General features: G+C 43.0%; 4 protein-coding genes and 1 pseudogene across 8 annotated transcripts; 2 read left to right on the top strand and 3 right to left on the bottom strand.

Moving 5' to 3' along the window:
• Positions 1–23,655: 23,655 nt before the first annotated feature.
• LOC129404217 (translation machinery-associated protein 16-like) lies at positions 23,656–24,219 on the bottom strand (annotated as a pseudogene).
• A 15,293-nt stretch (positions 24,220–39,512) lies between these two features.
• Positions 39,513–41,929, bottom strand: RPL15 (ribosomal protein L15). 2 transcript variants are annotated; one of them, XM_055135090.1, is made up of 4 exons: positions 41,786–41,929; positions 41,010–41,190; positions 40,772–40,908; positions 39,513–40,024 (listed from the first exon to the last, which is right to left on the bottom strand). In XM_055135090.1, exons 2-4 carry the CDS (start codon positions 41,179–41,181, stop codon positions 39,719–39,721), a joined length of 615 nt encoding a protein of 204 aa, XP_054991065.1. In that variant the 5' UTR covers positions 41,182–41,190; positions 41,786–41,929; the 3' UTR covers positions 39,513–39,718. The 2 variants fall into 2 exon arrangements, with proteins under 2 accessions (XP_054991065.1, XP_054991066.1); XM_055135091.1 differs by lacking the exon at positions 41,786–41,929 and adding an exon at positions 41,461–41,485.
• A 92-nt stretch (positions 41,930–42,021) lies between these two features.
• NKIRAS1 (NFKB inhibitor interacting Ras like 1) lies at positions 42,022–58,730 on the top strand. 2 transcript variants are annotated; one of them, XM_004603827.2, is made up of 4 exons: positions 42,022–42,160; positions 43,787–43,897; positions 55,137–55,378; positions 58,209–58,730. In XM_004603827.2, exons 2-4 carry the CDS (start codon positions 43,804–43,806, stop codon positions 58,449–58,451), a joined length of 579 nt encoding a protein of 192 aa, XP_004603884.1. In that variant the 5' UTR covers positions 42,022–42,160; positions 43,787–43,803; the 3' UTR covers positions 58,452–58,730. The 2 variants fall into 2 exon arrangements, with proteins under 2 accessions (XP_004603884.1, XP_054993011.1); XM_055137036.1 differs by lacking the exons at positions 42,022–42,160; positions 43,787–43,897 and adding an exon at positions 51,925–53,648.
• LOC101548107 (RNA-binding motif protein, X chromosome-like) lies at positions 42,143–49,676 on the top strand. The gene is made up of 3 exons (XM_055137031.1): positions 42,143–42,160; positions 43,787–43,897; positions 47,697–49,676. The coding sequence occupies exon 3, from the start codon at positions 47,812–47,814 to the stop codon at positions 48,985–48,987; it is 1,176 nt and encodes a 391-aa protein (XP_054993006.1). The 5' UTR covers positions 42,143–42,160; positions 43,787–43,897; positions 47,697–47,811; the 3' UTR covers positions 48,988–49,676.
• A 1,340-nt stretch (positions 58,731–60,070) lies between the features above and the next one.
• On the bottom strand, positions 60,071–133,157 carry LOC101547657 (ubiquitin-conjugating enzyme E2 E1). Of its 3 annotated transcripts, none has more exons than XM_055137035.1 (7): positions 133,110–133,157; positions 132,844–132,929; positions 131,459–131,547; positions 127,431–127,481; positions 63,439–63,571; positions 61,848–61,995; positions 60,071–60,843 (listed from the first exon to the last, which is right to left on the bottom strand). In XM_055137035.1, the coding sequence occupies exons 3-7, from the start codon at positions 131,497–131,499 to the stop codon at positions 60,746–60,748; spliced, it is 471 nt and encodes a 156-aa protein (XP_054993010.1). In that variant the 5' UTR covers positions 131,500–131,547; positions 132,844–132,929; positions 133,110–133,157; the 3' UTR covers positions 60,071–60,745. The 3 variants fall into 3 exon arrangements, with proteins under 3 accessions (XP_054993010.1, XP_054993009.1, XP_054993008.1); XM_055137034.1 differs by having other exon boundaries at positions 131,459–131,550; positions 133,110–133,145; XM_055137033.1 differs by lacking the exon at positions 133,110–133,157 and having other exon boundaries at positions 131,459–131,643; positions 132,844–133,012.
• Positions 133,158–141,641: the final 8,484 nt, after the last annotated feature.

Raw genomic sequence — 141,641 nt, 5'->3', positions numbered from 1 at the left:
TCCGCGACACCTCCTGGCACCTCGGCTGGCGACCGGCGATCTAGGACCTCCCCCTGGCGCCGCGCCCCGAGGCTTTTCAGGACGCAGGGCCTGGGCCAACTTGGCTCGGGCCGGCCGAACCCTGACCTCCTGCACTCCCACCCTCAGGTCTCAGACCTAGAAAGCCGCTGGAGTCTTGGCGGGCACAACCCATTTGTCTTCCCTCTGTCGGTCCCCGGGTGGTTCGGTCCAGCCCCAGAGCCTGCGCTGACTTGTGTTGGCGATCGCGCTCCACGCCGAGGCTTCTCCCGGAGCTCCAGGCTCCTCCATCCACCAACCCTTTAGACTTCGGGTCCCCTCCATGTCCCTGAGGCGTTTGAAATTTTTAAGTGTAAAAAGATACCTGGGCTCTGTCGAAACCGTGGATGCATACGTATGCGTTTCTCCTTTATATCGTTACAGCAGAAGAAAAACCAGGAAGCAAATATCTGATGTGCTGGGGTATGCAGAGGGAAATGCATCTATGTCTGCATTTAGTTTGTTGGGGGGTTCGATTTTTTTTGTTTTGTTTTCTCTTGATATCTCCCATTTAAATGCATAACAAGGAGTGAGGGAGGCGTGGATAGATAGGTTGATGAACCGTAAGATGTTAGCTGAATTCTCTAAAATTCCTGTCAAATTGCTCTGAATTTTTCCAGCATGGAATGGGAAAGGTGGGGCTAGTACGAACTGAATGGGCTTCGCACAGGCTTTGCAGGAAACCTGCTTCCATTCTGGAGAAGCGAGGGGTGGTTTTCCCCACCCCTCTTACCTCATAACTGCCAGGAGTGACACCGCCCCCACCTTCAACACCGAGTTTGAAATAGCCCCTGAGCATCTCTAGGTGTGACCCCAAAGCAACAACAACAAAAAATAGAATGGGGAAAAGATAATGTGTAAGAATTTTCACTTATGCAGCACCTTTTTTTTTTCCTCTGCTCCATTATTAGTCTCTCACACCCATTTCAATCTTCACCTTTCCTGAAGCAAAATTAGTGGGAAATGTCTCTGTCACTTTCTCCCTTTCCTTCCCTCAGTCTCCCCCATCAGCTGTTTATACCCCGTTCTATCAAGTTAACAAACCTCAGTTGATAACGTCGTCATCTGCCTTCTACCTATGCTTCGATGTGTTGCTATTGACTTTCGACCCCACCAACCACTCTCGCCACTTGTGTGGGCCGCTGTAATAGGTCTCCAACAGAAGGACTGCCCTTAGTAGCCACCTACAGTAACTTCTTTTTCCCCAGTGTTATTTTTCAAATGTAAATGACATCTCATACGCTGGCACTTTGGAGGTGGTGGGAGCTGGCAGAAAACTTACCCTAACCTACAAAGGCCCTGCACAGAGGATGACAGGCCTCTTTCCAGGGCTCCCTGGACACCCTTTAAACAGTTCTTTAACCACTGTCCTTTCATCCCTACCTCAGGGCTTTATCACCCTGTATGGTGCAAGTACAAGAGCTCCCCAAGCTGCTGGTTGTAGCTTTTTTTATTTGTCCTTGTGTGTATCAACCACCTCTGTAGTCTCCTAAACTTATAAAACAAGACAGAAGTGAACTGTCTAGATATTACAAAGAAATAAAAGGGGATACTACTTTGAAAAGGCTACCTGTATACTGTATGCTATGACATCCTAAAAAGACAGAATGTGAACACAGTAATAGTAACATTTGGGAGTCATGATCAGGGTGGAAGAAGGAAGATTCAGATCAGAATTTTCCAGGGCCAGAAACTATGACTCCACACTGGCAAATACATAACAAGTGTACACTATCTAGTGAACCTTCGAGGTAAGCTATGGACTTTGAATGATTATGATTTTACTATAGGTTCATCAGTGATAACATATATCACTCTTGGCAGGATGTGGATAGTGGGAAGCTGCGTATTTTCATGCGGATAAGAGAATTCTGAATTTTCAGTTTCAATTTTGCTGTGAGCTTAAAACTACACATAAAAAGTTGTTTGTTTTTTTTTAAATAAAGAAACTTTTTAAAGTTTAAAAGAGGGGTGGATGGCTTTTGGCAGAAACGCGTCCGGAATACGCATTAGGTTTCCAGCGCCGGACCACCCCAGGTGGGAATGGGTTTCATGCCTTAGCCTGTTTCCCCTGGCGGCTCGATCGCCACTGACATCTTCCAGAGGCCTAGGGACAACCGGGTAGGGGCCTGCAGTGATGAGGAACCTGGGGCCTCATGGGATGGGGCAGAGCCAGTCCTTTCCCCACCCCCATTCCCCCACCCTGCAATGAGATCCCAAGTTGTCACCCATGATCGAGCCCTCTGGCTGCTGATCGAGCTGCTTATTGGCCATGATCCCAGAGACTCAGAAACAAAGCTGGGAACCCAGCGGCTTTTGGCAGAAATCCCTCTAGATTTAATTATTAAAACTTCAGTATTCCAAAATCGCGTGGCCGAAATAACGGCTGCGCATCATCATATGCAATTCATAATCAGCAACAGAAAACAAATTGTCTAATGTTGCCTTTTCGGCAGATCTGAGTGTTGGGGTAAAATCCCCAATAATAATGGTGGGTTTGGTGTCAAAATGTTGAATGTAATCAAAGTAGAGAGAGAGTAATGTGGAAATAATCTGCCACACAAGTAGGGAGAGGGTGTGGGATCGTGGGGATACTGGGTTTTTGGTGGTGGAAAATGTGCACTGGTGAAGGGTCGGGTATTTCATCATTGTTTGACCGAGACTTAAACCAAAAACTCTAACTGCTCTCACAGTTTTTCAATAAAAAATATATACATATAGGGGCTGGAGCGATAGCACAGCGGGTAGGGCGTTTGCCTTGCACGTGGCCGACCCGGGTTCGATCTCCGGCATCACATATGGTCCCCTGAGCACCACCAGGAGTAATTCCTGAGTGCAGAGCCAGGAGTAACCCCTGAGCATCGCCGGGTGTGACCCAAAAAAGCAATATATATATATATGTAAATATATATATATATACACACATATATATATATGAGGGGTGGAGAGATACCACAGTGGGTAAGGCGTTTGCCTTGTACACAGCTGACCAGGTTCAATCTCCAGTGCTCCATATGGTCCACTGAGCCCGCCCAGTGTGACCTCTGGATGAAGAGCCAGGAGTAAACCCTGAGCAACGCCAGGTGTGTGGCACAAAACAAAAAAAGCTAAAAATAAAGGTTAAGGGGCTGGAGCGATAGCACAGCGTTTGCCTTGCACTCAGCCAACCTAGGTTCAATTCCCAGCATTCCATATGGTCCCTGAGCACCGCAGGAATAATTCCTGAGTGCAGAGCCAGGAGTAACCCCTGTGTATCGCTGGATGTGACCCCAAAAGCAAAACATAAATAAAGTTTAAAAGAATGAAAAACCATCTCTTCCATAATGTTAATAAATCACTGTATCACTGTCATCCCATTGCTCATCGATTTGCTCTAGCGGGCACCAGTAATGTCTCCATTGTGAGACTAGTTGTTACTGTTTTTGGCATATCAAATACGCCACGGGTAGCTTTCCAGGGTCTGCCATGTCGGCCAGACACTTTCGATGCTTGCTGGGCTCTCCTAGAGGGGAGGAGGAATCGAACCTGGATCAGTCATGTGTAAGGCAAATGCCCTACCCGCTGTGCTATCGCTCCAGCCCATGTTAATAAAATATATGTCTATTAGCCTTGCTTTTTTTTCTCCTTCCTGAGCAGTTTTGTAGTTAAATATAAACCTGTACTCCAGAATTAAGCAGCAAGCACACCACTGGAAAGCACCAGACTCACCAATACCAGAAAGGATGCTGTGCAACTGAGAAGCTCTAGCTGCAATGGAAATTGCCTTTTGCTGATATCATTTCAATGATCCTCATATATGAACCTCCTGGAGTTAAAAGCTCAGTTTGTTGTGACTATCAGGTTATGTGTAGACTTCGACCTACTTGGAACCTCTGCACCAAGTTAGTTTCTCGACAAAATAAATATTGGATGAAGTGTCTTGGCCTTCAAAAGTCCTCACTATAAAAATGCAGATTACTTCCTGGGAAAGCTACTTTGTTACACATCCTTAAATTAACACCAGAGCATTGAAAATCAGAATAGATCAAATCCTATATAGATAAAGGGAAATACTCTAAGCATATGTATCCTCTAATCACAACCTCAGTTAGCTAGACAAAGTGAAAAAGTATTGAGATAAAAAAATAAAAAGAGGGATAGAGCTGGGAGATAGTACAGATTAGGTCACATGGCTGACTTCTAATCTGGGTTCAATTCTCAGCATCACATGTCTTCCCAAGCACCCTCTAGTGTGGTGGTGGTTGCGGGGGAGGGGGGGTAAGACAGAGACAGAGAGAAGAGAAGAGAGAAAATAGAAAGAAAAAGTTCCTTTGAGGGGCCTGAGCGGTAGCGTGCTTGCCTTACACGCTACTGACCCAGGTTCAATCCCCCTACCCCCTATGGTCCCCTGAGCCCCACCAAATGTGATCCCTAAGAGCAGAGTCTGGGATTAGGCCCCTAGTACTGTCGGGGGTGGTCCAAAAAATTTGAGTGGTAGTAGTAGAGTGGATAGCTTACATTTATGAGGTTCTAGATTTGATCACAGCACCAGAAATGGAAAAAAATGTTAGTTTAGGGGCCCAGGGGAATAGTACCAAGACTTCGAGAGCTTTCCTTGCAAGCATATGGTCGTGTTATATCACTGAGACACATATCTAATTCCTTTTCTGAGGGGGTTTTGCTGCAGTTGGGTTTTTTTTTTTTTTGAGGGGGGTTGGGCTATTTTGAGTCACACCTGGGGATGTTCACAAGTTACTCCTGCCTCTGCACTTAGGAATTACTCCTGGGAGTCCTCAGGGGACCATACGGGATGCTGGGGATTAAACCAAGGTTGGCTGTATGCAAGGCAAGCACCCCACCCGCTGTTTTATTGCTCTGGCCCCTAGGTTTTTCTATTTTATTAGCCTTTTCAGAGGCTCAGTTTTTGGTTTACTGATTCACACTAACTTTCAATTTTATAGATTTCTGCTCTTTATTATTCAAGATCAATAATATGTCATTGGAATGGCACTGCTTCCTCAAAAGAGAATCTGATAAGAAAAAGGATCTAAGCCTACATGTAATGAATGTAATCTACATGAGATTTTGTAAACATCCAAGACAGTCTTCAACAGAAACTATCTAAGGGCTAGAGTGATAGTACAGCAGATAAGGAAGTTACTTGCTTTACACACAGCCAACCTGGTTCAATCCCCAGCATCCCATATGGTTCCTCAAGCCCCACCAGGAGTGAATCCTGAGTGCAGAGCCAGGAGTACCTTCTGAACATTGCTGGGTGTGGACCAAAGACAAACAAATTCTTAAAAAGCACGCACAGGAAAAATAAAGTATTAGGCTGAGATACCTCAGTTGCAGAGAAAATATCTAATTCCATCTGGCTGCAAGAAATGCCTGATTATCTTCAATACACTCTATCACCTTTGTTATTTTGTTTGGTTTGGGCAGGGCTTACTCCTGGCTCTGTGCTCAGTGATCACTCCTCGTGGGGCTTGGGTGACTATACGGAGTGCTGGAAATTGAACCTGGGTCAGCAGTGTGAGGCGCTTCCAAACACTTTCGAATTGGCCTCCGCTTTTTTTTTTTTCAGCCACTGAAAGTTTTATTTCTTTATGGTTTTATCCTAATCACTTAAAATCCAAGTAAGAGACCTGGGAGGTAGGGCCCGGGGCCAGTGCCTCTCTCCTACTCCCCTTGGACAGCAGTGGGGAAGAGAAGGGCAGAGGAGAGGGTGCTAAGCAAGGCAGCAGCAAAGAACGGGGATGGCAATGTCACCACCAGCGCCCTTCTCTTGAGGGTCCCTGTCTAGAGGCCTTATGGCTTGGAGCAGGGGAATGGGAGAAGCCCCCAACCCCCGGGGCCTTCATTCCCTCCCCTCCTCTCCTCAGGCCCTTGGGGAGGGTTTGACCTATTTCTGCAGATAGGAGACTGAGGCAACCAGAGTGAAGGACACGGGAGAGGCAAGGAGGTGGCACAAACAAAGGCAGAGGTAAGGGGCTGAGGGCAAGCATCCCCCCCCCCCCGAAGGCACCCCACTCTCGCCCTCACCCCCTGGGGAGGGGCGAAGAAGCCACAGTGCCAGGCAGTCTACCCCCTATACTATCTCTCCAGCGCAATGCTCTCTATGAGAGTACAGAGGATCTACAGTACTTTTCCTGGGGATGGGGAAAGAGAAGAAAACAAAAACATCAAATATAAAAGCTAGTTCTGGGAGCTAGAACGATAGTACAGTGAGTAGGATGGTTTGCCTTGCACATGGCCAAATAAGGTTGATACCCAGCATCCTATATGGTCCCCGAGCAATATCAGGAATTATTCCTGAGCATTTCTGGGTGTTGCCCAAACACTGATATGTATATATATGCTAATCCTAGCAACAGGGCATGTAATAACAGTAAAGGAACAATACATATTGCTATTTTTTATATTTATAAAAAAAATCTAATCTTTTTTTTTAATTTTGAAAACCCATCCTTCATTCACTGGGGGTGGGGCAGGAATCTAACAGAGATTCCCTTCTGACAATGGAACATGTGACCTCCATTAATTCACTGTTCTAATGTCTCTATCCTAATTTATCACCAAAGCTCAGAAGGGACTTAGAAGCTATGCGTCTCTCTTCACGGCAGTTAGCACCTGTCTCCTCAGCTTCAGTTTATCAGTAACTGTCTGCAGCTGGTGAATTCTTTGGCATTTCCTTTCTTCCTTGGGGAAGGTAACATACCAGGGCGTCTTAAATTTTATCTACTCATGACTCCTTCTTTTACAATAAATACAACATAGGTGAATGCTGCCAGAATTAATTTTGGTTGCTGTGTGTTCAGAAACAACTGGTTTGCAGTCATCAATTTTTTCATGAGTCCCACATTCAGTTGCCCCAAATTTAAGGAGCTAAGGTTTTGGGTTTTTTTTTTTTTTACTTTTTGGGTCACACCCAGGCGATGCCCAGGGTTCACTCTTGGCTCTGCACTAGGGAATTATCCCTGGCGGTGCTCAGGGGACCATATGGGATGCTGGGAATCGAATCCGGGTTGGCCGCGTGCAAGGCTGTACTATCCCTCCAGCCCCAGGAGCTAAAATCTTGACCTAAGACCTAAGATCTTGACCTAAGTTAAGATTCTCACAGTGTGGCCACTGTGTCAGTAGTATCAGCATCATCTAGGATGTTATTAGAAATGCAATTTATCAACTTCTACGTTGGGCCTAATGATCAGAAACTCTACAGACAGTGCCAGCAATCATAGTGTAACAAACCCTCCAGGTGCTATTGACAAAACTGGGTTTTGAAAACCTGCTTGGAAAGCCAGTAGTAGCATATGCCACCAGAGAATTGATTTGCCTTGTAGTTAAGGGTTTAGGACTTGGGGCTGGAGAGAGCACAGCTGATAAGGCATTTGCCTACCCTGGTCTTAATCTATTTTATCCCAGGCTTTCCATATGATCCCTGAGCCCCAGATGGAGTAATCCATGAGTGCATAGTAAGCCCTCAGCACTGCCATATGTGACCCAGTAAACAAAATTGAAGAGGAAATTCCTTACCACTTATATTATATATGAAGAGTACAAACTTATTGTCTGAATTCCATTGTTTTAATGCAGATAAACATAAATTTCAGTCCTTTTTCCCCCGATGTTTATCTGCATTAAAACAATAGAATCCAGAAAATTTATGAAGGTGAGGTCATAACAAATGTGAATGAAAAGTTTCATACAGCCAATTTGAAAATTCTGTGTATTTTTTATTTATTTATTTATTTATTTTGGCTTTTGGGGTCATACCCGGCGATGCACAGGGGTTACTCCTGGCTCATGCACTCAGGAATTACTCCTGGCAATGCTCAGCGGACCATATGGGTTGTTGGGAATCAAACCCGGGTTGGAGCGCACAAGTGCTATCACTCTGTGCTACCCTCTGTGCTATCACTCCAGTCTTGTGTATTTTTTTTAAAAGATTAAAAGGGGATGCCGCAGCAATAACAAAGAAGGGAGGACACTTGCCTTGCATGCAGCCAACCTGCGTTCAATCCCCTGCATCCCATATGGTCTCCAGGAGTAATTCCTGAAAGCAAAACCCCTGAGCATTGCTGAGTGTGACCCTCAAAAGCCAAAGAACTTTAAAAAAAAAGGATTAAAAGGACTAGGGAGATGACCCAAAGGGCTAGAGTGCATGCACAGCATGTGGAGGCCCCACGTAGATTCTCAACACCACATGGTCCTGAAAGCACCAGCATAGCGGTGGCTGGAGAGACCGTAGAGGAGGTATGACACTTGTATGTAGCTGTTTTGGCCATGACCCTGGTTTGTTCCCCAGCACAGCTAGGCCTGAGCATCACTGGAGTCCCTGACCAATGCTTGAATAATCTCCCCCACCCCAAAGAAAAGAGAAAAAGTTTTATAAGACTACAACAAAAAATTACAATGCTTTTTTTAACTGTGATACTATGACTGATGTTTCTTTACTTGTGCATTGTCAGACATTAAAATAAATTAATAAAACACTTTAAATGCTATTTTTATGCTAAAAACTTGGGGGTTGCCAAGTTGGTCCACACTTGGGGCTACTCTCAGTTCTCAAAGGTGCTCAGGACACTGTATGACGCTGGGGATGGAACCCAGGCCTCCTGCATGTGTGCTCAAACCTTTGAGCTATCTCCCTGACCTAAAACTTATTTTGATCTGTCCTTTGCTTCCTCCAATTTATCAGGTATTGAAACCAGGTAGGCTGCATGAAAAGGAAGCACCTTGCCTAGGTACTATCTCTCCAGTCCCCAATTTGAATTTAATCTTTTCACCCTGCAAAGTTTTTATCAGCAGTAATTTCCAAAATTTCATAGATCATTGACTGAGTTTTTTGGTTTTTTGGTTTTGAAGGTGTGTGTGTGTGTGTGTGTGTGTGTGTGTGTGTGTGAGAGAGAGAGAGAGAGAGAGAGAGAGAGAGAGAGAGAGAGAGAGAAAGACAGAGACAGAGAGAGAGTATAAAGCGAGACCATTTTTACTGAAACTTAAAACTTATCTAGAAAGATGTAGGGGGAGAGTAAGAGAGAAGTACATGCTTGAGAGAGAACATGGGCTTGTCCAGAGTGGAAATAGGCAAGCAAAGAAATATAGAGACATACAAGCAAGATATGTGTTCAAGGAAGAACACAGGCTTGAAAAGCAAGCTTTTAGTTTAACAAATGTCTGAGGCCCAGAACAACAGCACAGCAGGTAAAGCGCTTGGAGCTTGCTTTTTACGAAGCCGATCAGAGTTCCATCCCCAGTACCCCATAAGATTCTGACCCATAGCTGGAGTGATCCCTGAGTGTAGAGTCAGGGGTAGTTAAGCCCTGGGCACTCCAGGGTGTGGCACCCCACCAAGCAAAACCCAAACTTCTGAATTTTAAAAAACAAGAAATTTTTCCTTTTTTTCTCTTTCCAATTGTTCAATGGCAAGGAGTCACACATGTATTTGGTTGTAGTGATCACACATACTGACTGGTACTTAGTCAGAGAACATTATTAATTATGATGTCCATACCCATTGCCATTATAGAGCTCGTCAGGGGTTGCACTCCTGGCTACAGTGCTCGGACATCATTAGTTGTGCTGGTGCTACGATGATTGTCCTAGACCATAGAGGTGCTGTACTGCACTTGGTGCTTGTGAACAGCCCCGAGATCAACCTCATGGCCTCACGCCTAAAAACAGATGCTTTTGCCAATGAGTCCTCCCTCAGGTCCCCATGAGTGCAAATATTCTCATCAAAATGGCCCCAATATTAATAACTCATCAGCAAGAAAGTCTTAACTAGAAAATTCCATTATGTCAATTTCACTTAAATGATTTATTGTTGAACAAATCAATAAATGATCAATGTTGTATATGGTGAAACTATTCCAAATAGATCAAACAAACAGTGTACTGGAGTAATAATACCTCGAGTAGGGTGCTTGCCTAGCACACAACCAACCTGGGTTCAATCCTCAGCATACCATATGGTCCCCCAGGTCTTCCAGGAGTGATCCCTGAGCATAGGGTTAAAAGTAAGTTCTGAGAATATATGTGTGTGACCCCCACAAAAAATATTGTGGGAGCAAAGAAATAGTAGAATGAGTAAGGTGCTTGCTTTGTAGGCAGCCAACCTAAACTTGATCCTGGGCACCATAAATAATCCCCTGAGCACTGCCAGGAGTGATCCCTCGGCACAGAGCCAAGAGTTATCCCTGAGCACAGCTGGGTGTGCTCCTAAAACCAACCAAACAGCAAAACAAAAACCAAATAGTTCCCATTTTCATTTTGGTTTAGTAGAATTACAGTATTTTGTTTTGTTTTGTTTTGTTTTGTTCTGTTTTTTTTTTTTTTTGCTTTTTGGGTCACACCCGGCGATGCACAGGGGTTACTCCTGGCTCTGCACTCAGGAATTACCCCTGGCCATGCTCAGGGGACCATATGGGATGCTGGGATTTGAACCCGGGTCGGCCGCGTGCAAGGCAAACGCCCTACCCGCTGTGCTATCTCTCCAGCCCCAGTATTTTGTTTTGTTTTTTAAATTTTTGGTTTTGGGACCACACCCCATGGTGTTCAGTGGCTACTCCTAGTTTGTTACTCAGGAAGATGTTTTATTTTTAAGAAGGTATTTCGGGGCTGGAGTGATAGCACAGCGGGTAGGGCATTTGCCTTACACACGGCTGACCCAGATTCGATTCTCAGCATCCCATGTGGTCTCCTGAGTACCGCCAGGGGTAATTCCTGAGTGCAGAGGTAGGAGTGACCCTGGTGCATTGCTGGGTGTGACTCCCCCTCTTCAAAAAAGAAAGTATTTCTAGAGGTTGGGAAGATAGCTCAAAGATAGTTCAGGGGCACATGCTTTGCATGCAGAAGTCCTGGATTCAATCCCTAGCTCTATAAAGTCCCCCAAGCACCAGAGGGAATAATCCCCAGTATTGTTGGATATACCCCCCCAAAAAAATTTGTAAGTATGTACAAAGTATGTACAAAGGTTTCTAACAGAAAAAAAGAAGGAACACATTTGCTGAATAGTGAAAAGCTCAATGTGGTTGAAACCAAAGTTGTTTCATTACAACCTGATAAGAAATTATAGTAAACAGAATAATGCCCCTCAAAGATGCTCACATTCTGTCATGTGATTCCCCAGAATCTGTGATTACCTTCTATTACATTACAAGATGTAATTAACATTAGAGATTATAACGTTAATGAGCTGACTTTAAAATAAAGTGATTAGTGCTTCTCCCGTAAGGGAGCATAACATGAGGCCCCCATAACCATGCCACCAGACTGCGTGCCAGGCTGTTTCACACAGGGTGCCCCAGAGGGGGTGGGTGAGAGCCCTCCCCACCACAAGGGACTCAGCTCCAGCAGCCAAAAAACTCCACAACCCAACTGCCACCATGCTCAAGGCTGCTTCCCAAACACTTGAACAGAGCCTCACATATGAGTAAACACTTTCACCGCTGCTTTCTCGGCTTCAAGACACATCATAAGACACTCCCTACCCATTCTCCATAATTGCCAAACCGCATTTGAACAGGTTCAGATAGTAAGCAACTAATCATAGAGGGAAATATATATATATGTGCATATGTACATATTTTCAGATATATATACCAAAGCGCACATCACCCAAACTTTAACATGTTAATGATATCCTATAGAATGTCTTAATTGCTCCTGCCAAAATAGAACAATCTTCACACTGTTTCCTATATGAATACTTGTTTTATTATTAGTGAATCGCTGTGAGGTACAGTTACAAGCTTATGAACTTTCGTGTTTGCATTTCAGTCATGCAGTGATAATTTACCCATCCCTCCAGCAGTACCCATTCTCCTCCACCAATGTTCCCAGTACCCTTCCCACCACCCGACCCTATCCCCCACTGCCCTACCCTGCCTCTGTGGCAGGGCATTCCCTTTTGTTCTGTCTCCTTTTGGTGTTGTAGTTTGCAATAGAGGTATTGAGTGCCAAAAAGGATCCTCCAAAGTTCACGTTCCCATATGAAAGAGAAGGGAGCAAAACCTGTGCCATTGAGCAGAAAGGTCAGACTGTTGGGTTTGCCTATTTTTCCTGGAGAGGTGGGGAGGTAGCATCCAACCTCTGGGGCATGTTCCCTGAAACTCTGGACTTGGGAGCCCTGGCCCAGAATTCAGATCCCTTCGGATTTGATAAAGGAAAAACAAAACACTCAAAGCAGAAGGGGGAAGCATGAAAGAAAATTTTGCCAAGATGCAGATCCTTTCCTTTTCATCATTTCTTCTGTCTTCAATTCTTCCACCATATGATGGTATTTTACAAGGAGGAGAGAGAAATCTTTTCAGTATCCCAGGTCTCCCAGTTTCCGCTGCATTCCTGTCTGAGACCATCTCAGAGAAGCACACAATATTCATGACTTCTATTTTTCTTGTTTTTATGTGTTTGTTCTGAAATTATATGCTATGCACGTTATTTTGATATATTATAAATAAAAGGAATCCTGTTTTTTTTTTTTTTTTAAAAAAAAGAAGAGGTATTGAGTGGCCACAATGCTCAGTCTCTAGTCACTTTCGGCATGCATCTTTCAACCCGAATATATGAACACCTTTTTGTACTCATGCTCAGAAGTTCTTCATAACAGACAATATGAAACATTATTTCGGTTGTGTTTAGGGATTGGGGCTTGGGATGGAAACATCCCCAATTTGGTGATGGGAAGGTGTAATGGTGGTGGGATGGGTGTTTGAATATTAAATGTAACCAAATATTGTGAACTAACTTGTAAAATAAAAAAAAATAAAATAAATAAAATAAAATTAAGTGATTATCATGGATTATCTACTGGATTATCCCATTGTCATTGTCATAAGGAGGTTTTTTTTTTTGTGGGGAGGATTATGGCCACACTTGGCAATGCTCAGGGGTTACTCTGGCTCTGCACTCAGGAATCACTTCTGGTAGTGCTCAGGAGACCATAAAGGATGCCAGGGAGGGGCTGGAGTGATAGCACAGTGGGTAGGGTGTTTGCCTTGGACACCGGGTTCGATTCCCAGCATCCCATGTGGTCCCTTGAGCACCGCCAGTAGTAATTCTTGAGTGCAGAGCCAGGAGTAACCCCTGTGCATCGCCAGGGGTGACCCAAAAAGAAAAAAAAAAAGGATGCCAGGGATTGGACCCAGGTCAGCCATGTGCAAGGCAAGCGCCCTATACACTCTGCAACCTCTCCTCCAGTCCTTCATCATAAGTCCTTTAAATGTGGAAGAGGACACAAAAAAACAATAGATCAGCATGATGTCACCTCAGTAAAAATATATCAGCATTGTTGGGTTTGAAGATAGAAGGGATGAGGAAAGGGACCAGACAAAAAATGTATGCAAATTCTAGGATATGAAAAAGGCAGGAAATGGGTTCTCCTGGAGAGGCTCTGGGAAGGAATGCAGCCCTTCAGCTAATGCCAATTGTATTGGCACCTTGGACCCCGTCCAGCCCAGTTGTGGGGGTGGGGACAGAGGCGACTGGCGCTTGATTTCAGAGAATGAGACACATAAGGAGACAAATACATATGGACTATCAGCTTTAGGGTTACCTGGGCAGTCAGCATTCTCACAGGCCATTTATTCGATACAATATTGCTCCCTAGAAGTTAATCCTGCACTCAGGAATCACTGTTGGTGAGCTTGAGGGACCATAACTCTGGGGATCGAACCTGGGTCAGCTTCACACAAGGCAAGCACCCTACCTACTGTACTATCAACACAATATTGCTTCCTAACAAGTGAGTCTTTTTTTTTTTTTTTTGCTTTTTGGGTTACACTCGGAGATGCACAGGGGTTACTCCTGGCTCATGCACTCAGGAATTACTCCTGACAGTGCTCAGGGGACCATATGGGATGCTGGGAATTGAACCCAGGTCAGCCATGTGCAAGGCAAATGCCCTACCCTCTGTGCTATCGCTCCAGCCCTGTGAGCTATGTTTTAAGTGAACAGAGACATTAAGACCAGTTAGTAAGCACGTTTACATTCAATAGGTGCATGAACAGCAAGGCTGAGGAATTTTGCAGAGCCTATCAAAAAGTACCCTTAAAATATAAAGTCCTGACAGTTTTCTATTCTATTTTTGCCCATGCTGCCCCTGCAACTCAAAGACCCTGAACAGTCTTATTCTATTCTTCTGCACACATTTGCAGGCAGCAGGGCTTAAAGGACTATATGGGTGCAAGGGATTGAACCCACGTCAGCTGCGTGCAGGGTAAGCAAACTACCCTCTGTACTGCTACTCTGGCCCGAATCCCTTAATCTTTTATCAATATGTAGAAAATGATCAAAGGATTATTTGGTTATTAGAATAATGTCATTGTGAGAGTAAGTCTTAAATAATCCCTGACATTTTTCTTATAATAAAAAATGATTTAATAAAGAAATATAATAAAGAAAAAATTATTTAATTTAAAGGAAGTGCAAAAGCATTTGAGGTTTTTTTTTTTTAATTATTTTGTTTGTTTGTCTTGGGGGGCCACACCCAGCAGTGCTTATTGATTACTCCTGGCTCTGTTCAGGAATCACTTTTAGCCGAGTTTACCTGCTGTACTATTTCTCCTGCCCAGGAATGTTTTATTTTGCCAGGAAAATGGGCAAGCTATGAATAATTACCATTGTGGGCGAGCATTAATTCTTGCAGAGCTGGTCTTTATTGGTCAACCCGATCGCTTTCTTTTACTTTTATTGAAATAGTTCCTGCTGATCTGAGAGTTTTGGATGCCTGCCCAGAAGGGCCACCCCTGCAGACAATCCACAGGGCTGATCTCAGCATAAAGACAAGCTCAAGCTGGGACTTCAATTTTTAACACATTTGCAGTGAAATGAGAGTGGAATAGCCAGCAGAACTACAACACAATGACATCATTCAAATTCTTTGATCATTTCAAGAACCAGTATCACAAGAGGCTTGTCATTATGATAGCGAGGCCCAAAGCTGCCTAAGATGGAGACTCCCTCCATATTTTCCACCCCTAAGAAAGCAGACCGATACAGTTACCTTGAGCATTTGTCTCTAGTTTATTGGAATGTTTTGTTTAAAAGTGAGGTAAGGTGAAAAGATGTCTAATTTTGCTTTGTAGAAAAAAGTTTCCACCCATAAATGACGGAATGAAGAAGCAAATGATAAACATGTACACAGATGCAAGTTTACCCAATGTTACGTTATGTTCATTACATACATTTTAGGTTATTACTGTGCCATTTTTGATGAGCTAAATTTAGAAATCTCCTTAAGCATTGTTAATATATATAAATCTGTACTTTTAAAAAATTTTTGGGCCACACCCAACTTTGCCCAGTGCTTTTTTATGGCTTAATATTTAGGGATCATTCCCTTTTTTCTTTTTTTTTAAATTTTTATTTTATTGAATCACCGTGAGAAAAAAAATACAAAGCTTTCAGGTTTAAGTCTCAGTCATATAATGATTAAACCCTCATCCCTTCACCAGTGCACATGTTCCACCACCAATAACCCCAATATACCCCCCTCCCACCCACCTCCCACCTAAGTAGCTAATGATCTTCACTTTATTCTCTCTATACTTTGAATACATTCAATATTTCAATAGAGAACTCACTATTATTGTCTGGGATTCTCCCCCAATAATCAGGCCTGCTAAAAAGGCATCATCTAATAATTTCTTTTCATTGCTGAGAATGAAGATTCTATGAGCTGTTGCAGCTGCGCAGTTTTGGATTTCTGATATTTTAGCTCAGTTCACAGTCTAGGTGCATTTCTGTAAGAAGCCGCTCTGGGTGCCAAAATGGGTTAGAAGACCTATCGGATCATAGTCTTTAGAAGCAGAGGGTCCGTTTCGCAAGGCAGCTCTGGATCTTATCTGGGCGGAGGCATAGGGATCATTCCTGACTGGGCTCAGTGGACCATATGCAGTGCAGGGGATCAAACCCAGGTCTGCCACATGCAAGACAAGCATGCTTTACTATCTCTCTGGCCCCAAATCTGTAAATTTTAAAGCACTTTATTAGAGGGGCTGGAGCGATAGCACAGCAGGTAGGGCATTTGCCTTGCACGTGGCCAACCCAGGTTTGATTCCCAGCATCCCATATGATCCCTTGAGCACTGCCAGGAGTGATTCCTGAGTGCAGAGCCAGGAGTAACCCCTGAGCATTGCTGGGTATGACCCAAAAAGCAAAAAAAAAAAATATATTAGAATGTAACAATATGTGATATCAACAATCTTGAAGACGATCAGTGATGTTCAGGGGCCACTCCTGGCTCAGTGCTGGGGAACTATCCAATGTTGAGGATTGAACGCAGGCCAGGCCTCTTGCATGCAAAACATGCATTCCAGACAACTGAGCTACCTCCTCTGCCCTGAAATTATGAATTTTGGCTTTGGTCAATTATTAGATTCTCTTTTCAAATCAATGCCTGATGTGGATGTGACCCCAAAACAAAAATAAATGTCCTAACTAACAAAACATCTATTAAAACTCAATGCTATATAAACACAACCACTCAGTCAGCTTATCGGACAGTTCTCTTTTGTTTGTTTGTTTGTTTGGGGGCCACACACAGAGACACTCTGGATCTCTCCTGGCAGACTCAGGAGACCAGGATGTCAAAGCTTGAACCCAGGTTGGCCACATGCAAGGCAAACGCCCTACCCACTGTACTATTTCTCAATCCTTTAGAACAGTTCTCCTTAAACCTAATAGGAAAATACAGAAGGAAAGACTCCATGGAAGGAACTGATAACTTCTTTTTATTTACTTGATTTGGGATCGGTGTGTGTGTGTGGGGGGGGGGGGGGGTGCGTACACAGCAGGGCTCACTACCGGCTCCATGCTCAGGGATCACTCCTGGCAGTGCTGAGGAGACCAAATGTGATGCTGGGTCTCCTCAGCCATGTGGCTCCAACTGGGACAGCCACATGCAACACAAACATCTTACCCCTTCAACAATTTATCTATCCAGATAAATTCTTAACTAATAAGTAGTCTTTTTCAACCTGTTTTTCATTAATACACAGTTAATGTATAAATACATGTATTTATACATTGTGTATAAATATATATGTATAAATATATATTGCACATATTAATTCTTATAAATATATATATATGACTCAATTCCCAGCACTGAAAAAAAGTTTTGTACATTAAATTAAAAAATTTCCCCTTGGGAGAAATTCTAAGACACATGATTTTATCAAATGACACTGCTTTTCGGGTTTTTTTTTGGGGGGGTCACACCTGGCGAAGCACAGGGGTCACTCCTGGCTCTGCACTCAGGAACTACCCCTGGCGGTGCTCAGGGGACCATATGGGATGCTGGGAATTGAGCCTGGGTCGGCTGCGTGCAAGGCAAACGCCCTACCCACTGTGCTATTACTCCAGCCCCTGTTATTGTTTGGGGCGGCCACACTAGGTAATGATCAGGGGTAACTCCTGGTTCTGCACTCAGAAATTATTCTTGGCAGTGCTTGGAGGACCATATGGGATGCCAAAGATCTAACCCAGGTCAGCCATGTACGTACAAGGCAAGTGCCCTACCTGTTGGACTATCACTCTGACCCCTGAGGCTGCATTTGGAGGGTCACAGATATGGTAATATCTGGGATTTTGCTCCTTCAGAACCTATTTTTGCCCTTTTGGGTTTTATATTGTCTGCCCCCTTTGAAAATGTATGGTATAGTAATACAAACCACTACTCTCTCCAACATAGCCCCCATGCCTGCCCTCCACCCTCCACCCTCACTCCCCCACCACCACCAAAAAATAAAACTGCAGGGAGAAAAGAGGAGGAAACAGATACATAAATTTTTTGACTAGGCTCTTATTTACCCACTCCACATGTAATATAAGCTGATACATGCACAGAGTTGGGATTCTCAACAGTATTGCTATTGACTTCTGAAAACATTATTATTTTGTTTGTTTGTTTTGGGGCCACACCTGGTAGTGCTTTGGGGACTATATGTAGTACCAGGGATCAACCCTGGTTGCCCATGTGCAAGCTAGGTACCTGAACCCCCATACTTTCTTCCAGGCCCTAGCCTACAGTATATTGAGGAAAGTTCCTTTAACCCCATGCCTTGAGAGAAAATTCTCCCAAATTGCTGGTGACTCCTGGCAATAAACTAAGCATCACTGGGAATTGAACCCAGACCTTTTGCATGAAAAGCATGTGCTCAGCCTATTGAGTTATCTCTCTGACTCTCTTTTTCCCTCCTCTACGGAAATAAATTTTGTTTTTAATTTTCAGAAGTACAAAAACTGTTTTACCTAGTATTTTAAGAAAACTCTTGGGGCCGGAGCGATAGCACAGCGGGTAGGGCGTTTGCCTTGCATGCGGCCGACCCGGGTTCGATCCCCGGCATCCCATATGGTCCCCCAAGCACCGCCAGGAGTAATTCCTGAGTGCAAAGCCAGGAGTAACCCCTGAGCATCGCTGGGTGTGACCCAAAAAGCAAAAAAAAAAAGAAAAGAAAAGAAAACTCTTAACATGATTGTGAAATCTAGCCTCACAGAATGCTCTTTCTTAAAAATTATTCAAATGCGGGGGCTGGAGCGATAGCACAGTGGGTAGGGCATTTGTCTTGCATGCGGCCAACCTGGGTTCGATTCCCAGCATCCCATATGGTCCCCTGAGCACCACCAGGAGTAATTCCTGAGTGCAGAGCCAGGAGTAACCCCTGTGCATTACCGGGTGTGACCCAAAAAGCAAAATAAAATAAAATAAATTTTAAAAAAACTACTCAAATGCACTTACACTGTATTCTTTAGAAAACAGATGAACAGACACCTGAATTTAACAATTTCTAAGGCTGGAGAGATGGTAAAGGAGTTAAGGCACTTTCCTTGCATGAGGCTAACCCTGGTTCAATCCCCAAAACTGTGTATGTTTCCCTGAGAACCCCCACCTCTGAGCACAGAATCAGGAGTAGCCCCTGGCCAGATGTGGCCTCAATCGCTCCCTTCCTCCTTCCTTCTCCCCCCAAAAAACGTTCTGTGAAGAGCAACATTCTATCGACATCTATGTTTGCCCTGATTCTTTTAATAAAAGCTATATTATTTAACTTATCTGTTGGAATTAAAATTGCACAACTGAAATGACTAATTCTCTAACTTTTGTTCCATTTCCACAAATAAGTGATTCCAGGGCTGGGAGATAGGTCAACAGGCTGGAGCAGATGGTCTCCATGCAGGAGACACTGTGCTCCAGCCTGTGCATGGTCCCCCGAGCACAGGAAGGGATTGATCCTTTTCGTTTGTTGGTTTGGTTTGGTTTGGTTTCAGTGTCAGACTTAGCTATGTTCAAGTGTTACTCCTGGCTATGAACTCAGGGAATTACTGCTGGTGGTGCTCAGTGCCCATACGGGTTGCTGGGGACCAAACCCAGGTCAACAACATTAAAGCAAATCCTACCAGTTGTACTACCCCTCCAATACAACAAGTGAAAAATACACATAAAACGAACACATACTAAAGAAAGTAATTCTGTAGTCACCCTTCATAAAGAGAAAGTAGGTAAAATACGGATATATCTAAAAAGCTAACCTGGACCCAAGAAGCAGTACAGCGAGTAAAGTGCTTGCCTTGCATGCAGCTGACCCGGGTTGGATCCCTGGCAGGTCATCTGATCCCCTGATCACTATCAGGAGTGATCCTTGCATATAGGGCCAGTAGTAAGCCCTAAGCACAGCCAGGTGTGGCTTAAAAACAAACAAAAAAATTAAATCCATCAGAGTGTATGATTTTTATGCTCAGGAATCACTCCTGGCAGGGCTGGGGGGCATATGCACTGTTGGGGATTGATGGAACTGAGGTTGACTGAATGCAAGGCAAGCGCCTGACCTCCTATACTACCTCTGTGGATGCGATGATTCTATGTCACATTTTTTCTATGAGGAAATAAACTAAAGATTAGGGGAATAATTCATGACACATTGTCACTAAAAGATAAGTTTGCTATCATTACTGCTCAAATTATTATGTTCCAAAATGTGAGATAAGTGATTCTTCTTTTTTTCTAATGTAGTAGTACTGCTATTTCTTCAGCCATTGATTAATCTGATTGAATTGGGCATGAACTCCACATTACTTTTTTTATTCAGAATGTTAATTTTATTTCATTATTTGTATTATTATTTTTAATCACCGTGAGCTATACTTACAAGGCTTTCCTGTTTGAGTTTCAGCCATACAGTGATCAATCACCCAGTACACATCTTCCACCACCAAGGTCCCCAGTATCTCCCCTGATCCCACCTCTCCCCCTGCCTCTATGGCAGATAATTTCCCCCATACTCTCTTTTGTATTGCTTGTTATGAATAGCATAAGATGTCACGAGGCGTGAGAGCGGCTGCATGCTCCTGAAATTCGAAAATTTTAGATAGATAGGGTCTGGAGAAATCTCTGCAGTGAGCTGCTCTGTTCGGAGATTCTTTTGTGAGTTTCTGGATCATGACCATTAAGGAGCTTAAGTAGCAGGAGACAGTTTGTGGGCCTGACCTCCAGGGTCCCATGGAGGGGAAGATGAGAGGGATGGGCCCATACCCTCAAGGGTGAAGCCTGAAGTTTGCCATCACTAAACCCGCGTGCCTGCACTTCTCACTGGGTTCTGAAAGTTGGAAGGTGCCGGGGGTTTTTAGGAGGCAGGTGAAGGGACAATGTCTGCCCCCGTCTGAGGCACCCTGGTGAAGTCAGCTTTGTCTTAAAGTCTGCTATTTTGGTGGGTTTTTTTTTCTTTTTGGGTCACACCTGGAGATGCACAGGGGTTACTCCTGGTTCTACACCCAGGAATTACTCCTGGCGGTGCTTAGGGGACCATATGGGATGCTGGGATTCGAACCCGGGTTGGCCACGTGCAAGGCAAACGCTCTACCCGCTGTGCTATCGCTCCAGCCCCTGTTTTTTTTTGGTTTTGTTTTTGTTTTTGCTTTTTGGGTCACACCTGGCGATGCACAGGGGTTAATTCCTGGCTCTGCACTCTGGTATAACTCCTGGTGGTGCTCAGGGGGACCATGTGGGATGCTGAGAATCAAACCCGGGTCGGCCGCATGCAAGGCAAATTCTCTACCCACTGTACCATCGTTCTAGCCCCTGTCAAAGTCTGGAGGCATCTCTGCAGTGAGCTGCTTGGTTCAGAGATTCTTTTTATTTTTTTTTCATTTTGGGTCACACCCGATGATGCTTAACCGTTACTCCTGGTTCATACACTCAGGAATTACTCCTGGCAGTGCTCAGGGGACCATATGGGATGCTGGGATTCGAACCCGGGTCCGCTGTGTGCAAGGCAAACGCCCTACCCTCTGTATTATGGCTTCAGCCTCTTGGTTCAGAGATTCTTTTGTGTGTCTCTGGATCATGGCCCTTGTTTCCATCCTTTCCAGAAAAATAAATTATTGGCATATGCCCTGCAGGGCACGTCTGCTTGCCCACAGCACACTGCACCACCAGCCCTAACTGGCTTTTGATCTCTTTCAAGATTAGCGGGTTCTCTGAAATAAGATCAATAAATGAGCTTATATAGCTGAGCTGGAGATGGTTTGTGGGTGTGGCTCCCACATACCTAACTTTTGGTGGTTTAATTTCTTGGTATACTTGGTCCCAAGATGTTGGGGTCTGGACAGCGGCAATTTTGGGGTATCAGAAAGTCTGAAGGCAACATCAGGCTGCTGATGTACTCTCCCCGCAGGTATTAGCTGACCTGCTGACGGCACCATACCTCCTAGAGATAAGTGATTCTAAATAAACATGAAGGAAGAAATCAAAACATTTCTATCCTAGGCCAGAGAGATAGTAGAGCTGGCATGGCACTTACCTCGTACATAGCTGACCTGAATTTAAAACCCAGCACATCATGTGTTTCCCCGAGCACTGCTAGGAATGATTCCTGAGCTCAGATTAGAGCCAGAAGTAAGCCTGAGCATCACCAGGTATCCCTTGCCCCCCAAAAAAAATTCTGTCCTGATTTGTATTATTTCACTGTCTCCAAAATTCAATTATTTGTTTATTTATTTAATTTATTTAGGTTTTGGGGGCCACACCCGGCAATGCTCAGGGATTACTCCTGGCTCTGCACTCAGGAATCACTCTCGGTGGTGCTTGGGGGACCACAGGGATGCTGGGAATTGAACCCAGGTTGGCTGCATGCCAGGTAAGAACCCTACCTGCTGTGCTATTTCTCAAGCCCCATCAAAAGTCCAGATTAAATGGATTTTCTAATTACCTCTATTTTAACAATTAAACATGGATTAAAAAAACTTATTTATTAGGGCTGGAGTGATAGTACAATGTGTAGGGAGGGCTCTTGCCTTAAATGTTGACAAATCTGAATTTGACCCCTGTCTTCCCATATGATTCCCCAAACACCATCAGGAATAATTCCTAAGTGCAGAGCCAAAAGTAACCTCTGCTCTGATCATGGCTGGTGGTGGGGGCCTCCAGCCAAAAAAAAAAAAATACTGTATTCATTTATTTATCTGGGTTTTGGGACCATACCTAGAGGTGCTCTGAGCTTACTCATGGCTCTGTACTCAGGGGACCCTATGTGTTGCTAGGGATCAAACCTGGATCTGCCACATACAAGGTAAGCAAGCATCTTACCTACTGTACTACCTCTCTGGCACAACATTTATTATTTTTTTAATTTATTTTTATTTTATAAAGTAGTTCACAATATTTTATTACATTTAATATTCTTCAAACACCGATCCCATCACCATTACACCTTCCCACCACCATATTTCGGGGGTCTCCATCCCGACCCCCAATCCTTGCCCCAAAGTAGAAATGAAATAATATAATATTTTCCTCTAAGGTTGGTTGCCTCCTACTTTGAATTCCATCCAATGTAGTGCAAACTCTTGGGGTATGAGTAGGGTGTGTCCTATGAAGTGTTGTGTGGCCGCAAATGTGGCCATTCAGTCCATTCAGTCCAGGAAAAGGTTTGCTTGTGGGTGAGGCTCGGTCAGAGCATGTGGAGAACATCTGTGAGCCAGGGTGGTGGTTGAGTTCTGGAGGTTTTTGGCTGCCAGGGCTGGGTTCCTTGAGGTGGGGAAGGGTCTCATCTGCCCCCCTCTGGGGCGCCTTGAGTGAAACAGCCTGGCATGGGGTCCGGGGCATAGTTATGGTGAGCCTCACAACATCTATTTTTATTTATTTATTTATTTATTTATTTTGCTTTTTGGGTCACACATGACAATGCACAGGGGTTACTCTTGGCTCTGCACTCAGGAATTAATCTTGGCGATGCTCAGGGGACCATATGGGATGCTGGGAATTGAACCCGGGTCAGCCGCGTGCAAGGCAAACGCCCTAGCCGCTGTGCTATCGCTCCAGCCCCGCAACATCTATTTTTAAATAAAAATCATAACAGTTTTTGAAACTGCTGATGGGTTTCTTGTCTCACATGAGGCAAATGGCAAAGTCTATAATGTAAACAATTATTTGCCAGAATTAATTTAAGTTTATCTTGAAGTGTTCAAATTATTTTCACGTGTATCACTTGTCTTCCCGTTGATCTTCAATTTGCTCGAGTGGGCGCCAGTAACGTCTCCATTTGTCCCTGTTGCGTGCTAGTGTAGCCCAATGATATCTGCTCGCTTCAGGAACAGGAGTAACAGTAACAAATTATTTTCATTTCAAGTAAAGACTCCTGCTGTCATTTCATCGTCTGGGCTAGTTGATTGATCTTTTAATTTCAGTTCCCCTACACCTTCCACTGCAGCTGTAGCAAGTTTTCTTCCTGCGCTTGTTGGGAACTTCATCATTTGCGAAGTATTTTCTCACTTTAATGTTTGGCAATATCTTCCCTTTGAAATCCTGCTCCCTGTGCTTTTCAGGGTCTCTGCATTTACATCTGGAATCTCAGGCCCTCTGCTTCCTGCTGCTGTCACCCGCATTCCATGTCTGCTTGATGACTGTCTCCTGGGAACAGTGGAACCTTCCCAGCCTATTTTTGATACTGCTATATAATTCGATTTGCTCCAGCTCACTGCTGAAGTGACTTAAATACCTTTCAATTAATTCACAAGCATCTTTCCTTAAATATCCTCCCTTGAAGGGATGGAGATGATTTTGAAACCCCTGAGGTATTTTTTCAAAGACACGCTTGAGGTGCAGTGCCATTTATTGTTCAACTCTTCTTCTTATTGTTTGTGGACCTTTCTGGAAATTGGAGCTGCTTTTTTACTCTATGGATGCATGACTTCTTTCCTCCCGTGGGGGCCCGAGGCACGGTCACCTTGGCCTGAAGCAACCTCTGTACTTTGAAGCCCAGCAATTTCACCAAAGCTTCAGACCTGCTTTTTGCTTAGTTTTAATATACACTGTCTTTTTCTATGAAAGTTACTAACTTGTTAGTAAAGGGAAAGTTACTGTTGGATTTGATGAAACTTTAAAAAAATTGCAAATGATTTAGAAAATTCGGTCACTGATGATAATATTGTTTATGGTGTTTGAGTTCTTGACAGTATAAATGCCTGTATCAAACTGTCTCAAGTAATTCTGCATACAAGTATAAACACATCTTACAACTTATTCATATCCTTTTATCTAGTTGTATCCAGAGCTTTAGAAATGGTGCTAAATATTGCTTTATTACATATTATTTTAATTTTTTAATTATAATTTATTAAAAGCTTTTAAATTAAATTTAATTTAATTTTTTTGCTTTTTGGGTCACACCCAGCGATGCACAGGGGTTACTTCTGGCTCATGCACTCAGGAATCACTCCTGGCTGTGCTCAGGGGACCATATAGGATGCTGGGAATTGAACCCGGGTCGACCGCGTGCAAGGCAAACGCCCTACCTGCTGTGCTATTGCTCCAGCCCCCAAAGCTTTTTTATTTTAAAAGCTTTTTATTTTCTATTAACTGATTCACAAAATTATTGGTAGTTACGTCTTAGGCATACTGTTAGAAGAATCTTTTTTTTTTTTTTTTTTGCTTTTTGGGTCACACCAGGCAATGCACAGGGGTTATTCCTGGCTCATGCACTCAGGAATTACTCCTAGTGGTGCTCAGAGGACCATGGACCATATGGGATGCTGGGAATCAAAACTGGATCGGCCGAGTGCAAGGCAAACGCCTTATCTGCTGTGCTATAGCTCCAGCCCCAGAAGAATCTTTTCTAACTGTGATACCACAAGTGGAAACCATAAGGGAAAATACTAATGATTCTGTTTATAAAATAAAATCCTGAAAACACAAAAAATGAGAACTATTAGAAATGAACAAACTTAATACATGTAAAATATATCATGGAGGATACCACTGTCAGGAACCCTTGAAATCAATAAACTATTAAAAGCATTATTTATTCGTAAATAAAAAATACATATGTAATTTTTCCCAGGGCATTGCTGGAAATAATTGAGCAATTGGCATACAACTGAAAAAACTTATCTGCTGGCACCACATAGATAGTACAGCAGGTAGGACACTTTGCCTTGCACCCAGTGACCAGGGTTTGATCTTGGAACCGAATATGGTCCCCGAGTAACACCAGGAGTGACCCCTGAGTACAGAGTCAGAATAAACCGAGTACCACCTGGTGTAGCCCCAAGCACCTCACACCCCAGATGAAACATCTTCTTTCAAAAATAACCAACCAGGGGGCCAAAGCGATAGTACAGCAGGTAGGGTGTTTGCCTTGCATGCAGCTGACCCAGGTTCAATCCTCAGCATCCCATATGGTCCCCCGAGCACCACCAGGAGTAATTCTGCCAGGAGTGCAGAGCCAGGAGTTATCCCTGAGCACCGCCAAGAACCAAACAAACAAACAAAAAAACCCTTCCAGCTGAATAAGTTCAGGGAAAGAATGAGGAGAGCTGTGCCCAGCCTAGCGTCATTCCAAGGCAGTTGTTGTAGGTTAAACATTGTGGGGACCGGGGAAAGGGGAATAAAAGACTTTATTAAAATAACCCAGCCCATCACTGATCAGATAGTAATAAAACCCTTCTCTGCACTCAGAGAAGTCCATGCCAAGAACTGTAGCAATATATTATCTAAAATTCCCATTTCTGACCATTTGTGAGTAAGTACAGTGAGTAGGGCACTGGCCTTGCACGTGGCTGTATATTCAGCTGTAAGGTTTTTTTGTTTGGTTGTTACCGAAATGCAGGTGCAAACATTCCCAGATAAAAGCAGAATTTGTTGCTAGCAGATCCACCTCACAAGAACTGATTTTACTTATTTTTTGTGGTGCCAAGGATTAATCCCAGGCCACACACATGCAAGGCATACACTCTAATAATGAGCCACACCCCCAGTCCACCTGGTCATTTTTTTGAGATATCATCATTTACAATAATATTGTGTTTTAGGCCGGAGCGATAGCATGGTGGGTAGGGCATTTGCCTTGCACGCGGCCGACCTGGGTTCGATTCCTCTGTCCCTCTCAGAGGGCCGGGCAAGCTACCGAGAGTATCTCACCTGCACAGCAGAGCCTGGCAAGCTACCGGTGTGGTGTTTCATATGCCAAAAACAGTAACAACAAGTTTCACAACGGAGATATTACTGGTGCCCACTCGAGCAAATCGATGAACAACGGATGACAGTGACAGTGATTATGTTTTAGGCATGCAATTTTGCTGCACCACACCCACCATCAAAGTGTCAACGTCCCCCATGATTGTCCGAGAGTCGGTACCTACTGGCACTTCGGCTCCTCTACCACCTTAGCCTGCCTCCTTCCCCCAGCTCAGTTCTAGAGGCAGAGCTTCAGAGGCTGATATCAGGGACTGGAGCGATAGCACAGTGGGTAGGGCATTTGAATTGCACGCGGCCAACCCGGGTTGCATCCCACATGGTCCCCTGAGCACCTCGGGGAGTTATTCTTGAGTGCAGAACCAGAAGTTAATTCCTGTGCATTGCATCGCCGGGTGTGACCCAAAAAGAAAAAAAAAACAAAACAGAGGCTGATATCTTAGGCCAGTGTTTATTCCCTTAATATGTTTCTTTTTTTGTTTGTTTGTTTTAATTTGTTTTGGAGTCACACCCAGCAGTGTTCAGGGTTTATCCTAGCTTTGTGCTTAGGAATCACTCCTGACAGAACAATTTGCATTTTTATTGTGGGGGGGAGACATGTCACACCCAGCGATGCTCAAGGGGTATTCTTGGGTCTGCCCCAGAATAGTCTTTTCAAATTATGGCCTTAGTACTGCTGGATATTCACAAACAAAAGAATAAAATTGCATCCAATCCTTACTGACACATAAAATTAACAGAAAATATAATAGACCTAACTAGTATTTTAAATGGTAAAATATAGGAACAGGAACAGGGGTAGGGTATTTGCTTTGCACGAGGCTGACCCTTGTTCGATCCCCTGGCATTCCATATAGTTCCTTGAGCACCACTATGAGTAATTCCTGAGTACAGAACCAGAAGTAAACCCTGAGCATCGCCGGGGGTGACCCAAACCTTCCACTCCCCCAAAAATAAATGAAACGAGAAAAAAAAAAAGAATAAACAGTCACGACCTCAAAGTTAGGCAAAGCCTTCTCAATATGATATGAAAAAGCACAAGTAACAAAAAAAAATTAGACTTTGACCAAAAAAAAATTTGGGGGGGGAGAGGTGACATACTTTGAACTGCTCAGGGTTTATTCCTCGCTCTGTCTTCTGGAATTACTCCTATTACTACCTACCCACAGTACAATTGTACCAACTCCTAGATGTTGACAAACTTAAAACCTTTTCTGCTGCAAACAATTAACAAGAATCACCAATTCATAAGAATAGGGGAAAAAGAACCTTTACAAATTATGTATCTTAAAAAGAACTTGTATCTAGAATATTATACGATCTGAAGAAAAACCAGAGTATATAAAAATAACTACTCAACAATAAAAAGACAAATAATCATGTTAAAGATCAGAATAGATATGTCTTCCTAAAAAGATAAGATGCATAGCCAATAGATGCCTAAAATATTTGTATTATCATTTCCCATTAGGAAAAAGTAAATCTAATTCTGTAATAGAATACTACTTCACAACCACTAGGATGGTTAAAATCACACACACACACACACACATAGAGAGAGAGAGAAAGAGGACTCTAGGCTCAACAGGACCCAGGAGAAGAGATCCTCTACCTGCTTTTCCCAGTCTCCAGTGACCCAGGGATCATAAACCACCTCCTGCTTGCACCAGATAATCTCCTCATCAACCACTGTCCAGAATTCACGGCTGCTTCTCTCAGAAGGGAGCATATAAATGAGGCCCCCATAACCATGCCACCGGATTCCGTGCCAGTCTGTTTTCCCTTGGGGCACCCCACATGCCTGGGCCTAGCCTCATGCATGAGTGAACATATTCCTGGACCATCATCAGAAAGGGATACACAGACAAATATATATATATATATATATATATATATATATACCTTTCAGAGAGCCTGGCAAGCTACCGAGAATATCCTGCCTGCACGGAAGAGCCTGGCTAGCTCCCCTTGGCATATTTGATATGCCAAATACAGTAATAATAACAGGTCTCATTCCCTGACCCTGAAAGAGCCACCGATCATTGGGAAAGACGAGTAAGGAGAGGCTGCTAAAATCTCAGAACTGGGACGAATGGAGATGTTACTGGTGCCTGCTCGAGTAAATCGATGAACAATGGGATGACAGTGATGGCAGTGATTATAATTTATTGATTGATTTTTCTGCACTATGTATATTAGTTGTCTATAAGCATCATGTTAAAATATTCAAAGGATATTATATATTCTACTATAAAAAGGAATTTTGAGGGCCAGAGCAACAGTACTGTAGGTTGAGTACATGTTTTGCCTGCAGCAGACTCATGTTCAATCCCTGGTGCCACATATAGTCCTTTCAACCCTACCAGGAGTGATCCCTGAGCACAGAACCAGGAGTAAACCCTGAGCACTGTTGAATGTGACATCACCACCACCACCACCACCACCACCCCCCAAAAAAGGGATTTTTTATAATTTTGGGCCTTTTTCAACTCGAGAATACGGTTGAGGGCCAGAAAAATAGTCAGTAGGCTGGAGTGAAGATATGCATGGAGGAGGCCTAGATTAGATCCCTGGCACCCCAATAGTGACCTCCAAGCACAGAGTGAGGCACCACAGAATGTGACTATCTTTGGCCCCCTAATAAGGATGAAAATTCCTAGTATCAGTAGCATTGCATGCTTAAAGCATTCATATTAATATTACTTTATTTTTTCTTCTTGTTTTTGGGCCACACCCACTGGTGATCAGAGCTCTCGTGGCTCTGTGCTCAGGCATCAATCCCTTCGAGGTGCCAAGGATCGAACCTGGGTCTGCCATGTGCAAGGCAAGCACCCTACCAGTAATACTACCGCTTTGACCCCTCAATACTACCTTCAATCATAACCTTCAATTTGAAAAAACAAGACAGTTTTAGCTCAAAGGTCAGAAGCACTTGCTTTACAGGTAGGAGGCCTGGGTTTGGTCCCCTGCAGGGCACAGTCTCCCATGTGGACATCATGCTGAAAATAAACCTCTGAGCACATCCGGGTTTGGCCCCCAAACCAAAAAAGGACAAAGGAAAGGAAGCCAAAGGGGGAAAAACATGACTCTTGCAAACCTTTTGTTCTTTTTGTAATTTCCCCTCCTGATTTTATCTTTTACTTTAAGATTAGAAGTCGCTGGAGAATTACTTTTTGTTTGTTGGTCTGGTTTTTTTTTGGGCGGGAGGGATGGGGGAGTGGGCACACCCGGTCATGATAAGAGCTTATTCCTGGCACTGTACTTCTGGAGGGGTTCAGGGAATCACTCATGGTGCCAAGGATCAAGCTCAGGTTGGCCTGTGTAAGGCAAGCACCCTACCTGCTGTATCATCTCTTCAGCTTTGGAGAATGACTTCTGAGCAAAAGTGCCACGCTCTAGCTAGTTTCAGAAATATCACTTTTGCTGCTTTGTGGAGTCTAGACTGGCCTTGATTGAGGTAGTGTTGTGTGGGGGAGAGCACTTGAATCAGGGTGGGCCAGATATCTTACCTTTGTTACAACCTCTTGGGCCTCCAAGTATTTTTAACTTTAATTTAAAAAAATTTGCAAAACAGAGAAAATAAATAATAACCTGAATTCCATTACTCAGAATCATGTTATTATTTTGGTTTCTTCCCATTGCTTTTTAAACTTTTTTTTTTTCTTTTTGGGTCAAACCTAACTCTACACAGCGGTTAATCTTGGTTCTGCACTCAGGAATTACCCCTGGCGGTGATGAGGGGACCATATGGGAAGCTGGGAATCGAACCCGGGTCGGCCTCTTGCAAGGCAAATGCCCTACCTGCTGTGCTATTGCTCCAGCCCCAGCTTTTTTTCTTTTTTTGCTTTTTGGGTCACACCCAGTGATGCCCAGGGGTTACTCCTGGCTCATACACTCAGGAATTACTCCTGGCAGTGCTTGGGTGACCATATGGGATGCTGGGAATCGAACCCGGGTCAGCCATGTGCAAGGCAAACGCCCTACCCACTGTGCTATCTCTCCAGCCCCCAGCCCCAGCTTTTTAAACATTTTTTAAACTTCTTTTTTTATAACCTCTTGTTAAGTCACTGTGCTTTACAGTTTACAATATTGCTAATAAGGGTTTCATGAATCACCACAACCTCTACCAGTGTTCTTTCCCCCCCACAGTTAACTCAGGGCTACCCTACCCTGTCTCAACTCTTCTCTCTGCCTCCCACCTCCATCATTGCCTTAAATTTTTTTAAATTAATTTATTTTTAATTAAGACACTGTACACTGTGAGGACTTGAGCAATAGCACAGCGGGTAGGGCTTTTGCCTTGTACGCGACAGACCCGGGTTCGATTCCTCCATCCCTCTCGGAAAGTCTGGCAAGCTACTGAGAGTATTCTGCCCACACAACAGAGCCTGGCAACCTACCCGTGGTATATTCAATATGCCAAAAATAGTAACAACAAGTCTCACAATGAAGACGTTACTGGTGCCCGCTGGAGCAAATCAATGAAGAACGGGATGACAGTGCAGTGCTACAGTGCAGTGCTAAGACACTGTGATTTACAAAACTATTAATAATACAATTGTTTCAAGCATCCAATACCAACACCAATCCCACCACCAATGTCCCCAGGGTCCCTGCCATACACCAGCCTGACCCCTTGGAATGCATATAATAAATTTATTTCATAATGATTGCTCCAACAAAACTTAGAGAAATGGCAAATGGAATTATGAAGAGATAAATCAATAAGTCAATTTGTAATAATTGATTGCTATATGATTTAAAAATGTAAATAAGGATATTCAAACCATTTAATAGTATACTGCCTATTCTCATTTACATAACTAAGTTTTCAACCCTGGCATCTAAAACATATTACATTAAATTTTATTTTGTACTTGAACCTTATTGCGGTAATCATCAGATCTTTCCTGTCATAAAAAAGGCTTCTCTCCCCCTTGCTGCTCCCTTTGGCAGGCATGAAACAAATCTATTTCATATTACTTGGTCAAAAAAACTTAAATCAGGGGCTGGAGTGAAAGCACAGCCGGTAAGGCGTTTGCCTTGCACGTGGCCGACCAGGGTTCGAATCCCAACATCCCATATGGTCCCCTGAGCACCACCAGGAGTAATTCCTGAGTGTAGAACCAGGAGTAACCCCTGTGCATCGCTGGGTGTGACCCAAAAAGCAAAAAAAAAACAAAAAAACCAAACTTAAATCAATGGCAAATAGATTTATTAGGAAATAAATCAACAGAAGTCAATTTGTGATAATTAATTGCCTGTGGTTTTTAAAAATGTTCTTTTTTAGAATTTATTTCCCTTCCCTTCCCCCTTTTAAAATTGGCGGCAGCAGTGGTGGTGGTATTACGTCCAGGGTTGCACACACTTGCTTGTGATGTGCTGCAGATGGCACACTTTGTTGTGGCACGAGGATCCCAAATGGTAGTGGTACAGGGATGAGCTAGCACATGTGGGGGGAGCTGGTAATGGGGTCAGAGCGATAGTACAGGTTATTTACCTTGGATGCAACTGACCTGGGTTAGATCCCTGGTATTCCGTGTATGGTTCCCTTAGCATTGCCAGGAGCAGTTCCTGTTGCACAGTTAGGAGTAACCCCTGATCATTTTTAGCCCCAGAAAAAAAAAAAAACCCAAAGTGCAAAACAAAAACCCAAAATATTCAAGCATCGGTAATGTATGCAAATTGTTCATTGATTTTATTATTCTTGAAATATTGGTCAAAGAAATTAAAGCAAATGAAAAGCACTTTCAAAGGGAGATATCCCAACTATAGAGAGGGTACTTAATTTGTCTGATTTTCTGACAGAGTTGTAGCTTCTCCACTCTGTGTGGTGTTGGGAATTGAACTCAGGATTTATATATACAAGGCATACTCTCTTTGAGCTGCCCCTCATGTCCTTTTACTGCTTCTGTGTGCCTTTGTTTCTAATGACCTGCACTTAGGATTCTTATAGGGGAAATGTAAAATAATTACATTACTTTACTTCAGTAAAGTACTTTACTTCAGTAAAGTAATGTCTACTTTACTGAAGTTTACATTGTCCTGGCGTGATCCTAAACTGACAAATGACTGACAAATGAGTGTGATAACACAGTGTTCTTGTTGTGAATTGGGACTAACTGTAGCACTGTAGCAGTGTCATCCTGTTGTTCATCGATTTGTTCCAGCAGGCACCAATAACGTCTCCATTGTGAGACTTGTTGTTACTGTTTTTGGCATATCGAATACACCTCGGGTAGCTTGCCAGGCTCTGCTGTGTGGGCAGGATACTCTTGGTAGCTTGCTGGGCTCTCTGAGAGGGACAAAAGAATCAGACCCAGGTAAGCTGCGTGCAAGGCAAACGCCCTACCCACTGTGCTATCTATGAAGCATCATTTAGATTCCAAAGTTTCTCTGTGGATTCAGGCCACCCTCCCGTTCCCTGTCCCCGAACCTCTCAATTAAATTATACTTGGACGTGGCTTGTTGGTTTTCCAAGATTATGTCTGTTCTAAATCACTAGCATAGGAATCCCAAATTTGGAGTTGGCTTGTAGATGCATGTTAATTTATAACTTCTCTAAGAAAAACTACTAAATGGGGCTGGAGCAATAGCACAGCGGGTAGGGCGTTTGCCTTGCACTTGGCCGACCCAGGTTCGACTCCCAGCATCCCATATGGTCCCCCGAGCACCGCCAGGAGTAATTCCTGAGTGTATGAACCAGGAGTAACCCCTGTGCATTGCTGGGTGTGACCCAAAAACAACAACAAAAAAAACCAACTACTAGAATAATTTTTAATCTAGATCATTTTAAAATGCAACACCACTTATGTATAAATCAAATATGATATACATTGAAATTTTGCACTCATTTTTAGAAACTTATTGTTATCAATTCATTGATGATTCATTAAAGACTGAGAGTTAATGAGCATTAGTGTATTCATGTAAGACAATTTTATAACAGTGATGTATATAGACTGACAATCCAGATCTATGTTCTGTAGAAAAATAGTTGTTCTTGGTTCAGCTGGAAAAACAAATGATTAAATGGTGACTTGGGAGAAGTGCAGAATTAAGAGGGAAGGGACCTGACTCCCACCTACTCCACCCAATCACTTCTCTATTTAAGAAATTAACCTTTGGGGCTAGAGAGACATTACAGCTGGTAGGGTAATGCAGCTGACCCAGGTTCAATCCCCAGCATCTCATATGGTCCCCTGAGCCCTGTCGAGTTATTCCTGAGTGCAGAGTCAGGAGTAACCCCTGTGCACTGCTGGGTGTGGGCCAAAAATCAAAAAAGAAATTGAGTTTTGGAGCAGAGCAATAGTAGAACAAGGCAAACAAGGTAAGGCTCTTGCCTTGTATGTGACTGACCTTAAGTTCGATCCCTGGTATCTCATAGGATCCTCAGAGCACACCAGGAGTGATCCCTGAGCGCAGAGCTAGGAGTAAACTGTGAACTCAGCTGGGTGTGACCCAGAAGGCCCTCCTTCCCCCAAATAAAAAAAAATTTTTAAAATAAGAGAGGCTGGAGCACAGCGGGTAGGCCTATTCCCAGCGTTCCATATGGTCCCCCGAACACTACCAGGAGTAATTCCTGAGTGCATGAGCCAAGAGTAACTCCTGTGCATTGCCGGGTGTGACCCAAAAAGCACAAAAATTAAATAAATAAAAAAACTTGACTTTTAAGAGGAATTTCCTTCAGTCCATTATAACCTAATAGAGTCTGTTGTTTCACTATAGAACCATTTGTCTCTGAAAAGCCTGACTTACACATCCATGCTTCTTTTCAAGTAGGACTGGAAAAATAAGGGTAAACTCTGAGTTTATTGCTTTGGCCATTTGACAGATGAGAGAATTCAGACTTGAAACCACTTGCCCAAGATGATTCCTGCCAGGAAGTGTGGGAGTTTGAACTCAGGTAATCTGATACCATCTTTAGGGGAACAAAGAACCAGAAAGAATAAGAAACTTGTCTGAGGTAGCAAAGAAAGTCCAGTCCTTATCTTGTAAAACCAGATTCTCAAGTTCGATGTAGGCCTAGTTCTTTCCTATTACCCCCATACTCTACTGAAGTTTTTAAATGAGTTTTATGGTCTTAGTTACTACAACACAGTATATTAAGGGGAAGTGATGGTGCTGGCAGTGGCGACCGCAGAGAGCTCTAGATGGTCAAAAGAGTTTAGAATAATCTAACTGTCCAACCTCATTTAGAGTCTATTCTAAATCTACAGACCTTGAGAGGGAGAGTTTCATTTTAAAAGGCAACAGTTGGGGGTGAGGGGGTGGAGAGATATTACAGTGGGGAGCACACTTGCTTGCATGCTGCCCACCTGGGTTCAATCCCCAGCTCCACATATGGTTCCTCCAGCCCCAGATTGGCAGACTTAAATTTTTTTTTTAATTTAAACACCACGGTTTACAGTTATTCATAATCCAGTTACTGGTTTTTGATATTCCAACACCAATCCCACCACCTAGGTGTCCTTCCCACCACCACCACCATTGCTTTATTTTCCTAACCACCCCCCTGATTTGCAGACTTTTTAAAGGAAACTCAAACAGTATTCCTTAAGAGCCCTACTTTTTTCTTCAGTATAAAACTGTGCATCATAGGGCTGGGGAGACACCTCAAAGTGCTAGAGAATGTGCTTTGCACAGAGGAGGTCCAGGTTTGATCCGAATGCCTTGAGTACTGTGAGGTGTAGCACTAAACCAGAAAAAAAAAAAAAACGAACTAACAAAAAACCCCACCCAAACAACACAATTATGCAATGATTTCACCAAAGCATTAATGAAAAGTTAAATTTTGTGGGGCCAGAGTGATAGTATAGCAGGTAGGGTATTTGCCTTGCACCAGGCCGATCCGGGTTCGATCCCCAGCATCCATATGGTCCCATATGGTCCCTCAAGCATATCTAGGAGTGATTCCTGAGTGTAGAGCCAGAAGTAATTCCTGAGCATCACCAGGTATAACCCAAAAAACAAAAAAGTTAAAATTTGTGAGTAAGGGGCTGGAGAGATAGCACAGCGGGTAGGGCGTTTGCCTTGCACGTGGCTGACCCGGGTTCAAATCCCAGCATCCCATATGGTCCCCTGAGCACAGCCAGGGGTAATTCCTGAGTGCAGAGCCAGGAGTAACCCCTGTGCATCGCCAGGTGTGACCCAAAAAGAAAAAAAAAAATTTGTGAGTAAGCTAAATGTCCAGTCAACATTCCTGAGGCTAAACTAAATGGTCATGAGGCTGTGCAGAGGGGTGGCTGGGTAAATCTGCTACTTTGGGTCAGTCTTTGGGAAGGCCAAAGTGTAGCTGTGTTTGCATGTCCTTCATTACTGGTATACCCTGCTAGGTATAAAGAATATATAATTCAATATAAAGAATTTTTCTTTTCTCTACTGTTATTATAAAAATTCTTTGATAAGCTAGCATTTAGCAAAAGACAGGATCAACTGAAGATAATAAAAACGAAATGTGTTGTTTTGGGGCAACACTGGGAGATGCTTAGGGGTTAATCCTGGTTCTGCACTCAGGAAGTACTCCTGGCAGTGCTTGGGATATCATATGTGATACCAGGGATGGAACCTGGGTCGGCTGCGTGCAAGGCAAGCACTCTACCTACTGTACTATCTCTCTGGTTCCTAAAATGTGATTTCCTTCCTTTTAATTAAGAATAGGTTTTATTTGGAGGTTTTGAGAAGGGGGTGAGAGAGAATACTATGATCAAGAGAAAATATGCCCTTCTTCAGAATAGAGAGAACCCCAGTACATATTCCAGCATATGAAAGTATGAAAGTACACATCTCAAGAGGGGAGATGTGGGTAATGTGCTTGGACACCACAAGGATACAGGCAGCACTTGCGCCAAATGTGTTTTTAGGAAAGATGCTGGAGCATTGCTTTCATATAAAAAGCCACAGAATATACTGTTGGGATAAAATTGTCAATAAATTCTAAAATCCCAATTACTACTAGATTGCTAACTACACACTTTAAAAAAATGCTAACAGGGGCCGGAGCGATAGCACAGCGGGTAGTGCATTTGCCTTGCACGCGGCCGACCCGGGTTCGATCCCCGGCATCCCATATGGTCCCCCAAGCACCGCCAGGAGTAATTCCTGAGTGCAAAGCCAGGAGTAACCCCTGAGCATCGCTGGGCGTGACACAAAAAGCAAAAACAAAACAAAAAAACCGCTAACAGTAGTAGGGCATATAGTATAGCTGGTAGGGTGTTTGCCTTACACGCAGCTGAACCAGGTTTGATCCATTAGGTTCCCAGAGCCTGCCAGGAGTGACCCTAAATTGAGCCAGGAACAAGCACTGAGCACACTGGGTATGGCCCCAAACCAAAATCAAATTGGTAGAAAATAGACTGGGAAGAAATCCAGTGAGGACAGCATAATTTAAGGTTACACGGTGAAAATGGGAAGATGAGTAAAGCTGTAAGGGTCTAAGTTTCCCACATTCAAGTTAGAAATGATAGGGTCCTTTACTCCCTGCCTGGCGACTGAGATGCAGGGATAGAAACAAACCTTTAGAGGTCAGAAATGCTGACCTTTGACCTGCATCCTCCCTTTCCCAAATTAGAATCTGGAATAAGGTTCACCCTTTTCTTTTCTTTTTGTGTTACACCCAGTGATTGTCAGGGGTTACTCCTGGCTTTGCACTCAGGAATTACTCCTAGCGGTGCTTGGGGGACCATAGCAATCAATCAACCCAGATTGAACCCAGATCACCCCCCACCCCACCAAAAAAAACCCAACACCATTCTGACTCAAGTAATGACCAAAGGATTGCAGAGAAAGTATCAAGTGACTAACACATTTTCCCCATGTTTGGTGCCTACAAGCTGCCATCACAATTTTTTCTTTTTGGGTCACACCCAGAGGAGATGCACAGGGGTTACTCCAAGCTTTGCACTCAGGAATTACCCCTGGCAGTGCTCAGGGGCCCATATGGAATGCTGGGAATTGAACCTGGGTTGGCCTTGTGCCAGGCAAATGCCCTACCCACTGTACTATCGCTTCAGCCCCTGCCATCCCCTTTTGATACTTTGGTAAATTTGGGTTATTTTAAAACACTATTGTGTTCATTAACACGTTCTGAAAAGAACGTTCCACCTCACATCTGAGACTAGCTGGCACAAACACTAGTATTAAGTGTGTAAGGTGTGGGAAAAAAAGGGACTCTCCACTTTGCTGTTAAAATTTGGAAACACTGTGAAGACCTAATGATCCAGTAATCCCATGTGAAGTATTCATGTAGAACCCAGTGCCTACTGATAGCCTGGATTAAGTGGTCTATTTAAAGGTTGGAGACAGTACTGTAAGCAAGATACTTGCCTTGCAGAGATCCAGGTTCAATCTGAGCCTCAATAGAAATAAGCCTGAGTACTGCCTGGTACGGACCAAAACAAAAGATCAGGTACATTTGAGAAAGTCACCAGAACACAAAATCTCCAGGGCCAGAGATAGGTCAGGGTTGGGCGCTCTCTAGTACATCTAGTTCCTAGTAACCTAACACAGAGCAAGAAACCCTGATAACTGCTAAGTGCAGCCCCAAAACAGTAAAAATACCATTCACCTTTGAAAGATGGAGTTTTGGGCCCAGGGATGTGGCTCAGTAATTTAGCACCTGCCTTGCAGGGATGAGACCATGGGCTTGATACTTGACACCCCTACATACATTATTCTCAGTGCAGCAACGAAGGGTTTGACCTCAAAGGGGGGAAAATGTGTCCTCAAGCATCAGTAACTTACACAAGACCTAGTTCCTCGAGCAGATAGGGAACTTACCTTGTGTGCAGTTTCAGGGAGTTTGATTCCTGAAGCAGAGCCAGAAATAAGCCCTGAGCACAGAAGTGTGTGGTCCAAAGCAAAACAGTTAAATGAAAGTCAGCCACTTATAAGTGGTAGAGCATATTCTTATGTGTAAGGCCCCCACAATGACAAAATTTTAAAAAACTTGATTAAAAAAAAAGAGGAAAGCACATTATTAGCAGATGACAAATGGACCAGTTTTAGTTCAATACATTTATTCCTTTTGTTGAAAGACCTCCAATGGAAATAATGGGTCTCAAGATTTTATGAAACTACGTTTCTGGAGCTGAGCTTTTCAAGATGTCTGAATTAAAAACAAAACCAAAAACTGGTTCAAGGGTACCAACAGTAATTTTCAAAGCATTCCAAACCATTAAATCAGCAAATATTAAAAATTGGAGAATTTTCTCCAACATTTACTATACTCAAATTTACCCTAGATATGGTTGATTCTGGCCTGCAGGAAGACATGATGCAACAAGATATGGTGATATATGTAAATGTTGCGGTGGGAACTAGTGCGGCATCTAGTTTGTGGAATGCAAGGATTTTTGGTGGTAGTTTGACTTAGGACAAAAGAAAAAAAACCAGACTACACACTAGGTTATATTGAAAACCATGAACCTGTACCTATATTAACCTACTAACCTTTCTCAAAGCCTTTTATGGGAGAAGACATTAGCTGATCGTTTCCACACAGCACTGGGGCTCAGAAACAAGTGCTATCACTTAACGAGCCTGCTTGCCTATCCTAACAGTAATAACCAAAGCACTTGCTCTATTTTCATATGCCTGACCTTTCCTAAAATTCATATTGATCAAGTTCATGCTTAATAATCTCCCTTCCCTTTAGAGTTCAATACCCGTCAGTTTCAGTGCACTACCATGCCCACACCATGCAAAAAATTCAGTCTAGATGTCCCTTGGAATCATACCAGCTATTTCATTTATGAGAACCCTTTTGCAATTTTACTCAATTGCCTAAAAATGGTGGCTTTTAATTTTTTGTTACATAAGTATTGACTAACCTAGTATTACACGAGCCCTAGTTCTTATTTTCTTCTGCATATTATGAGGATATCCTCTACATTTCCAAGCAAAAACCAAAACCACAACCGCATCAGCCACTTGGGAGTAAACCAGCACTTACCCATAATAAAGCTGCATGCTCCAGCACATGCACCAACAAACCTACAGAGCTACTTAATCCACTTCTCTTTTACATAATTTATTTTACACCTAATATGCCAGACAGCACTTTAAACAGACATACATTATTGCACTTTAACGTTCATCATTTGACAATGCATTCAGGAAATAATCTGCAGACTTAGTTAACAAATTAAAGAACACCTGTAAGCAGACAGAACTCTCCTAAGTGGTTTATTAGGTAAGAATTTTACAAATGTTACATTAGCGGTAACGGTGGAGCTGGAGAGTATTGCGCCTTCTCCATGCTGCCCGGCGAGAGCCCCCGATGGTATGGTGGAACTTGTGGCCCTTCCCAAGGCCGCGGCTCTTGCGACCGGCGGATGTCAGCCCTCGCATCTCCCTGTGCTTGTGCACTGGTTTTGTGATCCATTGGGTATCAGGATTTCTTCTGATAGCTTTATGGAATGGATCGATGAGGATAACCTCAAAGAATTTGTACGTGGAATCTTCACCAACCCAGTAAGAATTCAGGACTCTCAGAGCCCCACAGTGGCGTCCAGCTCGTTCCTAGAAGAAAAAAGCCCCGAAGTCAGCTCTCTCCCACATGTCAATAGCAAAGCAAGGATTCTGATTAGGCAACTTCTGAAACATTCACCAAATAGCTCCCAGTACAACAGTAGGCTGAATACAGCATCAACATCCCCAGGAACCGAAAACCATTTCCTCATTACTTTTTTGGCTATGCTACAATTTGCTCACAGCCCAGAGATAGTGCAGGGAAGGTTAAAGTTTTGTTTTGCACTCAGCTAACCCCAGTTCCACCCTCCAGCACCACAGATGAGGTCCTAAGGCATTGTCAAGGGTCTTGTCACACCTATAGAAAAGTCAAGAATATGCCCTGAGCACTGCTGAGTATGCTCTCCCTCCTCCCCATAACAAAAAAACTATTTGCCCAGCAATATTTAGGATGCTGGAACTTTTGTCTTCTTCCCCAACCTGGTAACAGAACACAGCTTCACCACTAAGCCACTTTATACACAACAGGCCTCCAGCCACAGATCAACCACCTGAAAAAGTTGCTCTAACCATTCTCCAGGAATCGCCCTCCCACCAGGGCTGCTGCAACTCACACCTCATATCAGAGCTACTGATGGGGATGAAGAAATGGATTCCATACACACAGGGAGATGTGCTTAAAAGAGCTGACAGCCCTTCAAACACCTAACTGAACGAGATCATTTATACAACACGTCAAAACCATTCTCCCGGAGACGCCCTACCATGCCCGCTGCTGCTGCAACGCAAACCACTCACCTCCGCCACAGACTGAAGGCTTCGCGCAAACTTGAGCTGGTTAACACCGTGGTGCACGGGCTTGCCATAGGTCGCACCCTTCGGCACCGGGCGCTTGCGACCACCACGGCGCACGCGAATCCGATAAATAACGTAGCCTGGGGAAAATTGGGACAGGGGTCTCAAGTTAGGTAACACGCGAGGGGACGCTGGTCCGTCGGGGGCTTAGGAGGGGCGGGGAGGCGCGCGGCCCGCTCACCTTGCTTGGCCTTGTAGCCCAGCCTGCGCGCCTTGTCCGGCCGGGTGGGGCGGGGGGCCCGGTGCAGCGCCGAGAGCTGGCGGTACTGCCAGCAGCGCACTCGCAGGAGGAACCGCATCACATCCGACTGCTTCTTCCTCCAGAGCTCCTGGATGTACTTGTACGCGCCCATCTTGGCTGACTGTACAGATGAAAGGGGGTCGTCTTAAAACATTCATTGAGTTAAGGTCGCAAAGCAAGGCCGGCGCCCATCTTAGCCGCCCCCCGAATGCGACTCCATAGCAACCGCAGGCCACGGCCGGTCTAACCCCGACCCCTCCAAGCAAAGCGGCGCGGCGACCCGCGCTCGTTTCTGCTAGGCCAGTGACGAGAATCACACATGGGGATGGGCGGATGGCGGCGGGGCGAAGGGCCCGGCCTGCAGGGATCCCGCGGCCACCCCGGCGGACACCTGCTTTCGCCGCCCGCGGACTCTCTCGAAGGGGAAACCTATTCGATCCAACCCGCTTTGGAGACGTTCGAGAGATGCTCGGGCCTACGCCTTCTCCTCCCCAGCACCTTCCGGGCTCCGCGCTAATTCGCGCCGCCATCACATCTTCCGCCAATCTAGCCGGCGAGCGAACACGCCCGGCCCGCGCTGCCCCGGCCCCGGCTCCAACTCCCCCCGCACAGAAGGCAGGAGGCACTGCATGGTCGCAGGACTCAAGAGCCTGGATGGCCCAGAAGAAAGGAGATTCGCGGCGGATGCACCCGGTACTAAGCCCCACACAGCTCACCTGATGGCTGCCGCCGAACGAAAAGGAAAGAGCCTTTTACCCACAATCCCTTTTGGGCTCCTCCCCCTGGAGCCGCGCGCCTCCTTCCGGTGGCCCGCGGCGGGCTCGCTGAGCCTCATGGGACTTGTAGTTCCCACACGAGTCTTCCCTCGGCCGGTACTGATTCCCTGATTGCTCCGCCTCCTCCCCCCTCCCACCTCCCCCCCCCCGACGCTTCCCGTCTCGCGAGCTGCGACATTGCGAAGGGCGACAGTCGGTGGCGCAGCTTCAACATTCTCTCCGGAGGCGGCAACGTGGAGGCAGCTTTCCAGCGGCCGAGACGCCGGCGAGCATCGCAGCTCCGCGCCGCGGGTTTGGGACGGCTGGTTTTTACGGGTCTGTGTTGCGAGGAGAGGGGACGCCCTCCTCACGCTGGATGCTTTGTTCCTCAGGAATGGCTGCGGGTGCCCCGGGGCGGCGCGTTCCCTTTCCTCTCCTCCTCCTCCTCTTCCTCCTCCTCCCTGGGCCGAGCCCCGGGCGTGGGCTCGGCGTTCCGTGGCCCCGGGGCCACTCTGACCGACGCCCTCAGGTGCAGGCAACCCGAGGCGGCGTTGCTGGAGCAGGGGTTTCGCGGGGGGGTGGGGGGGCAGATCCGAGGGATTTTTGCCCTGGAAAGGGCCCTGGGGGGTGGGGGAGCGCGAAGGCCTCGGCGCCTTTTCTTTCCGTTTTGTGCCTTTATTGCGGGCAGATTTGGTTTTCCGATGCGCTTCGTCAGAACTACGGGTTTTGTGTTTTTTTTTTTTATTGTGGGTTCTCCCCCACTCCCCCTCCAGAAGGGAGATATTTGTTTGCCAAGTCCCGTTGTGCAGGTGCGAGGGTTTCGGGAAGAAAGGCCGAGAAAATGTCGGCCTTTTCTGTTGCGTACTTGACTGAGGAGCGGTTGATGAGCTCGATTGCGTCTGCGCAGCTTTTCATTTTGGGGGACACTCGACGAATTGGAACGCTCTTAAATCCCAAATCTGTCTGACAGAGGTTTAAGAAGAATCATTTGCCTTCGAAATTATCCGTGGCTTGGGTGGTTTTTCTTCCTATTTTCTTTAAAAAAAAAAAAAAATCTCTGCTTTACCTTGGGAGCTTGCTCACGTGATTCGTCTCATACGTCACCCAGTGTTTGGTGCGCACCAGGCAGTGCCCTGGCGTGGGTTGTGAGTCGGTGAGAGAAACGGGGCTTCTTGGAAGCAGGCAGGAGCGTGCAGGTTAATGCCACATCAGTCAGGCATTAGGAGCGGGGAGACAATCGGGACTGTGGGGGTGGTGGTAGCGGCCTGAGTCTTCTGGAGAAGTGATAGGGAGGAAGAAAAGAGAAGGATGTGAATTTCCAGGCTGTGGGGACCCATTCTTGCGAGGTGGAGGATGCGGAGATAATTAACACCCTGCAGGCAGTCGCAGGTGACACTGACCAGGCTAGTTCTCCCAGGATCAGAGACCCTTGGAAGGGTTTGTGCAGGAGGGTGACATAAATGGGTTTATGTTATTTATTTTTTACTTTTTGTTTCTTGATTTATTCCCTTCATTTTTTTAAATGGGGGGGGGAGTCAAGTTGTAGAGATGCAATCAGATAGGATTCCTAAGCGTGCCTTTCTTTTTCCTAAAGTCATCCTACCCTTCCCATTCAGCCTCAAGCAGAATGGAACAATTGTAGCCCTTCTCCACAGAGAAAACGTTTTTTTGGTTGGTGGAGGTTTGAGGCTACACCTGGTCGATGCTCCTGGCTCTGTGCTCAGGAATCACTCCTAGAGGACTCAGGATCTTAGGTGTACCAGAGATCAAACCAGGGTCAGCCATGTGCGAGGCAAGTGCCTTGCCCACTGTACTATCTTCCCAGACCTGTGTCCTTTTTATTTATTTTGTAAAAGATTTACAGTTTCTTCCTGTGTATAAGTTCCTTATTAAATTCAAACACAGAAAGAAAAGTTTCTTTCAACAGTGTGCAAGTTTTAAGGCCTTTTATTCTCTTCATAGGGATATCCTGAGAGAAGATGGGGAAGGGCTGCAAGGTTGTGGTTTGTGGATTGTTGTCTGTTGGGAAAACAGCAATTTTGGAGCAGCTCCTTTACGGGAATCATACTATTGGTAAGAAGATGATTGTTTAATGGGGGGGAGGGGTCTGGGAATTGCTAGGGGTCTTTTGTTGATTCTGCTGACTTAAAAATGGCTGATGCAACACAAATGTGAGGCATAACCGAGAAGGACCAAAAGGGCCACAGAAGTCAATAGAAGTTGAGAGTCGGGTGGAATCAGGGAGAAAAATCATAAAGTGTAAGGGTGTTTGCTGTAAGTTATTAACTGGGAAGATAACAAATGGAGAGAAGTACATCTCCTTTGTTACATAGGGGATTTCCTGTGTATTTACATAGGAATCACAGAATCACTGAAAAATGGCACAGAAAGCACAGCAAGATAAGGCACTTGCTTTGCATGCAGCCAACCAACCCAGATTTGATCCCTGGTACCACAGATGGTTCCCCTAAGCACTGCCAAGAGTGACCCCAGAGACTACGGGGTATGGTTTAAAAATAAATTAATGAGAAGTTGACTACTGGAACCCTATCATGCCTATTTTTTCATATATTTCACTACTATTTAAAATCGAAAGTCTTGGGGCTGGTGAGAGAGCACAGCAGGTTAAGGTGCTTTCTTTATATGCTTCCAACCCTGATTTGTTCTCCATCACCACATATGCTCCTCTGAGCACCATCAGGAGTGGTCCCTAAGTGTAGACCCAGGAGTAAACCCCGAGCTCCACTGGGTGTGAGCCCAAAACCAAAAATATTAAGATATTTTTAAAAATTCAGGAGCTAGAGAGTGAGCGCAGTGGGCAGGGTGCTTGCCTTGCATGTGGCTATGAGTTAATCCTAAGCATGCCAGATGGTCCCCTGAGCTTTGCCAGGAGTAATCTTTAAGCAATGAGCCAGAAGTGAGTTCTGAGCATTTCTGGGTATGCCCCCAAATCCCCCTCCCCCCCAAAAAAAATCAGTGTTGCCAGGAATGTAGCTCAGCCGTAGGATGCTTGCTTTGTAGGTGCATAGCCCTAGGTTTCATTTCCAACCACCAAAATTAAATAAATTATTTTGTGTCTTTGTGGGAGACACAAAATAAGCCACACCCAGTGATGCTTAGAGGCTACTTCTGGCTCTATGTTCTGTTGTTCTGTAAACCTGGTGGTGCCAAGAATCTTTACTGGGGTTAGTCATGTAAGGTAAGAAACTTAGTCCTTGTACTAGTAATCTGTAGCTCCAAAATTCAAATTATTGTATAAAGGCATGTCTAAAGGCATACCATCCTAAACATGCCCACTCTTGTCGAATTTAAAATTAAAAGTGTTAATTTTCTTCATCTTATGAACAAACGATTGTATATAGTTCCTCTCTTTCCTCTCAATAAGGAGTCACTAACATGCTGTTGACAATAACATCAGAAATCTTGCTGTATACCTAATGCTTAGGCAGCATTAGAGGCAGTATTAGAAGCAGTGTACAAGAATTTATGAATCAGATCAGATGTGTGGAGAGAAGTCCAGTATCTTAACAGCTGTTCTAGTTTCAGTGCTGAAATGGAAATGTGTAAAACTGTAAATGGGCCTTGGGATAATTCAGTGGAAGAACACTTGCCTTACCAGCTTGGCATCACCCCACAGGTGGTCTCTGGTGAGAGACCAAAATGTTAATCCCTTGCATACAGTGCAATTAAAGTATACTGGCCCCACAACCAAGTGAATAATCTGGTCATCGTAATACTAACATTGCAACAATGAATGAAAGGAGAAAAACTGAACAATCTTATGTGACTGTAGCAAATAAGTATCCCAACACCTCCAGTTACTATACCCAGAGGAGATGACAGGCCAGAATCTTGTGAATAATTAGGAGAAATATTGTCTGCTCTGTTAAGCCCGTTGAAATTTGATTTAAGAGAAATTGAATCTTGACTTTGAAAAGGATACCATTGTAGAAGAAAGAAGAAACAAACTTTTTGTGGATGTAAATTATAAAGCAAGAAGTTTGGTAATGAAACAAAAAAGCAGGATGGAAATAACGGCATTCTGTAGTGAATTTTTTTTTTTGGGGGGGTGGCATATAACAGGTTTTTAGGGCAGTAAGGAGAGAGCTAAGTTACATGCTCAAAAGAGAAGACAGGCTTCTCCAGAATGGAAAGAATTCAGAGTACACATCTCAGAGGAAAAGTGTGAAAGTACACTTCCCAAGAAAGGAGATGTGGACAGCATGTACTTGGGAACCACGTACCAGTCAGCAAGACATGTGTGCCAGACAATGATCATTTAATTAAAGGAAATAGTCCCTGGCCCTTTGACTTTGGGATTGAATACAATGAAATGATGACCTTTCATGCTTTTATGACCAGAACTTTTAATAATTATCTCTTTTGTTGGTACCAGGGATCAAACCCAAGGTCTTACACATGCAGCACACGTGCTGTGCTGCTAAGTCACATCCGTGGCCTAAAACTCTTTATTGTTTATGTACTTATTTTGTGTTTGGGGCCACACTGGCAGTACTCAGAGGTTATTCTTAACTCTGTGCTCAGGGATTACTTGTAGTGGAGCTTGGGAGACCATATGGGGTGTCAGGGATCAAACTCATTTCAGCCACATGCAAGGCAAACCACCCTACTCATTGTACTATTGTTCTGGCCCTACAAAACTCTTGATTATTTATATTTTGGGGCCACATCTGGAAGTGCTAGGGGTTACTTGTGGCTCTGTGGTTAGGAGTCTGCTGGTGGTGTTCAGGAGGACTGTGTGGTCCTAAAAATAGAACACGGTGAACTGAATTAAAAACATGCTCAGTATTTGAGCTCTTTAGCCAGAACCTATTTATTTTTTGTTTTGGGCCACAGCCAGCAGTGCTTAAGGCTTACTCCTGGCTCTGCACTCAGGGATCACTCCTGGCAGGTTTGAGGGACCATATGAGGTGCCAGGGATTGGACCCAGGCCAGCTATGTGCAAGGCAAGTACCCTACCTGCTGTATTATCTCTCCAATTCTGGATTTTGTTGTTGTTATTGTACTTTTCAGATAAAGTAAGAGCCATATACATAGAAAAATGTCAGCGTATTGGTTAGGTTTTTGATAATTTGGGGGAGAAGAGTTTGGCTGTTTCTGGCATTATGTGTGCTGGTGACTCTTAGTGGTGCCAGGGTGACCGTGTGGTGAAAGGGATTGAACCCAAGATAAAGTTCAATGTCCCCGACCCTAGAAAAGTTTTCATTTTAAAATTGATGATTTGGCTAATTAATTTGGTTTGGGGGCCATATCTGGTAGTGATCAGGACCTACTCCTGGCTTTATGCTCAGAGTTGCTTCCAGCAGTGCTTGGGTATCTACCGAGAGTCAACTACGTGCAAGGAAAGCACCTTTTTATGGCGGGGGCGGGGGGCGGGAAGTTGGGGAGAAGAGAGATTGGGTCACACCCAGCAAGGGGTTACTTATGGTTCTGCACTCAGGAATTACTCTTGGCAGTGCTTGTGGGGGCCATATGGGATCCCAGAGATTGAACCCAGGTCGGCTACATGCAAGGCAAGCACCCTCCCCTCTCGCTGTGCTATCACTTCAGTCCCTCTAGATAATTTTGGAAACCAAACTATTACTGTATTGTAAGGCTTTTCAGTAATCTTTGGACTACTATATATCAGAAAGAGTGCATACTTTATTTCTGTAGCACCTTCTAGTTGGGTTTCTCATCATCACTTGGAATAACATTGTTTTTCATGGTGCAGGAACTCAAAGCCTCTGGCTTATCCATGTGAGGCATGCATTCTGCCATTCAGCCACACTGACTCAGGAATAGCGTTTTGTAGTTAAAATAATTTACTTTGGGTTGTGCAGTAGTGCTGGTGGTGACTTCCCTTTCCTAGGTCTCGGAGCAGGCAGCTGTCTCTCGTGCTGAATTGCTAGGAAGCGCCCATCAGCCACTTAATAAGAACTTGAAAACCATCATCACTCCCTCCGGTTGTTGTTCAGGGGGTAAAAATGGTTGAAGCAGATCGCCCGGGAAAACTTTTTATTGGTGGGCTCAATACTGAAACAAATGAGAAAGCCCTTGAAGCCGTATTTGGCAAATATGGACGAATAGTGGAAGTTCTGTTGATGAAAGACCGTGAAACCAACAAATCGAGAGGATTTGCTTTTGTCACCTTTGAAAGCCCAGCAGATGCTAAGGATGCCGCCAGAGACATGAATGGGAAGTCCTTAGATGGGAAAGCCATCAAGGTAGAACAAGCTACCAAACCATCATTTGAAAGTGGGAGACGGGGACCACCTCCACCTCCAAGAAGCAGAGGCCCTCCAAGAGGCCTTAGAGGTGGAAGAGGAGGTAGTGGAGGAACAAGGGGGCCACCCTCACGCGGAGGGTACATGGATGATGGTGGCTATTCCATGAGTTTTAGTATGAGTTCTTCCAGAGGGCCACTTCCAGTGAAAAGAGGACCACCACCACGAAGTGGGGGACCACCTCCTAAAAGGTCTGCCCCCTCAGGACCAGTTCGAAGCAGTAGTGGAATGGGAGGAAGAGCTCCTGTATCCCGTGGAAGAGACAGTTATGGAGGCCCACCTCGTAGGGAACCCCTACCTTCTCGAAGAGATGTTTATTTGTCCCCAAGAGATGATGGATATTCTACTAAAGATAGCTACTCGAGCAGAGATTACCCAAGTTCACGGGATACCAGAGATTATGCACCACCCCCGAGAGATTACACCTACCGTGATTATGGGCATTCCAGTTCACGTGATGACTATCCATCAAGAGGGTATAGTGATCGAGATGGCTATGGTCGGGATCGAGACTATTCAGATCATCCCAGTGGAGGCTCCTACAGAGATTCCTATGAGAGTTATGGTAATTCACGTAGTGCTCCACCTACGCGAGGGCCACCACCATCTTATGGTGGAAGCAGTCGCTATGATGATTACAGCAGCTCACGGGATGGATATGGTGGAAGCCGAGACAGTTACTCAAGCAGCCGAAGTGATCTCTACTCAAGTGGTCGTGATCGGGTTGGCAGACAAGACAGAGGGCTACCGCCTTCTATGGAAAGGGGGTACCCTCCTCCACGCGATTCCTACAGCAGTTCAAGCCGTGGAGCACCAAGAGGTGGTGGTCGTGGAGGAAGTCGATCTGATAGATGGGGATGCAGAAGCAGATATTAAAAACAAAAACAAAACTGTACCAAAATCCCCAGTTCAAAGAAACAAACAAGTGGAACCTATCATAACTACCCAAGGACTACTCAAAGAAAGTGTTACTTTTTAAAAAAATTTCCTATTAAGTTCCTTCCCCCACCCCCCGTAACTTTTATGTTCTTGTGAGGAAAAATAGTGAAAAAAAATGTTTGATCTTATTTGATTTTTCTTATGACATTGCTTGAAACAAGCAAATGTTTAATTTGTTACGACTTGACTTGTGTACTTACTAGTGTTGTGATTTTCAAGTGTCCCTAAGTGACCACTTACTATCCAGTTTCCCCCAGCAAATAATGCAAGCAGTTCTAAGATCTTCCACAAACATCTGGTCATATAAAAATGGAGAGATGAGTGAATACTTCCTAATAAAACAAGCTAGCTCTATTTTCAAGGGTGGTTGGGGTATGCTCGTCAGGATTTTAGTGTCTATAAGCTGAAATCCCCCATGTTCTCAGTCTGAAAAATCTGAGATCAAGTGCTTTATGTAAGGAAAGTGCTGTATGCCCTGTAAACCCTGCACCTCAGAGCAAAAGAATGCTGGCCATATTTTACCTTTCTGACATTTCCTTGGGAATCCACAGAACCTTTCCTTCTCCCTTCTCCCCAATAAGATCATTTAAGTGTGTGTTAAGCAACTACAGAATACTAAATAAAAAGTTTCGAAAAAAAATTTTACTTTGTGTTCCCAAACAACTTATTGTGTAAGTAACTTACTACAATCAAACCATTCTCAAAATATTAGAGGAAAAAAGGTTGACATCTATGTTACCTCTAATTTCTTTACTATTGTGGGAAAACCCATTTTCATGAAAAGAGTTGGCTGGAACTAATGACAGAATCAATGATCTCATTGTCTCACTTGTCATATTATTTTGCTATAGATCTTGATTACATTTTGAGAATGAATGAGAACTAAAATGCACAGTAAAACGTGCATATTTGCCATTGGTATAAATAGTAGAAATTTATATTTCCTCTATACTGCATTTTTTAAATTTTTTATTTTATTTTTTGCTTATTGGGTCACACCCGGAAAATGCACAGGGGTTACTCCTGGCTCTGCACTCAGGAATTACTCCTGGCGGTGCTCAGGGGACCATATGGGATGCTGGGAATCGAACCCAGGTTGTTTGCGTGCAAGGCAAATGCCCTACCCGCTGTGCTATTCCTCCAGCCCCTATACTGCATTTTTGTCCACTGGGAGGACAAGAGTTTGATGTTGACAAGTTGATATCTGAGAACACTTAAATGAAAGGTCTTTATATCTTTTCACCTTTAAAATAGATCTGGGATGTATATACATCAACAAATCCCAGATGATGGGGTAATCCATGGATCAAACTCTCAGGTATTGTTAACTTATATGAAGAAAATGTAAGGAATCTAAGTTGGAATTGTATTCCATTATAGGAACAAGAATTCTGAAGGGATACTCTATGGAAGAACATAATATTTGCCTGTATGAACTGATTTTCATTTAACCATTCCACTGCCTCTTTCTTAGATATTTCTTTTCAGCATTTAAAAAAAAAGAGTAAATAACATTTTATTTTAATCACAAAAATAAAATAGATCTGGGCTGGATAGATGCTTGCTTAGCATATAGCTGCTGCCACAATAATGGTTTGAGTCCCAGCAGCACATATGTTCCCTCAGGCCCAGTGCTAGAAGTGGCCCTTGATTACAGAGGAGTGGCCAAGTATGACCCCCAAAATGACAAAAATCAATCAATAAATATATAGCAAAATATCTGCTTTGAACCTGTGTTCAATGCCTGTCACCAGATAACTGACAGGGCTGGAACATGAGAGGCCAAGTTCAGCCTCTGGCACTGCATGATCCCTTGAGCACTGTTGGGAGTCGCCTCAAACATAAACCAGCAGTGGGCCCCCAAACAGCCCCATCCCAAATTCACAGACTGTATTAAAAAGTTGCATCAGAATTTTTTATTTCAGACACCTCCATAATGAATGAACTTCTGTACATGAAAGCATTTGTACTCTACTCCAGAGGAGTTGATTTTTAAATGTTTACCGTAGAGAGAAATAAATGTTTTCAAGTAAAACCAGAAATTCTTACTTTTCATGTCTAGAATGGTGTCTTGAACAGTACAGTGCACAAAGTTGTTCTTATTAAGCACGCTGACTGCAAATGAGATAAAATCTTAGGAAGAACTAGCTTTATTCTAGTGGAGATTATTTAAATAAAGCAGGTACATGCTTGAACAGGAAAAAAAGTATCACTCAGGCAAAGGGATTAAGGTCTAGAGAGATAATACAGCAGATAGGGCTTGTCTTGCATGTAGCCAACTTGGGTTCAATCCCTGGCTCTGCATATGATCACCCAAGCACCACTAGGAATGGTCCCTGTCCCTGAGCACAGTGCAAGGAGTAATCTCTGAGTACCACTGGATGTGGCCCCTCAAACCAAACAACAACTAAAACTGGGACATCAGTGATGAGCGTGCTCATTCATTCCAATCAGATAACAAATTTATTAAGGCCCTTCTATGTAGTTAGCTTTTTAGTTCTCAGATCTACAAGATGGCCTATGGGTTGGCTTTCAAGATTGACACACAAGTTTAAGAGGAACAGATGTAAAGAGTTATGAAAGGGTCTTAACCTGTACCCATACCCAAGGCAATGGGAGCAGAAAGGAGGGAAGGAGAGAACTGGGAGAGTATCCAAACAATTGACATTTCAGCAGTCTGTAAAGTATAGAAAGTTTACTGAACTACTGTAGTTCAGGTAACTCTAACAAGTCAATGTTGTGGAAAGAGACAATGACTTGAGCAGGTATTTTTCTTTTTTCTTTTTTTTTTTTTTTTTGCTTTTTGGGTCACACCCAGCAATGTTCAGGGGTTACTCCTGGCTTTGCACTCAGGAATTACTCCTGGCAGTGCTTGGGGGACCATATGGGATGCCGGGGATCGAACCCGGGTCGGCCGCGTGCAAGGCAAACGCCCTACCCTCTGTGCTATCGCTCCAGCCCCTAGGTATTTTTCTTTTTTTAAAAAAAATCTATTTCTATAGTTTTTCACTGTAATTTATTACATTCAGTATTCCCACTATCATTACACCTTCCATAACCATACTGCAAATTTTTCCACCCCAAGCCCCAAAGCCTGCCCCCAAAGCAGGACCTAGATATTTTGTATTGCTTGTTATGGAATAATCCGTTAAAAATGATCGAAAAATTTCCTTAGAGGAAAGTGTGAAGACTTGCATCTCACCCTGGAGCCATTAATCAGCTCTTGTACAAGAGATTAACATGTTAAAGGTTGAGCCTTCTGTGCTTATATATATTTTTTTCTACACCATACACAAAATTTAATTAAAAATGGATTAAAGGCAATGATATTAAACCTGAATCCATCAGAGAGAACACAGGCAAAACTCTCCATTATATTGACTCCAGGGATGTTTTTATGATTCAACTCTACTGGTAAAGCAAAAACAAAAACAAATGGAACTGGGTCAAACTAAAAAGCTTTTGCTCTGAGATAAACTATGGTTAATATAAACAGCTATCCTAGCAAAATGGGGAAAGTAATTGTGCTATACATTTTATCCAAAACACAAAAGTATTCATAAAACTCAACGATACCTTTAAAAAATTAGAGAATTTGAACAGACACTTCCTTAAAGAAGGCATACAAATGACCAATAGGCATATGAAAAACGGTATTCATCATAGTTGCTTATCAGGGAAATGCAAATCAAATGACAATAAGATATCAACTCACCCCACTGAGAATGGCCTGGATTAAGAAGACGACAGTGATGGAGGGTGTGATGCAGGAATATTTTATGCACAAAACCCTATTAGTAACAGTTTTGTAAACCATGGTGCCTACAGTGAAATTTTAAGAAGATTTGAAACAACTGGTGTTGGTGGGTAAAAAAAGGTAAAATATGGTTAAAAAAAATAATAAAGGATCTCACATTCATGGTCATGGGATGTAAACTGATCCAACCTTGCAATATTTGACAACAGTATTGAGATGTCTCAAAACACTGAATTATAAAATGCCATGTCATTCAGTAATTCCACTCCTTAATATCCTAAGAACACAAAATGCTAATTTAAAAAGATAATGCTGCATGCTGAAAGTAGGTAAAGGAAAAAACATAACCTCTCAGTATCCGTATTGTAAACCATAATGCCCATTTTTTTTTAATCAAGATTGGCTGCCTTCTACTTTATACCCCATCAGTGGCATAGAGTATGAGATGTCGCTCCAGGAATTCTATAATTTTAAATAGGGTGATACAGCTGCAGTTAAATTTTTAACTGAATAGTGACTTTGGGGTCCGGAGACATCTCTGCAACGTCTTGCTCTCTTCCAAGATTTATTTGTGAGTCTCTGGATCATGGCCATTAATGAGCTTATATGGTGCCAGAGGCAGTTTGTGGGCGAGACTGCCAGGCTCCCAGAAGAACAGGGAGATGGGGGGAGGTTGCCTATTCCTGACTGTGTGCAAGCCTGGAGATTTCGATCACAAAACCCGCATACCTGAGTTTTTCAGCAGATTCATTCATGGATGAGGCTCCTCCGAGCCTGTGGAGATCGGCCATGAGCAGGCGGCGATTGAGTTCTGGAAGTTTTCGGCTGCCGGGTTGAGCAGGTAAACAGTAGAACAACTGATTTTTGATCATCTTCACCCCACACTTTGTTTAAAGAGAGCTCTGAAGACTTCCTAGGTGGGTGGTGATCAAGGGAAGAAATCATCGAGGAGGAACAGGTGTGTGGAGGAAAGGCTAGTGGTATTAGCTTGGATAATCTGCTGGACATGTATCAAGTGCCTAGTAGGCATACATTTTATCACAAGAAATAATAAAATAAACTAGATAGTACAAAGATAGTACAAAGTTTAAGATGCTTGCTTAGCACGCAGCTGCTGCCACAGTAAGAGTTTGAATCCCAGCACCATGTATGCTCCCTCAGGCACAGAGCCAGGAGTGTCCCTGTGTACCACCAAGTATGACCCCCAAAATGACAAAATCAATAAATATATTAGATCCTAACAGGGCCTGAATGTGGATCAGTAGCAAAGTACAGTAGCAAAGATCTTGTATTCAGGTCCATACTGAACATTCGAATATTTTTTGAGGTGATAAGGATCAAACAAGGTCTCACACATGCAATGCATGTTTTACTGAGTGATATTCCCAGCTCTAAATTTGAGTCCCTTAAACAGACTCTGGGAATATTAGTTCTCCAGAAAAGAGCCGCAAATTCCCTCAAGACCTGTGTTTAGCTCTGCTGAAGAAAATGGGGTCACTTAGCGTTGTTTTGCTTTTGGACCACACCTGGTGGTGCTCAGGGGTTACTCCAGTGGGCCTGGGAAACCATTTGGGATGCTGGGGATCAAACCCGGTTCAGCAACGTGCAAGGCAAGTGTCCTATCAGCCGTACTATCTCTCTGGCCCCAGAAAATGGGTCGCTTAGATGTTTCAAGTGCTGTTTTTTGCGGTAAGTCAGTGGTGCTTGGAAGAGCATGTGGTGCCAGTACTCAAACCTGGACCTCCTGTATGCAAGGTACATCTTCTGGCCCGTTGAGGTATTTCCCCAGCCCTGTTGCAGGTGCTTTCAGTTTTCCAATCAAGTGTTTAGTCCTTTGATTTTTTTTTTAATAGTTTTGATTTGTTAAATATGTTCTACTTCTACACAGAATAATGTTTTGGCTGGGGAATAATACTTAGTGCTCAGAATCACTTTCTGGTGGTGCCTGGAAGACCATGTGTGATGCCAGGGTGGGTTACAGTTGGCCACATGTAAGCAAGCACCATATCCTCTGTACTAATCTCTCCATTTCCCCTCCCCAAATACATTTTAAAAATAATTTAACTTACTACCTTTCATTTAAAGGAAATTAATGTAAATGTGATTTTCATACGTGTGAATAAATTACAGGGTCAGTTCTATGGCTAGAGGGAGTACAGGGGTTAAGGCACTTTCCTTGCATACAGCCAGACCCATTTGATACCCAGCATCACTTGGCTACCCACCACCAGGGTTGACCTTTGAGCACAGAGCCAGGAGTGGCTAAAAGAAACTACTCAACAATTGGTAGTCAGTTATCCAAAAGAAATACTTTTTTTTAAAATCCTAGGAATAGAAGACTGTGAAACAATGGAAGATGTGTATATGGCTTCAGTGGAAACAGATCGGGGAGTAAAGGAACAGTTACATCTTTATGACACCAGAGGTCTACAGGAAGGTGTGGAGTTGCCAAAGCATTATTTTTCATTTGCTGATGGCTTTGTTCTTGTGTACAGTGTGAATAATCTTGAATCTTTTCAAAGAGTGGAGCTCCTAAAGAAAGAAATTGACAAATTCAAAGATAAAAAAGAGGTATGTTTTAAATGCCAACTATGAATATAATACTAAATTGTACAGACTTTTTGGGCACTTTATACTATCTTCAGAGCATTTGTAAATTTCTTAGTTTTTCTTATCCCAAGAAATAATGGGCATGAATTAAGTCAGGACCAACATTAGACTTCTTTTGTTTGCTGTAGTGTGTAAGTTTAATTATAATGATTCCACACTCAAATACTGTATAGTTGATTTCCTGTTGCTTGGGGGTTACTGTTTCCTGTGATTCTGAATTCTTGGCTAAACAGGGTTTTTGTCTACAGCCTTACCAAATAGAAACCAACCCTGATGATGGCTGGATCTTACCCACCTGCCATTTAAAATACGGTCCTTATTGTGGTTTACCAAGTCTGATCTGGCCCAGGCATGTTTGTTTTTCTTGTTTTGGTGCCACACCTGGTGATGCTGGGACCCAGGGACTGTATTTAGTAGTGCTCAGGACCCAGGCCTACTTTTAGTTTTTGGGACACATCTAGTGGTGCTCAGGATTTACTCCTGGCTCTCCACCCAGGAATAACTGCTGGAGGGCTCGGGACCCTATGCAGTAACACAGATTGAATCCAGTTCGGCCATCTTCAAGGCAAGCACATACCCACTGTACTATCTCTCCGCCCCCCAGGCGTACTTTAAAAAAATTCTTTTTTGGCCTATACCTGGCTCTCTGCTCAGGGATCACTTTTGGATGGATCAGGGAACCATATGGGTTGCCAGGGATTGAGCCCAGGTTGGCTGTGTGCAAGGCAAGTGTCCTATCCACTGTACCGTGACTGGCACCATTTCCCCCCCCCCCCCCCCATTTTATGTATTTCTATTCCTCTCTAATGACACTGGTTTACTTACTGTTCCTCATGACAATACTGTTACCCTATTAAGTATTCAGTTTCTCATTTCTCTGCCTGGCACTCAGGTATTTCTCCATGTTACATGGCTGACTCCTGATTCCTGATACCATAGATGATTGATACAAGACCTACAGAAAGATGTGGAATTGCCAAGGCATTTTTTATTTGCTAATAGTAGTAGTACAGTATGAAAAGTAACTAGATCTTTTTCTTGTTTTTGGGCCACCCTTGGTCTGGCAAGCTCAGGAGACTGTATGGAGTGCCAGGGATTGAACCTAGGTCAGCCACATGTAAGCAAGCACCCTACCTATTTTACTATTGGTCTGGCCCCCACTATCTGATCTTAAGGAAACATTTTAGTCAAACACTACATACAGTATTTTACTAAATTGGAGTGGAAATGGATGGAGGAAAATGGAGCAAACAGGAGGTATTTTTAGGTGTTTTGTACATTGGTTACAGGATTGATTCAAGAGAAAAACAGGAGAGAGGGGATTAATGACTAGATTGTAATTAATCCTGACCAGGTAAAAAGGAGGGGTTTGTGGACATGGACTTGGAAGGTGGCAGACTGGAGGTTAGCTGTGGAAAACATATGGAATGTCTTTCTTAACTGCTGCTTTTTTTTTTTTTTTTTTTACTGAAAATAGGTTTGAAAATTATTTGAGAATAAGGTGTGACAGAAGGCAGAGGGCAGAAAGTGACAGTGAGTGGAGGAAATGCTGGAGATCTCCCCCCTCCCTCAAGGTCAATGATTATTAACTGCGACCCATCAACAGGGATTTGTTTTCTCCAGCCATGTGGCTCAGCCATACAGTATATGCCTTCCATGTGTTAAGCCCAGGCACTGTTTTTCACAATAAACCCTAAACCCTAGGTAGAGGTTTTGTCAGTTGAGTATGATGGGATAGACAAGACGGTAAAGATCTTCAGAAAGATCTCAGAACAAAAAGTAAGATAATGCCTGGTCTATAGTAAATGATTCTGGTTTAAATTGCCTTATAGTTAATGTAAAACAGTCGTCTGGTCCATACATTCAACCAATTCTTACCACTTGCTTTCAGCAATTTTTTGTCTTGGGGCCACACCTGACAGTGCTTGGGGGACCATATGGGACGAAACCTGGGTTGGCCGCATGCATAGTAAGGCCCTTACCTGCTGTACTCTCCAGCGCCCCAGCATTTCTCTATAATTAGTAGTCATGTGAACGAGCTACATTTTTCTATTCCTGTGGAACTTAGTCTCTTTAAGTACAGAACACTCGGTATCAGTAATTATCTTACAAAGTACATCACAAATTTCCCAGGTTTTTCAAAAAAATTTCTATTTTCTATCTAAATGGAAATAGACAATTTGTGTATATGTGAGGGGCATGCCAGGCTGTGCTCAGGGCTTATTTCTGACAGTGCTTGGGAGATCACATGTGGTACCAGGGATTGAACCTGGGAAAGGCACTTGACCTTGCTTGCCATACTATCTCTTCAACCCTATCCTACATAACAATTTGAGTTGACACTGTTACTGAGAGTCCTACATTGACTTCACAATGGGCATGACCCCTCAACCCCAAAACATTTTTTTTTTTTTAAAGTTCTGGGTCACACCTGGCGATGCACAGGGGTTACTCCTGGCTCTGCACTCAGGAATCACCCCTGACGGTGCTCAGGGAACCATATGGGATGCTGGGAATCGAACCTGGGTCGGCCACGTGCAAGGCAAACGCTGTGCTATTGCTCCAGCCCCCCAAAACATTTCTTAATTAGCATCTTTATTAATCTATTTTAACAAAAAACATGTAAGGAAAGAGAAGTGAGGTTGTAACATCTTACTATCTTATATGTTACTGTCTTATTCAATTCATATCTCTGAGTTAAGCTGAGATGAAGCAACTTACTAGATGGGGCAGCTTTGTTTTGCTTAGGATATTGGCAAAATATGCTCTAATTCACCTATTGTTCTTTCAGGTAGCCATTGTTGTACTAGGAAACAAAATTGACCTTTCTGAGCAGAGACAAGTGGATGCTGAAGTGGCACAGCAGTGGGCAAAGAGCGAGAAAGTGCGACTGTGGGAGGTAACAGTTACAGATCGAAAAACTCTGATTGAACCATTCACTTTATTAGCCAGTAAACTGTCCCAACCCCAGAGCAAATCAAGCTTTCCTCTACCTGGGAGGAAAAACAAAGGGAATTCTAGCTCCGAGAACTAAGTCAATTTGAGAGAACTGTTTGCTAAATAGTCTTCGCCTTTAAATGTCTGTGAACTGAAATAAGCTATTTCAAGTAGATTTTGGAAACCCATAAGGTAATTTAACACGTTTCCAAATTACTTGAGCCATGTAATCGAAATATCTGTACTCATTATTTGAAACTTGTTCCTGAAATCTGCACTTTTATGTTGCACCTCTCAAAACAGTAAAATAAAATTTAGTTAGGATATATACAAATTACCCTTTTAAATAGCTTTTCCTTTATCACCTGTATCAGAAGCTTCTGTGTAACTTTTTTTTGGGGGGGAAAGGCGGGGACATACCTGCTATGCTCAGGGCTTACTCCTGGCTCTGTACTCAGGGATCACTGCTGGCAGTGTTCAGGGTACCATATGGAGCACCGGGGATGGAACCCACGTTGACTGTGCAAGACACGTGCCCTGCCCACTGTAGTATCTTTCTGGCCTGTAACTAAATTTCTTAGCTTGAAAATAACTTTCATTAACCATCCAGTGTCTAGGTAGACTATGAAATACTTCAAGTGCTTCAGTGCTCACTTCAGCAACGCATACACTTAAAACTGGAATGGTACAGAAAAGGCTCAAGGATGCAAATTTGTGAAGTGCTTTCTGTTTTATGGAAAAAGTATTTCATAAACAATTTAGATACTAATAAGTGAAACTTTTAAAAATAAACTTATAATAATATAAACATATTGTCTTGTGGAGTTTTGTGCCATTGAGCAAAACTTGTGATTGGATTTGTTCTAATTTTCTTTAGTATGACCCGAGGTAGTATTAGGTTATGTAAATACATTCAAACTTTAAGGAACTGCTAAGAATGCAACCTATTTTTGTTTAACAGGTTAATCAAGTTGCTAATTAAGAAATATGTTTTGGGGCTGAGAGGTCATGCTCATCGTTAACAGCTGATGACTGTCAATGCAGGATTGTCAGTAAGATCTGAACAGGGCTAACTGTACTTTTAATAAGTTGAATGTTGTAACTTATTACAAATAAAATTCTTTTAAGTATGAAAGCAAGTAACAATGCTTTCAACTATAAAAGCAGCTAGCTGCTCGATTTTATTTGTTTTCTGGGCTACACCAGACAGTGCTCTGGGGTTATTCCTGGCTCTGCACTCAGGAATCACGCCTGGTGGGCAGTGGGAACCATATGGTGTTCTGGAGACTGAACCCAAGTCGGCCACAGGCAAGCACCCTACCAGCTATATACTGCTTGATTTGAACATACAACACAAAAAACTAGCTATTAAGCAAAGAAATACTAATGTATGTAGCAGAAGTTTAGAGGGTGGTTTCAGTCAGTCTGAGCCAAGAACTACTGCATTTACTTCTTTATCCACAAGAGAACCTTTTCTCATACACTTGCAGATACTGGAGTGACAAGTTACACCAGAGGTTCTTTGTCCAATATTTTCTGAGACTGCAAAATCATGCATGGCTATTGAATAAATTAAAGAGTAACATACCTACATACTTAAAGAGTAACATACCTACATACACTATCTGTATTACTTCTGGTTGTATAGTAGTCACCAAAGTTAGAAGGAAATCTAAAAACTACAAAGGTAAAATGTAATGACACAACAATGTTGGGTGGTTGTTTTAATATTGTTTATTAGCACAGTAACAAATGCAGACTTAATTAGTCCACAACATATAACCAATCCACTGGGTAACTCCTATTCCACGCCTTACAGTTAACAGCTTAAGGTATTTTACTACAGGTTTTCACAAGTCCTGATCAAACCTCTAATATTTTCACAATAAAGAAGACTGGTTTATAAAATAAAATATACAACTAATTTCCTATATGGTGTCTTACAGCCATGTGTCCATTTTATTATATATGAGATGAAAGTCTCTAAAATGTTTCCATCTAAGAAAGGAAAACAAATTTCAAAAGAGTGTGGAAGGGCTTCACATAAATGGCTGTGTGTGTGTTTGTGTATGTGTGTGTAATCTGCACAAAATAGGCTGTTTGAAATTTACAGACTACCAGCAACGGAACCCAAATATTTGTTTTTCTCTGTACCACATTTCAGCTAATAAAACAGAACTAATGAGTTTTTTAAGAGTTGGTATTACCAAATCTGTCTACTGTAGCAAGATACCTTAAGTTACAACAAAAATCTTAGGAAATAAGACTGAATAATATCTGTTATAGAAATACCCTACTCTTTACCAACTCCCACCCTCCCCCACCCCTTCAAAATCATAAGCAGCTCTCTCTGTGACAGACAAATAATAGTAAGAATTGTGAAAACCCCATTTATGTAGCGTATCTCTTGGTCCACTGTCTGGCCATTCTGTCATGTTCTGCTCTGTTGGTCATATACTGAGTGGCAATACTTCCCACCAAGGGGTCGGCTGGAAGGAAAGAATGGAGAAAGGAATATTTTAAATTTTAGAAAAGTTAATTAGTAACAAGCTTGCAACGATATGTGATTGAACTCATCTTTGAAATACCAACCATCCAAGATACTTTTCTTTTAGCACTTTTAGACAAAATGACAGCAAGGGGAAAAAAAAATTCAGGATGATCCGCTTTAATCTGTTCATTTCATTTTTCTCCCAACAAACCAAAATGAAAGATTCTGCTTTTAGAAACTGGACCATTCATAACACCAGACTACAATGAACATCCAGCTGTCTTCACATGATTGAAATGACAATAAGTAGTACCTTAGAGTCCTTGGGCCTACTTAAGTGTGATGCAATCTAGAAAGAGCTAGGTAAAAATTTAGACCTCCCCCTATATACATGTGTGAGGCTATGGATTGACCCCCAACAACAAAATAAAACCACCATTAAATATACTGTTTCTCTGAAATTAAAATAGATTATTATTTATACATAATTTTATATGCTTATAACAAATGTATTTGTTTATATTTAAATACAGTAATTTATAATTATAATTAATATAATTTATAATTAATTTATAATTTATAATTGGTTTATCTACAAAATCAGTGAGGAAATAAAGTCATTCTTCCTCATCACAACATAGTAGGAATCACTTTTGAAATTGAATACTGTGTGCTGAAAGTAGATAAAGGACCAAACGCGATAGCCTCTCAGTATCTGTATTGCAAACCATAATGCCCAAAAGTAGAGAGTATGGGGGAAACTGTCTGCCACAGAGGCAAGGGGAGGGTTGGGAAGGGGGCATATGGGGACATTGGTGGAGGAAAGTGTGCACTGGTGAAGGGATGAGGAAAGTGCTCAGTGAACCTGCAGGCTCTGGTAGATGTAGGTAAGATAACTCAACCTTTAGGAGCATGTGATTTGTTTTGAGACAATGTGTGAGAGACATGCAAAAAGAGGGAAGGAAAATGAAGTTGAGGAAGAAAAGAAAAATTAAAACTTACCAGGATTACAGTCTGTAAGAAGTGAGCATATAGAAAGGAGGACTTTAGATATGGTTAATGCTGGACTCCAATTATCTTTCAATATGTCCAAGCAAATAACTCCTTGACTGTTAATATTACAGTGATAGATTCTTGTCCGAAATGTAACCTAAAATATAAGGTAGAATTAAAATTTAAATAGCAAGCAAGGAAACCTTTTAAAAGGGCTTAAATTGTAGCAATTTAGCTAAAACAAGAGATAACAAATTACTTATAGAAGGTGTTCACTGATATTTTAGGACTAAATTATAAAGAATTAACCAGCAACTGGCATATTTCTTAAATTCGTATTATGCCATTTTAGTCTTTTCCCTAACATTCCAAGTTTGAATAGCTGTTTGCTGACCTCTTGTGTTAGTTACTAGAATTACATGGTCTCAAAGCCTTAGACTCAAAATTCAAAGGTACAAGGTAAAGAACACATAAATAGTATTTTTAGCTAACAATCATCACATGCCACCAAAGCTGCAAAAAACTGTAATTGGAAGATGAGAACTTTTATGTCTTTTTAACTTTTACATCAGACCCTGCAGATCCTGTCTTAATCACAGAATACACTGTAACGGAGTAGTATCAGAAATAGATAAGGACCACAGTAAAAGACATAAGCATGGGCTAATTAAGTTTGGTACCCAAAAAAAAGTTTTAGGGGTCAGACACACCCAGCAGGGGCTGTATGCAGTGCTGGAGACAGAGTCTGCTGCATGCAAGGCCTGCGCCCTACTGGCTATACTACTCTCTCCACCTGGTTCCCCAAATTGTGTGTGTGTGTGTGTGTGTGGGGGGTAATGTGTGTTACAGAACATCATTCCAAAGTAAAAACTATCTTTACTTTTACTACACTATGGGGTCAGTGGTGATGGTAGTACTGGGAATTACTACAGCTGAACTATATATCTCTTGCCCCTTTTACCATTTTTTTTTTTTTTGCTTTTTGGGTCACACCCGGTGATGCTCAGGGGTTACTCCTGGCTCTGCACTCAGGAATTACTCCTGGTGGTGCTCAGGGGACCATATGGAATGCTGGGAATTGAACCCGGGTCCGCCTCGTGCAAGGCAAATGCCCTACCCCCTGTGCTATTACTCCAGCCCCACTTTTACCATTTTAAAAAACAATTTTCAGTCACTTCTTGTAGCCGTAGTATTTATATCTAGCAATCTACCCCATTCCTGGGAAGAGGTTTCATTCCTGCCAATATGAGTGACAATCACACTGTGGAATGTTACAGAGATGGAGTCTTTGAGCAACTTCCCCACACCTCCCCACTCCAGAGGAGAAAACTGAGGCTTGGGGGAAGGATCTGAACAAGATAAAAAATAAACAAAAAACCCGAAACCCAAGGTACTGGTATGAAATTGTGACTCTCCATTTCTGTGCATGGTTAAGTATAAGCAGCAGAATTTTAAGTACCGTCAAACAAAGCACTTATTCCTATAAATGATGACCAAATGAGGTGAAGTTAACATTCAAATGTATTTCGATCATTAGGATATGAATCTGCTACTTGTGTGATTAAAAGTTTCAACAGTCTGTCTCTAAAGAATTTCTTACCTTTGGAGGCTTGAAGGGATATTCTGGTGTAAAAGTGATATCAAGGAAGAATACACCACCCTCATACACGGATCCTGGAGGCCCTAGAATGGTTGATCTCCACTCATAGATGTTATCACCTTTAGGACCAGCACTGTGAAATAATATCAACAGGTAAGTAAATGGTGTCACTATCCCCCCTAACGTAGATACAACATGAAAGAATGATGACGCCTACTGAGCTATGAATAAGAAACTAAAGTCTCAAACATAAGGAAATGTAAACAATAACTTAATAGAGAAAATGAGTGGGAACTATAGTACAGCAGGTAATGTGTTTGTCTTGTATGTGGTCAATCTGGGTTCGATCCCCAGCACTCTATATGGTGCCTGAAGTCTACCCAGGAGTGACCGGAGTGCAGAGCCTGCAGTACACACTGAGCACAACTGGGTGTGGCCCCCAAGCAGGACAAAACTAAAAACCAAACAAAAAGAAGGAAAACCAGCGCACTAAATCACGTTAATGACAAATCACAGTTTCTGCCTAAAAGCAGCATGGCAATTACTTGGGTTATGGTACATTGGAGTGGTTAACTTGAATGTTTTCTTCCTAGATGTCTCAAACTTTAATTCCGAACAGCCGCTTTAAGAAAAATGGTGCATCAGTCAAACAACATGAATGTCTTTATTTGAAGAGTCTGATATAACCCAGTCAATTCATAAAATAATTCTTACAGAGCAAACAAAACATCTCTTATAAATAAACATATGGTGTGAATCAGAATTACTCAAGCATTGAATGCAGAATGCTAAATACCAGGAATGTACTAGACAACAATACAGGACTGCTTAAACTTTTTCACTCGAAATTCCCTGTTTGCTCAAGCTTTTTACACGACCTCAAGGTATATGATGGGTAAATGAAAAATACATATAGGTATATGAAAAAATATATATACAAATAAAACACATTTCTCTCAGACCTGTACACATTAAAAAAAAAGTTGCACTACCCCCATATGGGGCTTCAACCCACAATTTTTAACAAGCCGAAGTTTCTACGAAGCCCTGTACTAAATAAATGGCTAGAGATGAGTGAGGTTAATACTTTCATCCAAGAGAAAAGAGATGTTAAGGAAGGGAGAGAAAGAAAGAAGATTGTTTTCCTGTCAACCCTCCCCCCCTCCCCGCCTGGGGCCTTATAATGACTTCTTCAAGCCCCATCATAGATTGTTCTGGGTTTTTTTCTCCCCACCATGAGACGTGGAGAAGTAGGAGAAACAGAGGGATTAGGGAATGACCCTGTTAGGAGGAAACCAGGGACAAAAATTGGGGAAGAAAAATTAAGTAAAGGATCAGCTTGAAGAAGAGGGCCAACCTCTACAAGGCCAAGCAACAACAGGAGCCTGGAACACTGACTTAAGCACTCATCAGCCCTGTAGTACACAAGACACAAAACCTGCCTTGCAGAAAATTCTGAGAATTAAAATGAAGGTAGACGGGGCAGGGGTTGGAGTGATAGCACTACGGGTAGAGCGTTTGCCTTGTACGTGGCCAACCCAGGTTCTATTCCTCCACCCCTCTCGGAGACATGTTACTGGTACCCGCTCGAGCAAATCGATGAGCAATGGGATGACAGGAATAGTGACAGAGGGGGCAGAGACAGTGGGGTGGGTAGGGTGCTGGCCTTGCTTGCACTCAGTCAACTCAGGTTCTATCCATAGCATCCCATTTAATTTCCTGAGCACCTCCAGGAGTAATTTCTGAGTGCAGAGCTAGGAGTAATCCCTAAGCATTGCTGGGTTGGTGTATGCCCCAACACAAAAATTATAAAATAAAAGAAGTGAAGGCAGAGTGGGAGATCGTTTGTAGAGCAACAAACCCACAGTAGTCTCACTGAACTAGTGTGATGGCAATGATTATGAGTTATTTTCTCAAATAGTAATGCCTATAATAAACTGTGCTGGGTTATTTCCAAGAACTATTAACAACTTAGATATACGCTGATCATTTAAAGATCTATCTGATTAGACAAAGTTAAAAACAAAACAAAACAACAACACAGTGGCGAGAGCTACTACAGTAGGTAGGGCGCTTGCCTTGAACACAGTCAACCTCGGTTTGAACCCGGAAACCCCAGATGGTCTGTCAGGAGTGATCCCTGAGCACAGAGCCAGGAGTAAGCCCTGAGTACCACCAGGTATGGCCCACAAACAAAATAAATTTTTACAAGGCAGGGATGCAGGAAGAGCTCATTGTGCATTTAGTTTTGGGCCACACCAGGTACAGTCTGGGAGCAACTCTCAGCTTTGTGCTTAGAGCAGGGTAGGTGGATGGCTGGATATTGCACTGCTGAGGACTGAACCTGTGCCTCCCATCTGCAAAGCTTACACTCAGCCCCTTGAGTGCTCTTCCTCTAGGAATATGCAGTAACCTCTCTAGTGAAAGGAAGCTGATTGCCGAGGTTAGAACTGGTCCTTTGTGATCTGAAGCTCGCAAATTACCTCCCTGCAAGTGTGCATGCAGCATAGGTACCTGAGCAGGAAGTTTATAGCCTTCTAACAGCTCTGAGACTAGTGTACCAGATTGAAAAGTGGACGAGTCAATGAAAACACCAATACGTAAGGTTGCTGATAAAAACTTACGAATACTCTTTTTGTTTTGTTTTGGGGTTACAATTGGTGGTGCACTGGGACCTGTAGGTGCTTGGGGAACCCTGTGGTGTCACTGACCAAAACCAGGCTCCTTCATGTAAAGCACAAACTCAGTTCCTTGAGCCCACAATCCTTTTTTATCTAGTCCATGATATCTAGGAATTAAAGACAAAGGCATTCATCAACTCTAAACTCCTCTTTGGAACCAAGAGGAGACGTCAGGTGATTTCAAGTCTATCACTGACTGTAAGTGCTGTCTAAAGAGCTAGGCAACCAGTATCTATGCTTTTTCCCTCCTAGCATGGTGAGGCTAATACAGAAACCCAGGCGCCAGAGAGCACTCAACAGGCAGACTGTATGCTTGCATGGGTCCCTGTAATGTATGGATCCCTTTCAACACTGCCAGAAGCAACCCCCAAGCACCACCAGGTGTGGCCCAAAACTAACATAAAACCAGTGACATCAAGTTTTACTGCCCAAGAGGTGACAAATAATGTTGGAATGGGCCCAAATCCGCTGGCCCCTTAGTACAATAAAGAACAAATAACTGATCTCGTTTTAAGTTTGGGGGCCACAACTGGCTGTATTTAGGGTTTACTCCTGGCTCTGAGCTCAAAGAGCCATGTGCAGTGTGCACTGAACCTGGTTCAACTGCAAGCAAGACAAGCCCCTTACCCGCTATACTGTCCAGACGCAAGACGTTCTTACAACGTGCATCTATTAGCATATTTTAAAGATTATATAAGACTGGTGGCCTCCAAATTAACAAAGAAGATTCCTGACCCCTCAGTCCTGGCCTAGTGGGCTTAGAATATTCAGAAGAGTACAAACAACAACAAAACTATATGGAGGGGGGCTGGAGCAATAGCACAGCGGGTAGGGCGTTTGCCTTGCACGCGGCCGACCTGGGTTCGATTCCCAGCATCCCCTGAGCACCACCAGGGGTGATTCCTGAGTGCAGAGCCAGGAGTAACCTCTGTGCATTGCCGGGTATGACCCAAAAAGCCAAAAAAAAAAAAAAAAAAAAACACAAAAACTATATGGAGGGCTAGGAAGATAGATCAAGCAATGGAGCACGTTCCTGGTGGTGCTCAGGGGACCACCCGGGGTACCAGGGATTAAACCCAGATTGGCTGTCTGCAAGGCAAGTGCCCCACCCAGTGCACTACCTCTTAAGCCCCAAGGTAATTGGAACTGGGTCAGACTTTTGAACATAGGTGGAAAGCTTTAATATTTTTTAGCTTGTCACCTGTGATAACTAAAAACTATTTTTCACGTCTGATGTTAAAGTTTATTATCTTTGTAATCAGTTTTTGTTATTTAAAAAGTTCAGAAAAAGGGAGAAAATAATAAAAAATTACTTCATAATAAGACACTTTCGTTAAGTCACAAAAACGGAGGAGGAAAAAAGGTGGGTTATAAGAACAGCAGCTGAAATAATAAAGCACTAAGTCGGAACTTTGGAGAAGACTTAATAGCAGGGATGCATTCTCAACCAGGGAATTAGTGTGGGAATCAACTGGAACGAAGAGGTGCTTAGTTTGTTTTTTACTTTCTGGTTTTCAGACCATACCTGGCAATGCTTAGGAATTACTCCTGGTGGTAAGCATGTAAACTCTCTCCACCTCCCCCACAATGTAGGAGTACTGCTATTCATTCAGCCATTGATTAAACTGATTAAACGTGTTATAATTCTTAAGTTTCATTAATTCGATATTAGTATTCAAGATGGGGGTGGTGTGGAGGCACAAACTAGATGAAAGACAGTTTTAAACCGTTTCAGCAGTATAAAATATAGTAAGATAAGCCATTAATGGGGCTGGGGAGATAGTAAGGTGCTTGCCTTGAATGAAGCCTGCCCAGGTTTGATCCCTGGCATCCCAGATGGTCCCCCAAGCACTGCCAGGACTGATTCCTGAGTGCAGAGCCAGGAGTAACCCCTCAGCACCACTGGGTGTGACCCAAAAAGAAAACAAACAAAAGTCACAGTAGTAGGAAATTAACAAAACTAAAAAGCTGTTACTATATTAGACTATTAAATCTAGCATTTAATGATTCACTTAATCATTAATAATTTAGTAATTAAAGACTTAAATCTAGTCTTATTAGACTTTGGATGCATGTACTAATATTTTATGTGGTTATCTTGAAAACTCATGTCAGTTTTTGTGAAATTCCCCCTATTTTACCCCCAACACTGATTTCCTACAGACTGCTGTGCTTCTGTTCTAAGAAGCGAAAGTTGCTTTCATTTTTCGTTATGGTGCTGGTGAAGGGAAGAGAAGCACTTTACTGTGGCACTGAGGGTCACATAGTTAAATGGGTTGGTACTGGGAGTAGAACTCAGTCTCAAGCACACATCCAAATGCTCCACCACTGAGCACTTCCTGGCCCCCAAATTTGCATTTTCAAATAATAAAACTAATTTCTTACAAATAATACTCTAAAAGTTACTGAAGTGATAAAAAAAAAAAAGGCACTCCTAGGGACTTGGTTCCTGCTTTGCATGTGAGGCCTTGGGCAAGACCCCCCAGTACTACTGTATCTCAATCAACTTAGGGGAGGGGGCTCAAATGACCACACGTGGTGGCAGGGACTAAAACCCCAGTTGGCAGTGTGCAAATGCCTTGCCTGCTGTACTATCAAGATAGTTCTTATTGAAACCTACTTAGATACTTAGATGGGAGGGGAGAGAAAAAGTTAAGTCTTCAAAGAGAAAACATGGGTTTCGGTTAAGTGGAAAAAGCAAGCAAGGGAGAACATGTTCAAGGGAGAACATGAGCTTAAAGAGCAAGTTACATCAATTTTTTTTTTTGAAGTGATAGTACATCGGGTAGGGCATTTTCCTTGTATGCGGCCGATCCCTGCATCCCATATGATCCCCCAAGCACAGCCAGGAGTAAAAATGGAGTGCTTCATGTCAAGCCCCACTAAGATGGCCCAATCAGAAAAATTTGTGTTTACCCCCTACAGAGTAAATGTACACAGAAACAGATCTAAAACCGCAATGAATACAGCTCTGGCAGCAAGGGACCAAAGGACAGCACCTAGACTCTGGAGTGGCACTGGACAGGCACACTTGCCAAGAAACTCTGAGGGGCAACAAGCTGCAACAGAAGATTTGCTAAGGTGTGGAACCTAAGAACAGAGGGTACAGTAAACCCAGCTCCTGAATCCTGCATCTAGAACTCTAGAACCATAGGCAAAAACTAGGGTATGAAAGAGAGTCAGCTTGATGTTCTGGTGCAGCCTTGCTGATAGCGCTGCTGGGCCACTGTGGATCTCACTTGCGTATTAACAGATCCACAGTAAATCCCTGGGGAGAGGTTCACACAGAACTTGCCAGTAAGCAGAGAGTGTGCCCTTCTCCCCTGAAAGCACCTGTGTATCTCCTACCTCCCAATGCACAGCCAGTTAGCAAGGGGATCCCCATAGTCTGATGTGATCCACAGTAGACCAGCCGTGGAGCTCAGCTGTCACCAATAGGGCTGAGCTCCAGTTCCCCAGCTACCCTCCACCCCCAAGGCGAGAGCATGCAACTATTGACTGCTGGGCATTGAACCTCTGGATGCTGCCCAGGCCTGCTTGAAATGATGCCAGAGCTGAGGCAAGGCACTGGGGACGACAATCTTTCAACACTGTCCAGGCCAGCTCTAACACAAACCACTGGCTCTCTCCTAGCCCTCCTGGAATATAAGACAATGGGTAGGCAGGAAGACTCACCAGCACTGACAGGTCAAAAACAACAGCCTGGAAAAAAGGTCCTAACACAACAGGGCTATGCAATCTGCCTGAAGACTTAAACCTGATCAACAGTAAAGAACTTCTACAATATTTTTAAAAAGTGGAAACAAATCACAAAGCTACAAAATACCACTTAGGGGCCCAACCTACAGTACAATGGTCGGGATAGTAGACTCCAGCATTCATCCTTTCACTGCTCTATGCCTGTGCAATGCTTAGCTCTGCTACCACTGTAATAACATAGAAAGAATTTAGAATATGCTTTAAGGAAGGAAGAAATCCACAATCGAATCTGTATTTCCTACAGAAACATACTAATTAAGAGCCATTATTCTTTTTTTTTGGTGTGGGCTGAGGGGACCTCCCAAGTAGTGTTCAAGGAGCCCAGGGGTCACTTCCAGCAATTATCAGCCAGCAGATCTGGTAATCCGATGTCACAATCCAAGGACACAGTGCTACTGGGTGCTGCAGTGCTATGGATCACCAGGGTCAATCCTCTATACCATATCTCTGACCCCAAGATTCATTCTTTATTTCCTCTTCTTTTGCTAAGCAATTCAAAGAGAATATAATAAAATAGTGGGAAGGTTGCAATCTACTTCCTCCTCTTCCTCAAGACACATTGTAGAGACTAAAACTGCCTTTTCCATGGGATCTACTTAACATATTCAAGAAACAATAATATTGAAACATTTTTTGTCGCTGTGATTTTTACTCCCAGCTCTGTCCTTGGTAGTGGGTGGGGTAGAGTGCTCAGAGAATTATGTGGTCGAGGAATCAAACTGGCTCAGTTGAATGAAAAGGCAAGTGCTTTAATCCCTAGTCTATCTTTCTGGCCCTTACAATTTTTAAAAACCTTCTTAGTATGCCTCTTAATAAAAAGTAAACATGTATAACTTATAACAATGACAGAAAGAACTTGAGAAAACTTGACCCAGAGAGATAGTATAGTAAGTGGGTAAGGCACCTGCCTTGCAAGTAGTCAACCACATTCAATTCCCTGACATTCCATATGAACACCCAAGGCCCTTCAGAAGTAACCTCTGAGCACAGAACAAGGAGTAATCCCTGAGTACCGATGAGTGTAGCCAATTCCTGCCCTCATTCCAAATCCCCTCCCCAAAAGAAAACAAAGAAAACATAGGTAAGGTGGTTCCTGGGTTTGGTGATAACTACTGAGGAGGGAGGGAGGGAGGGAGGGAGGAATTTTCAGTTCCTGGGGGCAACGTAAAGGTAAGATACTATTCAAGTTAAAAATGAACAACAATACACATTAAGGAAGATAAACTGGGAAGACTATATAAAGATGGAGAATCCCTAAAAGAAAGGCATCATAAACAGTTCATAAAATGGTCTAAAAGATAGTTACAGGAATGGGTACATGGCTTAGCTTTAGAGCACTTGCCTAATGCTAATGTGTAACCCTGGGTTTGACTGCCTGCTCTTCCCCCTCTTCCTTAAAAGATAGCACAACATGCAATTAAGGGTTAATATCTCGGAGATCAAAAAAGGGAAACAAAAAAGAAACACACCTACATTTAAATATATACAGGGATTTCTCCTGTACAGAGAAGAATTCCATTTGGTCAGTAAGCAAATTTTCAGTTTTACTTAAAGTAAAAGTAAACATCTGCCTCCTCAGATTTGATCCTTGACATCAGACAGACAGACAGACACACACAGAGTCTCAATATTAACCCTGAGGTTACACATCTATCAGAATGGTAAAATTTTAAAGACTGGAACTCCTCTTTGTCGCTGTATATGAGAAAAACCACCGTTCCAATGTTGGTGGAAAAGTAATCAGCAGTTGTTCTAGGGTACACCTATGTGTAACATTCTCAAATATAATTCCAGCAAGTCCTTTGACATGGAAATTACACTTAGAATTTTGGCTAAGGAAATAATTGGACATAATGAACATGGCTATAGTATAAGGATATTACAAGAATCTAAAATATCATTAGAAATGGAAAGAGGGGCCAAAGATACAGTACAGTGTGTAGGGCATTTGCCTTGAACTTGGCCAACCAGGGCTGGATACAGGTATTTCATGTGGTCCCCCAAGCATCACCAGGAGTGAGTCCTGAGTGTAGAATTAGGAGTAATCTCTAAGCACTGCCAGGTGTACCCCCCAAATCAAAATCAAACAAACAAACAAACAAAAGAGCTGGGGAGTTCACTTTAAGGGCTAGACCACAGGCTTTCCATGCTGGAAGTCTAGGTTTGATCTCTTGCTCCCCAGGCATAGCTGGGAGCAACCCCAAGTACTAAACTGAAAATAGCATCTGAGCACTTCCTAATATGGATTACCCACCGAAATAGGAAAAAAAAATTTAAAGATCCTATTTAACTTGTTTGTTTTTTTTTTAGGGCCACACCCGACAATGCTCAGGAGTCATTCCTGGCTCTGCACGGAATTACTTCTGGTAGTGCTTGGGGGAATATATGGGATGCCAGGGCTTGAACCTGGGTCGGCTGCGTGCAACCTACCCACTATACTATCCTGCTCTCCTATAGTTACTTTAAAGGACGGGCCTGGCTCATGTTAAAACCTTCTGCTGATATTTTTTTTTTTTTTTTTTTTTGCTTTTTGGGTCATACCTGGCAATGCACAGGGGTTACTCCTGGCTCTGCACTCAGGAATTACCCCTGGCCGTGCTCAGGGGACCATATGGGATGCTGGGATTTGAACCCGGGTTGGCCTCGTGCAAGGCAAACGCCCTACCCGCTGTGCTATCTCTCCAGCCCCCCTTCTGCTGATATTTAATTTGAACACATGGAAATGTCTAGACTGAGTAGATGCTACTGCACTGTCACATCTCCTCATCACTTCAGTTCAGCTTCTCTTTTTCTTTACCCTTTATTTTTTTCTGGTTTTTGTGCCAGCCACACCTGGTGACATTCAGAGTGCTTAGAGTACTACATGTATGAATGGCCAGGGCTCAAACCCAGGCTTTCTGCGTGTAAAGTGTGGGCTCTAACCTTCTGAGCTATTTCACTGGCCCTCCTAAGCCCTCCCCACCCCCCTTTTTCCTACTGTGCCCCCAGGCATGGAGCTATACAAGACAGGCTGGCTGTCCAGGGAGAGAATGCAAAGCCCTCTCCGCTCCAACAAGGCTCATCAAAATTACAAGTTTACTCCAACAGCAGGAAGCAACAGCACAATGTTTTCAAAACAAAGTAGGGGGGCTGAGTGCCTACTGGGCAGACACACATCTACCAAAGAGCAACTGCTAACTTAAATGACCTGTTCGTTGATCTAGATATGGTCAAATCATCTACTCAAAATTCATGAACACTTTGGATGAATTTACTGTACATAAGTTACACTTCAAAAAGGTGGCACTGTAGCACTGTCGTCCCGTTGTTCATCGATTTGCTCAAGCTTGCCAGGCTCTCCGAGAGGGACAGAAGAATTGAACCCGGGTTGGCGGCGTGCAAGGCAAACGCCCTACCCGCTGTGCTATTACTCCAACCCTACATTTATAGTCAAATACATTTAATTCCCAAATTCTTTCATTAACTTTTTGGTTTTTTTTTTTCTTTTTTTCTTTTTTTTTTTTTTTTGCTTTTTAGGTCACAACCAGCAATGCACAGGGGTCACTCCTGGCTCTGCACTCAGGAACCACCCCTGGTGTTGCTCAGGGGACCATATGGGATGCTGGGAATCGAACCCGGGTTGGCCGCGTGCAAGGCAAACGCCCTACCCGATGTGCTATCACTCCAGCCCCTCTTTCATTAATTTTTACAAAAATCCTTACCCAAATTCCTTATATCAGGAAAGACAACAGTATAGTATTTCCCATTTTATAATTGAGAAGCAGATTTTTATGAGGTAAGTAGTGTTTGTGCAAAGTCCTAAAGGTCTCTCTACTGGTCAATTAATACAAGTTTTTACAGCGGTGTTATTTCCACTACATTCATGGACCTGACAATAAAATCACCTGCCTTTGGTAAGTACTAGCAAATTAGTTTACTTTTTTTTTTTTTTTTTTGCTTTTTGGGTCACACCCAGCAATGCACAGGGGTCACTCCTGGCCCTGCACTCAGGAATTACCCCTGGTGGTGCTCAGGGGACCATATGGGATACTGGGAATCGAACCCGGGTCAGCGGTATGCAAGGCAAACACCCTACCCGCTGTGCTATCGCTCCAGCTCCAGTTCAATTACTTTTACTAGTCTGCCTTTACCAGTCTTTTACTAATCAACCTCATTATTTCATCTCTCACTTTTGGATGGAAGCTGGAATTAAAGAGGAACAAGAATATTTTGTGATTTACTAAGAGGCTTCATTAAAATTTCTTAAAATTCAATTGCTTTTGGGCCTGAGAGATAGTAGTGGCTGTTAAAGCACTTGCCTTGAACACAGCTGACCCCAGCGAGCTCTCCAGCACCACCAAAGTGATTCCTGAGCACAGAACTAGGGGTAACACCCTGAGCACCATCTTGGTGTGGCCCCAAACCAAACACAATTAACTTAGTTTGTACACTGTCACTGTCATCCCATTGCTCATCAATTTGCTCAAGCGGGCACCAATCCAGTAATGTCTACATTTTGAGACTTGTTGTTACTGTTTTTGGCATATTGAATACACCACAGGTAGCTTGCCAGGCTCTGCCATGTGGGCGAGATACTCTCAGTAGCCAGCTGGGCTCTCTGAGAGGGGCAGAGGAATCGGACCTAGGTCGGCCGCGTGCAAGGCAAATGCTCTGCAGCTGTGCTATCACTCCAGCCCTAGTTTATACAAATTAACTAAAATAATTATGTCACATAAACTACTTTGTATGGAGACAGGATTTCAGCTATATGTGCCAACTCCAAAAATGATGAGATTACCAACTTATAATAAAAACAAGGACGGTTCTGGGAAATAAGCATCATTTCAACTTACCAAAAGTTTTTATACCCATATACAAGGAAAAAAGAATTCTTTCGGTAGTGGCAGGTGTTTAAACCTGGCAGCGTGAACTCAGAGCTTACTCATGGTCTGGAGCTCCAGATCACTCTTGGCAATAATGGGGGGACCATACAGAGTACTGGGGAGCAAAGCTGGATCAGCCACATGCGAGGCAAACAAATGCCCTACCTGCTGTACTATCTCTCCAGCCCAAAAGAAGAATTTTTTTTAAGGGAAAAAAAAAGAAGAAAGAGAGAAAACAGCTACAGGGTAGACATAGAACAGGGGACCTACTTCCCCAGCTAGTGTTAGCTTTGGTTGCAGACACACTCCACTCCATTCAGGTTCACAGTGGCACCAGGAGGCACTAAAATGGAGGTCAGCCCCTATCTGAGGATACAACATCACCCACTGCTCAAAGCTCTGTGAAGCTGAGACCTCTGCAACCTTCTTTTGTTTCTGCATCTCCACTGCAGGATTGACAACTCAGAAGCACCAGGAAAATCACAGGGTCAGAGGGTAAGGAGAGAAAAGGGTAGGCTGTTACAGCCACAAAGGACTGGAAGGCAGAGTGAGGCTGTGCCCTCTGTGCAGACACAAGGCTAGGCTTGGCGAGGAGGGTCTGGATTCTTCCTCACTGCTGAATTTCACTGCCAAGTATCTTTTCTGCTGTCTACACACATCCTTCCCAGCCCAACAGGATACACTCAGTAAAGCTTGACCAAAGCAAGGTGCCACAAAGCAGGTTTAATTGAAGAGGCCCACGTTGGAAGATTCACATTAAAGTTCACAACTATCCAAATCTGACAAGTTGAGGACTAGGGCTGCACACAAGACCTTCACCAGTAGCCACAGAATGTCCACCATTGTGGCTTGTATATGAACAGGCCCTGCGTATTGTAGGTAGCCTGTTTTTAAGTTCTGCTTTGTAAAATGACTGACAAAGCATTTTACACTTAAAACCAAAGTAACTGCAAAACCATTATTCCCAAACAGAAAGGATCCTAATACAACTAAAACCAGCCATTCTATAATTTTCAGGAGTATTTTTTGTTGTTTTGTTTTTTGGGGCCATACCTGTCAATGCTCAGGGAACCATCTGGGGTGCCAGGGAGCAAACACAGGTGGGCCAAGGCAGGCTGCTTTCCCATTGTACTGTATCGCTTCAGTCCTAATTTTCAGTTTTTATATGAAATAGTCTCCGAAAACTGCTACAGAATATGACAGTAAGATTAAGTTTTATGGAAACGGTCAAAAGGGAAGAAAGAAAAGGAGTTTTTTTTGTTTTTTACTCCTGGCTCTGCATTCAGGAATTACTACTGGTGGTGCTCAGGAGACCATATGGGATGATGGGGATTAAACTTGGGTCTGCCACGTTTAAGGCAAACACCTAAAGCATTCTACTATCAATTCCTAGCCATTCAGAAAAGAAAGTCTTAATTAAAAATTTCTTTAGAAAGTAGAAAACTTCAAGACTAAGGGGAAGAGTCGAATTGCAGCAGAGGTTCCCAAACTAAAATATTTGGTATACTGTCCCCTTTGAAAAAAATAATTAAAAAACCATTCTGCTACACTGGAAACCTACCTTTTTAGAAGTGAAAAACAGAAAGTGTCTCCCCCCACCCCCCACCCCCCCGCATGGCACAGGGTGAGAGGCAGCGTTGCTCAATTTGGGAAGCTGATTAGAAAAACGAGATGCGGCTAAGAGCACATACATATAACTGAAAAGTAAAGCTAAAGAATAGAAAGAACATGAAAAGTGAAAATTTCTCAGGCTGACGAGTGGACAGTGGACAAGGCTTTTAACTTGCACATGGCCCACGTGAGTCTGTTCCCCAACACCCCACATGGTCCTCCGAGCATATTTGGGAGTGATTCCTGAGTGTAGAGGTAGGACTTTTTTTTTTAATTTATGAAAGAGAAAACATCCAAATTAAGAAGAGTGCAGGGTTATCTCCAAATATGTTCGTCAAGATTGTAGACTGAAACACACAACCCCCCTAAAGGCAGGATGAATTTGGAACATCTCCAGAAACTGAGAATGAGAAGGAAAGCAAAAATAAGTGGGTTCAAAGCAGCTAAAATGCAAGAGCTCCCTAAGACAAGCTATATCTGAAGAGCAACAAGATTCCCCCCTCCCCCCAACATCTTCTGTAAGATTTTCTCCACATCTAGCAATAAGATGTGAACTGTTTCTCACCACTGAAACAGTGCAAAGTTGATGTGGTACCACTCCTCAGATCAGACTGTTTTATATATACTATTAAGTTATAGGAGACTCAGAACTTAGCTGACTGGAAAGGGAAACGCTTCTGAGAGCTTTGCAAGATGGAACTGCTAACTACCTACCGTGGAGAGGGCTGCAGCACGGTGAAGACCTGTCCTGCAGCTGGATCACAACTGTCTGTGCCTTGGAAGAAAGACTGATGACATCAGCCTCTTCCTTCAACCGTAGCCCAGAGAAACCCTGGGCAGAGAACCTAAACTTATGCCCCGATTAGGAATTATAGATTTTATTTATTTATTTATTTGCTTGTTTATTTCTTTATTTATTTTGCTTTTTGGGTCACACCCGGGGATGCGCAGGGGTTACTCCTGGCTCTGCACTCAGGAATTACCCCTGGCGGTGCTCAGGGGACCATATGGGTGCTGCGAATCCAACCTGGGTCGGCCGCGTGCAAGGCAAACGCCTTACCCGCTGTGCTATTGCTCCAGCCCCTGGAATTATAGATTTTAAAAAGGAGCAATAGCACAGCGGGTAGGGCGTTTGCCTTGCACGTGGCGACACGGGTTTGAGTCCTTCATACCTCTCGGGGAGCCCGGCAAGTTACTGAGAGTATCCTGCCTGCACAGCAGAGCCTGGCAAGCTACCTGTGGTGTATTCTACATGCCAAAAACAGCAACATGTCTCACAATGGAGACATTACTGGTGCCCGCTCAAGCAAATCGATGAACAATGGGACGACACTGCTACAGAGTTGCAAAATTTGCAATAATTGGTTATGGAGCAACTTTTTAAAAAATGACAAACATTTATTTTCTGGAGAAGTCAAGGCTAATAAGGTTTGTCACTGTCAGCTGGTGCAAGGCAGTGCTCCCCTCCACCTGCCACTGCAGAACCAGAGCAGTAACTCCTCCTTGGTCCCCACTGGCAAGGGTTCAACTAGGAGGACCTCCAGGCCTCCTGAGAGAAGCTTGGGAGGCCCCCCTTCCCCCCACAAAAAAGCATTCTTTGCACTGCAGTTTAATATGGATGAGGGCAGAGGTGCTGTAATAAAAATGAGCATGTGAGATAACAATATGCACCCCTGCTATCCCCATAGCTCCCAACACACAGCCCAGCCTTCACACGCCGGGTCCTTTGTAACTCTAACTGCCAAGCCCTTTTCTCTCCTAGCAGCTGGGATCAAGAAAGAAGCTGTGAACCTTCAAGTGTGGTCTCCCTTGGGGAATATGAACAACTCTGAGGAAATCTCTCCACGTCCCAAGATTACAAGCCCCTAATCAAGTAAAGAGATAATCAACAAATAGGATTCCTAACATGGGAAACAAAGATCAAAACAAACTAAAAGAGAGACAATTAGAGGGAAAAAAGACTTAGCTTATTAATACTGAGAGAAAGAAGACACTGAACAATCAAATGGGAAATGTCTGAATGTTACCCAGGAAAAAGAATTTTTCAGAAAATCATTACTGACAAATGCACACTTTGTATGTGTTCAGCCACTTTCCTACCCCCCAACACATTTCTGAAGCCTTCTAAGAAAATTCAAACAATTGTGAAAGCATCTAAGGTTCAATTAGTGATAAGCATGAGAGTGGGAAGAGAGGAAGAGGAAAAAGGATGAATAGAGGAATGAGGGGCATCGTGCAAGAAAGGAACCGTATCACAACACTTATAGTGGCCAGAAATATATAGTGTGCGATCACTGAGATCTTTACCACTCACTACTGTCGTGAATCAAGAATAATAAGAGATATTATCAAAAACTAATATAACAAGTATTACGCTTCCCTAAAAGTAGCAAGATAAACAGCAAGATAATCACCTCACAGTGATGTAAGCAGTAGCCATCAGAGTGCTACTTTGGAACTGTGGGAGTGCTGCTTGGGAACAGTTTTGGGGTACTGAAACTCAAAGAAAAATTAGACTTTTTAAAAAGAAATATTAGATTTTTGAACCATGATAGCGGGCAATTTTAATAATAATAATAATAATAATAATAATAATAATAATAATAATAATAATAATAATAATACCTTAAAACCATTGGACAGGAGGTGAGCAATAGCACACTGGGTAGGGTGCTTGGCCTGCATGTGGCAGATCCGGGTTCAATCCCTGACACCTCATTTGGCCCCCTAAGCACAGCCAAGAGTGATCTCTTAGTGCAAAATCAGGAGAAACAATGGAGCACCACTGAATGTGGCCCCAAAGCAAAACAAACCTATTCCTCAAAAGCAAACAACACACATACAAACCAACCATGTGACAGACTCCTCCCCCTTTTTGGGGGGTTTTGGGTTTTGGGTCACAGCCTGTGATGCTCAGGGTTTACTCCTGGCTCTGCACTCAAGGATTACTCGTGGTGGTGCTCAAGGGACCATACAGGATGCCAGCTGCACTATCCTCCTGGCCCCATCACAACTTCTTTTAGGAATTCAGGTTTCTTCAAGTACAATAAATGTTAACTATTTTTCCCCTGGGCTGGAGCGACAGCACAGTGGGTAGGGTGTTTGGAACCAACCGGGGTTCGATTCCTCCACCCCACTCAGAGAGCCCGGCAAGCTACCGAGACTATCCCACCTGCATGGCAGAACCTGGCAAGCAACCCGTGGCATATTCAATATGCCAAAAACAGTAACAAGTATCACAATGGAGACGTCACTGGTGCCCACTTGAGCAAATCGATGAACAACGGGACAACAGTGCTACAACAGTGCAGTGCTATTTTTCCCCTAATGATCACCCTAAAATCAAACATAGATAGTCCTTACATAGAACTTGAAGCCTGGACTATATAATACCAACCAAACAGTTACAGAAATTTAGTTTAAAAACTTGGACAGCTTTTATAGCGTAATATTGTTTAACTTTTGCTTGGAGCTGAATGGGTGCTGTGAATGACTTTTGGAGAGGAGTGGCTAAAATGGAGAACTTTTGGTACCAAAGATATGACTAAAACTTCTGCAGGAGTGCAGCTGAAATAGAACTGGGAAGAACAAATAAGAGGGTTTTTACATGCCTACTGAACAATTTAGAATTACTTTATTTTCAGTCACATACAGCAGTACTCAGGGCTTACTCCTGGCTCTGCTCGCAGGGTACACTCCTGGCAGGGCTTGGGGACCTATTGGGGTTTTGGGGGCTAAACTTAGGTTGGCTGCATGCCTGTACTATCTCTCCGGCCCCTACAATTTTGATTTTAATAGTTTTGCACTGTGTATTTGACTAAGCGAAAAACAGTCCACTGTTTAGAGAAGTGGAAAATCCCAAACACTAAAAACAAGAACATGTTCAGAAATAGGAAACATAATCAACCTACCATGAATGAAGACTATGGATATGTAACAACCAATTTTAGAGCAATGACAATGAGAACAAAATTAATCCTTGTATTTCACAGTAACAATCCTAAAGAATTTATCAGTAAACTATAGGCCCTCTAAATGCAGCTATACATGCACTAAATAATGTTTTTTGAAAAATCTCAACAGAATGGAGCCCAAGCAGTTTCCCCAGCCTTCCTAGAAACCTGTAGCACTCCTTGCCCACCTCCCCTCATGCCAGGGATCTCATCCAAGGATCTAATGGCAAGGGAAGTCTCCACTGCTGCACTTAACTCGAGCCTTTCCCAGACTTTTCAAGCACCTTTTCAAGTTTAACCATGTAACACTTGGTTGAATCATTATTTGATTAATGAATACAATGTGAGTTTTATATTATCGTGTGTATTAAACCACTGCAGAAAACTATGAATGTAAAGATTTTATTTCAGAAAATAGTCATCATTTGTAACAGGCTTAAATCATTTGCCACTATATGCAGTAGTTTAAGTGTAGTATATATATATATGCTATTTTAAGTAGTGTCTAGGTTTATTTCAAGACGCTCAAAAACCCTCAGGTTTAATATTTTTCTAAAAATATTATGTAAAGGGGGTTTCCAGGGCGGGGGGCAAGGGTCAGAGAGATAGCATAGGGGTTAAGGCAAACGGCTGACCCTGCTAGATTTCCAGCATCACTTCTGTTTCCCCGAGCTACCTGGAGTGACCCCCAAGCACTCCCAGGGAAGGCCTCAAAACAAACAAAAGGCTTTCCAGCACAGAGACAGTAACGGGGACACAGAGGAACATGTTATTGGAAGTTGTTGTTGCTACCGCCATGCGCTGCACTGCACTCAGGAATCCCTTCTGACAATACTCAAGGGACTGTGGGGGACCATTTGGGAGGCTGGGGATTGAACCCACACATACAATCTCTCTGGCCCTCGAAACTCCACTTCTTGGCATCAATCCCCAGGGCCTAAAGACTTTTATAGAAGAGAGACTTGTACTCCTATGCTCACTGCAATGCCATTCCTAATAGCCAATATTTGGAAACAAAATAAGTGTCCAAGAACAGATAACTGTAAATAAACCAAGGTACGTATATACACATACAAGGGAATACTACTTGTCTTTAAGAAAAGACTCAGGGGCCAAAGTGAAAGTACATCAGATAGTGTTTGCTTTGTACATGGTGGACTTGGATTTGATCTTTGGAATCCCACATAGTCTCTCGAGCACTGCCAGGAATTATTCCCATGTGCAAAAGCAGGAATAACCTCTGAGCACTGCCGGGTGTGGATGTACCCCCCACACCCCCTCCACCAAAGAAAAAGATTAAATCATACAATCTGCCTCTAGTTAGATAGAAAATGGAGTGAACTTTGCTGAGTCAAGTAAGTCAGAAGCAAAGGGAAAGACAGTAATGATGATATGGAACCCAAAGTAAACAAACAAACAAAAATACCCCTCAGAACTAAGGTGAGGGCAACAACAAATGTTTAAAACACAGTCAACTATTTGCTTCTGGGTATAAGAAAGGTGGAATGAGAGCTGGAGGGACAGCCCTGGGTCAGAGGTGCCCAGCATGCACAGGGTTCCAAATTCCACCTGCTGCACAGCTGCCCTCAGAACACAGCCACAGGAGCCCGACAGACTCCGTCCCCTCGCCCTCCCCAACACCACTCGGCCCTAACAACACATCATCAAGCTCTAGTACTGACCTATCTGGGTCAACAAATAATGAGAGGAATGGCCCTCATATCCCAGGGCACACCCACCACAAGAAAATGGGTGGATGTGCGTTCATGTATGAGAGGCTCAGTAAGAGACCCCACAAATTGATGTCATATGACCAACAGGCAACCCCGCTCCAGTTTTCCCTGCAAGCACACTCCCCCTTCTTGTACTTGGGAAGTGAGATGGGAAAGGCAAGGCCCATTTTGACCCAGTTTCCCAAAGAGAACAGCCCCAACAGCACAATTCAATGGTTCCCACACACAAATCCAACGTGAAATTGTCACCAATGGCAAAGAAAATCGAAAAGGGGAAAGTTTGGGTTTGTTCTTGCTTCACAACCAGAGATACTCAAGGGGTTTATTCCAGGCTCAGCACTCAGACATTACTCCCGGCAGTGCTGGGGGGAACATATCCATACAGGATGCTGGGGATCAAATCTGGGTCAGCCGCAAACAAGTAAGCACAAACAAGCAAACACCCTAACGGCTGTACTGCTGCTCGGTCCCTCCTGAAAGTTGCTTTCCGTAAATTTTATGTAAAGGCTTTTGCTGTAGATCCTGATCCTGTTACTTAGTGCTTGTATTTTATTAATTCTATGATACTTTTTTTGGTAAAATTTTTTTCAGGTGGTGATTTTACTTTCAATGTCTTTATAAGTCAAAATAAAATTAAACCTTCTACCAGTCTACTCTGTGTTGAAATCCAGAATTTACTTACTATATATAGGTAATGCCTTCTGTAGCCTCTGGTACTATGAGCCTGACAAGAGTCCATGCCCAACACCTTTCAACTCTGTCCAGGGCTCTGGCCACTGAAAAAGCCCAGGCCCCTATATTTCACTCAATCTGCTGAAGAGGATTCAATCCTGAGAAGAACATACCCTGGAAGCGATCCACTGCCTATGCACAGAAGGTTCTCGGAGTTCCACACCAGATATGAGTCCTGTTTCTCCCACCAGGCCGACTCCACCCTGACGACAAGCAAGTTCCTCATGTTGGCAAGGAAAGTGAAACCTAAATCCAGTGCACTTTGCCTGGACTGGCATATTATACTAGTCTGATGGCAGCCACAAAGTGTAGATTTTGGAAAGAATATTTTAAAGCCCTAAAGTACTGACTCAGTAAGGGTTTCTCACTTATTCTCCAGGTTATCTCTTGTTCCCGTAACTATACTTCTTCCACATGAAAATTACTACTTTCGTTCCCCTTTTTTCTTTTCCCCTTTCATCTGAGAAGAAGTGTAAGTATTTCTTTTCATGAAATAATGTGTGATTTTGGAGCCAGAGATATAGTACACAGGGAAAGGTCTTGCCTTGCATGCAACCAATCCAGATTCCATGGCCGGCACAACCTATGTTCCCTTGAGCCCCATACCAGGAATAAGTCCTGAGAACTGCCAAGTGAGTGTTGTGTGGGGGGAAGATTATTTTAATCAAATTTCAAGTTCTTGTTAGTAAATCTAATATTTATTTACAAGAAGTTCAGACTTTCCCATGAAAAATGAAAAGCACAAACACTTACACTTTTAAGTTACATTATCTATCATTCTTCTGCCTGCCTCAATATTGTCTATCAGAGGAAACATTTTTCTGGATGACAGCATCCTTCAGGGGCCATATAATCCAGGCAGAAAGACATAGGTATATACATCTGTCCCTTCGTGCATTAGGACCAGGCCACCTGGTTTCATGAGCCTTATACAGCTTGTGGGTCAGATGCCCCTATTCTATTCTGTTGAAGGTTACCAATGACCTTCCAAAATCAAAATGTCATTTCCAATTTTCATCAGTCTTCCCCCTCACTCAACTCTGCTCAGGGATTACTCCTCGAAGAGCTTGGGACCATATGAGTACCAGGGATCAAACCTGGGTCAGCCAAGCACAAGGCAAGCACCTTACTGTACTCTCTTTACAGCCCCTCATTAGTCTTTTTATCAAGATCCTACCAGTTGTCTTTTTGGAAAAGGTTCCTGACAATTATGACATGAATTTTCTGATTCTCTGCTTATTTCTGAACTACTTCCCCCCATTCTGAAGCTCTCTCCCATTAATCTGTCAAAACATAGGGACAAAGCCAACAGACAGGAATTCTTTTCTGAGTGATATAAAGTGCATTTCTGAGAAAGGCAAAGTCAGAATCCGATTAAAATTCATAAGGAAATCTTAGTTTATTGGCCTTGAGAATTGCTGGGACATTGGCAATGCACCAGGAAAATGTCTACTACAAAGCAATGACTTTCTTTCAATGAAAGTAATGTTTTAAATGTTTTCATTATTTTCAAGTTTCCAAAAAATACTCTAAGTTTTTTGACAACTTAATTTGTAGGACTGATAACTAAACTTAACCCAGGGTACCTGAAAATCAGAACACCATGAAAACTCCAGTTCAACTTTAGTTTCCTCATCTGGAAAGTTTAATGATTTCCCAACACTGTCCATATATCACTGAATTAAATCTTGAGAAGTAAAGAAAGTACTATGATAAGAGGCATTTTAAACTCACATAATACCTTTACTTAAAATTCACAAAAAAAGCTCCTAGAAACAGGGGTTAGAGAGACAATACAGAGAGTAGGACACTTGCCTTGCTCGCACACAACCCATGTCTGATCCCTGGCACCCCATAAACCTACCAGGAACAGGCCGCAAGTGCAGAGCCAGTAGTAAGACCTGAGCACAACCTGGTGTGTCTCTCAAATCAAAACATTGAAAAGAAAAAAAAAACTTCTTAGAAACAATAAACCAATATAGCTAAATAGTTAGCTGAAGTCAATACACACAAATTGGTCCCATTGTTGTATACAAAGAATGAATCAGAGGACAAAAGAGATCAAAGAGTGTAGCTCATTTAAAGTAGCGTCCAAAAACATTAACTAGAAATCCACTTAACAAAAATTGTGGAAGAGCTAGACCATGAAAACTTTAATTTGCTTAAGAGACAGAAGACCTTAGGAAACAAAAATATTCAATGTTTATGGACTGAAAGAATTATTATTAAATAACCATCCTACTTAAGCTATTATATAGATCGAATAACTTCCATCCAACTTCAGATAACATTCTTCAAGGACCTAGAAAAGTCCCTAATAGAGTTTGTATAGAATTAGAAGAGACCCCAAAGAGCCCAAAGCCATATTGACAAATAAGAAACTGGGAGGTATCTCATGGTAATTTGAAACTGTATTATAAAAATATAGTGATCAAAACTGCATGGTACTGGAATAATGACAGGCTCTTTGATCAATGGGTCAGATCTGACTACCAAGAACAAAACCCACTTATGGACAGTTAATTTTTAACAGAGGAGCTAAAATAGCCTCTTCAACCAATGGTTCTGGGAAAAATGGATAACCTCGTGTAAAACAATACAGCTGGATCCATATCCCACACCTTACATAAAAGTCAATTCAGGGGCTGGAGCAATAGTACAGCGGGTAGGGCGTTTCCCTTGCATGCGGCCAACCTGGGTTCGATTCCCAGCATCCCATATGGTCCCCTGAGCACCGCCAGGGGTGATTCCTGAGTGCAGAGCCAGGAGTAACCCCTGTGCATTGCCAGGTATGACCCAAAAAGCCAAAAAAAAAAAAAAAAAAAAGTCAATTCAAAGTGGATCAAAAGAGCTTGAAATCCAACCAAAAGTTATAAAGTACTTTGAGGAAATTATAGGCAGAACGTTCTGATATCTGAGCCTCAAAGGCATCTTCAATGATATAATGCCACTGGCAAAAAGACAACAGAACCAAAAATAAACGAAAAAGACTAAAACTAAAGGACAGCTAACTGAACAGGAAAAAATATTTGCATTTAACACATCAGATAAAGGGTTTTTTTTTTTTTTTTTTGGCTTTTTGGGTCACACCCAGCAATGCACAGGAGTTACTCCTGGCTCATGCACTCAGGAATTACTCCTGGCAGTGCTCGGGGGACCATATGGGATGCTGAGAATTGAACCTGGATCGTCCGTGTGCAAGGCAAATGCCCTACCCGCCATGCTATCAATCCAGCCCCTAAAGGGTTGTTATTTGGGATAAAGTAATCATAAGCACCAACGGCAGTAACAACAACAAAAAATTCAAAAATCCTATCAAAAATTGGGGAGAGGAACAAATACTCTGAGAAGTCAACAAGATGACAATGAGGGGGCTGGAGTGATAGCACAGCGGGTAGGGCGTTTGCCTTGCACGCAGCTGACCCGGGTTTGATTCCCAGCATCCCATATGGTCCCCTGAGCATGACCAGGGCTAATTCCTGAGTGCAGAGCCAGGAGTGACCTGAGCATCACTGGGTGTGATCCAAAAAGCAAAAAAAAAAAAAAAAAGATGACAATGAGATCTCATCTCATACCAGTGAAGATGGTACAAAACACAAATAGTGGGAACAAATAATCTGTGTCCAGTGGGATGTGGTGAAAAAAGGAACTCTCATTCATTGCTTACGATGCCTGGTTCAACCCCTGTGGAAAAAAATATGGAAGGTTCTCAGTAAACTTAGAATTGCGTTGCCATACAACCGGATGCCCATCACCGTCACTGTATCACTGTCATCCCATTGCTCATAGATTTGCTCGAGCAGGCACCACTAATGTCTCCATTGTGAGACTTGTTACTGTTTCTGGCATATCAAATATGCCAGGGGTAGCTTGCCAATGCCCATAGGACACAAAAACATTCATTCGAAAGGATGAATGAAAACAGCACATCACTATTCTCTGTGACAGCGCAATAGCTAAAATATGGAATAAACTTAGGCCAACAATAGATAACTGGATTATGAAGATGTGATATATGTACACACTGGAATACTAGAACTGCAAGAACAATGAAATCCTGCAACTTGCTGCATTCTGGATGAAAGTGGAAGATACCATGTTGAGTGAAGGAGAAACACAAGATGATCTCAGTTAACTGTGGTATGCAGAATTAACAGCATGAGGAAATGCAAGGTAGTAAGAGGGGATCCAAGATCACCCCTGACTCCAAAGTATAGGAAAGAAAAAGAAAAGGAAAGAAATCAAGGGGTTAAGAAAGAAGATGAGAAAAGGACATAACAGGGAAACAGAGACCAGTGGCCTCAGGTATACTGATAACGTGGGGGAGCGGTGAAACTATACATCCAAAGCACAGACTCATTAACACTGAAAACATAAAATTCAAACTACAGCTGCCAAACATTTAAATGTACCTGTCAAAGTGTCAGGCTGGGGGTGGGGGTGAGGCCAGAAGGGAACACAAAGATACTGGTGGAAGGAAATTGACACAGGTGGTAGGACTGGCCTAGGACATTATAAGCCTAAAACTCAATTATCATAAATCTTTTTAAAATCAGTTTTTAAATTAGAAAGAAAATTATTAGAAAGCAAATGCAAAAATTTCCACAAGTGAATGTTTACTTGAATCTCAGTAATAGCTATTAACAAAAACCTAAAGCTGTATGTTCACTTTCTAATAATCAAGTAATCATATCACTTAAGGCGAGAAATTTAATCTTTCTAATACTAAAATGCTACATAATTAACAAAGGTATTATACTGATCCAACAACATAAATGTTACTGTACATCATATTTATTAAAGTATGTGCCTACTTGATAAAACTAAGTATTGAAAACATAAACTAGTACAGATAGTGGGCAAGCTTCCTGTAGAGAGTTGCTTAATATCCCTTCAGTGAGCCAAAACACATGAGATATTTTAGAGACCTTCCTATTTAAGTCTGAAGATTGTGTTAGCATACTTTAATGCACCATTCATTACACGATGAACTATTTTTACATGAAATATATGCCCAAAAAAACTGCTCTGTAAATTAAAAATATCTCATTTTAATTTTAAAATCTAGTCTCACAAAATTATTATCCTAAAGTAATAAAAATTACATTTGAAAATCCTGTCACTGAGCAATTTGTCTCTGTAAATGTCAATCTTCTATTATGCATGTAATTCTCCCATAAAATACCACCAAGAAGTTGGTAGAATAAATAATCTTCATCTTCATTATAAGCATTTAAGAATATGTTGGATATTTTTGAGGACATGAGTCCATCATCTTCCAGTCTGCTGCTTGCTGTCAATAAAGTGATTTCTTGGTTAATCAAAAATAGAACCGTAGGGGCTGGAGCGATAGCACAGTGGGTAGGGCGTTTGCCATGCACGCAGCCGACCTGGGTTGATTCCCAGCATCCTGTATGGTCCCCTGAGCACCGCCAGGGGTGATTCCTAAGTGCGGAGCCAGGAGTGACCCCTGTGCATCGCCGGGTGTGACCCAAAAAGCAAAACAAACAAAACAGAACCATATATATGATATACCTCTCAGGTCTATCTCATTCAGTATTCAAAAGAAGTAGAATCACAATCCTAGGCATACCTTAATAAGACTTTTAAAGCATCTGTACAAGGAAGCGCCCAGGAGCTGCTGTTTCAACCCACAGCAAATATAAAAGTTACTTTCCTGGACCCACAGTGGTAGTACAGCAGGTAGGGCACTTGCCCTGTATAAGCAGACCCAAGTTCTATCCCCGACATTCCATACGGTCCCCAGTGACTGCCAGAAGTGAGCCCTGAATGCACAGCACTAAGCACACCTGGATGTGGCCCAAAACCTAAAAACAAAAATTTTACTTTTCTAGATATGTAATAGGTCTTAATTTGTTTTAAAGTCTGCATATTAATCTTTAAGGTCAATATCTTATTAGCTATACCTTTTGAAAACTAAAAGCAGAAAAATAACTCAAATGAGCTTGAACCACAAAAATTTGTCAGAATAACTGAAAAGGCAAAGGGTGGGATTCAAGCAAGGTGGACCACAGAGCCAGTATCCTTAAATCCTTATCATCCCCTCAGTTCAGAATTGACTTCATTCAAAGACAGGCTGTCCAAGCAGAGTTCAATCCCCAGAGCTGTACGCATGCACCAAGTCCCCCAGCACTGCCAGGAGTAATTCCTGAGTGCATGAGCCAGGAGTAACCTCTGTGCAATGCCGGGTGTGACACTAAAAGCCCCCCCCCCAAAAAAAAAAAAACCCAGAAAACCTAACTTCTGTAATTTGAGCAACAACAACAAAAAGTATAGAATCAAAAAGGTCAAAAGCACACACACACAAAATACTCAGGAGAAAGAGAATCAGGTTTTAGAGATATCAGTGAATTCCAATATCTGGTTGGAAACACTTGACTTCTTGAGGGCAGTCAGGAGAGGCTGGCTGGACAGACTTGAGAAAAGTCGGGACTGACTGTTGTTTTCACTGCCAAATAGTTATTAAAGAGTGCTAATACATGGAAGAGCTGGGCAAAATGGAAAGGTGCTGGTTTAAAACAAAATAAAGCAAAGAAAGCTGGGTGGGGCTAGGGAGGCTGGAAGAGAGTGATCATGGAAGAACGCAGGAAGCAAATCATTATAAACTGTTTAATAGAAGTTGGTCATGTATGAAAAATAATGTAGTTTTGCATTCAAATGCCATTAAATTCTATTCAAATAGCAGCAAACATCAAGCTTTACAACAAATTTCCACAAGAAAACAAAATGTAGGGTCGCTGTGTGAATAGTGCTCCAGAGAACTGTATGAGTCAGTGGTTCTCAGTTTTATGATTAGCAAAATAACATACACAATTCAGATGTCACTCAATAAATATATAACATGTACTATGTGCTAGGTAATATTTTAGTAACTGCATATCCTGTGGTTAGTAAGTCTGGTGTTTAGCTTGTAATTACATAGTGTTAGTCAAGTGAATATGTTCCATCTCCTTCATCCCAAACAAACCCTAGTCTGGAGTGAATGGGAGCTTCCCAGAGCAGGTAAATTTTAATCTTAGAATCTGGGGGCCAGAGCAATAGTGCAGCAGGCAGGGCATTTTTATGCCTTGCATGTGGCAGAACTAGGTTCAATCCCCAACACTCCATATGAACCCAAGTCCATGCCAGGAGTAAAGCCCTGAGCACTGCTGGAAAGAAAACTGAGCTTTTGAGGATCTATCAGAAGAGTTCAACTAAACTGTAATATGCCTATTCAATTTAGTGCTCTTGGAAGGGATTACTAAGTAAATGATGGAGGGATCGCTTGGGATGGGAGAAGTATGCTGAAAGTAGACTATGGACTGGACCAAACACGATGGTCTCTTAGTACCTGTATTGCAAACCATAACACCCAGAAGGAGAAAGAGGGAATGTGCCTGCCACAGAAGCGGGGGTGGAATGAGGAAGAGAAGGGTGGCAGGAGGAATACTGGGAACATTGGTGGTGGAGAATGGGCACTGGTGGAGGGAAGGGTGCTCGATCACTGTATGACTGAAATGTAACCATGAAACTTCTAAGTCTGTAGCTGTATCTCAGTGATTCAAAAAAATTTAGTGCTCTACTAGTGTTATTCCCTTATTTTTAAAAAACAGCCTGAAATCTTGTATTATGCTTCAAGGATCAAAACTTTAAAAGTCCAACAATATACTTTAACTTACATAAATGAGATTTTATGTCAAAAAACTTTTATCAAGTTTTTCACTCAAAAGGATATGCCTAATTCAATTTAGACACCCCAAAGAGGTTTGAAACATCTTTTACCTCACTATTTCACTTGAGGTATTAAATAACAAAGTAAAAAAAATTTAAGATTCCAAGGTGAAAATCTTTTCAAATCCATTAAGTCCAGAAAACCTCAAACTAAGGACTTGAAGTAGACCAACCTCTTTCTGATCCTGACAAAAAGCCTGTTAAAGTGGAGATTTACTACTTACTACAAACTACACCATTTCATTTACTTTTCTCTAATTATAATCAATGCTTTACGGGGCTGGAGCGATAGCACTGCAGGTAGGGTGTTTGCCTTGCACGCAGGCGACTCAGGTTCGATTCCCAGCATCCCATATGGTCCCCCGAGCACCGCCAGGAGTAATTCCTGAGTGCAAAGCCAGGAGTGCAAACCCTGAGCATCATCAGGTGTGACCCAAAAAGAAAAAAAAAAATCATTGTTTTACAGTAAATGAACTTTCTGGTCCATGCTATCATTAGAATATCAAAATGACTAAATTATCTTTAAATACTTCTTTGAGCGGGGCACATCTGGGCCTATCCCTGGCTCTGCGCCCAGAGATCACTCCTGGGGCGGGGGGAGCTCTGGGAACCACGGAGGATGCCAGGAATTCAACCTGGGATGGCCCTGTGCAAGGCAAGTACCCTAACTGCTGTACTATTACTCTGACTCCTAAATACTTTTTTCTGTTTTGCACTTCACCACTGTCTGTAATACCTTCACTCTTATGCTAGGGGAAATCCAAATCACCAACACCCAAACATACACACTCAGAAAAGATCTAGGACAATGACACAAACTGGACCTTCTCAGCAGCACGTGGCCTCATCTACTCACCAACCGAAAGAATCTCATACTTGTGTTAGAACAGTACTGTACAGAATTATGCTCAAGGGTAGTAACTGTTTTCTGTTATTGTTGTTGTTAATGATGACTACAAATGTTGCTGTAGAATTCACCAAAACTGAATAGCACTGGCTTAGAAAAAGTAGACTGTGAAAATTAAAAGAGGGCCTACAAAACAGGATAAGAACGCTATTAGGGTCTCCCAAAGAGGAATCGAAAAAACTATGCTTGGACTATCACGTTTCATTCAAGTGAAAGAAGGAATTCAGAGCTGTCTCGTTTGCCAAGGCGTCAAGAATCAGATGGGCCGGACACGTAATGCGATTTGGAGATGACCAATGGACTAGAGCTGTCACCAACTGGATTCCACAGGACGTAAAAAGAACACGTGGCCACCCTCCTACGAGATGTCAGACTTCTTCATCAAGACCCTAAATGAGGGGCTGGAGTGATAGCACAGCAGGTAGGGCGTTTGCCTTGCACACGGCTGACCAGGGTTCGAATCCCAGCATCCCATATGGTCCCAAGTACCGCCAGGAGTAATTCCTGAGTGCAAATTGATGAGCAGTGGGATGACAAGTGACAAAAAAAGAGGGGCCGGAGCTATAGTATAGCAGTAGGGAACTTGCTTTGCACATGGCCAACCCAGGTTTGATCCCCAGAATCCTATATGGTTCTCTGAGCAATGCCAGGAATGATTTCTAAGTGCAGAGCTAGGAGTAACCCCAGAGCACCACCACCAGGTGTTGCCCCAAAAAGCTTATGAATAAAATAAAAAAGAGAGTAAGAGATGAATGTATAACATCTACATGTCCTCACTATTACACTCAAGAGTATTTAATTTACAAATCCATTAGAAATGTAATTTATAGCAAAACAGCCATTAATCCTACTATAATTGGAACACAGTAACATATTTTGTTTTAAATATAGCTTGACTAATATGTTAGAGATTATACTTAAGCACATCTAATCTTTGTTCTGTTTTGGGGGGCCACATGTGGCTGTGCTCAGTGCTTACTCCTGGCTCTGCCTCAGGAGACAATACAAGGTCCTGGGGATTGAAACTGGGCCAGATGCATGTATAGCAATCGTCCTACCCACTGTACCATTGCTTCAGCCCCCAGCACATCTAATCTTAAGTACATAAAAGCAGGAGTAAAAATATTAAGTAAAAATGACATATACATCTAGTTTCTAGACACTGGATACCATGTAAGATGGGTAATGATTCCTGAGCAAGTAAAAAAAAAAAAAAAAAACACCAAACATTAGTAAAATCTTTAAACACCAAAAAAACCAACAACCCAGAATGGCTAAAACCTCTAATTTATCTCCAGGGGCTGGGAAAAAGAAGAAGAGGTAAATCCCCCAGTACTAGGAAAGAGAAAAATGCAATGAAGCAATCAATGAAGAGAAGAACGTGGTCAAGGACTAACCTGTACACACAGGGAAAGAGCACCCAGAGGGAAAAGGGGGAATACTCCCCTGGAATTTCCCCAGGGTGAAGATGGCCAGTATTTCTAGGTTACTGGGTATAATACAGCCTCATCAGAGGAGAATTATTATGTTTTAATCACACTTAACGAGGCTTAAATGCAAGTGTCAAAAAGGTAGACTATGGTGGAGAATGGGCCAGCCTGGATGGGAGGGATGGGTACTCAGCATTGTATGACTGAAACGTAACCAGGAAAGTTTGTAAGTCTGAAACTATCTCATGGTGATTCATTAAAAAAAAAAAAAAGGGGGGGGGCAGACTATTTTCCAAAAATTTTACTACACACTTGAACAAAGCTCAAACATATCCAGTACCCAAACAGTAAAATTTACACCCGAACAGTAACATTTACACTGCCTGTCATTCAATAAAAAAAGATCAAATTAAAAAAGGCATTTGAAAACATAAGGAAAAAATAAGTCAAACAAACGCAGCATCAAGGAGGGCCACAGATAAGAAGACAAAACAGTAAATCTGTTAAATGTGCGCTTAGAGTAACAAATGCTGAATGTGTTAGCTGAAGTCACGGAAATGACAAAACAGACCCAAATCAAATATGTTTACTGTTTTTAAAACATTCTGAGACGGAAAGTACAATGAATGAGTCAATAGTTTTTTGAGGGTTTTTTTTTTTGCTATTTGGGTTTGGGTCATACCCAGCAATGTACAGGGGTTACTGCTGGCTCTGCACTCAGGAATTATTCCTGGCAGTGCTTGGGGGACCACATGGGGTGCCAGGGAATTGAACTCAGGTCGGCTGCATGCAAGGCAAACATCCTACCTGCTGTACTATCGCTCCAGCCCATAATAGTATGTTTTATACTGCAAAAGAAAGGATGAATAAACTTGAAAACTCAGCAATAGAAATTATTCAAAATGAAACAGAATATAAAGCTTTTCATCAATGAGCTATGAAACTTCAAACAGCATAACCAAAGGGTGGGAAGCAGAAATAAAAAATGTGAGAAAATGGCCAAAATTTTTCAAATCTGATGAAAAAATACTAGCTCATAGATAAAAAATAGCAACCCCAAGTACAAGAAACATTAAGAAAATCACACAAAGATCACATACAAACTGTGTGACTTCATTTTAGATAGTTGAGAGCCCAATGGGCAGGAAGAAGGCACAGGTTTGAACCTCGATGCTGCTTGGTTTCCTAAGCACCGCTAAGGATAAAGCCGCAAGCACAGAGCCAGGAGTGGCCTCAGTACCACCAGGTACAAACTCATAAATAAAATTATATGAAATCAAATAAAACAAATCTAAAAGAGTCTGAGAAAAAAGATCATACAGACATATGATAATCAGTATTATGCAAATGATAAGGGTAATAATGGCAGAGGCTCAGAGACCAGAGCATACAGGATGTAAGGCACTTACTCTGCATACTGCAGAACCCAGTTCAAATCACTGGTACCACCTGGGGTCACCTCTGAGTACCTTTCAGTGTGCCCCCAACCTCCAAAGGACAGTAGCTGACTTCTTATACATAAAATGCAACAAGTCAGAAGGCAGCTGAGCAGTATCTTTTTTTTTTTTGGCTTTTCGGGTCACACCCGGTGATGCAGGGGACCATATGGGATGCTGGGAATCAAACCCGGATTGGCCGTATGCAAGGCAAACGCCCTACCCGCTGTGCTATCACTCCAGCCCCCAGCTGAGCATCTTGAAATACTAAAACAAAAAGTCACCAAAGACTTCTATGTCCAGTAAAAAATGTTTCAATAAATAAAAGCAAATTAAAGATTTTCCCCTTTGAAAAATAGAATTAACTGCTGACACATTTGGTTGTGAGAGATGCCAGTCTCTGTCAAGTGAGAAGAAACTGTTTATCCTAAAACCACACGACAGTAATAAACTGTGGGAAACGTAGGAATTTTATTTCTTCAATCTCTTTAGATGACACCTGAGAGCTGGACCAATAGCACAGTGAGTAACGTGCTTGCCTTCTATGTGGCCCACCTGAGTTTGATCCCTGGTATCCCAAATGGTTCCCTAAGCTTGCCAGGAATGAATGATCCCTCAGTTCAGAGCCAGGAGGAAACCTTTTAGCACTGTGGGGTATAGCCACAAAACAACAAACTAATAAGATCACTGAGTAAAAAGTTTAGGGACCTGGAGAGATAGCACGGGTGTTAAGGTGTATGACTTGCATCCAGCCAACCCTGGGTCTATCCTTGATGACACCCCATGCTCCCTGGGCACTGCTGGGGTGGCCTGGTTCATTCCCAGCACAACAAGGCCCTTGTATTGAATCTCCAGAGTGGATGGCTAAGAATCACAGAATGACACCCCTTCTCCAAAGATGATTGTTTAAGTACCTGTCTTGCAAGCCTAAGGTTGATGAGACGGTAGGAGTTCAATCCCTGGCAATGTCCCAAAAGCAACTGTGGCATCTCTACTGTTTGGGATTCTCAGTGCCATGAGAAAGTATACAACCTCTGGTGCACCACAAGTGAATGGAAGCACCACGACTTATGAGTGCCACCTCTCGTGAGTACTACAACCAAGTCTGTGTAACCATTGATCATCATAAGGATTTAAACAAAGGGAAGTGTGACAGGAATAAACAAAAGACAATAAAAGCTACTTGGGACAAATTAAAAGGATACTGTCATAACATCTACTTAGTGGGAGATTGTTTAAGAAAGTACTGATAGGGGCTGGAGCGATAGCACAACGGGTAGGGTGTTCGCCTTGCACGCAGCCAACCCAGGTTCGATTCCCGGCATTCCATATGGTCCTCGAGCACTGCCAGGAGTAATCCCTGAGTGTGTGAGCAACCCCTGTGCATCGTCAGGTGTGACCCAAAAAGAAAAAAAAAAGGCATTGATAGATGACTCATCTTTGCAGAGTTCTTAGGGACCACTGTCACGTGGTTGGTTTCTAACCTAAAGGTTGGTTGATGGTACACAACTTCAATAAGGCAGATTTAAACCCAGTTACATCAACAATAACATTAGATTCGGTGCAAGACTCTAACCCCTGTACTGTATCTCTCTGATTCTCAGCTCACAATCTTTCTTAGCTATGTAAAGCATGATCACAAGGCAAGGTTTAACTTTATTCTGCTTCAATTTCCTTTTCTTATAAAACAATGGGTAGGGAGAATAGTATATAGTCTTTAAAAAAGCAATGCTTTAGCAATAATAACTACCATATTTTCAATGTTTACTATGTCAAGAACCTGATCTAAATGCTTACATACTTAATCTAATTCCAAAACTAGTTAAATATGCCAAGCATGTAACTCCTTCACAGATCTTTTTTCGAAATCATCTTTCTCATTAGATTGCGAACTGAGTGATAAGGGCTTTCTTTATTTTTTTTCATTGAGTAATCCTAGCACTTGGCACAAAGGCAGCATAAAACCTATCAAAGAATGTTTGCTGAACAAAGCATTCCGGACATGGACATGATTGTGTTTGTCCTGCGTCACTTACTGGTACCTGGGTAGAAATCACAGGATGGTGTCTTAATCGCAGATGGGTTAACTGGTCCTCAGTGGTGCCATCTTAGCGAAGTTCAATCACGAACCTACATGAGTATTCTCATTTGTAAGAGAGTCATCGAACTAGATCTAGGTTCCCTTTTGACTTTAAAATTTCTGAAGTAATTTTAGAAAGACAATAGCCCTCTTTCGGAGAAGTAACAACAGAGGCCTTTTACCAGCAGTTTTCAGAACCTCACTATTGTAAAATCACTACCCCCCCCCACTAGTAGTGCTTGACACATTCCCCCAATCCAGTATAACAGGATATTTAACGTGTGCTTGAAATATAGGTAAAAATTCAGAAGTTCACTGAGAAACGTATTTTTTTAATAATGTAGCACTTACTTTCCCAAATTTATGTTATCACTTTAAATATTCTTAGCAACAGATATGAAGTATCAGGGATTAGGGCTGATGGGATGCAAGGCAAACACATTGACTCCTATACTATTTTTTTCTCTGTCCTGGGAAAGATGACATAAACCTTGCCCCCAGTAGCCCTAAGTTTGATACCCAATACTACACGATTCCTGACCACACTATGCTTGCTGTATGTCACCATGACATACATATGTCACTGGGTATGGCCCAAACCACAAAACCAAAAACCTCGAAACACAAACACCCCTCTCCCTGTGAAATACATACTCCAATCTCTCCTCTCCTCTCCACTCCTCTCCTCTCCCCTCCCCCCCCCACACACACTCTTTTCCCTGAAATACATATCCCATTTATGCTACAACTAGATCACAAAACAGCAGCTGGGAAGATGCTACACAGGAAGCAGACACTAACTCTCCCTTCTTTCCTAAATCCTTTTGGCACAGGACTAGTACAAGCTATAATGAAACTTTAATTTGATGAGTTATTTCTGTAGGTTGTGCAGAGAACCACATACCAATATTAAAGTTTTAATTCACCAGAATTCTTCAAATAATTTATGAATTAAATATGATACTTGTGGTTTTGATATAATATTCTTGGTTTTCCTTCTCAAAAAGACAAGGGGAAAAAACAAAAAGTGGCAAGGAAAGGGGCCGGAGTGATAATACAGCAGATAGGGTGTTTGCCTTACACGTAGCCCACCCGATTCAATCCCAGAGATCCCATATGGTCCCCGAGCACTACCAGGAATAATTCCTGAGTGAAGAGCCAGTAGTAACCCCTGAGTATGACCCAAAAAACAAAAAACAAACAAAAAAGAGGCAAGGAAAAAGAAAAAAAAGAGAGAGGGTAAAAGTTTCTAAATTGATAAACTTTTAATTATTTTTTAAAATATGACTTGTTGGTGTCATTTATAGTACAGGGGTTAAGGGCACTTGCCTTATAGACAGCCAACCCGTGTTTGATCTCTGGCATCTCATCTAGTTTCCCATGTACCGCCAGAAGTAATTCCTAAGAATAGTGTGAGTAACCCCTGAGCATCGCCAGGTGTGGCACCCAAAACAAAAATAAAATAAAGGGCTGGAGCAAAAGTACAGCAGGTAGGGCTTTTGCCTCACAAAGAGCCGTCCTGGGATTGACCCCTGGCATCTCATTTGGTCCCCTGAGCACTGCCAGATGTAATTCCTGAGCACAGGGCCAAGAGTAACCCCTGAGTATCACTGGGTGTGACCCCAAAAGATAAAGTAACCTAATAAGATAAAACTAAAAAATGATTTCTGATACGATTGTTTGTTTTTATTTCTTTTTTCTTTTTGGCTTTGGTCTGATTATCCCATTTTTAAAAGACCGCAAATTAAGAGCCTGAGTATGCAGAAAATATGTATGACTTCCTTGGTTCCTCTCCCTATTTCTGCATTCTGTTTTAATGCAGATGCATGAGCTTCTCCTCTGGATATTGAGTTTCAGCCTCAGTATTTGTATTTCTGAAAAATACTACATAACTGAAATAGCCAGGATAGTGAACCATTCTTTAAAACTTTTAATACTTAAAGCCAGCTAGAGTGCTTTTAAGTAATATTAAATCAAGCAAGTGATTGGATTAACTCCACGTGCAACACCTGGAGCAAGTTAGAACACTGCACACCTAGTTTGTTATTTGCTGTTTGTTTCCAAGCTTTTTTTTTTTTTTAATACAATGAATTGGAATAGTGATTCCACAATTTGTTTTATGCAGTAAAGAGAACACATTTTAAAATTCAATATCAACTCATTTTATTTTAAAATATTACCTCCCGAAGGGAACGGAAAAGGGACTGTGCATCTTTTGGGCAGTGTGTTGGGCCACACTCAGCAGTGCTCAGGGACTCTGTGCTCAGAGGTTACTCCCAGCAGAGTGCTTCAGACCACGCAGTATCAGGATTCAGCCCCAGCTCTCCTGTATGCAGGGTATGCAGCCAGTCTATTACCTATCCCTTTGACCCGCATTTCTTTCTTTCTTTCTTTTTTTTTTTTTTTTTTAATTTTACGATTTCTTTTTCTTTTTGGGTCACACCCGGCAGTGCACAGAGGTCATTCCTGACTCTGCACTCAGGAATTACCCCTGGCTGTGCTCAAGGGACCATATGGGATGCTGGGAATCAAACCCGGGTAGGCTGTGTGCAAGGCAAATGCCTTATCCATTGTGCTATCACTCCAGCCCCTTACGATTTTTTTTAACACATTTAATTTTCATATGGTTGTTCACGGTAGTTCATTACAGATAATATTTAAACACCCACCCAAGCAGCAAGTATCTTCCCACCACAATAAGAAGGAAGTGTGTAAAGGTTGTTGTATTTCATTCTGGGGCCATTTAAGCCCGTATATACAAGAATACAAGCAAGTATGTTAAAACCAAACACACATGTGTTACTTTAGGTACATCAGTGGGTTAGATTATAAGAGGTTGTACAGCCACAAATGCGCAGCCATGCGCTCCAAGAGATTCTGCGTTGCTCTCTTCTGGCAGCTTTATTCTATAGTCTCTGGATCTTGGCTGTTGATGAGATTACATGGTGCTAGGGGCAGTTTGTGGGTGTGGCTGCCAAGCTATTGTAAAATGGGGAACCTGGGTAGAGGAGGCCCAGTCCCAATTCGAGCAGGCTTGGAGATCTGAGTCATGGGTCCCACATACCCGTTCCTCTGTCGGTTCCCTCATGGGTGGGGTTCATCCAAGCGCATGGAGAGTGGCCTTGAACATGGCTGTGGCTGGGTTCTGGAAGTTTTCACCTGCTGGGGCTCTGCCTGGGGTGAGGAGGGAAACTCAGCTTGCCCCCCCCTCTAAGGTGCCCTGGTGAAGACAGCCTGGCATGGGGGCAGGAGATTCTGCCCCCATGTCCTTTTTGAACTTCCATGGGACTGGGAAGAAGTGAAGCCTTTAGGAAATGCAAAGCCTACACCTGGAACAGCTACCCCTCAAGCTGACTTTTTAAATATGTCCTCCTCATGTTAGCTAGAAAGGAAAAATGGGTCTGTTCCTGGTCTGTTTTTATAGCTTACCTATTAGTTAGAAGTCTTATTAACAACAGAATGGCTCTAAGTTCTGTATCTAGTTGAGAACATAAGTATTAGCATTATTTAAAGAAAATTTCCTCAACGTAAAATTTCCCATTATAAAAATACTTTAAGGGTCCAGAGAGGTAATACATCAGGCAGGGTGTTTGCCTTGCACATAGGCAACCTGGTTTTGACCCCGAGCATCCCATATGTCCCCCAAGCACTTCCGGGAGTAATTAGTACAGAGCCAGGAGCACCTAAGTGTCACCAGGTGTGGTCCAAAAACAGAAAGTCAAAACAAAACCAAAAAATTCTAATAAAAATACTTGGAGATATTTACAAGGGCCTGAGGTAATACGGGGGAAAAGATGCTTGCCTTACATTCAGCCGACTTGGGTTCGATCTCCAGCACAGTATCTTATTCCTGGAGCACCTAGGTTAACCTGCGTAAAGCTGAGTAGCTCATGAACACTAGGTCTGCCTACCTCCCAAAGAACAAATATTTATCCCACCCCTCAATCTCCACCCCTCAACATCCACCAAAAAAAAAAAAAAAAAGTATCCAGTTTTCAACCTCAAAGTAGAATCTGGAGGGAGGGTGTTTAGAGGTTAATATGGAAGAGCTACGGGTAATGAGACAGCTGCAGAATATCCTGAAGAGGCTTAGAAAGGACTACGTGAGAAAGATGAAAAAAGTTAATATTTTAGAACAATGCCCTATATATTAACAGACACCTCTAAAAGACAACTTGTCAGGGGTTATTATCCCCAGTTGAGAGATGAGAAAATAAATTTCCAACAGTATTGTGATTTGCCCAAGGTTATATATAGTTAGGCAGACTGGAGGTTTTAATTTGTAGGACAAGAACATAGCTCCAAGTGCTGGTCTGCCACAGAGCACGGTCCCCTGAACACTGCTGAATATGCTCCCACAGCCCCCCAAAAAGATTTGAACTCACATCTGCGGGGCTCAGCAGAAGCTATGAGGACTCACTAATGCTGTATACATCTTACCCAGAGATATTTTTCAAAATGTCTACAAAAGAACAAAGAAGTGACCTGTGTTCCTTGCAATATCAGATATTAAACTTTTTTTTTTCTTCTGTTTTTAGACAATAAATTTAGGGTCATGTTTCTGGGAGATAATACTAGTATTCTGAGTGGCAAGTGGGAAGTGGAGTTTGCCCTGTTTTTCCCCTTTGGTTTTTGGGTCACACCCAGTGACAGCTCAAGGCTTACTTCTGGCTCTGTGCTCAGGGATCACTCTTAGTGGGGCGCTTAGGGTGGAACCTAGGTGAACCCTGGCTGACTACATGAAACGTTAACCTCCTAACCTGATGTTGTATTTCTTACTAGCCTCAGAAATTGAAGTTTTGCCATACAAAACATTTTGGATTTTAAATCCACCTTGTTATTCACAGTCATGTCTACAACTTTACATAGACAACAAATTTGTTGTAAAATATTAATTTTACAAATTTTCCTGACCAGCTTTACTACTATGGTCAATGCACTTCCCCAAAATCCTCTTCTGCACTGAATTAAATAATACTTTGTTCAATGCTTTGGGCTGATTAGGGACCTTGTGCAGTTCTCCTAATCAGGGTTTATTTGTATTTCAACTGAATTCCGTATTACTATTCTAAAAAAAACAGGTTGAGAAACAATTCTTTATCTAAAAATAATAAATTCATAACTGCAGCTGTTCTTAAAGGTGCTTGGAAACAAACCTTTCTTGTGGGAAAGTCTATTAAATTCTTACTTCTTTATATATGGCTATTGAATGGCTCACTCTACAGGGAAGCACATAGGCACAATCATAAACCACTCATTTCCATATTGCTACCATTCATCCTGTAAACATTTGAACAGTTCTATTTTCCTGTGCGAGGTGGCAGGGATGGTTCCTATTCTCGTGCAGTTTACAATAAACTAAAGAACCTCAAGTGGCCACTTAGCAAAAGCTCAGAGAATATGGCTTCTTTCTTTAGAAATCAGTTTCGATTCTGTTATAACTATAATTGTTGACGTCACTTAGACCCTTTCTCTTTAACTACCAGAAGCCAAATGGAGTGTCTAGCTAGGCTATCATCCAGAAGTTTTACATTTGTCAGAACACCAAGTCACATTTCTCGATGGATCTCTGACCAAGTTCCTCTTCAGGCAGGCTACAGAGCAGCCAGCATTGGCCCGCAATATCAGAAAAAAGTAAAGTGCACCTGTGGAGAACAGCAGAGGCGAGAGATGAAAAGAATTCCTGGCTTCTGTTGTCCTAGTGTGCAGCAAGCGTATTTCAGCTCTTGGGTTGTTACGTGCTTGCAAATCCTTACAGCAATCTCATCTTTTTGTTTAAGGTGAGTTGGATGGTGGAAAAACAGCTTTAGGAGCTGAAGCACACAGGGCCGGGACGATAGTACAGCAGGTAGGGTGTTTGCCTTGCATGCAGCCAACCTGGGTTTGATTGCCGATATACCGTATGGTAGGACCACCAGGAGTAATTCCTGAGTACAGAGTCAGAAGTAACCCCTGAGCATCACCATGTGTGACCCAAAAAGATGGGGGGGGGGAAGCTGGAGCTCTTCTGCTGGTAGACCAAGGCACTGATTTCAATCCCAGGCACTGCATGACCCCTAGAACACTCCTGGGGAAACCTCCCCCACACAGACTCTAAGGCTTTTATTACTTGCATGAAGAATCTTAACTTACAAGGCAGAGTGATTATACAGCAGGTAGAGCAACTGTCTTGCAGGTGGACATCTCAGGTTTGATTCCTGATATCCCATATGGTTCCCTGAGCTCAGGAGTACTGATCCCTGAGTACCACAGGGGGTAGCCCCCAAACAAAAAATAAAATTAAATTAAAAAAGAAAAACCTTAACTAATGACAAGAGTGGCAAAATGAACTCCCTCTCTCCTGAAGTATGGGCCTGGAGCCAGACTGTCCACATTCCTTCCTCACTTACTAGTTATATAGAACCATGCACCTTGATTTCATCATCTACAAAATGGGGATAACAGTGTCAAACAATAGCAGTGGTTTACATTTTAACTGCATTTTTACACAGAGTCCTTAGAACAAAGTGTGATCCAGAGTAACCAACTGCCTAACAGAAGGAATTAGCTGTTACTTTTTTGTTTTTCCATTACCAACAGCTCCTTAAGCATTGTGATTCGTTGATGTTCCAACTAATACTGCTTGTCTGGCTCTACTCCCTACAATGACCCAGGAGAGCAGCAAAACTATCTAGCAGTCAGGCTTCACATTAGAAAAGAGAAAATGCAGTGCATAGTGCCTTAGTTCCAGGCATCACACTCAGAAGAAGCCATCACGCCCAAATCAGAAACCTATCTCACAATGCTCTTTCTTGGTTTTCTAAATCTGAAGCTTCAAGTTTCTAAAGTCAACAAGGGCTTTGAAGGCCTGAACCCTGACTTATGACTTTACCTTACAATTCACTGTGACTTCTAAGTGTGTGTTTAATGGAAACAGTGAGAAAGTACTTGAGATCAAGAACCCTGATGAGAATGAATGAGCTTCTCTATATTCACTATATGGTTTGTCAGGGAGCTTTCAGAAAGCTTCATCTAAAGAATTTAGAACAAATGTGAATTCCATCCTGAAAGGCTCACTGAACTAAGTAAAACAGACCAAGCACCTGCACTTATGAAAGAAAGGAAGAAGACTGAGAGAGTTCAACAGACTGAGCACATGCTTTGCACATAAGCCCCGGGTTCAATCCCAGGCAAGCACTGCGTAGTGCCCTGAGTTTTGGTGGTACTGACTCCTAGCAGTGAGCTGGGAGTAGCCCAATTCCCTGCTGTGTGGCCAAAAAAACATCAACAGAAGGAAAAGAGAATTTAAAAACAAAGAAGAAAAAGAAAAGTGCAATGCTGGGGACGGAGTAAGTTAGGGTACAAAATAAGTAGGTTATAGTATAGTGAGTGCTGCATCTGCCTTGCATGCAACTGACCTGGGTTCGATCCTCAGCATCTCATATGGTCCCCTGACACCGCCAGGAGTGACCCTTGAGTGCAGAGCCAGAAGTTAACTACTGAGCATGTCTGGGTATGGCGGGGGTGGAAGAAAAAGAAAAAGAAAGAAAAGTGCAATGCTAACATTTATGCAATTTTACTACCATTCAAACTCTAAGTCTGTTTCAGTAATGGCAACTTTCTGGCATCTCCTGGCATTAGGCACAATGAATAAAAATAAGCAATCATATTAAAAGCACCTAGATTGCTGGAATGACAAAATGTCTTGAGTATATGTAATAAATGTATAAATAGGTATGAATAAAATGCTATATAGGACACAGAAGAGCAAAGGGTCAGATGCATGAATATTTTCTTTAAGTAAAGCATGAGTTCTTACTGAAAGAAAGAGATGATGGGAGAGAAAAAGAGGGCAAAAGATGTGTCCAAAAGAGAACACAAGTTTCTTCTTAAGAGAAAGAAAGCCCGAGTAATTCATTTTTTAAAGAATAAGAAGGACATATGGGAGAGGAATATTCTAGGGAACAGACTGAGAATATAGTAGGTGACAGTAGTAAGAAATATTAAGATGGGGCTACAGCAGACTGGAATCACTTTGTAAGGATTTATATAGCATATAAAAAACTGGGGTCACTTAATTCTAAAAGTAAATGGAGGCCTGAGATTTCTGAGTGAGAAACCATCAATTCTAAATTAGACACCATATAGAGCAGATGGCCAGTGTGATGAAACAAGATCAGTAGCTAAGTTATTAAATAAGTCTCTTTTTAAACTTAAATACAATTTTGATGAGTAAAATTTAACAGTCAATAACTTGAGGCGAGTTCTACAATTCATAGAGCTACTACAAGAGGCAGTAGAGCATAATGGCCAGGCATAAAGGCTTTGAAGTGAGGATCTAAATACCAGCTTTACTATTTAAGAGCAAGTGATCTTGTACAAGCTACTTTACCATTTCAAGCTTCTTTCCTCATCCATAAAATGAAAATAATCAAGTGACATAGCTTAGCTGCTACCATTAAGTTCTGTTCTATTTTTTAAATGTCCATAGCACAGAATATTAAGCAAAAAAGCAACGATTTATAGACTTACACCCTAAGTCTAAAAGGGTTGCTCAGATTACCACACAGCATGGAGCTGGAAAGATAGTACAGAGGTAAGGTGCTTGCCTTGCATGTGGCCAGTCAAAGTTGTATCCCCATATTGTCCCCCTACAATCCACCAGGAGTGACTAGTCAGGTGGAAGCCCCCCTCAACCAAAAAATTAATAAAAGAAATAAAAAAATAAAAAAATAGGATGTATAAATCTGAATGATATATAACTTTCTTCTATACTGAATAAGTGAAAAGAAACTTTTTCTTATACTTCTTATTAAGCAGTTTATTATTGGGGGGGGGGGAGGTACAGGAGGTGGATAATTTAAGAAACTCTCCTCCTGTAAGAAACATTACCTTAATAGACCAATGTAGCCCCAAATATCCTGTAACTGCTTGTTAAAGTATACTGGGATTACATTCCATTTAATGTCCTTTCTATAGTAGAAACACAAGTAAAGGACTTTTTTATATCATAGGTAACCAAGCTGCATACCACATCCCCAGATTCCCTCGCTGCGTTCCTGAGTGCTGGTTGGCTGTTCCTGCTCTAAACAAGTAGACAACCAAACCAGGTGCATCATGCTAGCAGACACAGCTGGGACAGTCAGGAACTAAGGAACCAAGACTAGTAGGACAATCGGAAGCAGTTTCATTGTACCACACAGAGATCACAAAACATTAAGTCCACAAGCTAAGTACACTTGTGTTTCTTTCACAGGTTCACAGAGTTTGAGTTGCAAGTCTTTCTTTATCATGTGGTTCTAGGCACTGAATCCAAGGCCCATGTGTAAATCATGCACTTGTGTGTACATACCAGGTTTTTAAAATTTTTTCATGCAGTATTTAGCTATAACACAAATATACTTAGGTATAGCAGGTCATGCTAGACATAGCTACTATGTCTAAATGTAACAGGAATACTATATGAGTAAATGTGTATACTGGTTCCTCAAGCTAAAAGAAAAAGAAAATTTTGCTTTTTGGGCTAGGGGTGCTCAGGGTGCCACACAGAGGTACCAAAAATTGAACTCAGGTAGGCTGTCTCTTCCAGATCCCCAAATAAATGACTTTAATATGAAATAGCTTCATAATCCCCCTTTTTTTTTTCTTGTTGGGTCACACCCAGTAATTCTCAGGCTCTGCACTCAGGAATTGTTCCTGGTGGTACTTGGGGGACCATAAAGGATGACAGTTATCAAACTTGGGTTGATGCATGCAAGACAAGCGCACCCTAACCAATGACTTGAATATTCAAGCATAGCATAATCATGGTGGATCACTCCTCTAAGTTTGCCCAGGGTTCTCTACTAAGATTAACCATATCTGATACCTATCTGTGCATCTTCTCCCAGCCTTACCCTCAACTCATGAAGGCTACCTTTCCTTGCAGTATCAATGCAGCAAATTTCTATTTGCTGTCTTTTGGCCTAAAGTGCCATTTTTGGGACCAGTGAAAAAGCTCCAAGTTCTGCAGCACATGTTTGCAATGAGGGAAGCGCAAGTCAGATCCTGGCACTGTTTGGGCTGATCAGGCTATGAAGCCAAGAGTCGCTCCTCAGCACTGCCACATAAGGTCCAAAAGTCAAATAAAAATAAATGAAATGTCCACGGCATGCTTCATATTCACGTATCATTCAGGACCATCTCCCCAAAATAGCACTACCAATGTCTCGATCTGCCCGGTAACTTACTAAGCTAGTATCTGAAATTATTTTGGTACTTTTTTTGGTTCTTCCCTCCATAGGAATGAAAACTCCATGAGAGCAGGGACACTCTTTTACACTGCTTCCTCATCAGTACCTGGAAGATACTGAAGGGAATAGCTAAGACACGCTAAAAGGAATGAGTGAGCCACGCACTGAAGCATCAGGGCAGGCAGAGGCCTCAGTGCTGGCAGTGTGGTCGATGATCTGTACTGCTTACCCAGGTCACGGTGAAAGAGAGCACAGGTGGGGCAGGTAGGAGGTCACCCCACCCAGCCCTTGCTGAGTCACTGATAACCCTGTCAGGTCTCAATGCTCTTGCAAAACCACTTACTAATAAGATTTAGATTAAAAAATTCTACTAATAGAAATAATTCTCTTGATGCAAATGGTGTTTAGTATGTCACAAAATATTTCAAAAGGCTCCAGGAACGGAATTACTAATCTACTTAAACTTCCTAAGTGGAATGAATTAACTACTTCAGAGTTCGGGACAATCACAGTTCATGTTATGGTCCAGGTAGATGTAAAGCATGTGTCTTCCTTTGCTTCATAAAGCAAATATGTCAACAGGAGGAGGGAGAGAAAATGGGATGAAGGCAGTCAAAAGAGAAAAATTTGGAGGGTTTTGTGTTTTATTGTTTGGGGGTCACACCCAGCAGTGCTCAGGGTTACTCCTGGCTCAGCACTCACTCCTTATGGGGCTCAGGAAACCATATGGAATCCTAGGGATGGAACCACAAGGGCCCTAACTGCTACTATCTCTCCGACCCCTAAACTTTCAGTTAACATTGTGATGTGGTACAAACGCCACACCACTGAGAGGAGATCTAGGAATTTAGAAAATTTAGGAAAATTCTCATAGTTAGGCAAAATAATTCAAGAAACTATGAAACAACAGAAGTTAACTAAACTTATGGTGGTATTTGTTATGTCTTTATAAGTGTGTGGGAGGAGGCCAAGAAGTGTCATAGTCTTCCAGCTCAAATGAGCCTATCCAAGTCTGAGAAAATTTCACCCAATAGATTCCCCCCCACCCAACAATCCCACCCCCCCCCCCGCAAAAAAAACCCTGAAAAAATACAAGGGAGGGAGGAAGCATACCAGGGTGTGACAAGTCAGACATGCAAGAGTAAACTGACCAAGCTGTCAACCAAAAAGAAAAATGCAAATGAAGCCTGCAATAATGTCATTAGGCATCCTGAGACTCGACTCTGCATTCACCAAGACAGCATTTCAGTTTCTGTACTGCCAGTCAGAAACTCTCAGTGAAGGTCACCTTCCTCAAACCCGGCACTCCAACAGGGGCTGGACTGGACAAGCTTTAGAACTATGAAAGAGACTGCAACCAACCAGGTTGAGAAGTTTCAGTCTTTTGAAAGCAATTTAAAGCTAGACTATAACAAACCACTAATTGTTGAAAGGTTTCAAAAAGAACTCCAGAAAGAGGAAAGAAAAGAAAGTAAGGTGGGGGAGGGAGAGCACACACCAGTTATCTGATCATAAAATGGAGAGAAGAGATAACAATTTACTATCAACATATTAACTTCACAATAAATAATACAGAAACAGTAACACATAGAAGGGAATCTTCAGTGCCTCCTAGCTAAATTTGGGGCAGGGATATTGGCAGATGCTCAGTGGCAAAGCACCTGTCTAACCACAAGGCTGCTAGTTTGGTCCCTAGCACTGCCCTACATGTGCAAGCATGACCCTGGTGACACTTGCTGTTTAGAATCCCCGATGTCACAACATATGCATGCGAACACTAGCACAATACAACCGAGTGTGCAAAAGCGCAGTGAATGCAACAGTAAAAAGGGAAAATAAGGGATCAGGGCACTAGTCTCCATTCTCTCCCTGTCTTGCACATGCCCAACCCAGGTTCAATCTCTAGTACTACAACAGCATGAGGAGCACATCCTTGAACCCTCACAATGATCTGCTGATCTGGGTGTCCAAGTATCACAAAAAGCTGTCCCCTTCCTCTCCCTGTGGACCACTTGGAAGGTTCCATCCCCCAACAGCCCCTGCCACCACCCCCCCGCCAACACACACACACAAGCATTCCTCAGAGTATAAGGGAGGAGAGATTCTCTCCAGTTACTTGGAGAGAATAGCCCTAAGGCAGTCAATATCTGTGGTTCTGTATTTCTTTCCTCTGGCAGCACCTAATTGCTGAGTCCTATCAATACTCCCAAGAATGTCTCCCAATCGCTCAATCCCTTCCAGACAGCAGTAACTCGGGCAAGTGTCGTGAGGTACTGGTTGCCTCCATAGCATCCAGTGACCTACGCCATAGAATCCAGGCTTAAGACTTCACATTACAGAAATAAAACTACTTCTCGATGCAATTTATTTAGAAATTGTCAAAGTTAGTGGGCAGAGAACATTTGGGGGCCAGAGAGCACAAGGGATAATGCACTTGCCTTGCATGTAACTGACACCCCAGTCCTGTCCCTCGCATCACATAAGGTCTCCAAGTGTCACTGGGAGCGGCTCAATTCTCCCCCCAAAATAAGAAATATTTCTAAACTGTGAAAGCTATTTGAAGAATCAGAAGGAATTTCTCTCCAAAATACTTATTTAGTATAAAAGACGCACTAGAACAAAACCTCTAGGGGACAGAGCGATAGTACAGTGGGTAGGGCATTTGCCTTGCATGCGGCCAACCTGGGTCCGATCCCCGGCATCCCATTTGATTCCCAGAGCACCGGCAGGAATAATTCCCAAGTGCAGAACCAGGAGTAACCCCTGAGTGCCACTGGGTGTGAACCCTCCCCCACCCACCCCCACGCAAATAAAGAAATCAAAACCTCTATAGTTTAAGGCGCTTATCTTTGATGTGTCAAAACCCAGCACCACAGGGTCTCTGAGCACTGCCATGGGTAACCCCAGGCACTGGGCTGAAGTAGACCCCAAATATCTATGTGTGGCCCCACCCCCTTTATCCCAATAGCAATCATAAGAACCAACTTCTTAGAACAAAGTTAATGTTGTATACCATATTAGTAAAACTAATAAAAAGGTGATTCCTGGGGCTGGAGAGATAGCACAGCGGGTAGGGCGTTTGCCTTGCACTCGGCCGACCCAGGTTCAAATCCCAGCATCCCATATGGTCCCCTGAGCACCGCCAGGGGTAATTCCTGAGTGAAGAGCCAGGAGTAACTCCTGTGCATTGCCGGGTGTGACCCAAAAAAAAAAAAAAAAGGTGATTCCTTATAACTTTTGGGATATGAATAAAGAGACACTAGATAAAGGCCAGAGAAGGTAAGACAGGGACTGAAACACAGGCATGCTGACAACCCAGGTTTGATCCCCAGCACCATACCATTCCCCAAGCATCTCTGTACTGCCCTACGGGTCCCAAAGTACCACCAAGGTGGCCGGATCACCAAAGGGGCCCTCTGAACAGAGCTTGGGAGATTCCCAAATTCCCCATAAAACTACTAATTAGATCTTTAAGATCATTGTGTGATATAACCCTGAGACTCCAATATTCCAAATCAGAATCAGAATCTAGTGTCTGAATTTTCAGACCCAAACATGTACTGTTCTGATAGGAAGTCTCTACAAAAAACCATTTGCACCATAGGACATTTTCTAATGTGAAATTCTTAGCTATATTCAACAGTAACCAAGTTACTGAATGTAATCTATAAATGTGTGTCTTCACAAGACCAACCTCACTCAGAAAAAGGACCGTATCAATTATCAACAGAACCAAGAGTTAAACTGCAATAGAACTCATCAGGATATAATATGTAAGCCTGAAACAAGTGGTAGATAAGTGAATTAAAATTTTCACGTACAAAAAAATATATTCACAGGTATAATGTAAAGTATTAACATAGTCAATCTTAAAACGATGAACAAATTTAATATAATAACACTGTCAAAGCTGACACAAGTTTAAATAAAAAGTTAACACATGAGGGGTGGGAATGATGGTATAGCAGGTAGGGTGCTTGTCTTACAAGCAGCTGATGTGGGTTCGATCTCCGGCATCCCATACAGTCCCCTGAGCATTGCTAGGAGTAAGCCCTGAGCATCACTGGGTTTGGCCCAAAAACCAAACTAATAATAATAAAAAAAAGTCAACACATGAATCTATTCATTCTAATACATTCATGAGTATGAACAGAGTATACAAAAGGTTGATGCAAATTAATGCAGGTTAAGAAAATTTAGGAACGGCAGGAAATAAATTTTTTAATTCACCTAGTGCCTGTGCTAGCACAGCGGTAGGGCGTTCACCTTTCATGCAGCCGACCCGTGTTTGATTTCTTTGCCCCTCTCGGAGAGCCGGCAAGCTACCCGTGGCGTACTGGATATGCCAAAGACAGTAACAATAAGTCTCACAATGAGAGACGTTACTGGTGCCCACTCAAACAAATAGATGAGCAACGGGGTGACAGTGACTTAGTGCCTAGCATTTTAAACTGCAAAGGAACTCATAAAGATGCAATACATAAGCCTTGCACTGTTTACTTATGGCATGTACATGACAATATTAACTATGATATTTACATGCACGCTGACAAACATGAATGTAGTAAGAAATGTTCGAAGAGGAAACCATGGCCAGAGAGATAGCTTGAAGGGTTACAATGCATACTTTGTTCAATACCGAGAACCCCAAAAATATGCCAGGAGTCATCCCCACATAAACAGAAGTAGCCCCCAATGTGGCCCTAAAACAAAGAAACAATAAATACTGAGAGGAAAAGACAGAAAAACTCTCTGAGAACTAAAGAGAAAGGCTCTTCTCAAGAAAAAAACTATGTGTGATGTCAAGAAAATCTGCCTTCACAGAAAAATAAGGTAAACCAAGGGTTGGAACAAATAGTATAGTGGGTATGGTGCTTGCCTTGTACATGGCCAGTGGGGTTTATCTCTAGCACCCTATGTGTTCCCCTGAGCACTGCCAGGAGTTATTCTTGAGTGCAGAGTCAGGAGTAACCACTGAACATTACCAAGTGTGGCCCCAAAATAAACAAAATCAGGAAAACTAGTTTCTCTAGATAAACATAATTCTACCTGGTGAGAATATCATAAACTACTGGTAGCTTTGTGAGCACGAAGATGCAAAATTAGATCCACTGCCGGGATGCAAGTGCCAACTGCTGCCCTAATGGCACTGCCACTGGGATCCCCAGAGACACAAAAATTATGTCATCTCCAGTGCAGCAGCCAGTAAATGTGTGCAAGTACCACAACCAAAGTGTGTGCCCTCTAGCAAGCACCACTGCCAAGAGTGTGCAAACCTGGGATGAGGAAAATAATCCAGGAACCTATGGAATGGCTCAAATGGCTAAAAGGACTAAGCTTGCAAGCAAGTATCAAATCATTGCCCCCTGATGCCATCCACATGCACTGAGCACAATCCCAGTAATTGTGTTTGGGGCTCTTGCACTTAATAAACCATGTGTACAATTTCCAGCAGGTGTACATGAACACCACAACTAAAGTTTAACATATCATTCTCAGACAATGAGGCTGGGAAGACAGTACAGGGGTTAAAGCGATTGCTGTGCATGTAGGTGATCCCAGTTAGATCTCCAGCATCATCTGTTCCCTAGCAAACATCTGAGGCCAGAGCCAGGCGTACAAGAGTAACCTAAGCATAATTAGGTGTGGTGCCAAACCAAAAAACACAAAGTTAAAAAGAAAAGAAAAGAAAGAAAAAGTCTTTCATGAGAGGTGTTACAAGTGTCTGAAAAGGTTTAAGAAGCTCTGCTAAAAATAACCCACCTCCCCAATTATCTTACTGACCAACAAAACATATGGTTACTAATCCTTCTACTTCCCTGGTGTCTGCTGTTGCCTAAGATTCAAGTTCCACAAGCCAGAAAGGCCAGGTCTGTTTTAGGCAACTACCTAGCATATAGCAGACACTATTTTAAATGACTGTGGTGTGACATACTCATGCTGCTGTTACTCTTGCACAACACTGATTGGAATCCTGACTTTTTGAGCTATATCTTATCTCAAACTGTTCAGTGAGATCATTCTAAGCATCTACTGCTATCTGAATGTGTTCTGATATGTTTTATGGCACTTTCTAGAGCCCATCCCAATATCATTTTCCTATCAATTTAAATAAATTGACGCCCAATGTCCTGATATTATATATAATGACCATCATCTCAAGGCTAGAGACTCTACTGGGACCTGTGTGATGATTGCTACTGCCATTATTTAAATTTAGGACCAACACAGGTCTCTAGAATCAAGTCAGGTGTTATATCTGACTTCAATACTGTAGAAAACGCACTACTGAATGCTAAGTAAGGAGCTGAAGCATACCAGTTCCTTTCTTTAGGCTGCTATCTCACTGTCACTCACTGTGTTTGGGGAACCAACTACTGGGTCTCTACTGCTAAGCCACATCCCCAGCCCACTGATGAAGAATGCAATCTTCAGAATGCAAGTAGAATTCAGCTCTTTACTATCTTGTTGAACTGGAGCTATAGCACAGTGGGTAGGGCGTTTGCCTTACACGCAGCTGACCCGGGTTCAATTCCTCTGTCCCTCTCGGAGAGCCCAGCAAGCTTCCGAGAGTTTCCCGCCAGCACAGCCTCAGTATTCGATACGCCAAGAACAGTAACAAGTCTCACAATGGAGATGTTACTGGTGCCCGCTCAAGCAAACTGATGAACAATGGGACGTCAGTGCGACAGTGCTACAGTGCTACTACTTCGTTAATGCAAGTATTGGTGAGCAGTATCCTGACCCAAGGAGCAAAATCCAGTCACAAGTTTCTTGTGTTCTGCCTATGAAAATGACTGTCTTCACAGAACTTTCTTGACTGGAGACATCCCCTTTGCCTCCCACAGATTTATCATCTATGTGGCATGGCATAAACACTCCAATGCAATCCATATTCACTTATCTTATGCTTTAAGAAAAGAGCCACTAGCTTACTAGTTTCTGGACTTAGTTTCCAAACAGCAACTCTAACGCACTTCTGAGCCTATGAAGTAAGAAGTTTCCAGAGAATTCGAAGCATTCTCCAGTACCAGTTACCAGGTCTCTTGTTTCCCTCTCACACTCTGAGAGGGCCGACATCCTAGATGGGGAAGGGGAGTAGGCGTACCTGGGTCTCAGAAAGCTGTGTTTGCTTACTTCCATCAAGGTTTTTTCCTCGAAAGGGATTGAGAAACCTTTATTTCAGACCAATTCTGCATGAAAGAGACTGAGGAAAAGCAGGAGACAAAATATGTACACCTGTAAGGCACATGTGTCTACAGTGGCCATGACCCTTGTTCAAATCCCAGAGAACACACTTAAGCACCTCCAGGGGTCACTCCTGAGCACAGGGCCAGGAACATTATGTGGGTAACAAGACAGGCAACTTCCCCACCCACCATACACAAAAATACTGAGTGAAATGGTTGGGCTTATGAGGAGAGGAGAGAGAAAGGCACACATCTGTGGGAGCTTGCTTGCTTTACATATGGTGATCAGCTGGATCTGTCACCATCTATGGTCCCCTGGCTCCTAGAGTCAGGAGTAGCCTGGACACCACCGAGTGTGGCTCAAACACCCACTGGCCCCACTATAAAATAAGGGCGGCGAAGAGGGGGGGGATGATGGGGTGGGGTAGCTTGTGAAGAAACCCTGTTTCACTATACTGATGATGGACAAAGTGTCAGATATCTGAGCTGGCTGCCAAAAATCTCTAAAAGAACCTAGTAGTTAGACTAGTTTTAGAACTAGACTGGCAAACAATGACTGCATAATGTTAAGATAAATGAATCAATGATATATTTCTTTCATTTTTTTAAAAGGGGGAAGGATCACACTGAATAAGGACAGGGGACCATGCATGCACAGACAGGATCAAACTTGGACCTCATGCAATCAAAACATGTTTTCTTTATAAAGCTTGGTGTTTTCTTTATAAAGCTTCTCAATCTAGCCTGCAGCACTGACCCTGGCTTTTTTTTTTTTTAACCCTATTACAGTCCAGAGCTTCTCTGTGATTTCAGGAAGGTGAAAAATGCCAAAACACCTTGGGTGCCAACTAAAAATATTGCCAGAAATGAACACAAAAATGTGACAGCAGTTTCCCTAGCTCTTTCCATCATTTTCTGAAAGAGTAGTGAAGACATTCTCTTAAACCATAAGATCCAAATTTTGTGTGCTTTGCTTTTTATTTTTTTTTTCTTTTCTTCTAGGCTATCAGCCTTTCTAAATATATGATCTCCACTTATGACTTCAATTCCATATCCCCTATCCCTTTTTCTGCCTTGTTTTTTCAGGGGCCCACATCTGGCAATGTTCAGGGGTTACTTCTGGCTATGCACTCAGTTATCACTCCTGATGGTGCTCAGGGAACTACATGGATCCTGGGATCAAACCCAGGACAGATGTGAACAAGGCAAATGCCCTACCTGGTGTTCTATGCCTCTGATCCCTCAGTTCCACATTCTTTCAGTCTACAATCATGCTTAAAAGCCACATCTCCTGCTACCACATTTTCACCTTTTCCTCTTTCCCTCTCAGTCTACTAAGCACACTCAACTTTACACTTTAAAGTTTAAAGAAGAAAAATTCTTTTGACCTCCTCTAGGGCTTTAAAGTAACCTAGCACTCTCCTAGCTTGCTTCATTTTTTTCCCAGATATGGTTTAGTTTTCCATCCTTCATTAGTAGACACTGCTCAGAGTACATTTGATCCTTCTTCCACTCTTTGGTAATCATTAGATCATAATGATTGGTACTTTATTGACCAAACTTTCAACTCTGAATTCAGCTTCATACTCCTACCATCCACTTTAGAGTCAATGCACGTTAACCTAAACACACAGAAGCATCAGGATGATGGCAACTTTCTTTCAATTATTCTACAAAATAAATACATAGCAATGAGAGAAACAAAGCAAACATGATGACATCTCAATAGCTGATTAGTCAGTGAAAGAAGAGGGTGTTCTCTTTATTATTCTTTCCAATTAAAAAAGCTGAGGCTTAACAGGTTGGAGCACACAACTTGCATACCAAAGTCCTGGGCATTTGAGCTCCAGCACCATGTGGTCACCTGAGCACTGCCAGGAGTAACCCCTAGAGTCAAGCCAGAGGCAGTCTCCAAGCATCAGAGGTTATAACCAAAAACCAGAAGAGATAACTCAAGGGACTGAGCACATTTCATGAAAGAGGGCTGGATGCCATCAGGTCTCATAAGCCCTGCTGAGAGTGACCCCAAACAGGTCTGGAAAAGGAAAAAAGAGAAAAAAAAGAAGAAGAAAAAAGAAAGAGGTGAGGCAAAAATCCAGAAAGTATAGTCCGTCTTTTATTTTTATCATCTACTTAATTTGTCAATTCTAGAAGCAAGCCAGGTAGATCTGAGAGTTTCATGATTGATTTAAAACAGACTCAGACATATCATAAAACTGCAAATATTTGCTGAAGGCCTACTAAGTGGTGGCAATACGCTAAACACTGTATACAGTCTTGTAGTTTCCACAAAGTCCACTTAACCCTTGCTCTATCTTTATTGAGATGCTCAGTTCTAACTGTTAACGACTATGTGACCTCTCACTCAGGTCAAAGTAATCCCTTCTTCTCTGAGATCAATAACATGTTTAAAGTATTTATTACTTTCCAAATAATGCTTATGTTTCTAAAATAATTCAAACTGAATGCATTTTTTGGTCATCTTTTCTAGATTATGAATTCCAGTAGCTTTTAAGTCTTAAGACAGGAATTTAACATTGGTTTCCTTTATAAGATACCTCAAAACAGCTAGAGAGGGGGCTGGAGTGATAGCACAGCGGGTAGGGCGTTTGCCTTGCACGCGGCCAACCCGAGTTCGATTCCCAGCATCCCACATGGTCCCCTGAGCACCACCAGGAGTGATTCCTGAGTGCAGAGCCGGGAGTAACCCCTGTGTATTGCCGGGTGTGACCCAAAAAGCAAAAAAAAAAAAAAAAAAAATGGGCTGGAGAGAACAGTACCTCATTTGCCTTGCAGTTCGAACTACCAGCACCACATATGATTAGGGGTCATTCGTGAGTGAAATCAAGAGTCCTGACATTTTAATCCCCATAATCTAAGCTAATTTTTCTAAAAAAAATTGATATATTAACAATGATATTTTTATTGTAGTGTAATATGCCACTTAACCAATCTAAGTGCACATTTCAGTGTCATTAACTACACTCACAATGTTAATTACTTACAAACATCACTGTTTTCAAACTTTTCATCACTCCAGAGTCTACCCATTAAAAAATAACTTTACACAGTACCAAATTTTGTGAAAAATAAATCAATCCCATTTTTAGTAATATCAAAAATAATAAAGCAGGAGAAAGTCATATAAGTAAAAGGCTCTACTCTGAAAACTACAAGCTACTGATGAAAGAAATTAAAGACATGAATAAATGGAAAGATATTTTGTTTATTCATTGGAAGAATTAGTATTATTAAAATGTCAACACTACCGAAAGCAATCTAGAGTCAATACAACTCTTACTACAATTCTCATGGCATTATTTACAGAAGTCATAAAAACATTCCTAAAGTTTATACTGAAACAGAAGAGAGCTTGAATAGCAAAACAAAAACCACAGAAAAGAACAAAGAGGTATTCTGACTTCCTAATCCCAAGACACACTATCAAGTTATAGTCATCAAAACAGGATGGTACTTGATTTTCTTCACAATGTAAGCTTAGGCTACTGATAGTAGCACTGTAGCACTGTCATCCTGTTGTTCACCGATTTGCTCAAGCGGGCACCAGTAATGTCTCCATTGTGAGACTTCTTGTTACTGTTTTTGGCATATCGAATACTTCATGGGTAGCTTGCCAGGCTCTGCTGTGCAGGCAGGATACTATTGGTAGTTTGCCGGGCTCACTGAGAGGGACGGAGGAATCAATCCCGGGTCAGCCAAGTGCAAGCCAAACGTCCTACCCATTGTGCTATTGCTCCAGTACAGTACTGTAAATGTATCATTCAAGTTTTTAAATATTTTTTCATCTTAATTTACTTCAAAATATGGAATGAGGACTAAAGAGGTAATATAGTAGGCAAGGTGCTTACTTTGCACACAGTCAACTCAGGTTCAACCCCTGGCACCCCAATGGTCTCCCAAGCCCCTACAGGACTTATCCCTGAGAGCAGAGCCTAGAGTAAGCCCCAACCATAGGCAGGTATGGGATCCACACCCCCACCCCCTGCAAAGAAAAAAAAGGGGGAATAAAATAAAATATATAAAATAAGCAAACAAAAACCCCAGGATGGTACTAGCATAAAAATCAGAAAAAAATTTAGAGCACTAAAATAAACCCAAGCGTACATGATCACTAATATTTCACACAGAAGTACACTCAATGAAGAAAAATCTCTATAATAAATTGCACTAAAGGGGCTGGAGCCATATCATGGCGGGTAGGGCGTCTGCCTTGCACATGGCAGACCCGGGTTTGATTCCCAGCATCCCATATGATCCCCTGAGCATCACCAGGGGTAATTCCTGAGTGCAGAGCCAGGAGTAACCCCTGAGCATTGTTGGGTGTGACCCAAAAAAGCAAAAAAATAAAAATAAATAAATAAATAGCACTAAATTAGGTATACCTATGTAAATTATGAAAGTGGATATAAAACTTCTATCACTTATAAAAATCAACTTGAAATGAATTAAAGATTGAACTATGAGAACAGAAACCAGGAATAAAGCCTCTTTACATAAGTCGTAATAATTTTTGAAGATGACCAGAAAAGTAAAAAATAAAATGAACTATATAAACTAAAAAGTTTCAACAAGAGAAAAGAAACCAGCAACTAAGTGAAAAGACAACCTCAAGAATGAGGAAAATTGGGGCTGGAGCGATAGCACAGCGGGTAGGGCATTTGCCTTGCACGCGGCCGACCCGGGTTCGATCCCCAGCATTCCATATGGTTCCCTGAGCACCGCCAGGAGTAATTCCTGAGTGAGAGCCAGGAATAACCCCTGTACATCGCCAGGTGTGACCCAAAAAGGAAAAAAAAAAAATGAGGAAAATTATCTATCATATATCTGATGCTAAAACTCAGGCTAGAGAAACAGTACAGCCTGGTGTACTGCACACGACCAACCCAGTTGATCCCCAGTACCCCGTATGGCCCCTCAAGCCCCACCAGGTGATCCCTGAGCACAGAGCCATGAGTAAGCCCTGAACACCGCTGTGTATAGCCCTAAGGCAAATTGTTTTTTAAAATAAACATGTATGGAGGCATTCTGGTGAGCAACGCGGCCCGGAAAATGTCCGGACCCGAATTGGGGCCAACAATACCGGGGAGCCGGAAGGAGGAGGTGCAGCCTGCACACCTTCTCCAGATGGAGCCCTGGCGACACTGAGCAGCAACTAACACAGCTCTGGGATTCGGGACTGGGACACATCCGAGCCACGCAGCCCTTTCTAAAACCTGAAAACATACAATCTTTTAATGGAAAACTAATTATCAAATGCTTCCTTAATAGGGTTATCTTGTTTGGGGGTATAACTCCCACAACAATAGTGAGTTTTGTGTTGAAATATGGAACGTAATCAAGGTGAAAAGAAAATGAAGTGAAATTCATCAGTTATACAGTTGGGGTGGGGGGCGGGGGATATACCGGGGATTTTGGTGGTGGAATATGGGCACTGGTGAAGGGATGGTGTTTGAATACGGTATAACTGAGACATAAACCTGAGAACTTTGTAACTTTCCACATGGTGATAAAATAAAATTTAAAAAAACAAATAAATAAAAATAAATTTAAAAAAGACATGTATGAAAAACTTTAACTCAACAACAAAAAATAGTCAAAGGACCTGAACAGACTTTTTTTCCAAAGACATATGAAACGTATGGCAGGTCCATGAAAAAAGACATCACACTGCTCATTAGGGAGATGCAAATTAAAACTATAATGGGATATCACTTTAACCCATTAGAATGGCCATCATCAAAAATCAAGAGGTAAGAACAGCAGGTATGTGGATGAGAATGAAGGAAACCTTTGGGCACTGCTGGTGTTATTATTAATTCTTATAGCTACTATGAAAAACAGCATGGAGGATTCTCAAAAAATTATGAACAAAGAGGTCCAAGAAGCCTGACGGTAAAGCACCTGCCTGGCAAACATGAGGCTCAAGTTCAACCTGAGGCCAACCTGACATGCCCAAGTGCTCCCAGTGGCTCTGTTGTTTGGGATCCCTGGTGCCACAACACAGTATGTGATTTCCAGTACAGCACAGTTATGGAGTGGGACAGGTGAGCACTGCAACTAAACTGTGTAAGCCCCATAACTCCTGGATAGCACAACAAAAATAGAAGGGAATGGGCTAGGGAGATAGCTTGATGGGTCACAAACGTCCCAGGTCTGTATGCAATAGGTTCCAAGATACAATATGGTCCCCTGAGCACTACAACTGTAGCCCCAGTGTCCCCCCAACGTTAGGCCTTTGCAAAGGTATATGTGATGCATACATCTTCAGCCTCCTTAAGAATTTCACACCTGGGGCGGCACTGGCCCTGCACGCCGCCAAGATGTGATCCCCGGGGCCGCATGTATGCGGCCCCTCCGCAGCTGCAAGAGCATGACTCCAGAGGCCAGCTAAACTACTTTTGGTATGGGCAGCTCCTTGCAGAATGTCTCCAGACTGAGAACTAAGCCGCAGCCCCATGCCTGCCCAGGAGGGGAAAGGTTTTTCTCTCTCTAGCCTTTTCCTTGCCGGGAGGGGGGGGGTGTGGTGACCGCCATATTATGAGGACCACAGATGAGAGTTACAAGCTTGCAATGATCCAATATCTGGAAGAAATTTCCCTGGACTTAGTTGCTAAAATACAGAAATCCAAAACCGCATGGCCGCGATAGGCTGTGCGACCTCATATCTCTTCACAACAGATCTGACTCTAGTGGGGAACTCCTAACAATAGTGAGGTTTTTGTTGAAATATTGAATGTAACCATGGTAAAGAGAAAGCAAAGTAAAATTTATCAGTTATGGGGGGGCGGGATGGGAGGTATACTGGGACTTTTTTTTTTTTGGTGGTGGTGGAATATGGGCACTGGTGAAGGGATGTTTGTTTCAGCATTGTATAACTGAGACTTAACAAGCCTGAAAGCATTGTAATTTTCCACATGGTGAGTCAATAAAATAAAAGAAAAAAAAAAAGAAAAAAGAAAGAATTTCACACCTTCAGGCATCTACAGGCTCCTTTAAGAGTTTAAGAGAACACCAGTCACTTTCAGGTTGATTCTGTTCTCATACCTTCCCGCTGGCCCTAAATGGATCAAGGAACTCCTAATGCCTGCCTTCTGTACTCTCCTAGTACCAGGAAAAAGTCTATTTTCCTTTCTGACTTTTGAAATAAAATGGTTCGTGTCTCTATGGGGGAGTGGGCGGGGAAGTTGGTGGGGGGTGTGGAGGGGTGGGGGAGGAAATTTGTGATAACCTTGAAGGCATTATGCAAAATAAAGACACATTCTCACATAGATATAGAACATAAACAAAGTGGAAAAAGAAATCAGACGTGATTGGCAGCAGGGGAAGGTGAAAAGGCAAGAGACTTCCAGTTACAAGTTAAATACTGGGGAGGTAACATACTACATACACAATGACTATTCAACTCAGCTATATGACAAAAAAATGTTTCCTTTTTTATATATCACAGGATTAAAAAAGAATGTCAGTTGAACCTATTGTGGTAATCACGTCACATAAATCAATTCTTTTCTCAACAAAACTGGAAGGATAAAAGAAGTACATTCCTTTTGTGTGTGTGTTTTTGTTTTGGGGTCACCTAGCAGTGCTCAAGGGTTACTCTTCACTGTGCACTCAGTCATCACTCCTGGTGGGCTGGAGGGACCATATGGGATGCCAGGGATTGAAGTTGGGTGGGCTCCGTGGAAAGCAAACACCCGGCTGTTCTATCTCTCCAGCCTGGTGGCCTTCGATTCTTACCCCTTATGCCCCAGGAAACACATAATCTAACTACATTTTTTACTACTCTTGAAATTTCCTTTGCGGGTAATGGAGAACTATGTCCAGCAGTGTTCAGGGCTTACTCCTGGCTCTGCTCAGGAATCTCTCCTGGATATGTGACTGGATCATATGTGGTACCATATATTCAAACCTGGGTCAGTCACAGAAGGCAAGGAAGCATCTTAACCCTGTATTATCTCTCCTTACTCTTAAAATTTCATGTAACTGGAATATATATTTGCCCTACTGTGTCTGACTTATTTTACTCAGCTGAACATTTTCAAAGTTCAGCCATGTGAGGATTAGAGTGGGATAGTCTAGCAGACACTTGCCTTGCATATAGCCAACCGGAGCTTCATCCTAGATATCCCACATGGTCCCTGAGCCCCACCAGGAAGTGATCCCTTAGCACTAAGCCAGAAGAAGTAAGTCCCAAGCACCCAAAAACCAAAAAAAGGTTAAGTCATGTGTGACATGCAACAGAATAATTCCTTTTTATGACTGACTAATACTGTTTTATGCATACACCACATTTGGCTTATCTACTCATCTGCTGATAGATCCTACTTTTTTGGCAATTAAGAAAAATGCCACTGTGAACACAAAACAAATCATCTTGTTGAGTCCCTGTTTCAATTTATTGGGTATATACCTGGGAGCAGAAAGAAATGTTGAGTCATATGATAATTCTGTTTAGCTTTCTGAGAAACAACAGCAATGTGGTTTTACAATTCAGCTACATGGTCTTTTGGAAAACAAAACACGAGATCTTAATAATTTGGTAGAGAATGCATTTCTGGACAGAACTTCCACAGTTCCTAACTACTCATGCCCCAAATGATGATCTAATTTGCAGGAACCCCCTCTCTCTACCACACACCCTTTTTTTTTTAAGATCAAAAGGAAACTTTTCTTTAGTGTCATAGGCTGGGGAGTGAATCCTATCTTCTTGCCTAGATATCCACTACTGTAAAACATCCTGCAGCTAGCAATTTCTTGCATAGGTTCTCTCCCTTACACTTTACCTTGTTTTGAGTGAAATTCATGTTTTATGTATATGATTACATGCAAGTCCTAAGCAGTGACAAGGGAGTTCAGTCACTCTGGCAATGCTGAATCTGGTGGATTTGCTATTTGTAGGTGATAAAAGAAACTAATCAGCATCACCTGACAATTGAGAATGAACCAGAAGCTTCTAAATTATCCCAGGTCTAGGTTGACAAAACCAAGACTTGCTAACTCTTCCCAATCTTCTCCAACTTTTAGGCCAGAACTACAAATGACACGTGGTCTGCTCCGCATCTGTTCTTTTCAAGAACTCAACCCTAGTTCTGGTGCTTTTTTTTTTTTTTGCTTTTTGGGTCACACCTGGCTATGCACAGGGGTTACTCCTGGCTCTGAACTCAGGAATTTCTCCTGGTGGTGCTAAGGGGACCATATGGGATGCTGGGAATCGAACCTGAGTTGGCCACGTGCAAGGCAAAAGCCCTACCTGCTGTGCTATTGCTCCAGCCCCTCGGGTGCTATTTTTATTGTGTTGACAACTCCTATTTTCAAAATTGCCTTTATGCACACAAAAGCAAGTATACTATAATGTTATCTATTCAAGTGATAGTTGCATCTTCTCTTTAATGTTAGAAGCTGTGACTTGTAAACTGACATCTCAATACTATTACTACAGCCAGCACCACAACCCAACCTATGTGTGCAACCCCCAGACATTACAACAAGAACAAGGAAGGGAAGAACAGAGAAGAAATACTATTATTACTAACTCCAACAGGACTGTAAAGCCAGAAATAGACAACACCGTAAATTCAAAGAAACTCTGTGGAACAATACCCAAGTGTGCTAACACGGAATATCTATGAACAATAGGTGGTGGGATCAGAAAAGGTCACGAGTGAACTTTGGATTTTAACTTTCAAATACATTCATTCTCATTGTGAAAAGGCTTAAATCACATTTAAAAATATAAGCAAATAGGGGTCAGAGGGACTGTACAGGACATTAAAGCATGCACGTGGCTGGCTCAGGTTCAACCCACAGTACTACATATGGTTCTCTGAGTTCTTCCAGGTGTAAGTAAAACAAGAGCAAAACTGGGTGAGGCCCAAAACCCTCTCCCAAATAATAATAGGCAAAAATATGTAACAGTATTTTCTTTTTGCTTTTTGGGCCACACCCGGCAATGCACAGTTACTCCTGGCTCTGCGCTCAGGAATTACCCTGAGGGTCTCAGGGGACCATATGGGATGCTGGGAATCGAACCCGGGTCGGCTGCGTGCAAGGCAAATGCCCTATCCACTGTACTATTGCTCCAGCCCCATAACAGTATTTTTAATAGGTGCTTTTAAACTATTAGCTATTAAAAGAACTAAGTGGGCTATTTTAATACAAGCACCATCTAATACACACCGAAAACTATCATCTTATTTGAATTTTGTAACACTATTTCGTAGATAACCCATCCTTTTAGTAAGGAGGAAAAGTTGAAAAATTTAACTTCTCAGACAACACTTTATACTTTCTTCCTTTTAGCCTTGAAATCATCTTCAAAAAAGCTGTAAAGTTACTTTTTTAGTTTTCCCAAGAAAACAAAAAGTGTCCAAAATGTAATAAATTCACAGAAGATTTTTATTTTCCACCTTGCCTGAGATGCTTAATGACATTTTATCTCAAAGACATTTTATCCTAAAATAGCACCCTCCCAAGAATCTGAAATCTTAGGTTTCAAGTCACTATAAGAGTAGGTTTACTCATAACACAAATATATCTATTAAGTAAAGCCTGAAGTTTAAAGGACTTAGGCAAATATATCATTTATTATGTGCAGACACATCTCTATGTCTACAGCCTAGTTATATAGCCATAACTAGTCAATTTAGCAAAGCTTGAGCCCTACTCTATAAATAATAGCTGCAAAACTGATTCTAGTGGCCCAGAGTTATATCTAAAAGGCCTAATCTTACAACACAAGATAGTGCACACTTTAGGAAATCATCACAGTAGTTAAGGCAGTATTTTTCTCCTAAACATACAAAAGTCAGGCTAAAAAAGCAATCAAACGCACAATTTAAGTTGTGTTCAAAGATACCAAAAACTTTGTTTGCATGACATATGAAACAATTTTTAAATACTCATTTAAAATACTTTGGCCCTGTCATTAAATTTAACTAGCATTTTGTTCAATAAGAATTATCTACTTAACACTGAGAATTTAACTTGAAATACATTTTAAGGCATTTAGCAATTGCTTTTCAAACAAGTTCTGAAGTTCAGTAACTTCAAATCCAAATATTTTTGACAAGCAAAGTGCTCAAGTTATTGAGCACAGGCTGTGCACCTTAACAAAAGCAATTCTCCCCTAATTTGCAATAATCAACTATTTACTGGGAGGTTTCTATATGCCAACTGCTGTATTTAATAACATAATGTACTTAAATTTAAACCACACACGAAATATATTGAAAGAAAATATACTGAGTTCTACAGGCAGTTCTACAAAAGTTAATACATAAGATACACTAAAAGCAAATTATTTCATTCCAAATGTATTTTATAGCTGATGAAACAATCATTTCATAAGAACCAATGGAGTTCCCAAGCTAGGAGTAACACTAAAAAAAAAAATTAGAAAAAAATTAAAATACATGTTTTTGACATACCATTTAATGCTGACATTTTAACTAGATGCTAACTTCAGAGAGCACCAAATCTATCCATTTGCATTTCCAATAGTAATGTACATTAAAATATTAAACAATTCAATTCCACACAATACCAAAACAGAAAACCAAAATCACTTACGCAAGCAGAATACTGAGACCACTGAATAACATTAAGTCAGTAACACTAGCAGGCAACCAAAAGTAGAAGCTATAACTCATATTACTTAACCAGCAGTACTGGAAAATGACTTCAGAAAATAAAGCGGTCTTTCTTTTTAAAAGTCAACACAAAATTCATTCTCTTACAAAATAAAGATGTCTGGTGTTTTCTCTGAAACCAAAGACTTAGAAAAAAAAAAAAAGTGAAGTACGCCAAAGTTTGTCTCTACCATCATTCACATCCCCAAAAAAATAACCACCTGATTTGGTGCTTCACCTTACCAAATTGTAAAGTGTAAAGGTTTCAGCTTGGGTCTGAGATAATACAGATGTGAAAGTATTGACAGACCTGACCCAGGGATCGATTCTACGGGGTACTACATGGTCCCCAGAACACCAAAGGTAATGATACCCCCTCCCCAAGAGTCCCAACCTGAAGGGGTAACTAGAAGCATTTTCCAAGGATATAATATTCTACAGGCCCAGAATTACAGAGCTCTCACATGTGACGGCAGCTAAAATGGTACCAAACTCAAGTGGACCTAGTTCTATTTTTAAAAAAGTGATTAATCCCAGGGTCAGAGCAATAATATAGCAGATAAGGTGCTTGCCTAGTATGTGGCAGACCTGGGTTCAATCCACTGTATTCTAAGCACAGCTAGGAGAGATCCCTGAGCACGGTCAAGTCTGGCCCGAAACCCAAACAAGTGATTAATTTGACAGGACTTTCAAATTGTGTTCAAGTTTCTAATCTGACGGCACTTATTCACGAGAAAACCATTGTAACAAATGTCTTAACAAATGTTAGGCTTTTCAAGCCTTTACTTTGAAAACTTGATCATAGTTTTTGGAAGTCTAGGGTCAGTTTCTTATTAGTGTAACACTTCCGTTTTGGGTTTTGTATTTGGGCCCCACGTCGAGGTGCTGGGGCTTACTCCCTGCTCTGTTCAGGCATCACTACTGGCAGGGCTCAGAGGGCATACGGGGGTGCTGGAGACCCAACGCAGGGTCGGCCAAGTGCAAAGACAAGCGCCCTGCCTGCTGCACTACCTCTCGGCCTGACACTTCTGCAATTCCACATCCCATTCCAAGGCCAATCCTGAAACGACGAATCGAGCGCCTCGGTTTCATTTTTAGACTGTGGGAGTAACAGAACCAAGCAATCGCTCTTCCCCTCCTGAAATCAACAGTTCAGTCATAACCCTCCTCCCCTTCCACGCTGACTCGGAAAGCAAAAGCGGCTATTCCTCAAAAGTCGAAATAAACGACGAGCCAACCCCCCCCCCCCACACACACACACACACAAGCTGGTGTCACACTGCTTCGACTGCCAGGGCCACAAGGCCGGTACAGCAGCAGGGAGGGCGCTAGGCGCGCACTTGGCCAGTCCTGCATCCCACCTCCAGCCCACAGGGCCGACCCGGGTTCGACCCAGCGCCATCTCACAGAGTCTCCTGATCCCCTCCAAGAGTGATCCCTGAACTCAAAGGCAAGGGTCGGCCCTGAGCACAGCCGGGTGTGGTGGAAAAACAAACAAACTGCTGTCGGACGGAAAAACACCCGAGTTCAGAAATTTTGAGGAAAAAAAAACAATGCACGGAAGAGTTAACACGGACGACACCTAAAGTCACGAATTATTCCCCCAACTGGCCTGCCGGGTAAATCCAAAGCAGAAACATTTTTCACGCGGTCAGAGGAAGCGAGGTTTGGCTGGGCTCTATCCACCACCTTAATCTCGAGATCTCCACGCACGGGCCCAGACAGCAAAGCACCTTCTAAAGCAGGAGCCCGAACCCTCGGGGACAGAGCCCGAGACCCGCGGGCGTCCTCTGGGGCGCGAACAGTCCGCCCGTGCAGACACTCAAGCCCGCGCCGCCCCCCTGCAACCGCCGCCGCCGGGGGCCGTCAGCCCCTCTCCGGCCCTTCCTTGGGGTCAGCGGCGGTGCGAGCCCACACCTAGGATCCAAAGAACAAAAGCCAACACGCGGGATCAGTCCATCGATCGCTGGAAGGGGAGACTGGACCCCCGGGATCCTCGGCAAGGGCGCGGGGCGGCGGGAAGCTCACCTGCAGTTGGGCGGAGGGTCGAGAGTGATGTCGGCCAGCTCCTTCTGAATCCTGCAGGGGGACAGACAAACGGGCAGCGTTAGACGCCGGCAGGTCCCGGTGTGTGTCGGGGGGCAGGGATAGGAACGGTTGCCGCGCGCGGGCAGGGAGTGACTTCTCGGTCCCGGTCCCGGTCCCGAAACCCCCTCCCCTCCCCCCACCCCCCGTGCTCGGGTCGCACCTGGCTCGCTTTCCTGCGGGTGGGGCACTCGCCCCCTCCCCCAGCACCGCCTCCCAGAGCGGAAGCCGAGGCTGCGGGTCCAGGGGGGCGGGGATGGCAGGAGGCGACGACCCTCCGGCAAGGCCCCCAGGTCGCTTCCTGCCCACCTCGGCAGGGCGCCCCCCACAGGTCGCCCCGCCACTGCCGCTGCTGCTGCTGCCGCCACCTCACGGCCGGAGCCAACATGGCCGCTCCCCGCGAGGCCCCTCTGCACGGACCTAGCGGCGGGCCGCTGGGGGGAGGGTCCCGGAGGAGTCCCCAACCCAACCGTGGGGGGCCTCGGGGGGGTCTCACGCTGCCCCGCCACCGCCACTGGAGACGGGAAGGAACAGGACAGGACGGGACGCAGGGCAAGTTGCGGGCTTGGGGGGGGGGGGCAGGGCCCAGGGCGGGACGTTCGTTGCTTCGGAGACGCGACTCTCCGAGGCTCGCCACACCCGCTGCCGGGAGCCTTCAGCACCCCCCCTTTGACTCCCCCCAGACAACCCTCGCCGCCTGTGGCGCGTACAGGTGCACTCCAGCCGGCCCGCGCCCCGCACGCGCTCCCCCTTCCCCGCAACTTCCCTCGGGACGCCCCCCGTTCCGCCTTCGCCCTTCGCCCACTCGGGACACACAAGCTGCGACACCTGCCCTCCCCCCGCCCCCCTAGGTTTCGCTCCCGCATCAACCCTCGACTTCACAAAGGACCCCATCCCCCACTCCTAGGCCGAAGCCACCAGGCAGTTCACACCAAGCCCTGGCCTTTGTCTCCTGCCTACCTAGGAGCGAAAGCATCAATTAATACGAAAGTTTGAGGCCCTGGTGTGCGGCTTCCACCTTTCAAACGCACTCACTGATACCTTCTATTTTTTTTATAAGACTTCCCGCTCCTACCTTCTAAAGCCCTAAAGGGCTATGTTAGCATTTAAAAATCTCCGAAGCAGCACAATAGTAAAACACACACACACACACACACACACACACAAACACAGACTAAAGGTAATCTGAATCACAATGACTGCTTTTCTCTCTCGGAAGGTTTTCTGAGGATAGGGGGAGCGGCAGGCCGGATGGGAACAGGTTTTAAAAAGCGCTGCTTTTTTCCCCTGCCTAAAGTGAAAAGGGCGGTGATTGGGCTCAACCCTTTTATTGGAGGGTACCTCGCCTCCCCTACAAATCTGGTCATGCAAAAAGGGTTTGCTCTCTGTTTCTGCTGATATCTATCTGTATCCTGCTAAATCCTATTGCCACCAACCTTAATTCTGAGCTCTGAGACACCTCTTTAATGTCTGACTCAGTGCAGGCTAGACTCAAAGTTTGGAGCCTGGTTTTCTGATTCTTGATCTGCACCTATTAGAATGTTTGAACATGGGCAAAAATATTCCTTCGCTGAGCTCTGCTTATATAAAAATTCTGATTTCACTTCTTGCCAAACCAGCCTCTACTATAGTCACTGAATTTTTTTTTCAATACCTAGAAAGAGTAATAACAGACAGCTTTATCCAATTCATCTCTACAACAAACATTTGCACCACTTCCAGAATACCGGCCAAAGATTTGCAAGAGTAACTCATATGACGTTCCAGAGAAATTCTGTCCAAAATATTCTCACAGGGGGCTTTCCTCTACCCCAGGTCTTGAAACCCCTTTACAGCGAGCAGTTATATAATCTTTTATCTGCCGGCTCAGTGTCTTTTGCAGTCTACAGATGTGTAGGTAGGAGCTGCCCCTTCAGTCCTGTGGGTCACACCTACCTTCCAAATCAATACCATTCATAGAGCAGCTTCTATAGGGACCCTTAACATCAATTTCCCCTATATTCTTTCCTAAATGCACTGTTTCTCTCACATTTTTTACCTTTACTTTTATTAACCTTAACTATGCCTTAACACTAAAAGCCACCTTTTAAGCACGATATCTAGGGAGCTAAAACTGATTATTAACTTTATAAGTAAAATTATTACCTGGAGCTTCCCACTATATTAAACACCTACTATCTATTTCCAAGGCACTTTTAAATACATTAACTGCCTTAGTGAAGATGTTGGCCAAATTTTGCCTAGTGAAAAATCTTCCTCCCCCACTCCTGGCAATTTGCTGATACGTTTCATATCTGACATCTGTACCAATACTCCCAATATTTTAACGTACACAAAGGATTTCCGGCAATTTCTTAAAAAAGTACGAAAGACCTCAAGCAAATATCCCATTCTTGGGTCAAGAAGTTCCCAAACATAGGGCAGGGTCTACAAGAACCAGCACAGGGCTAATCAATGAAGGCCGGTCAGCACTCCTGGGAAGCCAAGATGCAATCAAACCAACTCTCTGAAAATGAGAACAATCTTGCCAAGGCATCTTGTCACTTAACTGGAGACCTCCGTGCTATTTAAAATAAGCTAGAGTCACTCCATCAGCTAATGGTTAGGTCACCAAAGCACTTTATCAGCTTTTCAAAGTTCAAGTCTGGGAGAATGACAAAACAAACTCAAACTCTGTGGAGTTCCCACTGGCTACATTCAAAGGAGTTATCTAAAACCACACATTCCATTTTTACGTTGGGGGGTTCCCACCACCGCAGGGATGTCCCCCACCACCACTTCACCCCAGCTACACACACCCAGCAGATAGTGCTAAGAGGGAGAGCGGAAATGGGTGCTGGGAATGGAACCCAGGGTCTTAAGTTCCTCTTTCACCCGAGCATATCCTTTGGCCTATTTGCCATTCCTTAAGGAAAGACATCCCACTCACCCATTTGGATTAAAGTTTAAGGACTTGAGAGCAGAAAGGGTTAGAATGGGTTGGGGTGGAGGACTCCCCAGAATCTGCTCTTGATTATTTTAAGGGAAATAATGGAACTCAGAGGCTTCATGGAAATTAAAAAGTTAAGCACATGCCTTGCATGCAGTCCATCTGGGCTCAATTCCATGCATCAAGTATGATCCCCAAGCCCCTCCATGAGTGTTCCCTGAGCACAGACCCAGGAGTGAGTCCTGAGCACTGGTGGTATGGTCCCCCAAAAGGTAGCTTCTGCCAGATACTAAAGAGCTAAGGAAAAAAGCTGCTGCTTACATTCAACTTGAAAAGATAAAGTAACCTTTTTTTACAGCGTGAGAGAAAACAGGAATCAAGGATTCTCCCTGAAATTTGGCAAATTGAAGTTCTCATAGGGAACAAAAAAGAATCCCCCAAATAACCTAAAATAACCATTTTCACATCATGTATTCATTCACTTGCCTCGATTTTTTTCAAAAGACTCTTAAAATTTATCAGAAAAGATCTGTCTCCACCTACTAAAATCCACTGATAGGTTTTTTTTTCCCCTTTATGCAATTTGCAGAGAAAGCTCTATTTTAAAATATCATATGCAACAGGTGAGGAGGAAGTAAAAGGGAAACAATTCATTTCGATAGCTGTCTGAGCAGGTATTAGTAATTAAGAGGAATGACAGTCCTGGGGATGGTGGTCATAGATTAGTGATTAATATAAAATCAGATCTGGGGTCACTAATAAAGGTAATGAGGATTCTTACAAACTTTGGCAAGAACCTGGAAAGGCAAGCCGCAACGGCTGCATGTGGACAAGTATTAAAAAAAAGAAAACAGGAGCAGCAATAGAGACGTAATTAGTATTTCTAAGGCCGCCCCCTCCCCGCCCGTATTTTTCATTTTTGATAACTTTAAACCATGGACAAGCCTTTAAATTACCCTCACTGGGAGGCAGACCAAATGCAGCCAGAGGCAGCTCGGCAAATACGAAGCCTGCGGGGAGGGGTTGGGGGGCAGTACGGTACCTCTTGGCGCTGGTGGAGAGGAGTTTGGAGTTTTTGCTCATGCTGACTTTACTCTCCTTCTTCTTGGGGGTGTTTGTTTCTTTCTCGGTCTGCTGGTTGGAGGACGAAGATGAGGAGGAGCTGGTGCTGGCCCTCGAATCGTCATCCGACATAGCGAACCCCCCACCCCACCCCGCAAACAGCCCCTGCAAGGGGAAAGAAACAGACAAACACAACCCATGCAGCGAGTGTAAATAGGGGGACTCGGGCGCTGTCAGGAGGGCTCGGGCCGGGGGCTGGACCGGCCGCCCCCCTCCCCCGCCCTGCACACGCTTTCCGAAGTCCTCGGGGCCCTGAAGGCGTTCGCAAAGAGGACGCAATTTGTTGATTTGGGGCCCCAAGTGGGGGGGGACGCGGTGGGAAAACGGTCAGGGGCGCGCCGAGCGGCCCCTCCCTAGCCCCTCGGGGGCTCCCCTCCAGGCGGGGGAGGGAAGAGGCCGAGCCGGCGGCGAGGGCAGGGCGGGGGCGCGGGGCGCCTCGGCGGGGCCAGGAGGGAAGGTCCCGGCGGCCGGCGAGCCCCGGGGCTGTTTTGGTCGGCTTTCCGGGGATCGCGGGGGGCCGGTGGCCGAGGCCGGACACGGGGTGGGGGGCAGAGCGGGCGCGGAGTTTGGCGAGGTCGGGAAGAGAGGAGGGGCGGAGAGGAGTAAGAGAGGAAGCCCAAATGGGGGGACGGAGGCGGGGAGCTGGTGCCCGGGTGGGGGAAGGGAGGACCGGCGGGGGGTGGGAGGGCCGGGGGCGACGAGGCCCGAGGCTGCCCCCCCAACACACACACACTCACACACACACACCCCGCGCCCGCCGCGCCCCGACGCCCCTCCCAGTCTCGGGGCCGCGGGACTCGGGGCAGCGCGGCGGGGGTCCCAAGCACACGCCCGACCGCCACCCCTGGGGGAGTGGGGGAAGGGCCCCAGGTGGGGGGGGAGACGCTCAGCCGCCGCAGCCAGGAGTAACAATGAGCCTTTCCGCCCGGGAGGGGTTAATCCCCGCGGGCCCCCGCCCCGGAGGAAAAAGGGGCTCCCCTAAGTCCCCTCCCCCGCTCTCGGCCCCTTTGGCGGCCAGTGGGGGGCTCCCGGGGCAGAGCTGACAGTTCGAGCCACGATGCCCCCCCCAGCCCCGACGCAGTCGGCCCCCCGCACCCCACGCGGCCCGGGGTCCTTGCCCATCCCCCGCGGGCGGGCCCCGGACCCCTGGGGTTGCCCGGCCCCTCGCCGCCTCCCCCCCCCACCTCGCCCCACAACCCCGTGCCAGGCGGCCCGGGAAGCGCGGGTCCGGGGAGGCGGCGAGGGGTGTCCCCCGGGCCCGGCGTCGCGGCCGGGGGGCGGCGGGCGACTGGGGGATCCCCGTACCTCTCTTTGTGTCTGGCTGCTCCGTGCCGCCGCGGCGGCTGCTGCTGCGGCTGCGGCTGGGCCTGGCCACTCGTGTCTCTCTCTCGCTGGGAGAGAAGCGGAAGTGCAGCAACAGCAACTATTAAACAGGCAATGGCTTCCCCCAGCCACACACGCTCGCACACTCCTCCTCCTCCTCCTCCTCCTCCTCCTCCTCCTCCTCCTCGCCCTCCCCCTCCCCCACCAGCCCGGTCCCACCCACCCGCGCTCCCCTCCCCCCTGCACACCTCGGCCTGGGGGGCGCGCGACGAGCACACTGGGGACCCCGGGAAACCCTGCCCCCTCCCCACCCACTGCTCGTCACCCCAGCGCTACTCGGGACTCCCGGGAAGGGGCCGAGAGGTGTGAATTTTCTCTGAAGTGGTTTGGGGACCTGGATCCAGGGCTGGGGAGGGGAAAGAAGCCAATCCGAGACCGTGGTGGTGGGGAGCCCGCTGGGAGCGATTGCAAGCTGGATGGAATAAGGGGGTCACAAGAGGAAGTTCTTTCTGCCGAGAGCTTGGGGACATTGGGGTGCTGGCAAATAGGTGAAAGAGGTGGTAATCCGATGTCACGGACTTTGGACTAGAGAGTGCAGCGGGAACTCTTCCTAAAAAGTGATCGGCTTGAAGGGGCAACAGAACTCTCGGCCAGCAGGGTTTTCCTCCCGGCTGACTCTGCCTTCGCCCTCTGGCAGTTTACCTGCGAGGAGCAGAGGTCGGTTTAGGCACACCAACGAGAAAATCCCCAACTAAGAGCATTCGGCTCAGACGAGTGCAATTTTCCAACGCCAGCTTCTTCCAGACACTTTTTTTTTTTTTATGGAAAGTGGTGTGGTTTTATAAAAGTGGTACAAAGGATTTCGTGACAAAACCGACGTGTAACAGGCTTACAAATGGGAAAAATCCCGGGAAATAAGTCCTTGGACTCCTGCATTAAACTGGATTTAGAATTTTGAGTGTCAGCTTCGTGTTAGATAGGAAGTTTGAATTTTGGAAAGCGAATTAAAAATCCTGAAGACTTCCCCCCAAAACGTTCTTCGTGTGCAATATAAAAGCTAGCCAAATAATCATATTTTAAAGACATCACCCAATAATTCTCATGAATTGTTCCATATTTATCATTTCCCCAAGATTATTATTTGAAAAATGAAGTCATCCCATTCGGACTTAGCTTTCTGTCATTTCAGTTAGAGGAAACTGAGAGAAGTGCTATCCAAGTACAACAATGCCACACAGACAGTCTGGTACCATTAGGAGACTGCCCAGTCAGATTTGCACGGGCCACTCTAAATTGTCTCATTCAAAGTGCCATCTTTCCCCATGGCAACAGTGGCTTCAGCTACCATAGGACAACCCAAGATAAAAAGCCAAGGACACATCCAAAAGCCAGGAAAAACAACATTCTTCCACCTCTTCTGTCTAGCCATCAACTTGAAACTGCAACTTTATCAACACTCAGAAAGTCATTGCGTACACTCCTTGCACAATCTTTACCAGGAAACCTGTCTCTATCAGGAATTGTCTTAGAATCTCGGAGTCCAAGAGCTGGGGAGAAGAAAAAAAAAAGAAGTATAAGGTCATCGTTTCAGCTTCCCGCCTTTGACCTCCAGACACAGTTGTCCCTCTGCCACTCAAATGCATAGAGATTTTGTAAAGATCTCCCGAACCTGGCACTTTCGGGAGTCCTGAAAAAGCCATAAAATTAAGGACATGCCTGGTGTATGTTGTTCGAAAGCAAACCCAAAAATCTCAAAACCAAGTTGTAGGCTTTTTAATCCCTGCGTGAAAAAGATAACCTCAAGAGAAAATTTCAAGAGCAACAATGGAAGTAACTCAGTTGAGATGGAGGAAATTAAAATTAGGACTTCCTCTTGTGAAAATGTGGGTTTCTGACACTTTAAAATATATATCTATACAAGTACTATCATATAGACACGTATGTATGAGGATGAGCTGGCAGAGATCACAGGAAAATAAAAGGTTTGATTTGCTGATTAGGATGCTGTATTTTCTCTCTAATTTTGGCTTGCATAAATTGTATGCTTGGATATTAACTATAATGATATATTTGTTTTTAAATTTTGAGCATGGTATTTTGTGCTTCATTGTTGAAGCTTGGGTTGCACTGATCTCTGGGGTAATAAATCAGAGAATCGAAGGGGTTCCTACTCTGTACAAAATTGCTTTCCCGACCACCAGTGTGTAAGGGGATATACTCCCTTTTTTGTATATTGGTCCTTCTCTCTAACCTAGGTTTGGGAATGACTAACCAAGAAGGAATGAAAACCTCAAAGTGTTTAGAAAAGAATCTACTGCTCTCCAAAGACCAATCTTTATGTCAAGATATATTAAATATAGTTGTCTCAGTCAAAAAAAAAGAAAAATTCACTTGTAAACTTCCAGATCTACTAATCACCTACAAGGCCTAACAAGCTGAATGGACTGCTTCGAGCTTCAATTTCCTATCTACAAAGGACAAGAATATCTGTGTTGTACTGACTGGTTGACTAAGGTGGGAAGATCAGATGTGTATCTATGATAAAGATGGTTTATGAACTGCTATGCAAAGTAAATTATTAATAATCCTGCCCTGATCCTGATTTTGTTAGGGCATAGGTTTTTGATGCCTTAAGATTAATGACAAATATAAGAACTCTGCAAGAAAGTCAGGAATCACATGATTTTATTTAAGGGGCCTGTGACATATTCGTGTTTAAATTCCTCACACTACAGATGAAGATACTAAGGCAAAAACAACAACAACAACAACAAGAACAGTATTTGTCTTGTCCAAGGTTATGCAGTTAATTTTTGACAAATGTGACTCTGGCCCCCACTGCCCTCTGATGATTTTTGCCAGTTCTGGCAATATTGGATGGTGTGGAGGTGTGGAAGAGCCTCAATTATCTTAGGAAAAAAGTATATCAACTATAAGTGAATGCTGGCAATATTTTTAAGAACATATTCACCACCAAGAGAATTGAGAAAGTGGAAAATGAAAGCTAGTGAGGAAAACCCCTGATTCTTTTAACATTTCCTTGAGAACCCATTGATGACTACTACTGAAGCTCCTGAACCCCCTTTCTTGGGATAATTTTTATTAATTAATTCATATTTATGAATATATTTTGAATAGAGAACATCTTCTAGTGCTGTTATTCTAATCTTCAAGAAACCAGTGCATGTGCCATAGCAGTGCCCCTTGCCCCTTCGCCAGCTCTGTGGGGGTCTATGCACCTATGCCCAGGGAAGCATATGCATGCATACGTAATGGACTCTGATAAGGAAAACTTGATTTACATTTAAAAGATACATCCAGTTACTCAAACTGAGATATGAACACTCTGGTATCCCTGGGCTTTGCGAAAGTGGGTTTCAGTTTTTACTAATACCTATTCCTGATTCTTAGATTGATTTCATCCTCTTCTTCAAACCATCTTTAGAGTATCAAGTACTTTTAAGTAGAAGTACTTGAAGGTGCTGACTGATCCCCAGGAGGTGCAGTGATAGTGTGGATTCGGAAGGAAAAGACCCATTTTAACTTTGGGGCCTTCCTGCTTGTACAGAACTTCAAATATTTTCTAACCGTGGTTCTCTTTCATTACATCCAAAAAATTGTTCAGCAAATTAACTTTTGCTGGTGTGTGTGTGTGTTTTCAGCTTACCTTATAATTGGATAGAAAGGATTTTCTTTTCTCTAGAAAGAAAAAAAAATACACAACTATGTTTGGAATGTACAAAGTGCTTCTAGAAAGATTTTCTGAAAAGATGGACTCACTGCAGAGTTTAGTCCCACTTGTTTAATTTCATGATCCTTTGTTGCCTGAAAAAAGCCATTCCTTAGACTAAAAGACATGGAAGATTTTAAAAGCAAGGCCAATTCCATGAAACCTAATAAGATCTGGGGCTTTTTATCTTCAATTTAGGATATTTTCCCATAGGCCTTTATTTTTAAAACACTGATCACTTTGAAAGACCCTGAATATTGTCAGTATTTATTGGTCTGAAATGTTGCTATCACAGGAAGCTGGGACAGAACTAAATTATTTTTTTCTACCACATGGAGGCATTGAACAACCATGTGATTTTCAAAATTTACCATGACGATAACAATCGAATGCTTTCTCAGGCAATGGCAAAAAGGTTTGGTGTGAACAAATGGATAGTGCTTAAAATGAAAGACTTTTTCTCAATATATAAATTAGCTTCTCTTCTCTCCTGCTTATTTTCTGAACTAAATGATCTTTCTGCAGCCTCCCATACATAAGAACAGTTAGAGTATACTTGAGGTTTCAGCAGCTTGATTCATTAGTCTCTGAAACTGGTCTTATTTCAGTTTATGGAAATTTCGAGAAATAGAAATCAGTTGAATTTCAAACTTATAAAATATCTGTTGTGAAACTTTTAAAAACAGCCCGGGCATGTAGCACTTGCCTTACATATATGAGATCCTGGGTTCAATACCTGGCTCCACATAAAAAGACACACACAGACACACACAGACACACACAGACACACACAGACACACACAGACACACACACACACACACACACACACACACACACACACACACACACCCCTCCATATCCTCTCACAATTCCATGGTATGGCAAATCTATAGTTCAGTCTTGAGAGGCCAGAGAGATAGTACAGGTAGTAAGGCATTTACCTTGCATACAGCAAGCCATGCCTGGTTCAACCCCTGTCAGTACGTAGAATCCCCTGAGCCCCACCAAAAGTGATCCCTGAAGAGAGCCAAGAGTAAGCCCCAAGGACCTGGTGTGGTCCAATAAACAAAAGACAAAGAAATCAGTTTTGAATTCAAAATTTATCTCAGTTGGGGCAAATGTCAGAAGCTCTTGGCACCAAGATACCAATCTTGACTTGCTATGCCTATGAGACCAGCTCTTTGCAGCTGACAATACTCATGTCAGTTACAAATTATAATCAACAGATATTTATTAATTGTCCGGTGAATGCTAGGTACAGTGCTGGTTGTGGTGGCAGATGTGAAGTCTAAGAGGTCACTTTTGAGCCTCTATCCAGGGCCAGGAGAGAAGGAATTACAAGGAACATAGAAGGAAAAACAGGTCGTGGGAAGATGGGCAGGCAGTCCCAAGAACGGAAATGGTCTTTTAAACGATATGGAAAAACAGCAGACTCAAATATTTAGCTATTAAAATATTTTAAACATACAAACTATATGATAAAGTATTTTACTATTAAAAAGGAAAAGAAAGAAACCAGCATTTATACTTTAAAAATCTGGCAAGGAGCCAGGAGAATGGCTGAAAACACTGGAGAACGTTTTTTGCATGAGGAAGTCCGGGGTTTAAATCCTGGCTCTGTGTGGTCTCCTAGCATAGCCTGGAAGAACCCCTGAGCACTGCAAGGTATGGACCCTATATTTAAAAAAAAAAAAAGAAGAAGAAAGAAAAGTTCTGGCATTACAAAGAAAAATAGAGATTCCCCAATTAAAAGAGACAAAAACCAAGAGCACTCATTGTAATATATGATTCAGGACTAGGTTCTATACTGAATGAAAAAGGAAATAATGAAGGACATAGTTAGGTTAATTGGAAAAAAGTTGAGTTAAAGAAGTTATATTAGAAACAAGTTTTGTGTTAATGTTAAATTGTCTAACGATTACAATTGTACTGAAGGTAATCTTGATTTTAGGAAATACACATTGAAATATAAAGCAGCAAAGAAATATGAGAGCTGAAATGATTTTAATAGCTCAGAGTTCTGGAGATGTGGCTCAGGAGTTGAGCCCTGGCTCTTTAAATAAACTAAAATATAATAGTTCAGAAAGAATAAACAACAATGTAGGTGTGTAGATGAAGAGAGCACATGAGCCCCAATGTTTCAGCTTGGTGACTCTGGGTAAAACAGATGTAGATGTTCTTTGTAATTTTCTTGTGACTTTCCTGTAAATCTGGGGGAGGGAGAATGTCCTTACCTCAGGGAGAATGAAATGGCGGGGAAAGAAGAGATTGCTAACTCATGATTTATCTCTGCTGTTTTACTTCTTAAGATAATTGTGCATCACGTTAGTACATTTAAGAAATCTAATGACTACATCTTTAAAGAGCATGAAAACATGGAAGGAGAAGTGGTTGGGGAGACTGTGAATAGACTAAATTTACCGGGAGGGAAGGAAAGGTGGGGGTGGACAGGAAGACAGAAACTAGGAACCTCCACTTTGCAGACAGGCTCCAAGCTGAGCTCCGAAGCTTGAATTTTCTTACAGGATAAAAGGTAGCAGGGAAAGACATTAGAGGCATTTAAGCCTAAAGGGTGTTGTAAGAAGATTAGCTTGATAGGAACCCCAGAAAGACAGAAAGGAGTCAGGGAAATCAGGAGGAAGCCATTGAGGCGTCTAGGCTTAGGGAAGCTGCTCCTAATTCCTAATTCTCTGTGCTTATTTTCATTAATTGCTGTTTAAGGCTAAAGCTCTGGGAATTTTAAGTCCCCTGATGGCAGAGAAAAGATCTGCTTAGAACTATTTTACAACAGTACTTAGCACTTAGTAGGAACACATTAAAAAAAATTTTTTTTTTTTGAAGTAAATAGATTTTATTTAGAAGTTTCCGAGGGAAGGAAGAATAGTAAGAATAATGTGCTCAAAAGAGAACACGGGTTTCTCCAAGGGTGGAGGAAGCCCCTACACATTAACGAGCTTTAGACACAAAAGTATGAAAGCATAAAGTACACATCTCAAGAGGGAAGATGCCGGCAGCACATGTGCTCCGGCGACACATGCTCGGCCATGTGGGCACAAGCAGCACTTGGGCTCAGGCAGCATATGAGCCTAAAAAAAAATTTTTTTTTTTTTTAACAAAGGTGGAAAGTGAAAAACATCCTTGTCCTTCGATTATTCTCTTTCCCTTTTTCCTATCTCCTTTTGTCTTTGCTCATTCACACACACATGGATCACACGATCCAGCCATCAACAGGGATCGTGTGAGGACTGTGTTACTTTTCCCAGAGTGGGCATAAGTGACCTTAGGATGAGACATTCTGAAGTGTCCCCTGCCTCCCCACCTCATGGAAAGGAATCCTGGCCTTGACTTCAGAGTTAAGAGACTTCCAAACTGGAAGAGCTCTAGAGGTCAACAAATATCCTGCTGGCTGAGGAGGAGGCCAAGGTCTACAGATATAAGATTAATTTTCTAAGGTCAGTCAAACGGCAGCAGACCTTTTATTTATTTATTTATTTTTTTGCTTTTTGCTTTTTTGGGTCACACCCGGAGATACACAGGGGTTACTCCTGGCTCTGCACTGAAGAATTACTCCTGGCGGTGTTCAGGGGACCATATAGGATGCTGTGAATCGAACCCGGGACGGCCGCGTGCAAGGCAAACGCACTACCCGCTGTGCTATCGCTCCAGCCTCTTTTAGAGGAATTAAAACAGACCAAAGTGATTTGTGAATCCACATCTTCATTTATTTATTTCAGGGGGGATCTCCCTAGTAGTGCTCTGGCCTTTGAGCAATCTCTCCAACCCTTTGAGCTCTCTCCACCCTCATGATCCACATCTTTAAACCTCAAATATGGAGTAACTCCAGGGGCTACACAAGTCAGAGCTGACGTCCATGGGAGCAAGCAGGCTCCTGTTCTGCCTGTGCAGCAGTGCTTTCTGTGTCGCTGGGCTGGCAAGTCTGTTGTATCTCCTCAGCACTTAGCATTAGACAGGGAACTGATCTCTCTGTGTGTCCCTTTCTCTTTCTATCACTGTCTCTGTCTCTCTCCCTCTCTCTTGCCACTCTCTCTTTCTCTCTGTCTCTCTTAAATACAACACACACACACACACACACACACACACACACACACACACACACACACACACACACACACACACACACCCTCTTCTTTAGAATACCAACATCTCACAATGAGGTGGGGACAGATATTTGCTTCATTTGACAATGAGGAAAGAATCAGGTTCCTATATCCCCTTCTTCATTCGTGATGGTAGGTGGTGGTGAAATAGAAAAACAAGAAAATGGTAGGGCATGCCCACTCTGGCTTTGCAGCTGAGGGTGCAAACATCACAGGAACTTCCCTACAAGTCATGAGGACTGAAAGTAGGGAGTATCCTTGTCTCCATTTCCCACTGCTTCATTCTTCCTCACTCTTTCATCTTGGGAAGGTGAAACATTCTGGGCAGGTAAGAAAATGAGCAAACCTATTTCCATACCACACTGCTTCTTTTTTTTTTTTAATTTTTATTGAATTACCATGTGGAAAGTTACAAAGTTCTCAGGTTTATGTCTCAGTTATACAATATTCAAACACCCATCCATTCACCAGTGCCCATATTCCACCACCAAAAACCCCAGTAGACCCTCCCTCCCCTGCCCCCATCCCCAACTGTATAACTGATGAATTTCACTTCATTTTCTCTTTACCTTCATTACAACCACACTGCTTCTTACTTGGGAAAGTTCTTAAACCTGCTGAGTCTTTGTTGCTATGTATGTAAAACTGGGATAATAAAAAGTTTTACTTCCAAAATATTTTTTTTAAGTAGATGAGAAACATCTGTAAAATGTTTGGTTTAGAGCCTGCCGTGGCCTGTAAGCTCAATAGATATCATCACTTGAGTATAACTTGTTATCCTGGCCTAATGTGTTTTTGAAGCCTTAACTGGGTGACCTCTGACTTTCTTTGGTATTCTAGAGTTGATAGATTAGAAGAGTTTTTGCGGCCAAAAAAATCACTTCTACACCCTTTTTTGCTGTTTCCTGGCCTTTGAGAAATTGTAAGCAAG

Source organism: Sorex araneus, chromosome 4 (assembly GCF_027595985.1).
Source record: "Sorex araneus isolate mSorAra2 chromosome 4, mSorAra2.pri, whole genome shotgun sequence".
Taxonomy (NCBI): Eukaryota; Metazoa; Chordata; class Mammalia; order Eulipotyphla; family Soricidae; genus Sorex; species Sorex araneus.
This window is presented reverse-complemented; position numbering and strand designations above follow the sequence as displayed.

Bases quoted from the DNA above. Each gene is read 5' to 3' on its own strand.
- RPL15 (XM_055135090.1), bottom strand. From the start codon at position 41,181: ATGGGCGCGTACAAGTACATCCAGGAGCTCTGGAGGAAGAAGCAGTCG. The intron at 40,909-41,009 runs GTGAGCGGGCCG...AATTTTCCCCAG, and splicing joins GGGCTACAAGGCCAAGCAAG to GCTACGTTATTTATCGGATT. The intron at 40,025-40,771 runs GTGAGTGGTTTG...TTTTTCTTCTAG, and splicing joins GCCTTCAGTCTGTGGCGGAG to GAACGAGCTGGACGCCACTG.
- NKIRAS1 (XM_004603827.2), top strand. From the start codon at position 43,804: ATGGGGAAGGGCTGCAAGGTTGTGGTTTGTGGATTGTTGTCTGTTGGG. The intron at 43,898-55,136 runs GTAAGAAGATGA...TTAAAATCCTAG, and splicing joins TTACGGGAATCATACTATTG to GAATAGAAGACTGTGAAACA. The intron at 55,379-58,208 runs GTATGTTTTAAA...TTGTTCTTTCAG, and splicing joins AATTCAAAGATAAAAAAGAG to GTAGCCATTGTTGTACTAGG.
- LOC101548107 (XM_055137031.1), top strand. From the start codon at position 47,812: ATGGTTGAAGCAGATCGCCCGGGAAAACTTTTTATTGGTGGGCTCAAT.
- LOC101547657 (XM_055137033.1), bottom strand. From the start codon at position 131,610: ATGTCGGATGACGATTCGAGGGCCAGCACCAGCTCCTCCTCATCTTCG. The intron at 127,482-131,458 runs GTACCGTACTGC...GTCCCCCTGCAG, and splicing joins CTCTCCACCAGCGCCAAGAG to GATTCAGAAGGAGCTGGCCG. The intron at 63,572-127,430 runs GTGAGCTTCCCG...ATTATTTCACAG, and splicing joins GACCCTCCGCCCAACTGCAG to TGCTGGTCCTAAAGGTGATA.